This window comes from Artemia franciscana, chromosome 13, assembly GCF_032884065.1.
Source record: "Artemia franciscana chromosome 13, ASM3288406v1, whole genome shotgun sequence".
Lineage (NCBI taxonomy): Eukaryota > Metazoa > Arthropoda > Branchiopoda > Anostraca > Artemiidae > Artemia > Artemia franciscana.
In genome coordinates, this window is record NC_088875.1 from 26,076,738 (window position 1) to 26,220,916 (window position 144,179).

The window sequence follows — 144,179 nt, forward strand, 5'->3', positions numbered from 1 at the left end:
AGGGTCCAATGAGTCCAGGTAGCTTATGAGCGTGGGAACTGGCAATAGTGTAGATAAAAACTGTCAACACTATCTTACATTTGGCGATACTTGACATTTTTTCCAGTGTAATCATAGCAATAATTAGTTTAAATGGTAAAATTAGGGCAGTTCTTAAAAGAAGCTTGAAAAATGTCAAGCGTTGCCAGACTCCAGATGGCGTTGATAGTTTTTTTTTGTCGACTCTAGCGCCAGTTCTCACTTATATAGGTTACCCATACTCTTTGGTATGGTCTGTAAGATAACCAAGCTGAGATAAACGATACAGCGATATTAGGATTTATTTACGGAAAAGGAACACAGCAATATGTAATAAATAGCATGAGAAACCGATAAGATGCAAACATTATATACTAGGCTATTAATTTTATCCAAAAAGAACAACTTCAAGTCCAGGCAGACCAACGCGTCGATTCATTCCGAAAAGCGGAAGAGGACCAATACGAGTTGCTTGAGGCATGAGCACCTAAAACATAAATTTTCAAATTAGTTTTTTTTTTCAGCTGTTAGTACAAATTAACCGTAACTTCATTTCATGCCAAAATAATAAAATGAATGGATCCCTGAATGGTCACTAGACCAAAAAAGAAAACAAAACAAGAATATGGATAACTTTCAACACATAAATGGCAAAAACTCTTAAAGTATGAACCCAAGTAAATATTTAACGCAGGATATGCTCAGGGTCCAGAATAAGTTTCAAGGATCCCAAAAAAATAAAGTAGACAAAATAGGAAAAAAATATATTTAAAATGAAAACGTTAATATTATAAACCAGTTAATATTATATTAATATAATAACATCATAAACCAGTCATTAAAACAAAAAAAAAGTGTTTTTGCAATGCAAAAATATAATAAGAAAACTTTATTTTTTTTAATATTAAGTATGAAACAAAGGTGATTTGGAGTTTATTCAGACACGTACGGTTTTTTTCCATGACATATTCTTAAGGGGTAAAATTAAAACTGTTATCACGTGCAAAATTTGCGTTTCGAACATATTTTAGTATTAGATATACTTTAATATGTAGTAATATATATATATATATATATATATATATATATATATATATATATATATATATATATTGAGACTTGTATGCAGGACTTAACTGTCAACTGTTTATTTGATACACTCACTGTTTCTTCACAGAAAAATTCCAAGTCATAGCGGGATTTAAGAAAATGCTAACATTCGAAGCAAATGACTTTTTCCATGACGTAAGTAAAATTGTCTACCTAATTAGAGTATGAAAGAAAAAAACTTCTGCTTGTAAACTGTTTCGCCGTTTAAGTAAAGACTTAATATAATTCTATAGCATATTAACGATTTTGCTTTTGTCTTAACGTGTAAATGAAGGCCTTCGGAAACGAATATTCGTTTCAAAACCAGATACTACAAAACTGAGGACTTTGTTATTAATTTTTGTGCTTAAAGTCATTTTTATCTTGAGTTAAGATCAAAAAGTTTATATTCTCCAATGTAAAAAAGAAGAAAATATTTGAAAAAAAAGAAGAAGAAAAAAAATAAATCACACGAGTTTCCCTGGTAATACAACCTTCAAAATCTGGATCAAATAAACAAATTATTCAAGGAAGTATCGCCAAATAAAACAATTTCAAATTCAAACAACTCCTTTCTTTCATTAATCATGGAAGGGATTTTTTTTGGACACCTGAAAATGATCTCGTCACGCTCACTAATGGTACTTAGCTGCTTTGTGCTGGCAATGCTGACTAAATCCACTTTTTGGTTGGCCAAGCCATCTTTCACAGTCACTTACATAAAATAAGTTCGATGCCTTATTATATTAGCAAACATTACTACATTTAGGTCCATCTCTTTGGGGAAATAAGGGATGAATTAGTCTTTCGGGGGGGGGGGGGGGGGTTGGAGCAAAAAAATTGTCCTTTTAAGGTAGTGTAAGTATTTTCTATACAACATAGATGCAGAAAATTACTACCTTAGTCAACTGACAGCTAAGTTGGATGTGCCAGCTTAATAAATAATTAACTCAAGAGCAGCACTAAATAACAAAAACATGTTTAGAGAAACAATAAAAATCGAAAAACAAGCGATAAAATACGGAGGGAAAAAAGAGCTGAGACCGTATCATCATGATCATCAATAAATCCAAAAGTAATTCTAGATGTATCATTCGTAAGCCCCCAGACTGATAAGCAATCGTCATCAAAACAAATTTTTCTATTGATTAACAATTCTTGACTTTACGAATGCAGCACAGTGCCGCTGTCCTTAACATAAGCACTGCATATCAGTACACCTGAGGGTGTTTACCATTATTATGAAGATACAGTCTCTAACAAAGCATAGTTTACCTCGTTAGTAGTTTTAAATGATTTCTGAGACTTCCCTTTTAAGAAAAAAGGGCCTATTTGAAAAGACGGCAGCTTAAAGTAGTTAGCATCTATTTTAATCCCTTATGATAATCTTTAAAATAGAGCTGTTTTAACGACCCGATGTGGTAAAGGCAAGGCGCTTTGCGTTGGCTTTTGCTGAAATGCTTCAATTGACTCCCAGAAGCAGGAGCTGTTCCTCTATCCGTCCCCGCAACCCATAAAGGAGTTTCAAAAAAGAAAGAAGAAGAGGTCGCCTATTTTACTCCAAGTAATTACTGAAGAAAACGTAAGGAGCATTATAACTTTCATTCTTTTTTTTAGCGTGTATGTTTTTTTCTCTCCTTTTTGTATCTTGTTTTTTTTCGTTTCTTTCTCCCTGCACTCCCGGTCATAGGGTCCTGGGGGGTATTTGCTGTAGATTGTTTTGCTGACATGTCAGTATCGTATGATGTTTGTTGTGCGTTTCTTTTCGTTGGAATAATAAGTCTTATCTTTTTCAAATGTTTACGTTTAACTCTATTCTAATTGTTTTGGTTTATTTCAAATTATTTTACCTTACTATTAAACAATTTTGGCGTATTCTGATACACAATTTATCATTTTTTATTTATTTATTTGTCACTGACCAAGGAACTCTTTCTTATTGTACCTTACTAGTTTTATGCATTTTTACAACTTTTTTCGTATTTATTCTAATTTTTCTCATTGAACTTTATCTGTTTGCTTATGAAAGGAGTTTTGAGACCAAGGTTTTCTTACTTAATTTCACAAAAGCCACTAAAGGTATGTCTTATTTGGTTAATAATTTGGAGGGATAGCTTTTATATTCAAATATTGCCACTGAATCCTAAAACTTATGAAAAAAAAAACTCGGACAAGTATGTTCGTATACTCACCACAACATCTTACATGATATTCTGAGTTTCATTACATTGTTTCATAATGACACGAAAGCTTTGAAACACCCCCATACACAGAGAAAATTTGATTACTTCTCATAATAGTGACTTCAGGTAAGGATAGACAAAATTTAGTTTTTAGACAAAATTTAAACACATTTAGACACAATTTAGGTATTTGTTCGAATTAAAGTAAATCAAACGCAATTTCTTTTTCTGTTTTTCCTCTTAAAATCTTACTAAGTCTTATCCATCTATTATTTAAGCATGTACCTGGATTAGAGCTGTTCCTAGGGTTGATGACGCCCGGGGCAAAATTAATTATAACGGAGCAAAATTAATTATTTGCTCGTATTTGAGTCTCACGTCTCAAATATGATCAAATATAATCGTGGCTACAAGTTCTCCTTCCAGCCACGGCGCTTGGGGCAGCTTCCCCTGATGCCAACCCCCCCCCCCCCTCCTTTGAGGAACTCTGATCAGGATTTTGTTCATGGTTCATAAGAATCATTAGGAAAAATACAGCTTGTTTCAGCTATCTGACAGACAATAAGTTTCGATCACCCCCCCCCCCCGAAAAAAATTCTTGTGTAAAACGCTACCCCCCAAAAAAACTTGGATACGGCCATGATCTTGGCTGAATTAAGGATCATAAAGTGACCATTGCAACAGAACTAAGATATGTTCAGTAGCAAAACAAATATTGAGCATATTTCACTATAAAAAGTAACACTTTTACTGCGATAGGATTAATGCTTACTTTGTTAATTCCATGAACAATGCCATTCTCTGCCATCTTATCACAATTCATAAGTTTTGCGCCACCTACATATCTTGTTCCATCGATAGCGCTATTGAGACTAACGGAGCTCCCATTTAATGTTCTCTTTCTAACTGGCAAGCTAAAACCAGTCACCTCTATGCTGGAGCAACATACGGTTTCTGTAAAAAGAAAAACAAAATATAGCTACAAAGGAAAAGAGCCTGTCACATTACAATAATGACTGATAAAACGAACAAGACTTGGAGGGTACTTTGATATAATTGAAATTCACATTCCCCAAAGGACTTAGTTCATTTTGGTTCCTTAAACCCATTCGGCCCGCAGCGTGTATTTTCTCTGAATAGTTCTGAAACACATCGTTAAATCATTTATTTACCATGGTCATCAAGGTAGTGGAAACGCCAAAGAGATGATCAAGCTCCCATGGACTTTGGCACTTTGTACCGACTACGAATGTCTAGTCACTATTAAAGGCCAACAAAGATACCCCAGAATAAAGCTAATAGGTTTTATCTTGTAAAACGTAGGAATATAATAAACGCTACTAAACTTCACGAAATCTTAATCCCAATAAGTTTGCTCTTTCTTTTAATAATAATTACCCCAACAATAACAAAGATAAATCAATAATTATTCAAATAAATAAATTTAAACATAAAACGAAACATAAGAATCTGTCTATACGTTTTAACAGAAACTTCTGAAAACACCCCAGGCACCAATCTCACTTCCACTTAGGGATTGGAAATCCAGGTTAAGCACTAAAATAAATAATAAAAAAACAAAGGCAAAATATAAACAAATGAGAAAACAAGACAGATAAAATGAGGAAAAATGACAGAGGAGAGAGAGCGAGAGATATTCGAGAGCTTTGGAGGAAACTAATCGAAGAGGCCGGGACTAAGTTGGATTGCGGAACTCGTAAAAATTGTCAAGACCGAAATTAGCCGAAGTACACGTCAACAGTTTTTACCTCAAGAACTTCACCAATTGCAAAAGTTGCATTTAAGACTCGTTAATCCTTAGAATTATCTTCCTTTTTCAGGATAGAAATCACATTCAACACAAAGTGCTAACTAACCTGGAAGGATATGGTTCTTAAGAACAGGTAAGGCTTTTTCAGGTTCTTTCATCATTTCCGAAAGAGTTTCTTCAGGAAGCTGATAGAAAGCTTGATTTTGAGGCGCAAATACAGTGAAACTCTCTTCCTTATCCTTCAAAGTTTCGGTGAGGTTTGTCAACTAGGGGGAAAAATAAATTAGTTAGATTATATCGAAAAAATTTTCAACCTTAAACAATGTTTGAAGAAAAAAAGCATATAAAGAAGTTTTAGTACATAGATTACATAAAAAAACTAGTTTTTTTAACTGAAAGTAAGGAGCGACATTAAAACTTAAAACGAACAGAAATTACTTCGTATATAAAAGAGGCTGCTTCCTCATCAACGCCCCGCTCTTTACGCTAAAGTTTGACTCTTTCTCTCAATTCTTCTTTTTAAAACAGTAAAAAACTTTAGCGTAAAGAGCGGGGCGTTGATGAGGAAGCAGCCTCTTTTATATACGAAGTAATTTCTGTTCGTTTTAAGTTTTAATGTCGCTCCTTACTTTCAGTTAAAAAACTAGTTTTTTTTATGTAATTTCTGAACGTTTTTGAATTAATGCATGTTTGATTTTGACTCTCCACACATAAATTATTCAAATGAAATTTGCATATTAATTCTTTTTTTGGCTAAATGGCTTTCTCTTAGTTTTGATCACGATTTTGAGAAATAAGGGATGGGGAAGGAGGCCTAGTTGCCATGCAATTTTTCGGTTACATAAAAAGGCAACCATAAATTTTAATTTTTAACGATTTTTTTTATTAGTAAAAAATATACGTAACTTAAGAAGTAACTTACGTAACAAACTTTTATATTCTTTAATTTGTATTATGTATATGAGGGGGTTTGTACCCTCGTTAATACCTCGTTCTTTACAATAAATCGTAAGTTTTCTCCCAATTCTTTAAGAATGACCCCTGAACCAAAAAGGCCGTATAATAAATAGTTGAAATTACTAAAAATACTTTAGCATAAAGAGCAAGGTATTTATCTCCTCCTAAATACCTCGCTCTTTATGCTAAAGTATTTTTAGAACCCCTCATATGCGTAATAATCTCAGTTCGTTTTAAGTTTCAATGCTACTTCTTCCTTTCATTTGAAAAAACGTTTTCATGTTTATTTTTCATTGTATGGTTATAGAAATGCTAGAGAATCCTGCGCCCTTTTCATTGAATTTTTCTTCCCCCATGACAGATTCCTCCAAGGAAAGATCTTCCAACATAGCCCCCTTACCTCAGCCCCACCCCCAAACAAAATAAAATCCCCCTGAAAACGTCTGTACACTTCCCAATAACCATTACTATATGTAAACACTGGTCAAAGTTTGTAACTTGCAGCCCCTCCCCCAGGGATTGTGGGGAAGTAAGTCATCCCCAAAGACATAGTTATTATGGTTTTCGACGATGCTGAACAAAATAGCTATCTCAAAATTTTGATCCGTTGACTTCGGGAAAAAAATGAGCGTGGGAGGGGGCCTAGACGCCCTCCAATTTTTTTGGTCACTAAAAAGGGCACTAGAACTTTTCATTTCCGTTAGAATGAGCCCTCTTGCGACATTCTAGGACCACTTGGTCGATACGATGACCCCTGGGGAAAAAAACAAATAAACACGCACCCGTGATTTTTCTTCTGGAAAAAAATACAAAATTCCACATTTTTGTAGATAGGAGCTTGAAACTTCTACAGTAGGGTTCTCTGATACGCTGAATCTGATGGTGTCATTTTCGTTAAGATCCTGCAACTTTTAGGGGGTGTTTCCCCCTATTTTCCTAAATAAGGCAAATTTTCTCAGGCTCGTAACTTTTGATGGGTATGACTAAACTTGATGAAACTTAAATATTTAAGATCAGCATTAAAATGCGATTCTTTTGATGTAGCTATTGATATCAAAATTCAATTTTTTAGAGTTTTGGTTACTATTGAGCCGGGTCGCTCCTTACTACAGTTCGTTACCACGGACTGTTTGACTATCTCCAACTTGCGTCTTGACTTATAGGATCATAGAAGTTTTCCTCTGACAAACCGGATTCTTAAAACAGCATTGACAGTTACCAGTAGATTAACGAAGGCTATAAGACTGGATTAGCGAATTGCGACCTGTGGAAAAACAAAGTTTACAAGCCCCACTCACGACTGAGCAAATTAACATTCCAAATTTACGATATTCTTTTCGAGCATAGTTGTCAATCAAGATTGCAATTTTAAAATTCGGTTTGTCAGTGGAAAAGGCCTCATATCGTACTATTCAAACCCAAATGGCGTATATAACATCTTTCTGGAAATAAGTCACAAAGTTAAACAAGTGATGAAAAAAACTTCTTAGTGCATCAACAATAGGCTAACTTAATTTCTCTCTTATATTTATAAGTAAAGCTGTGCTCTTGATTAAGATTGCTAGAAGAAAACTGATCCCATGAAAAAAGCAAGAGCGCTATTTTCAAACTCCTTTAAAATCAAGAAAAATCAAGAAAAAAAAAAATCAAGAAGCTTTTTGGTTTATGACAATATGATATTCATCTTCAATTAATAGAACAAAGGCAACATTGTTAACATTAGGAAGTGATTGCTCTGAAAAGATAAGACGAAGAAACAAATACAAAAATTTAACTTTTATCAGTGCGAAATAATATACACAATCTTTTATTCAGATCGCGCTGCACTAAGAGCTATGGATTGCTTAAATCCAAGTTTTCTTGGTTAAAACCAATTTTGTTTTTAATATTTTCCATGACAAGTAATTTTATTCAGATTTTCAAAATCTCTTTCAAATTTCCGCTGCATTAAAACCTAACGATTGTTCAAATCGAAGCATTATTTCGTCTATTCCCCCCCTCCTGCTTTGGGCCCGTCTAGTCAATCACCGTCAAAATTCTTTGCATGACTACAATTATCAACCAGGTCCAGCATGTCAGACAAATGTGAAAACTACATTTGATGGAGTTTTGATTTTAGATATTCACATTAAAACCTAAAAAATATTAAGAATTTATCAAAATATTCCCTGAATGATCAAAACTCAGGAGTAAAAAAAATACACCACATCTGTTATACACGAAGTCAAAGGTGGGGGATGATCGAACTAGAAAGATGCTGAGGGACACGAATCCGTGACACTGATTTTTAGGTGTTCAATGAGAGATTAAAAGTTCTTGCATGAGTGGTCGCAAAAAGTTGCAATATAACCACTCTTTGGTAGGTATGCACTTAATGTACTCAGATTTCTTAAATCGATATTACATTGTTTCCCCAATGTTTGTTTGTATTCTTATTTTTCTATATTTAATATTATTTTCTGTGTTTTATTTTATTTTCTGTGTTTTATTTTATTTTTGTTACTTTGTTATAATGTTAGTGGGTCAAAAATAAATTACTAGTGCTGTTATAGCCTTGATCAGGAAACCTTCAGGAACAAATTTCATGACAGTAAAACACCATTTATGAAATATATACTTCTTTGTTTAAGATTTGAGATACTTATGCTGCAATGTTAATAATGTTTGACGATTATGGGAATCAAAAGAAAGTAACACTGTGAAATATAAACTGCATAAGAATGGAAAAAAGACAAAAAGAAATGTTTGCTTCATCGACATTGGAATATGAACGTAGTCAAGTGACGACCAATCATTGATGATTGGGTGGGATTTAAAAAGCAGAAAAAACTAGCACAGCATAATAGAAAAGAGTAGAGAACGACTGGTCATGTCTTGATTACTAGGTATGCAGAAAACCTTTAAAGATAAATATCAAATACTGTAAAACTGGTAACGATAGAAATGAAGAAATGATTAAATATAATTGAACAAGAAGAAACATTGAAGCAAAAAAGATGTAAGCAACTAGTTGAGCATTTTTTTTTCTATTTTCTCATTATTTGTCCAACAGTTGCCACTGATGGGGCGTCCTTAAGGGACACTACATTTTTGCTCCCTTTTTGTGTGAATTCTTATAACCATAAATTTAAATATATGCCGCAAAACACACCAATTAGATACATTTGGACCGCAGACTTAGCAAAGTATTAACACCGTTCTTTGCAGAAAATGAAAATAAAATGAAACTTTGAATTTAAAGATGTCAACTCCAGTAAGCCGATATTTACTAGAACCAATCAAATTCAAAGAACATCCAGAAAAATATGTCTAATTATATGTAAAAGAATTTAATTACTATTAAAATAGGATAAAAGAATGAAGCAGTAGTTAATTTTCTCTTGGAATTACACGTCGTTTTTTTTACAATTGAAATTGATATTTGCTGTAACAATTTTTTATGAAATAAATTTCATATTAAAAACTATCTTTAACTGTCAGTAAAAGAACTAATTAAGGGCAATAATAACCTTTTTTATTATGTAACAAAGCCTTTATAAATTTAGAGTACTAAAATTCCACTGACAAACAAATAAGAGCATATAAAGATAATGAGCGAAAAAAAGAAGCTATACTACCTCCAAAAGCTGTTTGAAAACCGAGTATGAGCTGTCAGTCATAATAACTTCCCAGACGGAGTCAACAGATTTTGGCAATAATGAACTGACTCGATGAATTACACCACCACAGACAGGAATGTCATACGTTTCAAGGCCCACACACTGAATAGTGGCACGTTTCGTACTGCCCAGTATATTCAAGAATGACTAAAAAAAAGAATTAATTTTGATTCCCAGCCACTTCTGAATTGTTGCGTATTTAGAGCACGCCAACTTTTGAAATCAAGTTAAGAGTTTATGTTTGATTTGTTTTGAAGCAAAATGTTTGATTTGAAGTTTAAAAGGGAACTAGGTTTTGGTTGCCCAGACAAAGTGAAGCATTGCAGCAAACCTTTGTCTGATTTGGCAACAAAAGTGTGTTGCGAGCAACACTTTTGTCAGGAATCTAAGGAATTAAAAAAAAAAAAAAATATATTATTTTGACTTTGCAGCCAATTGAACCTTAAATGTATATTTGTCACGTACCCTTTAATTAATTGGAAACCAAGTATTGACTTTGCACTCAGTTGAATCTTAAATGTATATATGTAACATACCCTTAAATGTACAGGAAACAAATTGACAAAAGTTTCTTACTCTTCGCAGGAGGAGCCACATGAAAAAATTCAAAAATATTATATTGACTTTGCAGCTGGTTTAACTTATCATTTCGTACCAACCCCTCAAAATTTTGAAACTCCTTCATTGTGATGCATTTTATTTATATTATCTGCGTCTTAGTCTCAAATGCATATCAGGAACCAACAACAGGTACACTAACTAGGAAAATTTGCAAGCCCCATATCGAAAAAGATAACCATGGTCTAGCAGCCGATCCATAGCAGACATCAAACCAATTTTTTTGTACCCTCACATGCATCTGAAGTAGCATATGGGTACATTAACTAGCAAAAAATGGAAACCCCTAATCAAAAAGATGATGAAGGCATATAAACCAATTGTCACTTACAAACCCATCCCTTGACTTAAAATTTGAACAAGAATTTTTTTTTCTAATAGGTAATACAACATGAAAGTCGTCGACTCCTTAAAAGTTTTTAGATGGTATACCGCATGCACGAATTTTCGTACGAAAAATCTGATGTTATCCTCTTGGATCAGCTCATCAGGAACTACTAATCAGCATTGAAAAAAAAATCCATCTGTTTTAGGTCAAAAGTTTATTGTCTTGCCGTGTCTTACTCCAATTGGCCATGGCTATCCAGTTTTTCATCACCTTTACCAAGTTGATCTTGATCCAGCTTCTTAATATCACAACTTCGAAAGGAGCAAATGAAAGGCTACTATTATTGTGTCAATGGAGCCAGGTAACCGTCGCACATCTTAAGCACTTTTCAATTTTATTCCAAATTCGATTTCAAACTGGTGTCTGCCTGCTTGCCTTCTAGAAGGGAACTTTCCAGTCGAAAGCAAAAACATGGATCGGTGGAACAGAAGCTTGGCTCCCCGACTTAGACCATAATAACCGACTTGAATTAACACTAGATGCTCTGACTCCTTTTTGGTTTCAGCCAAGAATTTTAAGCAGCTTTCCAAAATGTAATTCGGCCTGAGATCAAGATTTTCCATAAAAATTGCGGAGGTTAGACCCTTACCACTTCCTAGCAACAAGCTGAAATCGGCGGACTAGAAAAAAAGGATAAAGCCAAAGTGTTGCTCTTGCAACAAAATCCAAAAGGGCTATAAGCCCAGACACACTTCAGCGTCTTTATTTGTAGATATGCTCATACCCGTAGATTTTATCAATAAATTCGAAAAATTCAGGGTACAAGTTCCCTCATATTCCTTATACATTTCCTAATTCATATTTTATCATCATCATTTATTATCGCACTGCTATTAGATGGAGAGACATGCACTGCAGTTGAGCAGAGCCAAATCTTTACAGTTTTCTTTTGAACATCTATTCAAATTAAAAGTCCATAACAGAATTTAAGTAATGACTAGAATCTTCCTACAGCAGGTAGACATCTAACCTTTTTTTTTATTTTATGATAAATTAAGTTTTTGCAATTACCACAATTTCCAGACTACACTCTTTTACAGTAAAAATAATACTATTTTTATGCATAAAAAATATGATACTTTGCTAATTACGTAATTTTAGTTACACCCACAAAGAGTTTTAAGAATAATTTTAACAATTATAAAGACAATATAACCACAAATAAAACCACAATAATAAAACCATGACACAAACGACAAAAATCATGACAGTATTAAAGAAATAATTAATAATAACTGATTTTAACCCACTATTACTATTTTATCCGTATCAACAACAAAAATAATTTTAATTCTTCAAGCTAGGTTTTACCTCAAACTGACTTATCTGGGTCCTTAGCCCAGGTCCTTCAATGGTAGACAGAACATCCCCATTTCTCAATGCTGTTGCCTTCAGTTGAGGTTGTGCAATGTGATTGTAAATGACATTAAGCAGGTTTTCAGTTCTTTTGGGATCTTCAGTTTGCTCTTCAAGGAACTTCTTAATTGCAAGATTGTCTGGTACGAAAAGCGTGAAGTTTGTTAACTTTTCCAACGTGCTGCGCAAATTCAGACTTTTTCCATCTTGGTCAACAGCTTGGTCCAGAAGATTTAAGAACTCCGTCATATTTCTTTCTTCCAACACTTGGATAACACTTTTTGCTAAATAAAATAAGATGAATAGCCGTGAGGTAAATATATTTTGAATTTCATATATTTACTGACTATAAACTGAATAACTCAAAAGGTATTATATGACATATATATTTGCAGAAAGAAGAAAAAATAAGATATATTTGGACTTATTTACTGTTGTTAAGGACCTGTTGTCCGCACAAGAAAGGATTTTTTAGGCATCCGAGATGCGAGGACAATCTAAAACCATCAACTATAGTTTATATAGATGTTGTTTCACTTGAGCCTTAGAATATATGTTGATAAGAAACTTGAAAAAAAAATTGTTTCCCAATAATCTGAAATCTTATATGTCGGATACGTCCTTTAGTTAAGAACGAGGCATTCTTTTTAAAACAAATACGAGGAATCTTCTATTATATGTCATGAACAAAAGTTACAAGCCAGTCAGAATCAATTTAATTTTGACAATTCAGGTTTTATGGCGATGAAAATCAAAGTTTAACAAATGTCAACGACTAAATTATTGGTAATAAAATAAAATCAAGTAAGAGAAAGAAAGACAGAGAGAGAGAAAGAGAAAGGGAAAGAAAAAAGAGAAGGGGCCATAAAAGATCGATTGGCAATCGAAGAATTTCAATTTTTTTTTTTAACTGACCCTTTGGACGAAAATTGATGTCTAGTGGCACAGAATAGAAGGAAATGCCTATTTGCTGTGACGCCAGCTCTTTTGTTATTTAAAATGACACTACAAATGGCAATTTCAAATGTCATCTCTCAATAATCTGTGACCGCTGCTTCGATACACTCATCCCTGCAAAAAAAAAAGAAAAAAAAAGGAAAGGACACATCAGTGCTTCTCACATGAAAAAGCTATTTTCCTTGTTATTCAATACGGACAAGTTTAATCCTTCTATCTGGAATTTTTTACCGTGTTCATTCTATTGGTAGAGCTTTCATTACAAGTTTTGATCCGGCACAATTTTTGAGGGATTTCAGGCTTCCTTTCGAAATTCATATGAATGCATTCTTGCAATGAATTTTTGCAAATATGATTAGCCGAAATAGCAGATGATTCCTGAACCAGCTTCAAATGTCGACTCTCCCTCACTTTACAGTTTTTTTTCCGAAACGCATTTTTTAAACTTTCGGTTACTATGGGCCGTGAATCGCACTTAACCAGGTTGCAGCCGGAGCCTCAACCGTGAGAAAAGCAGCATTGACATTGAAAATAAATTTAAGGGCGTATCTAAAGAATTTGACAAGGTTTCAATTTGGTATATAGGACATACAGCTATTTGAGAAAGTTCATGAGCTAGAAGCACAGAAACATGTTTTGTTACAATCATAAGGTAGTGGTGTCCCAATATCTTATGAAGAAATACACCTCAGCTCAAATACCATTTATGGATTAACACCCGATAAAAAAAATCTCACAACTCATTTAAGAAACTTTTAACTTTTTTATTATTTATTTTTTTTTAGACACGATTAAATGAATCAAGCATTAGATGGCTTCAATAAATTTTCATCTTTAAAAAGTGCGTATTTTAAAATACACTCAAGAAGGCTGGTGATTCCCTTATCCCTTTCAACAGAAGCCTTATTTCTAGAAAAAGAAAATACATTCAGAAGGACATACCAGTTTCTGGCATAAGGACAGAGTCGATCTCATGTATAATTCCATTGGTTCCAATAACATCTGCACGGAGTATTGGATTCCCATCGACAGTCAGTACGTTATCTTTACGCTCTAATAAGACATGAGACATTGCATTTGTGCGGGTCCTTGCCCGTGCTTGTACAGCAGTACTGCAGATCACATTTGGAAGCAGATGTTGTTTAAGAATACCTATAAAAAGGGGAAGTGATTAGTGAATATGACAACAGTTCTCTTAGTAGCTGAGATATTAGCAGCTGAATACTAGCAGCTGATAGCCTGATAACATGACACCATATTTCCAATTTATAGAATCTTTTTTCATGGCTCCCAAGCTATGTTGCAAAAAATTCCCTTATACAAATTTTCACTGGAAGAGCAAACAAATAGATCAGAGTAATCATTGGGGTGTACACCACATATAGGCAACGCCTGTGCTGATCGATTTGAATCTTATGGGGATATTTGACGACTTCGAATTTGAGTGATAAGGGAGGCTTGTATTCTCCAAGGATATGTTTCTTGAATTATAGCGGCTTCAAAATTGCATTAGGAATTTTAATGTGTGATAATTTCTGGCTCTGATCGAGCTGAAATTTTAAAAGAAAGTAGCCTCTATCAAGGAGATCTAGGAGGAGGGGCTCAAAATAGTCTAAAATATAATTGGCTTAGTTCGTGAATAAATATAGCTATGCCATAACGTAGAAATGTATCTACAAGGGCCAACCGTAAGACACTAAGAGCACTAGTGTTACCTGAGCTAAGTAAGTGTTAACTTCAAGGACCGAAAGCCCGGAGCACCATATGCACCGATTGGAGATGTCTTGATATATCTTTACATTTCTCCTTACCTGTTGTTTATGTTCAAGTTATGATTAAAACAACGGTTTCAAATCCAAGGAAGAAATTCCCAAAATTGCGGCAAACTTAGTTCTTGGCAATTTCGCTGTGGTAATTCGAAAGATGTTCGTTACACGGAATAAACTTTACGGGATAAAAAAAGAAGATAAATGATTTTTGAGCTCGTAGATTTTTCACTAGAAACCGGTTTTTGTAAAAGAGAAGTTCCTTTTTTAAGACTTCCCTGGTACGGCAACACTACTTTAAAATCAAAAACCCTATTTTCCTGCAGATTAAATTAATCGATCCAACAAGGTCCTATTCTGGAGCAAATATTTATAATTCATAGATATTTTCAGTCCAAAATGAATCGATGCATCCATTTTAATGTGTTAAGTTTTGATGGCCGTGCTTCAATCCCGTATTCTGCATCGTTTTTCCTTCGACCCCTCCCCCTCCTCTCTCAAAAAGATATCTTGGTTGAAAACTTAAGAATTATCCGGAGAAAATCCCATTGAAGACTAATTTACCTAGAAATCCCCGAGATATATAAACTTACTGTCAACGCATCCTTTTCCTGACAGAATTTTCTCTCTCTCCGTTGCTGTGAGTTTCTCAAACGCTTCATTGGTAGGGGCGAATAGGGTTACTTGTCCAGGTTTCTCTAGAGTGTCAGTCATTCCTGCGTCTTCCATAACTAAAAAAAAAGAAGGAAGACACTATAGACATATGCGAATTGTCATTATTGGAGAACGAGACAAGAGAGTAAAAGGCAATGCACGATAAATCTGTCTTAAAATTTGCTAATGAACGAACGAAATATTTAAAAACAATAAACTGCAAAGTGATGCTAACATCTTAGCGATAAAATATGGCGATACCGCATTTATAAACGTTTATTTCCCCTGTAATAGAAAAACTATGCAGTCATTGTTTCGTTTTTCACAAGCCTGTTTCACTAAAGATCTTCTATTTGCTTATATTCACAACTGTGATGGTCTTACCTCCAACCTTGATCATGTAGTTGTGTCAGATTCAACGCCTACGAACACTACTTAGCGACCTTGCAAAACAAAATACCAAATGGGTTCTCGCCGGCGACCTGAATAGTAACTTATTATCTAATTCTGACCGATCGAAAATTTTTCTCGGTTCACTTCCAGGAGGGTTCCATCTGGCTAACAAAGTTCTTCTATTTACTTATAATTCAAGATCGTGGTGGTCTTATTTCCAACTTCGATTATATAATTGTGTCAGGTTCAACTCTACTTTCATCAATCGTTCATGTGGACGACTCTAAAATTGACGACGACCATTTGCCAATCACATGCCAACTACCTCTCTCCATGGCAAGATCTGTGCGCCAAAACTCTCCCAAGTGGTTCTCAATGATAAATTGGAAAAATACCAATGTTCCCCTTTATGAATTGACATTGTCCCAGCTGTTATCATCTATTACAGAGCCATTCCACTTACTGCAAATGTTTGTATATACAACTTCACCTTGGATAGATATCAACTCGTATTATCAGCAATTAGTGTTCTGTCTCAAGTCTGCTGCAAAAAAGCTGTCCCCTCTGAGCGCGTGCGAACGGTTTCTCTCAATCCATTATGGAAGGCTGATCTTAAAGATGGCTAAACAAAAAGCTAAGTTCTTGCACAGCATGTGGATAGCCTGTGATCGTCCTCCATCTGGCTCAGTCCATCAAATAAAGCAGAAAACCAAACGAGAGTACAAGTATTCCCTGCGTAGAGCGAGACTAAATGCCTGAAGTACTATCACAGTATCACTACTGTGATAGTAGTCACAAGAGTAGTATTAGTGCTCAACTTAATATAACTAGCCATTGCTATATTATTGATATGTCCCTTTGATAGCCATATACTTATACTGAATACATATACTTCTTAAAACTTTCATGTTTAAAATAGAATTTTTAAAGATGAAAATTCAAATCACAATTATTTGCAATAGAAGTAGTAGTTTGAGCAATATTAAAACTGGTAGTACTATTAGCCATTTTGTCCAATCTAGTCGAAACAAACTATATCTTCGAGGATTACTTACCCTCCCCCCTCCCAATTCCCCAGGGGAAGGCCCCCAAGTAATGAAAACTGACCATTGTTTGCATATAGTAATGGTTATTAGGATGCCTACAAACTTTTCAGGGGGAGAAGGATCTTTGCACGGATAAGTTTTTAAGGGGGAAGAAAATTTTCAATGTAGGACGAGGCGAATTTCCCAGTACTATCACAGTAGTAAATGCCTGGTCCACATCTTTATAAACAGCGTAAAATATTCACCTTCAATTAATTCCTTTCTTCGGCTATGGGATATCGTTTTCCATTACAAATATATTTACTTTCATTTAATGTTAATCTCTAAAACAATTATACAAAACTTGTCAATTCAATCCTTCCTATTGGTATCAACTAATCTGAAGTGCTATCCGTGGAATCTGGTGTTATACTCCGAGCTCTTAAGAAAGTGAGTAAGTCTGAGTTTCTCGATAGTGATGGTCTTTGCTTCAAGTATTTTGCTTATGATTGTCCTGAACTACTGAAGCATTTGCAGTTATTGCTTCAGATGTGCTTGGCACAGTCCATTGTGCCAGTTAGTTTTTTGTCCGGTTGTATATAACCCATTGTTAAAGAGGGGTAAGGACCCCAGTGCTTGCTCTAATTACCGTCCTATCACTGTATATTGTTTTGTGAGTAAGCTATTTGAATGTGCTACTACCGGCCTTTAGCTCCAAGTGCAGTTTTACGCCCTTCCAGCTCGGTTTTAGAAAAGGTAGGGGCTGTGGTTAAGCTCACCATATTGTGGGTTGGCCAATGAAACAAGTTATCGCTCGAAAAAGTCCCCTGTATTGTTTCACCGTTGATATATCTAGTGCTTTTGAGAATATAATTAATTTAAATGCTTTGTTTTCCCTAGCAACGTCTGGCATTAAACCTTTCTGTTGTTTCCGTGCTAAAGTATTGGTATGCTAATTCTTCAGTTAGGGTGAAGTGGAATGGTACTGTAGGGGAGCATATTCCTGTTAAAAAGGCGTTAGTCAAGATGCCGTGTTATTTCTGAGTATATTTAAGTACTGTTTTAGCTTCGTGTCTCCGACGTCTTCAACCGTCAATATTTTACAATAATAGATTAGGCATTATTCCCGCTGCTTATACTGATGATGTTATGCTTCTTAGGCGAACAAAACAGAGTCTAATTGCTAACTTTGAACTGCTTTCAGCCGCACTTTCTGCAGCAGGCCTTTCAGTTAATGCTGCCACATATGAGTTTTTGTGTTTTGGGAGTCCTCCAGCAGCCTCGCCTCTTCGCTTAAGTTCTTCAACTATACCATGTTCAGTAAGCATTAAATGAGGCTCTAGGCTTTACCCCCCCCCCCCCCGGAAAATTTTCCCCGTGGAAAATAAAGCGTTACAAATTTGGGAATTTTATTTTAGCTTTTTTTTTCATTTTCCGCAGGGAGAAGGTATTTTGGCACTTATGTATTAAACGCCACTCACTCAAGTTTACGTTGCATAAAAATCAAGAATAAACCAGTTCCTTCGTTAGTTTCTTTCTGCTTAGCGCCAGACAAGACAAAGACAAGTGACAGAATAGATGGGAAATATATAGTTTGGACTATATATTTGCACATAAGGGGGAGGGGTAAATCATTTGGACAGTTTGAAGTCAAAAACCAATTCTTACTTAATAATATGCAGAATAATTGTACCTAAGAAATTTTGCGTGCAGACCCGCTATAATTTATCCCCCCCTCCTAATGTGCAAATATTTAGCCCAAATTTGTCTCTAAAGTAACGAAGAAACTAACGAAGATACCACTTTGTTCTCGAGTTTTACACATCGTAAACTTGAGTGAGTGGCGTATAATACACAAGTACCGGAATTTCTCATGGAGAGAGCCGGATTCCCCGGTATTATTTAAAAACTATCAGAAATTAAATTAAAAAAACAAACAGGTTTTTTCAACTGAATGTAAGGAGCAACATCAAAACTTAAGACGAACAGAAATTACTACGTATTTTAACAGAGATGCCCCTTCAACAAGACCTTGCTCTTTACGCTAAAGTTTTGAGTTTTTGCCCTAATTCTTCGAGAACAATTCCTGAAACACAATGGTCGTTTAATTAGCACAATCAACTTTGTTCTAATATTCTATAAGAAAAACTTTAGCGTAAAGAGCGAGGAAAAGATTTCCATTTTGTTTTGAAAAACGATTTGAAATTAATGCCTTTTTTTTAATCAGTAAGTTTTACCGAAGATGGAAATTTAGGTTGTCATTAGTTAAATCTGGTTTCAAAAGTGGTTAGTAAAATTAGTTATTGGTTTGTTGAAATTCACGAGGCTCACCTCCTCCTCCTGTCAATGCAAAGTGGTACGTGACGCCCCAAGATAAATTTTTTCTTCGTTAATTTTGAGAAAAATAGGAAAAATAAATAATTGGAACGCAGTTCAGCTTCTTAATTGAGATTTCACTTGATTATTAGGGGGTAATTTACCATTTGGAGAAAATGACATAGGTAATAAAGGAAACCAAAATATACATTTACGGAAAAAGGTTCAGTTTTGTTTGAAAACCATAATTCCTTATTAGCTACTGCTTCTTCAAAAGTATAAGTTCAGTTTAGTTTTTTTTAAGTCTATTTTTATTTTTATGTTACCCTCTCTCTTATGCGCCTTTTAGCTCTTCGTAATACACTTATTTAGGAAATCCAAACAAATGACCATTACGAAAAAAGTTAGAAAATGACATAGGTAATAAAGGAAACCAAAATATACATTTACGGAAAAAGGTTCAGTTTTGTTTGAAAACCATAATTCCTTATTAGCTTCTGCTTCTTCAAAAGTATAAGTTCAGTTTAGTTTTTTTTAAGTCTATTTTTATTTTTATGTTACCCTCTCTCTTATGCGCCTTTTAGCTCTTCGTAATCCACTTATTTAGGAAATCCCAACAAATGACCATTACGAAAAAGTTTTAACTAGTTTAAAATTGCCCTTCATGTTTTCACCAATTGTAGAGGTAACAAACACAATATATATCTTTAATTGATAGAGTAAATTTTTGTAGTCGTCAAGATCTTTGAAACTCTTAAAGCTTCTTTTGAGAAGATCCTCAAACTCACGATAAGGATTAGATATCCTTTCCAGATTCTAGTATATAACACTATTCTACTAATAGTAGAATTTACTCTCAGAATTAATAATCCCAGCAAATCAATAATCTGAAGAATATATACAAGGGTACCTGAAGCAAGCATTTCTAAATTATGAAATCAGAGTTAGTTGGTGTTTAATCCTTACAAGAGAATAGTAGTCACAGAGAGTATGCATTTTATTTCTTTTCTGTCTGTTGTCTGACAGGCTATGCTGCTAGAAAACATTCTGGAATGTTTTCTAGAACGTCAACATTCTAGAACGTCCTAGAATTCTAGTTGATTGAAGTTACTTTACCTTTCACAAAAGTGGAAAATCTTGCATCAGATTTCAGAATATCGGCCAAGGTTTTGCTCGCTGGATCCATTTCACCTTCAATAAAGTGTACAACGCCTTCCTTAGTAAACTGGTCAGACTTCATTATTCTTCTGCAATTAGCTGTTTGAACGTACTGAGGGATTCTGTATTCGTTAATGCGAATCTTGGCATCACTATCTTCTGTCTCTATCAGCTAAAAGAAGTAGTGATTATGTGGTTGATTTAAGGAATATTTGAAGTCTTATTGTACCAATTTACGGTAGGAATATGAGGAGGAGGTGGCTATAAATCCTTCAACATAAAAGAATAACATTTAAGATGAACCCGAGTACTATAGTAAAAAAAAAAAATTGACACTTCCACGTGAGAATTACCTTTTATCATTATTTTCTGTTTTTTTTTACAATTTGAACTGGTTTCGGCTGGCAATTCCATCATGGTTGCATCGATGGTTGCGAACCAATAAAGGACAAAACACGGCATATAGCAACCAAAAATTAAAAAATGCGTAAAATTTTATTTTGAAAACAAATTTACAGGAATTTTTTAAAGGAGCCGGAGTAATACGAAAAGAAAATAATTGGAATTACCATTGTTAAGAGCCCTATAAAGGAAAACTTACAGCACCCACCTTGAACAGCAAGGAAGATCACTTTTTTGCATGGGTAGCACTGGGGTGTGCTCTTTTACTCGGTTTATTGTTTTTGTCTTCGTTGCTAGGGGGGCACTGGAACATTATAGAGAGCTAGTCAAGAGTTCATTTAAAAGCTAATTATTATATTACTATATTATATAATTACTATATACAATATAGTAATACTACTACTAATATTATATAATTACTATATTACGTTTTGTAAATTCAACTTGTTAGCGCCATCAGAAAGTGTCATATGCCCAAAAGTTGTACTTTAGGACGTTTCTTCAATGAAAATACACAAAAGGACCGTTTTCCATGAAAAGACTCAAACGAAGATATTTTTCCAAATCTAGGCAGGGGCAAGAAACCAGGAGGGCACTGTCACCCCCTTCAAATGCCACCACTAGAAATAGCACGCAGGTAACATCGTAGATACATCTTAAACTCATTTCAAAATTAATTTTTATATCTAGTCGCTTTCTACAAATTCGGCTTGATAACGACATCATAAAGTGACATACGGCACCCCTTAAGTGTACTTCCCAGTTAAAAAAAAATATGAAAATACTAAACAAGGCCTTTTCTAATGAAAAACTCCAAAAAAAGGCATTTTGAAACTATGCGGATATGGAGGCCCCTGCCCCTAAATTACTGCCACTAAAACTAGCGCGCAGGCAACATCATAGAAAGATGTTTAAAGGCTTAATTCAAATCCGTTGATAATTTAAGGGTACTTATTGTAGATTTGTAGTTTCAAGGAGCATTCAAAGGCCGCATCGAGTGTGACAAAACTTTGAGGTCTAGGTTATTTTATTACCTACACCGCCATAAAGTGCATATAACACCGTAATAAAGCGCTATATGACAACAAAAATGGCAGCCGTCGGTGCCATACCTGGAGTGACAAGAGCTTTAAACGTTCATAAAAGAAACTTGTGCCACTTGTAACGGATTTAGGAATGATAACTATTATTCCAATTAATCTTAATAGTAAGATGCTATTTAGAAAATAAATTTACAAGAATTTTGAAAAAGAGCTTAAAAACTCTTTTGTATTGTATCAGATTAACGACGCTTCTTGACTGCTAAGGTCCCTGCGTCGGTCCTGTAGTGCATTGCTGCAGCATGATTCGATCTCTGGGTCCCGTATTACCAAGCTAAGGTCAAACTCACTGCGCCACCACAGGACTTAAAAACTCTTTGAAAATTGCGTCGGATCAAAACAAAAGGCACGCCATAAGTGTCAGATTAATTGAAAAAACAGAAAGGTTTATCTGCTTAATTAACAAGGGAATTACGGCTTTCTAGCCGAACGTTAAGAAACCACTGCACATAAACCGACTACAGTAATAACCTTACTTTTGAGGATTATGGAAAACTATCACATTACTGAAAATACAAAACAATAAGTATTTTTTATATAATGGGAAATATGAAAAGGATAACAATACAACTGACAGGTCGAAAACCTTAACCCTGAGATTTACAGTCTCCCCCCCCCCTCGGTCATGAGAATGGCATGATCAGCTGATAATGAAATGAATGATGTAGCAATTACAAAGCTTTCCAATAAGCCATCAGCAGATGATAGGCCTTTTTAAGCAGTAAATTAAAAAAAAATTAGGTTTTTCCGGTAAAAATAAAAAGTGAAGATGAACTTAAAACAAACAAATTATTGTTCCACACTTTAAGAAATATATATCTACTACATTGGAACTTCTAAACTGACTCGTAATATTTCCCTAACTTTGGAGAATTCTGAAAAACTAGCACTTCACCGAAAACTAATCATACATGAAGTTTTAAGAAAATTACAATTATATACTAAAATTCACTGATTTTGTAGCCGGTGGCAGACTATTGACAGCCTTTTAAGTTAGTTTTTTTTTATCTTCTGAGGGTACTTATTTTTTGCTCTAATCGTGTTTTGTTGCGTAAGTTTCCAGTAAAGCGTTGATTTTGCATAATACTAAAAGCAGGAAAAAATCACTAGTTGGCTTATTTTCAGTAATTTATAATTATTACACAGGCTGCGAAGGAATAATTGTTGCAAGTTTCAAGTTCGAACTTCGCTCTTTACTTCCAGCTGAAAACTTTGATCTTTAAATTAACTTTAAAAAGAATTGTCAAGGTGTTTACATAAAGACCAAATACACAACACATAGTGGTAACAGACAAAACACCATTTCAGACTGTATTTCATGCTCTTATTTAGCCAAACCCAGAAGAGTCAAGGACTTGTCAGATGTACGATGTGGATCTATTTTGAATTGAGTTCTTGTTCAACAATTAAAAAGCACATTTGCATATTCGCTGCTTCACGATCTTACATTTTGCTGCGAGAGTCTTGTATTTGGCGAAGATCTACCGAAGAAGATCTAGCGAAGATCTGGCGAAGAGGCACCAGTCTGAAACTCAGGCTAGTGTCCTCCTTTTGCTTTCTAAGAGCCCAAGCCCTATTGACGTATGCCTAATAGCATTTTTTAGAGAGGTACATTTGTAGAAAAAATCAAGTTTTATGAGTGATTAAAATTTTATAATCTAAAACGATATTCATTGGGATATATAAGCATTACTTACATTTACTAAAACTTCTGAACCTGTTTGGATTTCATTGGTCATTCCAGGTTTGATATAAAATCTGTTACTGAGAGAGGACCGAAAATTTTCAAATTTAATCGCTATTTTGCGACCCCCCTTTTTATAATCTTTAATACCATTCATTTGAATGAAAACGCTTGTTTACATCTGCATGTCTTTCCAGAGTGACATCTATATAATACTTTTTTATTAAATCCTGTAAGCTCTGGGAAATCAAGTTGAAATGGGAACAAGAAATTAATTACCTCAGAAGCTAGATATTTAACCGTGAATAAAAAAATTAAATTTGTCTTAAATCAAGCAGTTGGATTTGCATGTTACTATGCATCTACATTCACTTGTGTACACCAAGTGGAGATGGGCTTATAAAGGCAAGTATGCGGCTATCATTTTAAACAACATCTTGAGATTTTCATACATCTCTTGCGATATCTTAATTTTTCAACGAATCTGAAAATTGACTTAAATTCTAATAGAGAGACAAACAGTCTAATTCCGCTGTATATGAACTGGTTCGAATTGAAAACCATTTCAACACTATAAACAATTTATTTGACTCACACTTTTAAACATTGAATTTCCAGACAAACTTATTATCAATGTTTTAGAGAAAGTAGCCAATTTTGGTGAATATAACTTCCGGATTTTCATGGATTGATAAGTAAAATGTCTCCTGGAAGTTCTATTTATCTTAATCTACTACTTCTTTTATAACTAAAGAGAAAAAAGATTTGACAGGAAAACTGTAGCTTACCCCGGGCCATTAACATTCCTAGTAATAATAATTAAAAATAGTAATCTAATAGCCATTTGCTCACAAATAACAGCTTTTTTATAAGGTATTATATGTTCTGGTTTAAGAAAATTAGAAAGAGTACTTTTAAAATTTTGAAATCTACTAATAATTTACGTCTAGAAAGCTAGTGTGCTTAACGTTTAAAGTGGAAGATTCATTACAAGGGGGGGGGGGAGAGGGGTTGATGAGGGAAGGGGGAGGTTTAATAGCTTCAATTTCGGTTGTATAGCTAATTTTTCACAATTAATAGTATCAACCCTGGGAAACTACGAATATTGATTGTATTAGATCGGATATGTGTATAAACTATCGCTCACCATTTCGTCCTTGAGGTCTCCAGACATGTAAATACCAGGAATGATATGATCAAGGATATGAGATGAGTAGATTTCCCGGCGTTTGCGTATTATTTCGTTCTCAAGTGGATCTTGGTTTGCATTCTTCAATAATTCCTGAAAAATCAAAATGATTTTGATTGGAATTCCAAATATGGGCAGCTTCTATACCAAATACAAACACAACAAGGGACCTCAGGAAAAAAACAAGAACAATTATGTTAACACTGTTTCTGCTCGAATAACAGTCTAAGCTTGAAAAAAAAGTTCAAGGGAAACACAGGAATGTTTTTAGAATGGGGATAGACTATTTTAGATAGGAAGGCTAATTTACTTAAACTACGATATTCTGCATTGACGACATCTTTTTTTTGTTATTTCTTTCTTCTCAGCTAGCTGGGCACTGGAAAATCGTAGAGAGCTGTTTGATGGCTCATTTTAAAGGAAATCGCTACAACTAGTGCCTTTTGTCATTAAAAATAAAATAGCTTTTAAAATAGTATTAATTAGAACCATCAAGTTGGTGTTGCCATAATTTCTAGTAGGATTATTATTTATTATTATCAAATCAGGTTTATTTCTAAGACATAGCAATACCAGCTCTAACCTAGCAATACCAACTGCCTGGCATTAAGCTGGTGTTACCAGTGTTAACAGCAGAACTTCTGATAAAACTTATCGCAGAAATAGTAAACAAACACAAAAATTGATAAGTTTTGTACTTTAATCCCTAGGACAAAAACGAAGAAATGGCAAATAAAGGCTAAAGTTAATGATAGTCACAGTTCAGCCCCATGTAGGCGAAAGAATATTGCTGAAGTACAGAAACATGCTTACAGCGTCTTCATCAACGACGACAATATTTTCTTCAGCAAATTCGGGGGTCTTGACTTCATCGAGTGGGACAAAGAAGGTGTAATTGCCTTTTCCCATTCGCTCAGTGGCAGTATTTGACTGAATTGCAGCTGCAAAACTTCTTGCCCCAGCAGACAAAAGAGTTTCGGACAAGGATCTTACTTCAGCTACAAAAGAAAGTATAAAATAAATTTTATGGATAAATTTTCTACCATCGATCAAAGTAACTGAGAACATTTATCTTAGTAGCGACATCTGCTGCTGCAGCAAAAGGTATTCGCTAAAAATTACTTTACGACTTTTTATCCTAAAATGGAAAGATCTAGAACAATACTTTCTGAGAAGGAATATAAGTCGTGCTTCTGGCTCAATAACGTTCGTTAACTTCTTTTCTTTTTCTATTCACTTGTTGTTTTTATAAGAATAGTTCCCACGTCAACTTGATAGGATATGCTGTCGAAGATTTCACTCTCATGCCACACTGACACTGGTTCAATGGAGTGAAGCAGCATCGTCACACTTCAACTGCGGGTTAAATGATATTTTTCAAAATTCTAATACGGACATAGTTCTGTGGATGAAGAATGACAGATTGCCAAAAATAGCCCTTGCCGGCTAATAGTCTAGGGTCAATATCGTAAGGAAATATTTAAGGGAAATGGGAACGTAGTAGTCCTGAATTTTATCAGCTTCCCCTTCAAATCAAAAAAATCAAGGCTAAGCAGAACTACCAAATTATTTGTAAATCAATTTAGACGTACATTTTCTGATCATGTTGATTTTATTATGTTTCTTAGCATGCTTAGGTAACTTATTTGGTCTATAGGCACACAGACGGTACAGCAGTCTCTATAGCCACAATACACGCAAAGATACCATTTTTTTGCGGCTCTTTGGACGATCCACGAGTGTAGGTTACACAGGATTAGCATAGGTAAAATGTTAGACTATCAATAAATTTTTGGAGTTTTTGAGAATTCATGGTGCATGAATAAGTTCGGAAATTCATGTTAAGAACAATAAGCCACCTCAGTTAGAAATACACGAGGATAAAGCGACGATACTAGGTAACGAGGTTAAGATGCTAGGTAACGGAAATATACATGTCTTTGTATACATAATATGTTTGGCTTTAAAAATACACCTATCTATCTATCTATTCATACACAAACTAAGATTAGGATGCTAGAAACGAAGCTAAAGACAGTGTTCAAGTGCGCCTCTAAAACAAGGGCGACTGCAAAAGGCTAAGAGATATATGCCAAGCATTTTCCAGAGGAATTGCCAAAGGTTGATATAGGCAGTGCCATTTACCGAGACAACAGAATTGCCATTTACCAAATAATAATATATAAGCAGCATAAAAAATGTGGTTACATCCCCCCTAAATAAACGAAAGGTGCAAATATATAGGTTCGATTTTATAAATGAAGGATAATAGGTTGCCGAAAATTGGGATTCTTGGCAAGACGTATGGGGCTGAGCAGGTAGGACGAATGGGACGGAAACAGCTATAAAAAGGATCTATAGAAAGTCAGAACTTCATGTTTGGGAGTAAAATATAAAGATTTGAATTTACTATTGTAAAAGTAGTATGCGCAACTGATACGGCCTCAGAAGCTGTAGTGAGCCGTCAATAGTAGAATCACTTATATGAAACTAGCCCACTAGTCGTTTTACCAACGTGCGGTAAATTACCACGTGATGACAACCGTAAATGAGAAGTAAGGCTTAAGCTGTCTGATGAGCAGAACGGACGTTTTTTCTCCAGATAATTAAAACTATGGCAGTTTAATGATCACAAAGAACGGTTAATGGCAGTATTAGGAAGCAGAAATCCCTGGTACTGGCTATTAACAACGGAGAGGAAATTGCATTTTCTATCCTTAAAGCAATTGTCCTTATACATTACAGGTGAAACTAAATATAGGCATAATAAATTTCATCTATTTCGAAAGACTGATATTTTCTGTTCGAGCTTTTCTTGATGGTGAAAGTGTTCCTTTGAATTTGCATCTATTGAAGCGGTCGTATTTAAATAAATAGCGCTTGTTCAATTATACAGCCTAATTAAATTCAAGCGATTAGTTTAAAGATGATGTTTGATGGAACTCTTTTTTTGTGTTCTTGTCTCAGAACTAAGACCTGTCAGTCAGGTCTTCCGTCACTAAAGAAGAAAACCCGGCTCATGGTAAAAAAAGCAACAGGTCAAGTGATATATTGAAATACATTTTAGTTTTTAGAGAATTCTTTCTCCAATCCAACTTTCTAGCTTATAATTCCAGTTTACAGACAGGAATTTTAAGTTTTTAGTTATTCTAGGTTATGTCTGAATGTCATTATACTATTTCGTATACAGGGTTAGTTTTTGAAACTTTTATTTGGAGGAAGGTGGGATTCAAACTAAAATTTCTAAGAAATAGTATAAACACAAAATTATTCATGTATTTTTGTAGTTTTATGTGTCAAAAGTCATGGACCCTTTCTGCGATTTACTTGTACAGAAAAGTTAAACAAAAAGAAAAAAAAAAATAATAGTTTATTTGGTTGTTGCTTAATTTTTTTTTATTAGTACAATTTTTTCTTGAGGATCCAGTCTTCGCTCTCCATAGCTTTGAGCCTTCTTACTGTATCCATTAGCTTTTTTCTGCAATGACCAGTGCAATCGTTGGAAGTTTTAATAAATTGTTAAATTTTACTGATTTTCTTATATTTGTCACGTAACTATTTTTTTATGTTTGTTTTAGATTTTCTGAACTGTTCCCTTCTCACAAAAAGAACTGCAAAAGAACAAATTTGGGATATGTTAATTTGTTTTTAATTATCTAGTCACTTAAACTATTTTTAGAGAACATACCTGGTGTACATCCTATGCCACTCGGATTCCGGACAGTGCCATAGCAGCATGAATATTTAGTCTTATATGTCTTCCTCTTCCCATTTGACCTAACTCTAAAAAAAAGAAGACAACATTCAAATCATGTTTCATGATTGGCAAACGGAGGCCGGGATAAAATCAAACGCCCAAGCGACAACCAGAGGAATCTTTATTACTATTATATTTTATAACGAGTGTCATGAATTGTTTGATAATATGCTGTAAGTCGTCTTAATTAAATTATTACCGGCGACAAGAGTAATTAGCCGATACAAGTGAAGTAAATTCCACAGGAGAGTGTAAATCCACGCTGGAAAGGATATCTTGTCGCCTAATGCATACTAGAAATTACATGCAAATCTATGCAGTAAAAAAGTATTTTTTTTTTAGATTGACAAACATAGAAGATATGAACTAAAGGCGGGATTAGGAAAGCTTTCTAACCAGTCTTTCTAAATAAAAAAGTTAGTCGAAGATGCTTCTATGCTCGTTTTCTTCCATTAAAGTGTAAAGTGTGCGATGACGTTCCCGAATTTTGAGAACTCCTTTGAATTTGCCATCTTTAGCCGATCTAATATGATCACCTACTTAGAAAGTAATATCAACGGTGGTTTTGCTGTTGTTAAATTATTGACACCTTTACTGAATACAATCAAGCTTAACTAGATTATAGGTCCCATCCAAAAAAGCATGGGTTTGATTTGAAGGAGGATTTTTTGGACCACCCCGTTCACCCTGAGCCAGAAATTTTAGCCCTCTTATCAAAAAACACCAGCAAAATTATTAGAGTGGGGGCTTCTAAAACTATTAATGGGGGGGGGGGAGAGAAGGGCAAAGTAAAAAAAATGTTACTTGATACAAATATTTATTGCAAAAATATCATATTTATTGCAGTTATGACACACACGTGATTTTGTATCTATATTTTGGCTCGTTTGAAGAAGAGGTGGTATCAGCCCTTTTGCCTTGTATAGTGGGCATCCATGCTCTTAGATTCCTTATCACCATCAAACTGAAACGACGTTTTCCGACTAGAATTTGAAAAAATATTAATCTTCTAAATTCTTTCAACTTCAATGCTTATACAACATAAAGTTGATAACAAAGGCTTTGGTTTCTTTCTGGTAGATATCCAAAACCTGAAGGTTAGCAAACTTTATGACTGGAAAATGTAGCGACGTGATCAAATTCAGAGTTTGACTGCTAGTAAAATAGAAGAAAATATTAGAGCAGCTAAAATTTATTTTCATGCAAAAAATAATTTTTCTGACATATTGAATTCTTTAAGTGTGCATATGTGCAAACCTAGGTCACAAGAGTGAAGGTGGACATAATTTTTGAAGCAAACAGTATAATTTTCAAATACTGAACTTTTCATAAGGTTCGCGTGATGCTGTCAAAAACGCTGAGTAGTCATGGATTGCTATTGTTTGCTAGTGAGCATGCGGCCTACTTGCGCAATACATCCTGACCAGTATTACACTTATATCCTGGCCTTTACATTCTCACACTTGGGCTGGCCCATATTACACTAATATCTAAATGAGCGTTAACATTTGATAGCATTTTTTATCATTAAAAGGCTGCGAAATGTATAAGTGAAATAACATATTCCATGTTTCCCAGCTTGTTCGTCAAATTTTGTTTTTTTATAATTTGTCTTAGAAATGAGCCTATAAACAAAAATATTCATAGCAGGTTAAGTAATAAATGAATATCAACATTGAAATAAGTTGGTTATAAGCGGCTAAATTTTGAAATAAAAAAACGGAAGTTTGTTCAATTTCCTGCGATTTAGTTTCTTTTTATTCTATTTGGCCTTCATTCTATTTTGAATTGAATAAGATTTATAATCACATTAATCTAAAAATTCTACAATTATATATATATATATATATATATATATATGTATGTATATATATATATATATATATATATATATATATATATATATATATATATATATATATATATATATATATATATATATATATATATATATATATGTGTGTGTGTATTTACCTTGTTGTGCACACATAAGATGAAATTGTCTCCTGACAGCTGGACATTCTAAGGTGTGACTGAAATTGCCGGGCTTCTCTTTCGCCTATTTCTTCCCCACTTTCATCAAGATCGATGACATCTGACCCAGTGCTGATTTCTGGTTGGAACTCACTTTCTTGCACAGTCTCAACAACATTTGTCGTTTGATTCAAGAGTTCATCCGTTTCGGTACGCTCAATACAAACATTTTCCCTGAAATTAAAAACCGTCTAGACTTTTTGAGGAAAAAATAAAATAGCTTAGCTTTAGAGTTGAAAAACTTGCTTTCAATGCATTTTCAAGACTCCAACAGACCAATAAAATCACAGGCCCATACAGGTCCGACCATAAGGGGTGATCAAAGCTTTTTATCTGGCGAAGGGGGAGGAGAGCAAAAATAGAGAAAAAGTGCATTTTTAGGCCGCTATTTTCCAATGGACCATCTCGGACCTAAGTTCAGGCATCAATATTACGTCTCAAAACTGACTTTGGATTTTCCTTTAAGTGTTTAAAGGAGCCTATTAAGAAGATTTTCACTAATCATATGTTTTTTCAATTCCACAAAAATATAGATAGAAATAGAGAATTTCCACAAATAGAAAATTTGAAGTAGCTTGCTATATAAACTTATAAAAATGGTGAAGAGCCAGATTTATAATGATCCATGTAGCTAAATGGATTCATTTCTGGCGTTTAAGAAGAAAAAAACTTGTTTGGAAATCACAATATTAAATGTTGACTTTCGCCAAGATAATTTCCCGAAAGGGAGACTAGTTTTCTTATATATTTTTATAAAAAAAGTAGAAAAAACATAAGAACAACATGTTTTGTCAAAAGTGTAACATTACATGTAGTACATGAAGTACTTTGAAGTACATGAATAATATATTACTATGATTCTACCATCTTCATTGCATATAATTTTTGTTATTCTAGCTATTCTGTTGCACCTGTTAAAAATATCAACGGTAATTATGTTGCATTTTTCTTCAGAGCATGTATGTGGAGCTTATCGAAATTGTATTCTTGCTTTAAAACATTCGAATTTTGAACGACATCTATATAGCCCCTTAAAAGAGCGTAAAGTAACTAGTTGCACGGAACATTTTTTTCCTTTTAAATCAAAATATATCCCAAATATCATTTTTTCGACTATCCAAAAATAAAACTGCTAGCAGAAACACCAATAGACATTTTTACACAGTTTTTATACAAATTTAAAGTGATTAATTTTGAGAACACATTAAAAATAACTACGATAATAAAAATTCAGTTGACAAACAGTCTGTTTACCGGTCGCACCATCAATTAAAAGAACCCTAGAAACAGAAAAAATAATGATATAAGAAAGCATCAATATTTTGTTGTAGTACAAAAAAAAATCGTTGTCACCTAAATTTACAACACATATCAGAGACACCGCAGTAGCGCTACAAAAATAACGAACCACGTGCCTTCAATGCATTATTTTTTTCCCTCTGTTAACTTCGTGCGAAATAAGTATTCGTAGAAACTTGGCCGGGGGCTCGGAAATTAAAAGTTCTAGTGCCTTTTTAAAAATAGATTGGAGGGCAATACACCCCCCTCGTGCCATTTTTAAACACCCACCACCCGTAATCCCCCGGACATCAAATAAAATTTTTAGATAGCCCACTTTTCTCAGAATAGTCAAATAATCCGATAAATATAACTCCAGGCAAGGTGCCAATTGTTTCCAGCCAATTGGCTCGAATCGTTCAGGGATCGTTCTTTGGGCAAAGGAAATCATGTCTTTTTGGGAGGAGAAGGAACAGGGGTTTGGATACAAGTATAAAACAGCCACTGGTATCTGAAACTTACAGCTGCAAGCCTTTTGGTCAGGAAAAGACTGATTGACAGAATAAAAAAAAAAATTCAGGGGACACCTCTTCCTTCCCCCATATTTGGGTGTAAAAAAAGGGAATTTTTTGCGACAACAAAGAAACTCGTATCCTTAAATTCATGAGGCAAGGGCACCCCAGCGAGGGAAAAAAAAAACAATATTTTTTTCAATCCAAAACCGGGCCCAAAGAAGGACAAGAAGCTTTTTCTCCAAGTTACTTCACAGGAAAGAGTGGTTGTAGAAGTTTAGGAGTGACTCATTTGAGTGAAAATTGTAAGTTTTAGCGCCCTTCTTAAGGGGAAAGTTTGATTCAAGGACAATAAACCTCCATCCCATGTCCTTTTTTTGCGACACACCCCTCTCTGTAAATCTGATGATATCGACTCAAAATCTTGTGATAAACCTTTTTTTAAAGATCCGTCATAAGCTGTAATAAGTTTGCCTCCGACGTCAAAATCGATCCCTAAGTCCTAAAGCAATTCTGCAAAATCAAGCAAATAATCCAGCATTCAAACACAAGTTTTAATACATAAGGCGGCCATGTTTCGTCTTGGTTGTCAGATCAACTAGGAGCTCTTAGGGATCGTTGGCTAGGCCAAAATATCTAGTTTCCCATGAATATACTCTGGAAACGACATATGTACGAGATTCAACCTCCCTTTACGGAAACCAATACTTGCTTCACATTTAGAAATCCTTTTTTTAGCCATCGAATCAACAAGAACAAAATCTACGATTTTTACTTTTATTAAAAACCTCAAACACACATACAAAAAAGAAAATATACTTTTCTTAGTCATCTAAAACGTTTGAAATGTAATCTTTGATGCGCAAAGCGCACCACGGATTACATTTCACAAATTTAAACATACATTTTTTTTAGCCAATGAATAAACAACAACAAAATTTAGTTTTAAAATTAAATTTAAAATTTAATTTAATTTAAAGGTTTTACTTTTAATAAAAACCTCACACACACAAAAAAAACTTCATAACATCGAAGCAAAAAATTGAAATGTTATCTTTAGTACACAAAAATAAAATTCAAAAACTCGGTAATTACAACTTTTAAGCTTCCAAGAAATAATTGAAGCTGATATTCATTTTTCAGTGGTCTCATATTTTGATAAGACATAGTGTCATGTCAACTCGTTTCAATACTTGGAAATTTGGTTACATAACTAGAACTGGGAATTCCACCTCGGTGCTTGCCAATTCGTGCATAATGAGAAATTTCCTGAATACTTCAGCGCCCTCATTATTTTATAGCCTTCATTTGTTCGAGTTGGAATAATTAAATTTTGGAAAAAAAAACGGCTAATTAATTTGTATTCTTGCTTAATATCCGTTGCAAAAGAATGACACAATGAGAACAAAAGAGCCCATTTTCACGCGCCAACCGATGGGTCAACTACTTGCAATAGCACCAATTCACGGAAATGTAGGAAGGTGGACAAAGATTTGCTTTCTTATGAAGATACAAAAAAAATTTCTGAAAATTGTTTTTGAAAACGTTTTAATGAAAATACCAAAAAAGACATTTTTCAAAATCTGGGGGGGGGGGTGCAATCTCGCTCAACCCCCAGATAACACCTTTGGCTACCTTTTATTTTTCCAGGGTCTTCTACTTAAACCAAATTTATAGAATAATAAATAGTCCGCCTAAGAAGCAAAACTGGTCCATAGGGTTGGAAACACTTACCCGTAATTAACATAAGTATAAAAAAGAGATAGTGCCTCATTGTAATTCAGACGCGAAAGATAATAATAAATACACACACACACACAAGAAGAAGAAGAATAAAAGGAATAATACTTAAAGAAGCCCCTGTTTTCAAATACCTCTTGATTTCCAGAACATTTCTGGTCTACGCTGTCATTATAAAAGTAATGAGTAACATTTAGCCCCAAAATGAGCAAAATTTATTCCGTATAGGAGTAAGACTGCCCCACTTACGCCTCTTGGTCGTAGAAACTTTGGAGGATGCTCTTTCGATCAGAAATTGAGAGTTCTGGTTCTTTCTTTATAGGTCAAAAGTGGCTGGAAACCAATCATTCACGGGGGGGGGGGGGACGCCTGGCCCAATTAAATTGATCCTAGATTTCCAACAGGCTTTAGTCCAAATATGCAGATAACTCTTATTCTATCCTTCTAGCCCCCCTTTATTTGAATGATAAGCTACTGCATGACTTCGAATAAAATTTCGCATAGAAAAAATTTTGCAGCAGAAAAAAAATATAAGAACAAATTAAATTTGTCATTATGAAAATTGCATATATATATATATATATATATCATGACAGAGACAGAAGGAGAAAAGGAAGACTGTTTCCCTAAATTAGTGATTAATATAGACCAGCACTTGAATGAGGCCTTAACCCTACTCATCCATACAATCACATAGGTCAAACAGCATAGCCACACACAATCAACCATAAAGAATAATCCATGGACAGGCAGTCATGTCGTCAATAAGTATAAGTCGTCATTTACCAAACAACAGAAAAAATAATATAGACAAATAATTCAGAGGCAACACCCAACATAAGGGCTCATCAGGAGAATACACTGGCCTATATAGGGTTTCGCCACTCTAAATTCTCTACCCAGCACAGTGTTGTGGCTACCACAGAATATCCATGGCATCCCCGCGTCAGGTATCACCCCCAAAATACATGCCCATGAAAAAAAAAACAGCAAATGTAAAACAACCAAGTAAAACCAAAACAAGCTTATCCTGTTAATATATCCCTCCATTTAGCAGCAATAGGTAAACTAAATATTATAAATTTTACCAAATCACAAATATTAACACATTGCAAAAAACCTGAATGAACTAAACACTTATAGAATTCATCTTTACCATGTGGCAAATTTTTTAGAAAATCCGCTCAATTAGAAACACAATTCAAAATAAATGGCACTGTGACAACATTTCTCGAACCTCCGAAATTAGTTAAAAATTTCTTTAAGTATTTCTAGATAATTCTTTTGATATTTATTTAAAAGTTCGTTATAATGAAAACTAAATTTTTTAAATTGCCAAGTTAATTTATTTGCAGAAAAACCTCTTGATATCAATTTTTGGCTTAAGATTTTACATCTATTTTTATAATCAATATAATTACTACAAATCCTTGCATAACGAAGTAACTGTGAGAAAAACACTGAATATGTGATATTTGAGTGTATATTACTTTCAGGGAATGGGAAACTAATCACTTCAAAATCAAAATCATCCGTTTTATTATACATTTTAAAACTTAATTTATTATTATCACAAATATTAATCTTTAAATCTAAGAAATGATCTTCATGACCAGCGCCATGACTAGGCTCAAGAATAAGCTCTGATGGATATATATTTTTAGAAATATCAATGAAATCCTTACAATTTAAGACCAAAATATCATCTAAATATCTTTTATTATTTGACAAAGCATGTTTTAAATTAATTGGATTATTCTTATCCATCATATATTTATATTCTAGTTGACTTAAAAACAAGTCAGCAATAAATGGGCTGGCATTCCCCCCATGGGAATTCCCAGAATTTGCTTGTACAAATCACCCCCAAATCTTATATAAGTATTGTATAAAACAAATTCCAATAACTCAAAAATCATATCCAAGCTGTAACATCTCAAGTTAACTGTAGTATTAAAGCAGTTTGATCATATAGCTTTTTTATTATAAATGTCTATTTTTAAGAACCTTTTACTAGATAAGAGGAAAGATTTCTTTATAACAGTTTTTAAATTATCAAACACTAAATTAAGTGATAAATTAGTATACATTGTCGCAAAATCGAAAGACGCAATTCTTTTAGCTGAAACCACTGATAAAGAATATATCACCTACATTGAATTATTAACACTCCAATATGGATTAAAATTCGAAAAATTTTTAATACCAGAACAATAGGTTTTAAGTTTATTTACAATTTCCTTTAAAATTAAAGAGAGGTCAGCAGCAGCAATGCGGGTTGGACATTTAGCTGCTCCAGCAATAAACCGTGGTTTAGGGTGATTCTTATGAAATTTTACAGTCCAATATAGGAAAGCGAACTTTTTATCATTGTCATTTATTTTAATATTAAAATTTTTAAAAAGTATTTCTTCAGTCTTTTCAATAAAATTCTCATCCTCTATATTTACCTTTTCGTACACATTAGTTGTGCATAACTCCCTTTTTAAGATATCACAATACAGCTTCTGACAAATTATGGCAAAATTATTATTAGCTTTATCCACTGGCACAATTACAAATTCATTCTTTAGATTAGTTCCCCCACTCCCGTCCCCAGATGGTCGTATCGGGGAAACGACTATTTCTAATTTAATCTGTCTGGTCCCTGATACGCCTGCCAAATTTCATCGTCCTAGCTTATCTGGAAGTGCCTAAACTAGCAAAACCGGACAGACAGACCGACAGAATTTACGGTGCCATAATAGAAAAATACCATATGCCATAAAAACCCTTAGCTAACAATTTTTGCAACAATATAATAGTGTTGGCGTCCAACTAAAAACTGTAAGCTATCATTGTTAGAGAATATCTTTAACAAATCAAATAATTGTTGGAGAATCTATTTCTATTAGCTAACAATTGTGTTTCAGCCGTCCAAACAAATAGCTGTTAGCTAACATTAGCAAACTGTGGGACAGCGGAAAAACCCCTTTTGTTATATAGAGGGCTGTTGATAGAGTTTGAAAAACCATAGTTAGTTCGAACTGTAGCTGTTTAAAATACTAAGTTCGTTGAATACTAGGATGCTTTTTCAGTATATAAAAAGAGATATATAAAAGAGACACAAATTAGTATCCAAAATCCAAAGATAACCGATTACTGACAGATACAATAGCCCCCCCTCTCTTCCTAGGGTCGAAACATTGATAAAATGAAAATCAAGATACAGTCATTTTATGCGTCATTGATACAACATTCATTGAAGAATAATTTAATCTTCCCTTTATAAACCCAATAAATTTTTCGTGGACCCTGACTACGAATTGTGAGCCCCTATTTTCTGTCATACCAAAGTGTGCCCCCACAAGGTCTCCTGTGGACCCCTGGGGCCCACCTAGTCCACCTTAGGAATCACCATTCTAAAAACTCTTGCAGAGTCAAAAGTAATATTAAATTAGTTTTAAATTCTAGTAATTGTTACACTGAAAGAGGGATAAGTTTGAACATTCCATTTGTCAATTTATATTTAATCTTTAGCATCCTATCTCTCATCACAAAAACCAACAAAATGAAACCCATTACTGGCCAATCAAACAGTTCGTGGTAACGAACTGTAGTAAGGAGCGACCCGGCTCAATAGTAACCAAAACTCTAAAAAATTGAATTTTGATATCAATAGCTACATCAAAAGAATCGCATTTTAATGCTGATTTTAAATATATAATTTTCATCAAGTTTAGTCTTACCCATCAAAAGTTACGAGCCTGAGAAAATTTGCCTTATTTAGGAAAATAGGGGGAAACACCCCCTAAAAGTCATAGGACCTTAACGAAAATGACATCATCAGATTCAGCGTATCAGAGAACCCTACTGTAGAAGTTTCAAGCTTTTATGTACAAAAATGTGGAATTTTCTATTTTTTGCCAGAAGACAAATCACGGGTGCGTGTTTATTTGTTTGTTTGTTTTTTGTTTTTTTTTTCTTTTCCCCAGGGGTCATCGTATAGACCAAGTGGTCCTAGAATGTTGCAAGAGGGCTCATTCTAACGGAAATGAAAAGTTCTAGTGCTCTTTTTAAGTGACCAAAAAAATTGGAGGGCATCTAGGCCCCCTCCCACGCTCATTTTTTTCCCAAAGTCAACGGATCAAAATTTTGAAATAGCCATTTTGTTCAACATAGTCGAAAACCATAAAAACTATGTCTTTGAGGATGACTTACTCCCCCACAATCCCTGGGGGAGGGGCTGCAAGTTACAAACTTTGACCAGTGTTTACATATAGTAATGGTTATTGGGAAGTGTACAGCCGTTTTCAGGGGGATTTTATTTTGCTTGGGGGTGGGGCTGAGGAGAGGGGGCTATGTTGGAGGATCTTTCCTTGAAGGAATCTGTCATGGGGGAAGAAAAATTCAATGAAAAGGGCGCAGGATTCTCAAGCATTACTATAAGAAAACAATGAAAAATAAACATGAAAACGTTTTTTCAAATGAAAGGAAGAAGTAGCATTGAAACTTAAAACGAACAGAGATTATTACGCATATGAGGGGTTCTAAAAATGCTTTAGCATAAAGAGTGAGGTATTTAGGAGGAGATAAATACCTTGCTCTTTATGCTAAAGTATTTTTAGTAATTTAAACTATTTATTCTACGGCCTTTCTGATTCAGGGGTCATTCTTAAAGAATTGGGACAAAACTTACGATTTAGTGTAAAGAGCGAGGTATTAACGAGGGTACAAACCCCCTCGTATACATATTAAAAATATAAGGTTATGAAAGTTTGTTACGTAAGTTAATTGTTAAGTTACGTATATTTTTTACTAATAAAAACGTTCGTTAAATATTAAAAGTTCTAGTTGCCTTTTTAAGTAACCAGAAAATTGGAGGTCAACTAGGCCTCCTCTTTCACCCCTTATTTCTCAAAATCGTCTGATTAAAACTAAGAGAAAGCCATTTAGCAAAAAAAAAGAATTATTATACAAATTTCATTTTAATAATTTATGTGCGGAGAGCCAAAACCAAACATGCATTAATTCAAAAACGTTCAGAAATTAAATAAAAAAAAAAATAATTTTTTTAGCTGAAAGTAAGGAGCGACATTAAAACTTAAAACGAACAGAAATTACTCCGTATATGAAATGAGTTGTCCCCTCCGCAATCCCTCGCTCTTTACGCTAAAGTTTGACTCTTTGCCACAATTCTACTTTAAAAAAAAAAATAAAAGCTTTAGCGTAAAGAGCGAGGGATTGCGGAGGGGACAACTCATTTCATATACGGAGTAATTTCTGTTCGTTTTAAGTTTTAATGTCGCTCCTTACTTTCAGCTAAAAAAATTATTTTTTTTTTTATTTAATAGTAAGTTAAAGCAAAAGTTCAAGAACTATAATGCAGCAACGTTAATTCCGAATAGTAGGTTTAAGCAAACAAAAATATATAGTCTATTTTTGAAATATTTAGTTAGATTGTAACTAATGCCCCAGTTATACTGTAGTCACACGTATAAATAAAACAAGGCAAGGATTTTTTTTCTTTAGGTTACACCGGTACTACACAAGCAGAAAGTTACATTGTTGAAAAACTTGTTTCAACACTAATTTATCCCCAATTATTGTCAATTAACACTACGTCTCTGTCAAAATCATCATATTGATGTAGAAGCTCTTGTTCCAAACTTCAACCTTTACTTATTTAAAAAAAAATAAATCATGGGGTACTTGTTGAAATTCCTGACCACATTCAACTAGTTTGATTAATATGATCTGAGAAAAACCGGTTTATCCACTGCAAACGGAGATGATTAGTTTTGTTTCAGCGAGACAGCCTTCAATTTCGTTTATATTTTAGTTAGGTATTTAATATATATATTCTGTATTTTTGTTAGGTAAGGTATTTAATGTAATACGTTTTGTGTGGCCGGCTTTGCATAATTCTCTGCTGTAATTTCCATAATTTTGTTACTAAAGTATTATGTTTCCATCATATTTTAGTTTATTTCATTATGATTAGTCTGGATGTTTCTTGAGTGGGGTCAGGATATTTCACAAGCACCAATCATGGCTTAAATCTTTACTGATCGGTCAATTTATTTCACCCCTGAAAGTTGAATATTAGGCTACTCAACTTAAAAAAATTGCTGACGAGATACATTACTGGAGCTATGGTCACGCATAGTTTTATCAGCAAGTGTGGCCCAAGCATAAGAAGTCTATAACAACTGATCAGTTATGTAACAAATGAACCATTTTCTTTTTTTTTCAGTCGATCAATCTACTACAGTACATTCTTCGCTAACATACTGAGGACCGTTACTTGAAGTTTCCGAAAAGCTGTTCGCGGTATGAATTTAACACATGACAATTCGCCCACACGCCATACAATGCGACTAAAGTTCATTGACCCAATTCAGTCATAGTTTCACTTCACCGCGCTCCTATTTTTTATTTTAGTCACTTTATGTGAGAATGTTTAGTACCTATTCTTCAGTAAATTGAAAACAAATTCTTGTCTACAGAGTTATAATTTGCGGAGTGCCATGGTTACAGCGCCTAAATCAAACACAAGGCAATTGCCAATAAGAAACACTTTTTTCATGGTCGTTAATTTATTGGTTTTATTATGCTTTTTTGATATTTAAATAAATTTTTAATTCATCGTACACATATTGAGAACGAACAGCAAAACCTCATTCCTGCGTTTATAAAATTACTTAGGGAAAGAAAAAAAAAACTCTACTAGTTCTGCCGATCCAGCCTAGGGTCAAATATATTTTGTATAAGACAAGAGAAGTAACGAGGAAAGTTGTGGGCACTTACGTGCTATAGCGACCACACTTTGTTCTTGATCTGTAATGAAACCGGTTTTATGTGTCGAGCAGGAAATAATCAGCTTATCCTGAGCGAGATAAAATACTATGCAGGTATATTTTAATTAAATATTTAATATTTAGAAGTGGTCAGGTATTTAATATAATGCGTTCTGGACGGCCTACCTTCCACAATTCTCTACTGCATTTTCCATAATTTAGTTACTAAAGTAATATATTTTCGTCATATTTTGGTATATTCTATTAGGATCAACCCAACTCCCCTTCTTTGGTGTGGGTCGCTATAACACGTAAGTAGCTATATTTTATATAAAACAAGGCTAACGAGGAAATTTATGAAGACAATGAATAACATAGCGGTACAATCTATGTGGATATTTTTCTTTTGTATTTTGCTGATGACGGCTGTTGAACATATAGCCGAAATATTCGCAAAAATTGTACCACTGTGTATTCACTGCCTTCACAAATTTCCTCGTTATCTTCTCTCGTTTTGTATTATGGAAAGTCAGAGTGATCTTCGTCATTATATACAAATATATTTCATTTACCAATATCATGCATAATGGCAGTTATTTGTGGAAGAGCTAAGAGTAAAAATGGATGAGCTATAAAATAAAGTGGGAAATAATTGCATCATAATGAGGAGAAAGTCAGTTTTTATCGGTGACGTTGTTTCAAGGTTATTAAATCTACTCCCTAGCGTTGTAATAATCGAAAAAAGCAAATTTTCGTAGACAAAAAATGAAGACAATAACATATGCCGAAAACTTGTTACACGCAAAAAGAAAGAAAAAAAGAGAAAAGAAGCCCAAAGATCCTATTCAGCATTTTAGAGATAGAACAAGAAATCAATACGAAAGAAAACACTTACCCATCCCACCAATTACGTGCTTTGGCGATGTTAAACAAATTGAAAAATGGTGAAATGACTGGTCCACCAATGTCAAACGGGTTAAAAGCTAAAAGATAACAATAGAAATTTAATCTTAAAACGCATAAACTACTTGAAAAGTAAAATGCACCACCTACTTAGAGAGAGAGAGAGAGAAAGATGGGTTTATTAATATAAATAACAAAACAAAACAAGCAAATGGCCCGAAGCAAAGCTTGTTTGGGCTTACAACCCCAATACACATACAAATAAAACAATACGAAAAAGAAGAAAAAATAAAAAGAAAAGAAAAGAAAAGGAAAAGAAAAAAGAAAGAAAGAAGAAGAAAAAATCAATTACCCTGCATTTCAATCGAAACGGATTTACACTTCAAAAGAGACAAAACAAAAAGAAACCAAAACCACTTTACCAGTATCGCCAAAATCAAAACCAACATCTTGGCTCCACTTGAGGTCCACTCAACTATCAAAACCATAAATATTAAGGCAAAATAGCTTTAATTCCCGCCGAAATTCAAAAAAACTATCCATGTTTCTCAAAGTCGTAGGTAAACAATTCCATGCATGGGGTCCTAGATGCCGAATAGAAAATGGGTGGAATGAAATAAAAATCCATACAATATGAATTAAATCTTCACGGCTGGTTCTGTTCTAACTTTCAGTTAACTGGAGCAAGATCCTGGACAAAGTGAGAGAAATGCTGGGATGCATAGAGGTAGATAAAAGAATAGAGGCCAGAGTAAGTGTAGCTTCTATGTATTTCAGGGGGAACGGAATGACATTTCGGTGGGTACATGAATCCCTAAAGCATGGCATGCTATATGGCAATAAATGGGAAAATTTAAGGATCTCTTAGATCTAGGGAGAATGTGGGCCCTAGTCTTCCCCTCATGTACGTCTCTGGTATAAATAATCACACACAAGCCTAATTAAGCTTTGAAGGATAATCATCGATTCTTTAGGAGTCATCTATGCACGTTTTATTCAAAATTCCTAATTGTTACCAGACTGACTTTTTTATTATTATTAATTTTTTTTTTGTCCACAGATCGTTTAAATATGACCAAGGGACAGTGCTAGTACTGGTACATAGACAAGCTATTACTTACATATTTTGTCAAGAATAGTCACTTGACAAGAAGTATTAATAAAAAACAAGACATATGTCAATCTGGTCGAAAAGTGTTTACACAACCTTCGTAAACTTAGCACAAGAAACAGATTAGTGTGGTGAGTATTAGTCTAGTTACTAAAATTCAAGGCACACATATTCTGGTTGTGCTATGTCAGGCAGCCAAATTCTTTTTCTTGTCTCACCTGAAAAGCTGGGAATATCCCATTTGTCCCTCTTGTTGCGACCGATGAGCAGGGTTGAAACACGAGGGTACAAACCCTGGCATATGTTATGGTGCAAGAAAGTTCAATGCCTCTTATTTTCTGTGAAAGATGCTGAAGTCTGTCTGCCCAGCAGAGCATGTTCTAACGTGCTTGCAAAAATGAGAAGTTTCCGTTTGTGATAAATCCCTGCCAATAAAAACCACAAAGATGCGATTTTTGACGAGCAAACTTCGTTGATGATATTTCAAAGAGACCAATTTTAATTCCTAGCATAGTGTTCAAGTCAAAGTTCTAAATAAATGACATACACTACACGACCCAACATGTCTCCTACAACTGACAACATAATACTATATTTAGATTATACTAATTGTTAAACTGAAAGAGGTTCTAATTAACCATTCTATTTGACAATTTTACATTTCACCGTTAGTACCCTATCTCTGATACAAAAAAAACGAACTAGATAAAAATCGTCATTGGCAAACGAATTATTCAAGCAATTCAAAATCAAACTTTCTAAATACAAATTCTTCAAACAAAAGTAAAGATCAATACTAAAACCCAAAACCAGCAGAAACATAACCATATAATTAGTCAAATAGTTCGTGGTAACCAACCGTATGCAAGGAGCAACTCGGGCCAATAGTAACCAGCACCATAAAAAGAAATAATTTTATAAACAAATAATACCGAAAAAGAATTCATTTTTAATGCTGAATCCAAATATGAAAACATCATCAAGTTAAATGTTACCCATCCGAAGTTATGAGCCTGATCCCTTTGGAAGAAGTTTCAGGCTCATTCTGTAAAAATGAAGAATTTTTTTCCAGAAGACAGATCACGAATATGTGTGTTTGTTGTTTTTTACTCCCATGGGTGATAAATCACAGGTTCTAGAAGATCGCTAGAGGGGTCAGTAAATATGAAATTAAATCCTAGCGCCCTTTTTAAGTCACCAAAAAATTGTGCCAGAATTGTGTGTTTTTCTGATATTTTATCACAATACGATTTTACCCAAAGAGCATCAAATTAAAACCGACTGGGAATTCCAAGACAGCACAAAATTATATTCTATCATCCGTGAGTGCGCATCAGCTTTTGTGAAGAAGGGGCGGTGAGTTATTTTATAGCGATGGAGTAGATGCCATAAGGAATGTATTTCAATGTCCAAATAACCCTCATTGAGCTTCAAGATAAACATAGAATGAGTTTTTTTTAGGGGGGTAGGAATCTCTTTATTACGAGAAATGCTTATAGTCTGCACCTTCATTATTGGTTCAGGAAAGAAGATGGGGTTTAAGGCGCCCCTCCAATTACAGTGATTTTTTTCTATTTATCGTAAAATATTAAATTCACATACATGCCAGCACAGAGGTAAAAAAAAGTGAGGAGGGGCATCATGCCATTTCAGCGATCTAAATGGTAGTATTTTTCTGTTCCTATTTATAGAAAATGTTTTAATATAATGCAACATATCTATACAATGAATTAAAACATCTGAAAGCCCTATTAGAGAGGTCCTGATGGCTTTAGCCGCATATAAGATCAAAAGTCAGGCAAACTTTCCATGCACATCAACAATAAAACAACTCTCAGTCCATACCAACTTCTGTACAAGAAATTGTTATAAAAAACTTATTCAACAAAACTACTTTTCATTAAAAATTTGAATAAATATTCATATCTTGTACAAAACCTTAATTATGATCCAACATTTTTTATTTTTAATCAGAACAAGAGCTAAGAGCTCATATGGCACTTGTGACGAGGCTGGAAGAGCCAAGAGCTCATATGGTATGAGCTCTAGCGAAATTCTAAGAATCAATAGATTGATTTTAAAGGAAAATCAGAGGCTTAATGCCGGTTGCGATTTATAATCAGAGCTCTGAGTCACGAGGTTAAGTCGCCTCATTTTTTCTAATTGTTCCTCTCCCTTCAGTCCCCTAGATGGTGGAATCGGGGAAAATGACTTTATCAAGTCAACTTGTGCATCTCCCTGATATGCCTACCAATTTTCATCGTCCTAGCACGTCCAGAAGCACCAAACTCGCCACAGCACTGAACCCCACCCCCTAACTTCCCCAAAGAGAACGGATCCAGTTCAATTACTTTGATCACGTATCTTCAACATTTGCTTATCTACCCACCAAGTTCCGTCCCGATTTCTCAACTCTAAGCGTTTGCCAAGATTTCTGGTTTCCTCCTCCAACTCCCCCCAATCTCAACAGGTCTGGTTATTTAAAACAAGAGCTTTCAGGCATGAGTTCCTTCTAAATATCAAATTTCATAAAGATCTGGTCACCCGTACTTCAGTTAAAAACACCTCAATTTTTCTAATTTTTCCAGCTCCCCCAAAGAGACCTTTTTTTCCCTATTAAAGTAAGGATCCTATTAAAGTTGGAAACTAGCTGAATAACAAAATTCAATATTCAGTTACTTTTTCCGAACAAAATAAAACCATTTCAATGGAAACAAAATCTGTTTACTCGTTTTTTGACAATTGATTAAATAAAAAAAAACAAGTTTTTTTTTACTGAACGTAAGGAGCGACATTAAAACTTAAAACGAACAGAAATTACTTCGTATATGAAAGAGGCTGCACCCTCCTCAACGTCCCGCTCTTTACGCTAAAGCTTGACTCTTTCTCTCAATTCTTCTTTTTAAAACGGTAAAAAACTTTAGCGTAAAGAGCGGGGCGTTGATGAGGAAGCAGCCTCTTTCATATACGAAGTAATTTCTGTTCGTTTTAAGTTTTAATGTCGATCCTTACTTTCAGTTAAAAAAAACTTGTTTTTTTTTTATTTAATTTCTGAACGTTTTTGAATCAATGCATGTTTTGATTTTGGCTCTCCACAGAGGAATAATCAAAACAAAATTTGCATATTTTTTTTTTGGCTAAATGGCTTTCTCATAATTTTGATCGAATGATTTTGAAAAAGAGAGCGGGGGAGGATGCCTAGTTGCCCTCCGATTTTTTGGTTAATTAAAAAGGCAACTAGAACTTTTAATGTTTTACAAATATTTTTATTAGTAAAAGATTTACGTGACTTATAAATTAGCTTACGTAAAGAACTTTTGTATTCTCATGTTTTTATTACATATATGAGGGGGTTCGCCCCCTCGTCAGTACCTCACTCCTTTCACTAAATCTTAAATTTTGTCCCAATTCATTAAGAATGACCCCTGAATCACAAAAGCCGTAGAATAAATAGTTGAAATTACTAAAAATACTTTAGCGTAAAGAGCGAGGTATTAGAGGGAGGTGAGCCCCTCATATGGGTAATAATTTCTGTTTCTGTTTTAAGTTTTAATGCTGTTCCTTACTTCCAGCTGAAAAAAACTTTTTCATATTTATTTTTTAATTGTTTTTTTTTTAATGCTAGTAAATCCTGCTCTCCCTTCATGAAAATTTTCTTCTCCCATGACAAATTTTCGATGGAAAGCTCCCACCAACCAAAAAAATCCTCCTTAAAACGCCTGTACACTTCCCAATAACCATTACTATATGTAAGCACTGGTCAAAGTTTGTAACTTGTTGCCCCTCCCACGGGGACTGTGGGGGAGTAAGTCGTCCCCAAAGACATAGTTATAAGGTTTTCCGACTACGCTGAATAAAATGGCTATCTCAGAATTTTGATCCGTTGACTTTGGGAAAATAATTAGCGTGGGAGGGGGCCAAGGTGCCCTCCAATTTTTTTGGTCACTTAAAAAGGGCACTAGAACTTTTCATTTCAGTTAGAATGAGCCCTCTTGCAACATTCTAGAACAACTGGGTCGATACGATCACCCCTGGGGAAAAAACAACAACAAAAAAACAAATAAACACGCATCCGTGATCTGCCTTCTGGCAAAAAATGCAAAATTCCACATTTTTGTAGATAGGAGCTTGAAACTTTTACAGTAGGGTTCTCTGATACGCTGATTATGATGGTGTGATTTTTGTTAAGATTCTATGACTTTTAGGTGGTGTTTCCCCCTATTTTCCAAAATAACACAAATTTTCTCAGGCTCGTACCATTTGATGGGTAAGATTAAACTTGATGAAACTTATATATTTAAAATCAGCATTAAAATAAGATTCTTTTAATGTAGCTATTGGTATCAAAATTCCATTTTTTAGAGTTTAGTTAGAGTTCGTTACCACGAACTGTTTGATTGACATTGAGGAAGAAACACGAAACAAATATATATTCCATCCACAATATAATGAAAAGAGTACAGTTTTAATCCTTTACACTGAGTCTCACTATAAAAGCCATAGTAGCCATTGACAATTTATTAATAAACCTCCAACCATTAGCTACTAAAATAATCCCTTCGCAGGGGGTTCTTCACACCCCGGAAGTTGTTCATGTAAATACAATAGTAAGCGATGTTTACTTAAGTAACAATATACTATTGTCATATAACGGATGAAATTAAGATTATTCTTTGCACTCCCACTACAAGCTAGAGTAAGGCTTGTCTTATGTTCAGAAATTGCAGGTTGAGAAACGCTACTTAGAAATAAATTGTCCGACAAAATTTTTACCTGGGGAGGACGGCCGATCTCTCATTGGAGTTTCCAAAGGTCTGGAGCTAAGCGGCACTGTTCTCACTGAGCCATCTTCATTGGTTCCAAACATTGAGTCCACAGCAGAAGAAATTTGGTCACCGAGTCTGTCTAAGCTGCAAATGAATTTACAAAATCAAAACAACAAGTCAGACCAACGCTAGTGAATTGGAACCGAAACAAATCATGAAACATTTACCCATGTTACCCACAGCTTGGGTTCGACAAAACATTTACTGTGTTTGCGTTCTGCACGCCACTAAAAACTTTGCTACAAGCTCATCACAGTGGAAGTTTCAAAAATTAATTTGATTCATTAGGAATTATCACACTTTTAAATGCAAAAGTCATAGCTCTACCTTTTCTATACAGAGTAAATATGTAGACATAATTACAAAAACTGATGTTATGATAGACTGAGAAGAGCTAAACCTATAGGGATTGAATACTTAACAGTATTCAACCGTACTAGCACATAATCAGTAGGGTGATGCTTGGTCAAATAAAACAAAGTTCAATTCAAATTAGTTAAATAGTTCCTTAGACCATACTACCAATGTAGTTTCTATAAATGAAACTAGAAATACGTAATGTAGAAATAAGTTGCAACATATCAGCTTTTAATTTAGACAACTGACAAAATAATAAAGCCTGAACAATTTAATTTCCCACCCGGGAATGTTTATCAACAGATTTGATTCCCAAAACCACTAATTGTTCCACCAATAACACCCCAAGTTTATACGCAAACACAGTTCAAAATCATATGGAAGTGAAGCTGAATAAATTCAAAATTCACTGATCTGAAATAAAGGAAATAGTTCAAATATGAAGTTTTAACACAATTAAATAGTTTGTTTAACTCAATAAAATTGTACTACACGTAACACAGGCTCGTAGAATTACAGTTGATTAAAGTAAAAACGGACTAAAAGCCTTTAAATAAAACTAAAAGCTGAAAGTGTAAATAAAACTAAACCTTAATAATTTACAGAAAAAAAAAATAATAACATAAAATTCAAAGTGGGTGAGGAAGACCTAATATTTTTTTTTTTTATTAATATCAAATACGGTAAGCTTTCAAGCTTGTCGCAAAAGATTGATTTTAAAGGAAAATCAGAGGCTTGATGCAGGTAGGGATTTAAAAAAGAGCTCTGAGTCACGAGGTCCTTCTAAATATCAAAATTCATTAAAATCCGATCACCCACTCGTAAGTTATAAATACCTCATTTTTTCTAATTTTTCCTCTCCCTTAAGCCCCCCAGATGGTCAAATCGGTGAAAACAACTTTATCAAGTCAATTTGTGCAGCTCCCTGACATGCCTACCAATTTTCATCGTCCTAGCACGTTTTTTTACCAATTTTCATCGTCCCCCAAAGAGAGCGGATCCAGTAAGGTTACGTCAATCAGGTATCTACGACATTTGCAAATTCTATCCAAAAAGTTTCATCCCGATTCCTCCACTCTAAGCGTTTTTCAAGATTCCCGGTTTCCTACTCCAGGTCCCCCCCCCCCATATCAACCGATATGGTCGGAATTTGGAATATTAGCTCTGAGACGTGAGTTCCTTCTAAATATAAAATTTTATTAAGATCCGGTTGCCCGTTCTTAAGTTGAAAATACCTCAATTTTTCTAATTTTTCCAAACATCCCCCAGCTCCCCCAAAGAGAAAGGATCGGTTCCAATTAGGTCAGTCCTGTATCTATAACTTGTGCTTATTCTTCCCATCAAGTTTCATCTCGATCTCTCCACTCTAATAGTTTTCCAAGATTTCCAGTTTCCAAGATTTCTGTTTCCCTCCTCCAACCCCCATGTCCCCGGATCCGATTCAAATTGAAAATGGAGCATCTGAGACATAAGATCCTTCTATATATCAAGTTTCATTAAGATCTGATTACGCATTCCTAAGATAAAGATACTTCAATTTTCACATTTTCCAAGAATTCCGGTTTTCCCCTCCAATTTTCCCCAATGTCACTGGATCTGGTTGGGATTTAAAATGTGAGCTCTAAGGCACAAGATCCTTCTACATATCAAATTTCATTAAAACCTGATCACCCGTTCGCAAGTTACAAATACCTCGTTTTTTCTAATTTTTCCGAATTACCCCCCCCCCCAGCTCCACCAAAGAGAGCGTGATCCAGTCCAGTTATGTCAGTCACGTATCTTGGACTTATTCTTATTCTTCCCACCACGTTTGATCCTGATCTCTCCGCTTTAAGCGTTTTCCAAGATTTCTGGTCCCCCCAGCTACCCCCCGCCCCAATGACGCTGGATCCAGTCATGATTTAAAATAAGAGATCTGAGTTACGAGGTCCTTCTAAATATGAAATTTCATTAAGATCTGATCATTTCTTCGTAATTTAAAAATACCTCCTTTTTTCTAATTTTCCCGATTTAACAATCCCCTACTCCCCCTGCCCCAGATGGTCAAATCGGGGAAACGACAATTTCTTATTTAATGTGGTCTGGTTCCTGATCCGTCGTCCTAGCTTACCTGGAAGTGCCTAAACTAGCAAAACGGGGATAGACAGACCGACCGACAGAATTTGCGATCGGTATATGTCACTTGGTAGATACCAAGTGCTCTAAAATGGAAGATTGAGTTTTCTTTTAGTAGATTGTATTTCATACGTATTTTCCTGAAGAGATTGTGATGCTGATAGTATTAGCGAAGTCCGCTTCTTTAAACTCCTCAGATTAACCTGTTTGACATAGGAGAAACCCGGCAATTCTTCTAATCGCCAATCAAACAGTTCGTGGTAACGAACTGTAGTAAGGAGCGACCCGGCTCAATAGTAACCAAAACTCTAAAAAATGGAATTTTGATACCAATACCTACATCAAAAGAATCGCATTTTAATGCTGATTTTAAATATATAAGTTTCATCAAGTTTAGTCTTACCCATCAAAAGTTACGAGCCTGAGAAAATTTGCGTTATTTTAGAAAATAGGGGGAAACGCCCCCTAGAAGTCATAGAATCTTAACGAAAATCACACCATCAGATTCAGCGTATCAGAGAACCCTACTGTAGAAGTTTCAAGCTCCTATCTACAAAAATGTGGAATTTTGTATTTTTTGCCAGAAGGCAGATCACGGATGCGTGTTTATTTGTTTTTTTGTTTTTTTTTCTTTTTCCCAGGGGTGATCGTATTGAACCAGTTGTCCTAGAATGTTGCAAGAGGGCTCATTCTAACGGAAATGAAAAGTTCTAGTGCCCTTTTTAAGTGACCAAAAAAATTGGAGGGCACCTAGGCCCCCTCCCACGCTAATTATTTTACCAAAGTCAACGGATCAAAATTCTGAGATAGCCATTTTATTCAGCGTAGTCGAAAAACCTTATAACTATGTCTTTAGGGACGACTTACTCCCCCACAGTCCCCATGGGAGGGGCAACAAGTTACAAACTTTGACCAATGCTTACATATAGTAATGGTTATTGGGAAGTGTACAGGCGTTTTCAGGAGGATTTTTTTGGTTGGGGGAGGGGTTGAGAAGAGGGGGATATGCTGGGGGAACTTTCCATCGATAATTTGTCATGGGGGATGAAAATCTCCATGAAGGGAGCGCAGGATTTACTAGCATTATTTAAAAACACAATGAAAAAATAAATATGAAAAAGTACTTTCAGCTGGAAGTAAGGAACAGCATTAAAACTTAAAACAAACAGAAATTATTACCCATTTGAGGGGCTCACCTCCTCCTAATACCTCGCTCTTTACGTTAAAGTCTTTTTAGTAATTTCAACTATTTATTCTACGGCTTTTGTGATTCTGGGGTCATTCTTAATGAATTGGGACAAAATTTAAGCTTTAGTGTAAAGAGCGAGGAACTGACAAGGGGGCGAACCCCCTCATATATGTAATAAGAATATGAGAATACAAAACTTCTTTACGTAAGCTAATTTATAAGTTACGTAAATCTCTTACTAATAAAAATATTCGTAAAAAATTAAAAGTTCTAGTTGCCTTTTTAATTAACCAAAAAAATCGGAGGGCAAGTAGGCTTCCTCCCCCGCTCTTTTTTTCTCAAAATCAGATCAAAATTATGAGAAAGCCATTTAGCCAAAAAAAAAAAAAAAAAAATGCAAATTTCGTTTTAATTATTCCTCTGCGGAGAGCCAAAATCAAAACATGCATTGATTCAAAAACGTTCAGAAATTAAATAAAAAAAAACAAGTTTTTTTAACTGAAAGTAAGGAGCGACATCAAAACTTAAAAAGAACAGAAATTATTTCGTATATGAAAGGGGCTGCTTCCTCATCAACGCCCCAGTCTTTACGCTAAAGTTTTTTACTGTTTTAAAAAGAAGAATTGATAGACAGAGTCAAACTTTAGCGTAAAGAGCGGGGCGTTGATGAGGAAGCAGCCTCTTTCATATACGAAGTAATTTCTGTTCGTTTTAAGTTTTAATGTCGCTCCTTACTTTCAGTTAAAAAAACTTGTTTTTTTTTATTTAATTTCTACAAAGAGTAAAGTGACTGGTCTACCAGGTAGCAAATTTATGACTTGCTTTTTTTCTGGTATTTTTTTTTTCATTTCATTAACATTTATCATTCCAAATTCGAGCAAAGGTTGTCCAAAATATTTTAACTTCCATAATGAGGCCAATCATGACCTCGGGAAAATGAGTTTTATGAAATGTTTTGGTATCGTGCGAAATGAGGAGAGTTGCGAAACTTAAGAACATTTGCGACGAAGCCATGTGGGTGGGATACTGAGTTTTGACTCCACTCTGGGCGTTATATATCTGATAAAAAAAGAAGCAAGTTTCGATACTGTAACTGGTACTGGCTAAAAGATACATTCCACAGATGGACAAAAAAAAAGTTGGTAAAAATTGGTAAAAAAAAAAAACTCATCAAGGTAAATTCCAGGTTTTCAAGCTGTTAAGTAATAAGTGGTATAATTGTATTTTAACCGAAGTATCACATATATATCTCCATATTTGTGAACTGGTAAAAAAAAAACTCATCAAGGTAAATTCCAGGTTTTCAAGCTGTTAAGTAATGAGTGGTATAATTGTATTTTAACCGAAGTATCACATATATATCTCCATATTTGTGAACTGGGAATGCATATAAAATACCACTTGGCTTCAGGATAAATTTACCTTTGTATCATATCTTTAAATTGTAAAAATATCAATTGGAAACACACCCAAGAAGTGAAGTTAGATAACAAAACATGATGATAAAATAATACTTTAGAAACAAAACCTAACCCCCCTTCCCTAATGTGCGAATATATAGCCCAAATTATACAAGTTCTATGTATTGTCTCATCCGTCACTGTTTTTATGGCACTTGGTATTAACCAAGTGACATATAGCAGTCGCCAATTCTGTCGGTCTGTCGGTCCCGGTTTTGCTACTTTAGGCACTTCCAGGTAAGCTAGGACGATGAAATTTGGCAAGCGTATCAGGGACCGGACCAGATTAAATTAGAAATAGTCGTTTTCCCGATTTGACCATCTGGGGGGGAGTGGGGGCCCGGTTAATTCGCAAGAAATAGAAAAAATGAAGTATTTTTAACTTATCAGCGGGTGATTGGATCTTAATGAAATATGATATTTGGAATGATATTGTGTCTCAGAGCTCTTATTTTAAATCCCGACCGGATCTGATGACATTGGGGGGAGTTGGAGGGGGGAAACCTAAAGTCCCGGTTTTGCTACTTTAGGCACTTCCAGGTAGGCTAGGACGATGAAATTTGGCAAGCGTATCAGGGACCGGACCAGATTAAATTAGAAATAGTCGTTTTCCCGATTTGACCATCTGGGGGGGAAGTAGGGGCCGGTTAATTCGGAAAAAAATAGAAAAAATGAAGTATTTTTAACTTATGAGCGGGTGATTGGATCTTAATGAAATTTGATATTTGGAATGATATTGTGTCTCAGAGCTCTTATTTTAAATCCCGACTGGGTCTGATGACATTGGGGGGAGTTGGAGGGGGGAAACCTAAAATCTTGGAAAACACTTAGAGTAGAGGGATCGGGATGAAACTTGATGGGAAAAATAAGCGCAAGTCCCAGATACATGATTGACATAATTGGAACTGATTTTCTCTCTTTGGGGTAGTTGGGGGGGGGGAGTAATTCTTAAAAATTTGAAAAATGAGGTATTTTCAACTTACGAACGGGTGATCGGATCTCAATGAAATTTGATGTTTAGAAGGATATCGTGTCTTAGAGCTCTTATTTTAAATCCCGACCAGATCTGGTGATGGGGGCAGGGAGTTGGGAGTGGAAACCTAAAACTTGGAAAACACTTAAGAGTGGAGGGATCGGGATGAAACATGGTGGGAAAAATAAACACAAGTCCTAGATAGATGATTGACATAAACGGAACGGATCCGCTCTCTTTTGGGTAGTTGGGGGGAGGGGGGTTTCTGAAAAAAAAATGAGGTATTTTTAACTTACGAACGGGTGATCGGATCTCAATGAAATTTGATATTTAGAAGGATATCGTGGCTCAGAGCTCTTATTTTAAACCCGACCGGATCTGGTGACATTGGGGGGGGGGAGTTGGGAGGGAGAAACCTAAAAATTGGAAAACACCTCCAACGAGTGGAGGGATCGGGATGAAACTTGGTGGAAAAAAACACGAGTCCTAGATACATGATTGACATAACCAGAATGGATCCGCTCTTTTTGGGGTATTTGGGGGGGGGGGGGTTAATTCTGAAAAATTAGAAAAAATGAGGTATTTTTAACTTACGAACGGGTGATTGGATCTCCATGAAATTTGATTTTTAGAAGGATATCGTGTCTCAAAGCTCTTATTTTAAATCCTGACCGGATCTGGTGACATTGGGGGAAGTTTGGGGTGGGGAGACCTAAAATGATGGGAAACGCTTAGATTGGAGGGATTGGGATGAAACTTGGTTGGAAAAATAAGCAGAAGTCTTGCATACGTGATTTACATAATTGGAACGGATCTGCTCAATTGCGGGGGGGGGGGGGGGTAATTCTGAAAAATAAGAAAAATGACGTATTTTTAACTTACGAAGGAGTGATCGAATCTTCATGAAATTTCATATTTAGAAGGACCTCGTAACTCCGATATCTTATTTTAAATCTCAACCAGATCAAACGTAATTGGGGGGGGGGCAGTTGGGGGAACCGGAAATCTTAGAAAATACTTAAAGCGGTAAGATCAGGATGAAACTGGATGGGAAGAATAGAAACCTGTCTAAGATACGTGACTGACATAACTGGACCGGATCTGCTCTCTTTGGTGGAATTGGGGGGGGGGGTAATTTTGAAAATTGAGGTATGTGTAACTTACGAAAGGGTGACCAGATCTTAATGAAATTTGATATTTAGAAGGATCTTGTGCTTTGAAGTTCTAATTTCAAATTCCGACCAGATCCTGTGACATTCGGGGGAGTTGGAGGGGGGAACCGGAATTCTTGGAAAACATGAAAATTGGAGTATTTATATCTTACGAATAGATGATCGGATCGTAATGAAATTTGATTTTTAGAAGGAATTCATGTCTCAGAGCTCTTATTTTAAATCCCGACCAGATCTTTTGACATTGTGGGGATTTGGAGGGGGAAATCTTGGAAAAACACTTGGAGTGTAGGAATCGGGATGAAGCTTGGTGGATAGAATAAACAAATGTCCTTGATACGTGATTGACAGAATCGTACTGGATTCGCTCTCTTTGGGGGAGTTGGGGGGAGGGGTTCAGTGATTTGGCGAGTTCGGTGCTTCTGGACGTGCTAGGGCGATGAAAATTGGTAGGCGTGTCAGAGAGCTGCACAATTTGACTTGATAAAGTCGTTTTCCCAGATTCGACCATCTGGGGGGCAAAAGGGAGAGGAAAAATTAGAAAAAATTAGGTATTTATAACTTACGAGTGGGTGATCGGATCTTAATGAATTTTGATATTTAGAAGGACCTCGTGACTCAGAGCTCCCTACCTGCATCAAGCCTCTGATTTTCCTTTAAAATCAATCTTTTGCGACAAGCTTCAAAGCTTACCGTATTTGATATTAATAAAAAAAAAAATATTAGGTCTTCCTCACCCACTTTGAATGTTATGTTATTATTTTTTATTTTATTTTTCTGTAAATTATTAAGATTTAGTTTTATTTACACTTTCAGCTTTTAGTTTTATTTAAAGGCTTTTAGTCCGTTTTTACTTTAATCAACTGTAATTCTACGAGCCTGTGTTACGTGTAATACAATTTTATTGAGTTAAACAAACTTTAAATCGTGACTCAGAGCTCTTATTTTAAATCTTGACCGGCATTAAGCCTCTTATTTTCCGTTTTAAATCAATCTATTGATTCATAGAATTTTGTTAGAGCTCATACCATATGATCTCTTGGCTCTTAGCTCTTCTCGCCTCGTCACAAGTGCCATATGAGCTCTTAGCTCTTGTTGTATTTATAAAACTGGTTTTCTGAGATATAGCAAATCGAATTATGGCTTGATGCCCGCAACTACTTGATTTTAAATAAAGCTAGTCTAAGCGTAATCATTGAATGTAAATAATTTCTTAGACCACACTGCTTTTCCATTTACAAAAAAAATTAAGCAAAGAAAAAACGTGTTTTAGTTTCGACAAAGCAATGAACAAAAATAAAATATAAAAACTACACTTTAACTAAAAGAATAAAATACTCCGAATGTTTCGGCCTCACGTCCGAGAGCCTTTCTCAAAGGAAAAAAAAAATTACAACCGACAATTTAAGACTTTTTACGACATTACAAAAAAAAACACGACAACTAAAACACAATATATATATATATATATATATATATACAATAAAATAAATAAGAACAGCTCACACTATAAAGAAAAACTCCCATCACTGATGATAATAACTTTAGAACAAAACCAAAGCAAATGTTTATAATGAAACAATGGGTTCCTTTCCTCTGCAACAATCGGTCTATAAATGAGAATCTATTAAAAATGAAAATTATATTTACATGAACAAAATTTTTCTTTGCTTAATATTTTCGTAATTATTGAATGTGTTTCAAATACCCGACAAGTACCATTTATTCTCCGTCACATCTGTAGCTGAAGGTTTTTTCTCAGTGATCCAGAACTTGGGCAATCATTTAAGTTTCTTTGTTAGGTCTTTAACTCCATGTTTTGTCACCTGCACTTGTTTTTACAAGGTGCCAGATGTGATCCTCCAAATCTCATTCACGTAACAAGTCATTCTCGCTACAGTGCACCTGGACTCCCAATTTCTGATATCAGGTGGGTAGGAATTGGGGGGACATCCAGCATCGCGAGCACAAATTATTCTGAGAGCTACTAACTACAGCTAGGCATGTATTGATTTTTTTCCGTTGAGTGGCAGCCCCAGATGTGCTAAACGCATAGGCAACTGGTTAGACCATTCGAGATACTAACACATTTGCTATCACGACTCGAGATGGCAAATGTGTTAGCTACGTGACACTGGCACGGAATCACGAGCTGGCACGGTTTATTTCGATATACATTTCATTATTTATAAGAATTACGAAATTTAATGACAATTATAAATGATAATCGGCAGTTAAATATAATCCCTGAATTAATCTCATTTACCGTCATGCGTTTAAACATGTTGACACAGTGAAGCAGGAGCAAATGTCACACATTGTCACAATGAAAAAAAGCGATGAGATAAAATGAAAGAAATAAGATAATGCCTTTTTTATTTCGGTTTTCAGGTGACCCACGAGACGTCCCCCCACATTGTTGGTTGGTCATGTGTGTACAAACGTTGAAGAATATCAATTGAAGACATGCGAATAAAATACTAAAATTGCTAAAAAAAAAAAGTTAACCCGTTTGTTTATGTTTTTATATTACAATGAATTGTTTATAAAACTCAGTTTCTCCCCCCCCCCCCCTCCAAAAAAAGAAATAAGTATAATCTAAATGACCTGAATAATTCGAAAAGCTTCTTGAAGGTGACTACCAATTTAAGTATTAACGTTTAGGAAAACAACACAACCCGAAGTTGCATAACCATCAGCTATGTAGGTTGCCATAATTTTTTCTAGTCACGCCGCCGAACCAGTTCCTATTCCTTTGTCCAAGCTTCAGCGTGAATTCAGGCGAAAGGTGAAATTTGTTTATCAACCAGAATAATCAAGATGAAAGGGAAAGACATCACTTAGGTGATTGCGCAAACCACACAATAACTTTACGGTAAAAACCACGGAATAAATGTAAAGTTTACAGTGTCTTTTTCTATGTTTTAATATGGGTGTTCTTTGTGGTTTTCAAGTCAGCTGGTAGCTTAAACCCCCATAAAAACTCTACATTAGTTTTTTTTTTTAGATATATTTCCTTTAATACAAGAATGTTCGATGGATTTTCACGTCATTTGATTGTCATTCTTTGTGAGAAGTACTCCTGATTAATCAGCGATTTTACCCCTAATTTGCCTTCATTTGAATGAAGGTTACATTCATAACGGATAAAAATTGCCCGTAAACCCAAAACGTTGAAACAAAAAAAAATATAACTTGAAAATTCATTATTTCGGCCTTTCAGAACGACCTAAACCGAAAATGTTTTGGGGAATGTGTATTAGAGCAGAAATCACATAAAAAAGTACACCGTTAGATTCTCTATTGAATGTGTTTGCCAAACATGATATTCCCTGCAGCACAATTTCGAACCAGCCATCTCCTCCCCTCTAATGAGGCCAGACGTTGTCCAACACTATATGGTAAAATCTTTTCTGAACCTAATACTAAAAGAAAGATTTCTTAAACCACTGGACTGAGAAATGTTCTATTTGTTAGGTTTTTAGTGGTAAAGTTCCAGTAGGGGGGCTTCTTGCTCTCATGGAAAGTAGCTGAACCAAGCGAATGAGACTTTCAGAAATGAATCAAGAGCCTAAGTAATTAGGCGGGAAGGGCTTTCAAGTAAGAAAAAAGTAGCATCATTCGATTCCCGAATCAAAACCCTTTCCAAATATGATGGTCACTACCACTACCGTTACAACAGTGCCCCATCTATTGTGCCATCTATAATCGTCTAATTGTACCAGATTTAGCCCTAAATAATGTTTTTGGCTTTTGGTTTTAATGATTGAATCATAGTGTGTCTCTTCCTTAACTGGCATTCTATCCTTTAACATCTCTAACATCACTACATTGTGAAATAACGAACAGTTGAATAAATATTAAACCCAGATGAAATTAAATAATTAACAAACCCAAATGAAAATAGAAGGGACCAAGAAAATCTGGTGGTAGATGATAAAAGTAAGAATTCCTATTATTATAGTATTTTCTTGTAGTTTTGCATATACCTTATGGCTATATCTGGCCCCATTAACGGGGGAGGGGGGTGTTTCTAGGACATTATATTATATTAGTGACCATTATATTAGGAAGGTGTTAATTGGAGAATCGAACAGTATAACTCTTTTGTTATTGTAGCATTTCCTTCTGAAGAACCAATAGGCCAGATTAGAATGTCACTATGCCAATTGCATCTCATCCCTCCTCCATAGTGCCTGGATTTAACCAGTGGCGTAAGTTTGTCAGAATCGAGATGGGAGATTGGAGCCAACTTCCCCAAGACAAGTTAAAATGATAGTGAAAAATGATGCATATAGTACCATAAAAGTAAATGCATACTAAAGAAAAACTGGTCTTTTTCCTTGGATACTTGAATTATGTAGGGTTATCTTAGTTTTGGTAAGTTTTTTGAAGACGGCAAATTTCAGCTAGGGGGACGGCAAGCTGGGGCCTGTGGGCAGTTGCCCCCCTGTCCTACAGAGTACTGCACCCCTGGATTTAACATGGGGTTATGCAAAAGTCTAAAAGTACCTCTCTTTTGAAGGAAACATCTTAATAATAATTATAATAAAAAAAGCACCATTAATTCTTATTTCATCTTCTTTGCAAATATTATGGTCGTATTTCTGGCAATGCAACCCAACCCACTCTGATGGTACCCTGTATAGCCCTTGGATGAAAAAAAAGACTCATTTCGAAAAACTCGACCGAGTCCGTTGATTTTGAATTAAAATCACGTACTTAATGGCATCAAGCCATGGCTAATTGTAGAAAAAGGCAAGAAAGATAGTCGGAGTTAGTGAAAGGCAAATCTGGCATACGCCCTTATTAGGACTGTATAAAAATGATGTAATTTCATTTGTTGATAGATAAGTCTATCTATCATCTGCCCATACGTAATTCTTAGGGCAGAACTAAGGTAGATAGTCAAAGAACTAAAGGATGAAAGATTGGATTGATCTTGGGTTGACGCGTGACGGACAATGTCCACTGACTTGTATACAAAATATGGGACTGAATTTGCTTGGACTTACAGGCGAACAAGTGAAACCTAAGCCGAATAAGCTTGGCCGCTTGTAATCTACAGGTGGAATACCGTGTCATAGGATTGACACATGGCCAATAAGTTCCCTGGACTCGCAGGCGACTGATGAAATCCATAGTTTTCCAAACGTTTGGTTAAATGACACGGGTAAACGGCGGGGGTAAGTATGCCTCTCTTATTGGACAAATACTTATGTATTAGCTTTTAGAAAAGCACACCCGCCTAGAGTCTCAGGCAGGTTGACCAAGAATTTAAAATTGACACAGGACCATTAGATTGCTTAGACTGAGAGGCAACATGGGCGTAGCTTCAACGCATTTATTGGGGGGGAGCAAGAGGGATTCACATCCAAATAGTCAAGGGACATGGACTATATAATAATTTTATTCTCCAAATTATCAGGAGTAACTCAATCACAGACGAAGACAACAAAGATAGGTAAATGTTTAGTTTCGTCACAAGTGCTCTGAACTTGAAACTCTGCTGCGAAGCAGCACAGTTTCAAGTTTAGAGCACATAGAAATGCTAATTCTAAAATCGCATCCCTTTCTGGTTGACCTCCTTCCTCCTCCATGGACGAAACTAAAAATGCGTAAAGTGGGCTTGCTTACAGATAACATTACCTATACAGCGAAGCGTATTTGTCCATGAGCCCTGCGGGCAGCGGGTTGAGGTCTGTATTCTATACTTATTTAATAAAACTCGTTTGAGGTTTTTTTTTTAATTTTATCACTCTTTGTTGAATAACTATAGAATACAGACCTCGCCCCCCGGGGCTCAGGGACTAATAGGCTTCATTCTATAGGTAATATTACCTGTAAGCAAGTCCAATTTACGCATTTTTAGTCACGTCGGAGGGGGATTTCGGAGAGCTAAAAATGGATGCCCTTCTTTAATAATGACAAAGAAAGAATATGCGATCATCAGGATCTTGCCTTATGCAGTAATACGCCTTAGACAGCTTGTGACGAAACTAAACATTTACCGAAAGATATATTCCAGACTGTGGAAAAACCCGTTTTTCACAGCTGTTTTCCCCGTTTTCCCCCTAGTATGCAAGTATATACCTTGAATTATACATATGCAATGACTTTTCGATTAATTTGACAAACTGTTAAATAGACTTGAAGAAAAGAGTGACTTACGGAGTATTCCGTGCATATATAGTCTAAAACTCAGGGTACGTATTTGCGCATAAAGGGTGGGGTAAAGATAATTTCAGACGAAAATGAATGTTATGCTATATTTGGATTCAGGATGGAATTCTGATTCTATAGATATATTTATTTCTTATTTATCCGATTAGTGAGTTAATTGGAAAATTTGGCCTTGATTTTTCGTTGCTAGTGCAAAAAATTCTTACAACAACTTAAAAATTCTGAAATACTAAGGTTACTTGTATATTTTCAAAAAGGCGCTTCACTTTACTTTATCCCCACTCCCAATTTGGTAAATATAGACCTATAGCCCAAATTATATAAGCCTATGCTTGCGTTTTTTCTGTTTCTTGTTTTTTCAACGTTGCTCCTCTGCCATAAACTCTAGGCTAGGCCTATTTGAAGAGAGGATATATTGAAAATTGAAAAGAGAGATTGAAAATATATTTTCCTATTCTCTATTTGGTAAAATTCTAGCTTAGCTACTTTTCACTATCTTGAAAGAGGGTTAGGTTATGAAAATAAAACTTTCAGTAGTGAAACCAGGGCCAAAAACATAACATAATAACCCTCTTCTTATTTTTAAGTCTTGTAATTTTGCCTACTTGACAGGTCTATACCTTTTGAGATTTGAAAAAAAAAAATGACCTTATCACTTTCTTTTTCTGTAGTTTTAATTCTTAAAATGCAATTCCTTTTATTTGGGCAGAATTTTGAGCCATATCAACAGTTTTTTTTTTCTAAATTTAGAAAATATATTTGCAGATCCTTGAAACTTCATAAATTAGGACTGAGCATACTTGTGAAGCTGAAAATAGTTTTCTTGTAGGCCTACTTCATTTAAGCAGAAGATCTGTTATGCAAGGTTTCACTTTCATAATAGAAAGCTTTTTAAATGTCATCAAAAGTCACTTCCCTCTATAGGGAGAATGAGTGGAGGTAGGTAGGCCTACTTCAAGATGCCTTCCCAAGACTTTCTTTAGTCTGTAGATCCAACCATGAGTTTCATTTCCGTAACCAAACCCCTTTCCAAGGTAGTAAGTAGTAGCTAAACTAAGATTTTACCCTCTATTTTGTCGATGTTGAATTTTTGCCGTTAATCTATTTGTCTGAAGAAACGGTAGAAACCTAGAGTTGGAATTGTTGAGATGGAAACATGATGAGAAAGAAATTCTTGCTTCATATGTGCAGAATAATTGCTGCTAATACATTTTGAATGCAATGTCTGGTGAATATATGGCTGTTCATGTTATTGACTTACCAATAGTGAATATACTGCTCGATCCCTTTTCTTAAATTCAAATTTAAGCACTTTTTGACCTAGCCTAACCTAAACTAACCTTATTATAAATAATTTTGGCACTGAGGAAATGTAGTATTATTTTGTCAAATTTGTCGTTTTTTAGAGCTTAGTGCTTAAATTTGAATTTACGATAGAGGCGATTATTATATTCGTAGAGCATAAAAAGGGCATCAAGTGGTATGCTCACTTTATTGATAAGTCATTAATGTGAACAGTCAAATACTTACCCGATGTTTACCCCCAACACCTTAATGTGCAAATATACAGCCCAAATTATATAGGCTAATTTCTTATGTTTACCTTTTTCTTAATTTCGCCAGGATTGATTTCAATTTATGGGTAGAAACAAGGTGACAAATGGTAAAATTCAAAGAAAATATATAATTTGAGCAATAAATTGCACAATAGGGGGGGGGGGGGGGTAAAGAGCTGCTTGTCTAAATTTGCTCATTGTGTATCGCCTGTTAATTTATCATCAAAAGTTGGTTCAGAATAAAAAGAAAATACCTTGTAGAAAATTGATCCCAAAACCTAGGGTGCAAGTTTCGCACACCCCTAGGATAACTATCATCACAGAATACGGCACTGAAGCCTATCAACAATAGCAATGAAAGAAGCTTCATCTTTCTTACTCAACTTCACTTTCAATACTGAATATGACACGGAAGCATGAGAGCGAGCATGCCCTTCTGGCGCTTAGAAACCGCTAATGACGCTGGCTAGGGAAATCCTCTTCAGGTTGTTGAAAAAAAGCTTTAATGATGATCAAAGATAATAATTTATGAAACTGTACTTTTTATTTTTTTCAGCTCCGTTCTGTAAAAAAAATCAAATCCTGGCTATCAATTGATACAAAATTATATTAATTTTATTATCAGCTACTGGGATCTCGGAGCGCGACCCACCCATTTTAAAACATAATTTGAGTTTTACTAAAATTAATAAAAAAAACCTGAGGGAAGTATGGAGCGAAGTTGAAACTTAAAATATTACTTCGCAGTCTATCTACCATATATCAATAAAACTAGTACAAATAAACCAACTAGTTACATTTCCCTATGTTTTTAGGATTATAGAAAACTAGCGCTTTACTGAAAACTCAAAAGTCAAGAATATCAATTTAGGAGTAAAAAAGTTTACGCAGCTTGACAACAACAAACTAATTTATAAAGCTTTTCCCAGTCTTACACCAGCTTTGATATCAGTAACTTTTAGTGTGCAATTAAAATTATATTAAAACATAAGCAAAAAAATGATAATCTCAAAGTCATTGAACAGCATACAGAAATATTGGATTGATTCATCAGGTAATATTTTTTGATCCCACCAGCTATAATACCAATAGTGAGCAGTGGCGTCGGTGAGGGGAGAGGGGCAGAAACCCCCTAAAAATAAGTGAAAAAAATACAATTTATTAAGTAGCTTCAAAACTGTTTAAAAGTTTCTTTTTAATAGTCAAATTTGCTTTTTACTTTGATTATATATTTTGTAATTAATAATAATCCATGCTCGTTTTTAACACAAGGAAAACGAGAAAAACAGGGGTCCATTACACCTCATAATATGTCAGATTTCAATATTTTTCCAAATATACTGCCTTTGAAACCTTATCATCAAGTAAAAATATAAACCAAGTTATTGGTAAAATTGAAAAAAGATTTTAAACTTCCTGTTTTGCCGCATTTGATCAGGTCCATTTTTTCCCCTAATATCTAAGGTGTTTTTACTTCGTAAAATTTATCCGTTCAATATTAGATCCTCATATTTTACAACTTCGAAAAGTGGAAATGAAACTAGTGATGGCTCAATCTATTCTGGAAGGCACATAGGGGTTAAACCTGAAAGTACTAGTCCCTCACGAAGTAATTACATGCACCCGCGCAATACTATAGCGCACCTGTAACGGTAGAGTACACCTATATCATAGAGAATGTTTTCTTCCATATGCATGTGTCTCTTACGTAATAGGGAATGTTTGCCTTGGTTGTTATGTAATAGGGTACATTATAGTTTTTTTAGTATTACAAACATTCAGGGGCCCCACAAAATCAGGACTTTCGAGATTTCTGCGTAATAGGGCTCGGATGTTACACAATAGGGTTTGTTAGAGTCGGCTAGTCAAGCGGGAAAGCCATGGTTTTTAAAAATGATCATCATCCAATATTTTCAGGTGAGGGTGACGTAATCGTCACCTCAAAGAAGGGGCACTTCGTGACTCTCGTGCGGAGGTTGGAGAGGTTGCTGAGGTTAGACAACATTTTGTCGAAACCTTGTTGAATTCGCCTTCTGTTCATAATCAAAATAAAAAAAAAGTCGGTGAAAATGAACACTTAGTCTTACGTTCACTACATAAAGATCATTCCAGGATTATTCCTGAGGCTGATAAAGGCAATACTGTTGTTGTATTGGATTCAGATGATTACGACAAGAAAAGTCATAGAAATTTTAAACGATTCTAACACAAATGACCAATAAGCTACTATAAAATTTGTCAAGGAAGTCCAAAAAGAACTTTCTTATCTAACGAAAAAGATGAAACCACAGATCAAATGTAAAAAAAGGTTTTAACTACGTGGGTTCACGTCTCTTCGCTTTTATGGTCTTTCTAAAATTCATAAGCCATCCACTTCGACCCATTGTTTCCTCATTTAATTCTCCTACAGGAAAAATAGGAAAATCCTTATCAGTTGTATTTTGCCCGCTAATTTAGGCTCAAAAATCCTATGTTAAAAATTCGGTCGATTTCGTTTCCAAGTTAAAGCAAGTTTCTGTTAAACGAAACACAACAATGGCCAGTTCTAACCCGTCTATGCCAGAAAAATGTACACTTTCGAATCAGATACTTCTTTCACTTACAGTCCTTTCTAAGAGAACTTCTTTTTACTTCCGCTATTGAGGCATTTCTTATAGATTGAAATATGGGCTTTCAATGGGCTATCCCTTTCACCAATTGAGGCTAATATCTTCATAGAACCTTAAAGAAAAGGGTATTTTGCTAAGTTTTTGTAACCCGGAATTCGGGGTGGGTTTTAAAGACGGTATTTTTATTTTTCGGAGCGTGGTGACAAATCTTTGGAGTCTTTAAACTTAATCAGGAGTTAGAGGTAGAAAGGCGTCTTCCTTTCTTAAATGTCCTGGTTCATGTAAATGATACTCGCTTCGAGATTTGAGTCTATAGAAAACCCACAAATAGTGACTGTAACTTAAGTTATTCCTCTAGTTATTCTCCTGCTGTGAAAAGAGGAGTGGTAACTTTTCTAGTTGACATAGCATTGCAAGTTTGTTCTCCATGTTTCCTGAATTCTGAGCTTGGCCACCTTTGGGAATGGTTATCCCATTAGTTTAATAAATTCTATAACTGAAAACGCATTAAAAAACGATCTGATAGTGACACAGTAAACGCAAATCAAACGAAAAATTCAGTTTATCTTGGTCTCCCGTACGATGAAGGGGTTTCAGACCACATTTCCTAAATGTAAGGAAAAATAATATTTTCGTCTACTATAGACCCAGAAAAAGTATCGGTTCCCAAATCTATCAAGGTAAAGAACCTATTCCGATAGGTGAAAACTCCGGTGACTAAATTATCCCTTGCTCTTCTGGTCTATGGTACTTCGGAAGAACTGATCAACGACTTACGGATAGATTAGCTCAGCAATCTACCTCCTTTAATAATACTCTTAAAAAGCGAAAAAAAACAGAAAATTTTGACTCTGCCCTCTCAGAACACATATTTAATAATCCAGACCCTTGTGCTTTATTTAACCAAGCTAGCCTAATTTCGCATGACAAAGGTAATTTTCAATTGTCCAGTACTACAGAGAAGCTGTTGAAATTTATAAATACCGACATTTAGGTCTCGCTTTGAACAGAGATTCACGTGATTTAAGAATAAATGAGTCGTATTTCTGCTTTCTCAAAAGAGAAGCCGATACTTTAGGTATCCCTGAAGTAGACTTTAAACCACTTCCCCAATCACATTATCCAAAACATCATCAGTCCCTTAGGTCTCAAAGGGTATCCGCAAGAAAAGCAATGGCTAAATTGAGAAATCAGGTTACCCAGTTCTCCAATTTATTCAATTGTTGCTTCGTCTGTTAGAATGAATGATTTTTTTTCTTTCATTTCTCAGTTATTAGTTAGTATCCGTCGTTAGCAGTTCAATTTTTTTTGGATTTTGTGCAAATCGGGTGGATATTGGCGGTTAACTCACTTTATTGTTTGTTAGGTATTCGACTTTAAATCTTTTAATTTTTAGTCTTTTATTGAATCTTATTTATTTTTTGGATATTTTTTTCATTGGTTTTGTTGTACTTTCCGTGTTTGTTTTTTAATTTTTGTTTTTTCCTTGATCATATTATTTTGTTCGCGCTGAAGAAGAGAGGCTGTTTTCTGTCGAAATATTCGCTTTCTGTGTTTTCTTCAGTATTTTCATTTGGCCTTTAAAAACTCCATTTTGGATCTTTTTCTTTCTTTATGTCAAGATTCAAGTCGGAAGAACAGTTATGCTTTGCAGCAAGAGTGAATATAATACATTAACAGAGATTACAAGAAGGATTAAGTTCATTAGTGAAATATGTATAAGACAACGATCTAAATCAATCTATAAAAAGGATTAAGTTTGTTACTAGCAAGAAAGAATCATTTTTAGTCTATAATCAGTAGTGAGTGTGTCAGGATTAAAAATGACTGGATTTGAGAACCAAAAAATAATGAGTCAAGTTAAGATGAGTAAAAAAAATGTTAAGTGCTATGTCTCCATGATCCCACATATAAATAACATCATTGACAAACCGGCCCCAAAACTGGAGTTTCAGAGGAAAAGTGTTCAAAGCGGAGGTTTGGATAAATCCTATGAAAAATTACCAAGAAGGTGAAAGGCTCGTACCCATTGGATGACTCATGATTTGGGTGAAAAATTGATTATCGTACGGAAAATATAAGGAGGATCTATTGCAAAGGCGAACAAGACGCACAATGGTTTCGATATCTCGTGTTTTTCAGTCCATCTGGGCAATATTATCTTCTAGTTTCTATTGAAGAGCAAATTCGCACTTTCTGATGTCACATGAAGTATAAATAGAAATGGTATCAAATTTGGTAAAAATTGTGTATTATTTAGATCAAAGTTTTTTAATTTTTCAACAAGGTGAACTGAGCTTTTAACGTAAGAATTTTGCGGTAACATGAAAGGATGAAAAATAGTGGATAGCCATTTTCCCAGTCTGGAAGCTGAAGAACTTAAGGAGGCCACAATTGAGTGCAGAGGAACTCCATCTTTCCGGATTTTCGGGAGACTTTGGAAATTAGGTTATGGAATAGGTACCCTTTAAGATAAAATATTTTGTACATTTTTGGAGTAATGAGTCTTTCAGTTGGTAAAATTTCCAACTTTTTTCGTTCTTCACAGGTGAGTTTTTCGGTTGGTGAATCTATAGGTTTATATGTGTGAGTGTCGGATAAACCATCCTTAACATTTTTGTTATATGAAATTTTATCAAGGATAACAACTTCATTTCTTTTGTCAGCTCTGGTGATAATGATGTCTGGGTCTTTTGTTAAATTTTGAGAATTTGTGCTTACTAATTTTTTGAGTTAGAGGAATACGGAGTAAAGTAAAATAGATTCTTAACAATCTCTCTTCGAAGTAATTCTGGGTTCTCCACAATATCTCTTGAACCAAATATACCCGCCTCCACGCTTGAGACTATCTCTGCGAAATTTAATCGTGTTTTAGGCCAGCAAAATTTTGGTCCCTTACACAAGACATGGGTTTCATGAAAAAACGTCTTGAAGAAAAACCAATGACGCGTGCGTCTAAATTTTCATATGCATACAATAATATCCCCGAAACTATAACACGTAACACCCACATGTGCGCAATACGTTATGATCAGATACATACGCGGGGTCTTTAATGGATTAGCAGCCCTGAGGGGAAACATTGAAAACAAATCTCGAAGAAAAAACATCCCCTGAAGGATTACGTAACAACCAGGTGTACATAATTGATCAATAGTCAATAATATCTGCGTTTTTAGGGACCAGCAACTTCAGATATACCCCTATGGGCCCACTTGTACAGATGAGGCTTCGATTACTACTGTATACTATGGTTATACATAACATATCTTAGTTAGTTGTAAACATTGGGCGGTTAGTATAGCTTCCAGTCCTTACCCCAGGAGCTGTGTGGGTTTATACCGGACTATTTCGACAAAGATGGCTATTTCATTAATTTTGATTGGACAGGTTTGGATGAGGATAGCTAGATAGGGAATGGATAGGGGCTGGTATCTCTTACACTATTTTTAACATCTCCCTAAATACACCTCTAAAAGTTTCAACTTAATACCCTCAGATGTTCCTAAGACATTACGGTTCCACCTTTTTGATAAACGGGATGCACATAGTGTGTTTTGATCTAGATCAAAATACCCCTCAACATTCCCGAAAGTTTCACTTTAATACACACAGCCTTTTCGAACCCGTCTTAAATCAAACATTTCCTTTTTACCCAGTGCTAAATCCTGCAAATTTATTAGTCCACTATAAATGGGGCTTAAATAGGTTTTCCCAGTGTCTGTGTTGAGAGGTGCCTTTCGGTGAACGTGCTTTTTATCTCAACTGCCTCCCTGAATACTTGCATGATACCTTTAACGGGAGCAATAATTAAGGGGTCAAATAAAATGAAATGCTGTGAAATGTCATAGACTTGTTTAGCCAAGGCGAAATCACCAGTCTCCATTTTTTTTGGGGGGGGACCATAGAATTTAGAAGCGGAACAGCTTTTAGGGTAAAATATTTTGTACATTTGAGGAGTAATAAATAATTCAGTTTGTATATTTTTCAGCTCTTTTCGCACTTTACGAAAACGGCTTGAATTCAACACGAAAAACTAGAATAGAATCACGAAAAGAGCATACTTCACGAATTTTTTGTAAATTCAAACCCTACTGACAAATTCACTCGTGAAGTACGAAAAGAGCTGTGAAATTAAAATACTGAAAGACTCATGACTCTCCAAAATATACAAAATAATTTATCCTAAAGGGTGCTCCGCTCCTAGGTTCTATGGTCTCCCAAAAATCCACAAAGATGGAGATCCTATGCGCCCTCCCCGTGTTCTCCATTACTTCTCCAGCTTCCAGACTGGAAAATGGTTATCCACAATTTTTTGTCCTCGTATGTCAACGCAAACTTCTTACATTAAAAATTCAATTCACCTAGTCGCAATAGAACTTGGATACAAAAAAGGACCCAATTTTGGCCAGTTTCGATGCCATTTCTAGGTATGCGTCATGTGACGTTAGAAAGTGTGAATTTGCTCTTCAAAAGACTAAAAGATAATATTGACCATACTGAATAAAAAAATTAGATATCGAAACCATTATCCGTCTTGTTCGCCTTTGCAATAGATCTTCCTTATATTTTCGGTACAATAATCACATTTTCACCCAAATAATGGGTCTTCCAATGGGTAAGAGCCTTTCACCTTTTTTGACCACTTTTTATATAGAATTTATTGAAACCTCCACTTTGAACACTTTTCCTCTGAAACACCGTTTCTGGGGCCGGTTTGTCGATGATTTTATTTCAGTGTGGGATCATAGAGAGAAAAACACTTTTTTTACTCTTTTTAACAATTTGAATTCTAACCTTCAGTTCACCTTTGAACTAGATTATATAAAAAAACAAGTTTTTTAACTGAAAGTAAGGAGCAACATTAAAATTTAAAACGAACAAAAATTACTTCGTATATGAAAGGGGCTGCTTCATCACCAACGCCCCGCTCTTTACGCTAAAGTTTGACTCTTTCTCTCAACTCTTCTTTTTTAAACAGTAAAAAACTTTAGCGGAAAGAGCAGGGCGTTGATGAGGAGACAGCCCCTTTCATATACGAAGTAATTTCTGTTCGTTTTAAGTTTTAATGTCGCTCCTTACTTTCAGTTAAAAAACTTGTTTTTTTTATTTAATTTCCGAACGTTTTTGAATCAATGAATGTTTTGACTTTGGCTCTCCGCAGAGGAATAATTAAAACGAAATTGCATATTTCATTTTTTTGGCTAAATGGCTTTCTCATAGTTTTGATCGAATGATTTTGAGAAAAAAAGGAGCGGGGAGGAAGCCTAGCTGCCCTCCGATTTTTTGGTTACTTAAAAAGGCAACTAGAACTTTTAATTTTTTACGAATGTTTTTATTAGCAAAAGATATACGTTACTTATAAATTAGCTTACGTAATCGAACTTTTGTATTCTCATGTTTTTAGTACATATATGAGGGGTTCACCCCTCATATATGCCATATAAAGAGCCAGTACCTCGCTCTTTATATTAAAGCTTAAATTTTGTCCCAATTCATAAAGAATGACCCCTGAATCGCAAAAGCCATAAAATAAATAGTTGAAATTACTAAAAATACTTTAGCGTAAAGAGCGAGGTATTAGGAGGAGGTGAGCCCCTCATATGCGTAATAATTTCTGTTCGTTTTCAGTTTTAATGCTGCTCCTTACTTCCAGTTGAAAAAACTTAGTCATAATTATTTTTTCATTGTTTTTTTTTTTAATAATGCTCGAAAATCCTGCGCTCCCTTCATTGGAATTTTCACATGTGCTGCAGAATCGAGTATAATGTCTCAACTTTTTCATCAATATTTGTTATAACACAGATTGGATCGAAGTCAAATTTAGCGATCCACCTGCCAAATGCTTGGATGGAGCTTTCACTGAGGGGTCGGTAAACTATTTTAACCTTTTTTGGTTTCGTCATATGATTTTTGCTCTTCGGTTTCCACCAGAGAACGTTGTAGTCTGACTTAGCGAGTGGTCCTAGGGAAACTGGTGGTTCACAAAATACCTCAAGATTCGTTAAGATTCGTTAATATGAGGTCTAGTATGCTTCCACTTTCATTAGTGAGAACATCGAACACTTGTTTTAGATCCAACACACGTGAAATCCACTTTTTTTCGGTTAAGTTAAAGTCTGCGGCTACGATGAAATCTGGATTACTGAATTCTTTCCGAAAGCTGTCAATTTGATGCTGCAGAAGCGTCACTAGTTCGCGTCTGTTGCAAGCACCTTCGGGATAGTATACTGCTGCTAGAATGATAAACGAATAAGTTCTCTGTAACCCTCTCGGTCTGCACCACAGCCAGATTGCTTCATGACAGGAATCTGAAGGGTTATTAAGTTATCTTCATGGCAAGTCTTCACGGCAATAGATGTCTAATCCACCTCCGCGTCGTATCTGTCACGTCTGGTACTGAAAAATTTCAAATAGCCTTTTATAGCACCCTTTTAAGTAGTAATGTCACAACATTCGGTAATTATTGCTAGTGGTGTCGAGTTGATGCGTAAGACAAGTTCTAGCTCGTCTACTTTATTCGTCAGTGATCTGGCATGAGAAATTCGTTTTGGCACTTAGAGTGACAGGTTTTAGCAAAGGCGGGGGGTTATCCGAGCTGTTCGAGGCTTCGTCACAGTAGTAGGGCTTCAATGTTGGTTTAGGTTCTGAGCAACGTATAGTAACTAAGCATGTCTCGTGTTGCTTGTTCTTCGACTTTTTCGTTCCGCTTTCATTGCGAACTATACTGATTCCTGGAATACTGTGATCACCGTTATAGAGTATACGGCGCTCTCGGACCCTTTTACCTCCGCTCTTCCAGCCCCATTTCTTTTTCCTTTTTGGCTTAAGCTAATAGTAGTGACATCTTCACAAGGTTTGTATAGTTTCAATAATAGATGACGCTAGCGGTCTGGAATGTCAACGCTTACTTTTCAGAAAGCTTTTTAGGCTAACATCAGCTTCTTCTGCTGCCATTTTTAGATATATTTGTAGCAATGCAGTCACTGCATAAGTGGTTGAAATTATTGTCGCTCGAATATAATTATATCTCAAACATAAACAAGGTATACTAAAGTAACATGGTATGCATGCCTCAATGGTGCAACATAATCTCATTTAGCTGGATGTAGTTTTTCAAGAATGAGTTTGCAAAATGATATATCTTCAGTTACATTATTCTCTTTAACACATCGAAGATATCCAATTAAAATGCAGTTTTAGCTACATCAGTTCCTTCTTCTATTTGTAAAACGAATTTTGTGGTGCTCAACTGAGAAGTAATTGACCGCAAAGATTATTTCTAACGATTGTATAATTGATCGTCCATGAATGGAGTAACCAGCAGCATAATAAAATCTCGCCAATTTTGCATTGAGATGAGGAACATAGCTATTATTCTGCCTGGGCCTCCAAACCCCGTCATGAAAGGGTTAAGATATTTTTCGTGAGTGCGTAGTTCTAATTTCATTTGATTTATTGTCAGTCCTGGCTAATATTCGTGCCTTCCCTTAGAATAGTTCGTACCTCCCTCGGGAGGCGCGCCTCCCAGTTTGGAAAAAGCTACTCTACGCAGCTCCTGGCAAATTGCTGATGTGCCCTCATGCCTCCATGAGGTGTTTGATTTTAATTCAACATCCACCTCAACATTCCCTGAAAGTTCTGCGGTCGCAATAGCAGTAATAGTAGTAGTAAAAGCACCAGTAACAGTAGTATGCACATATTTGTCTTTTGGTTCGTTCAAGTTCCTCTCAACATGCCCCGAAAGTTTTAGCTTATTACCCTAAAGCCATCCCTGAGACACCGCTGATACGTCCTTTTGATAACCATCATGTTTTGATTTAGTTGAAAACCTCCCATAATTTTCCCTGAGAGATCCGACTTAATACCCTTAGCCTATTTTCGGAGACCCAGGATCAAATATACCCCCTTTCCCAATACAAAATCATATGTGTAAATAATGAGTGAATTGCATTGCTTACAGTCCTTGTCCCAGGGACCTTCCCAGCAGGCCCTGCTATTTGTCCTTTAGACTATTTTGAACAAAATGTATATATCAAAATTTCAATCCAATGTTTTTTGGAGGAGGTCAGCTAAAACAGGCATGGGAGCGGACTAGTTGCCCCACAAGCTCAATTGTGACTGAAGAGTATCCGAATTTTAATTTCCAATTGAATTCCTGCAAATTTTCTACAACCACCTCTTCCATAAGAACTGGCTTCCGAAAAAAAATGATACATTAAAGCCTTATGACTCTTTACTATAGGCAACGCTAAAGCGTAGCCCTCTAACAGCAGGTAGTTGCTATTTTTACTTTAAAAATATTGTATCTTTTTTCTCATGACTAGACAGCACAATTGAAAAATGAAAAATCTTCTGAGAAGAATTGAAAATTCTTCTTAAATGCTTCTATGGCCAGAAGAAAATTAAGCTATGGCTCTCAGTGTATAGTTTTCCTTCATGGCCTCAACTGACAGACAAGAAAATATTTGTCAATTATTCATCTTGTTTTATTACAGGTGCAACACCCAAAAACTACATTTCATATTACAATGTACATTACAAATTAAAAAAAAAAGGTATTCCAAATAAAATTCTTTCTTAACAACAAGGAATGGCAGGGGCTTAACAAAAGCGCTCAGAAATTCACACATACTAAAATAAGATAATTTCGATAATTATCCCAGAGAAGGGAGGTTGGGGGGGGGGGAGGTTAGTTCACATGCTCGTTTTTATATCTAGCGAAGGTATCAGACAATTTTTCCACGGGTTCTAATTTTTTTAAAATCTATATACAGGTTCTTGTATAAGAAATCTTGTGCTTTTTCACGGATAAATTGAAGAATTTAACAAATAGAGGGATCCCTTACATTTAAGGGAGAGCAGAGAGTATGGATAGCTCTTTCATTTCCTTAGATAATGCTTAACATGAAAATAGTTTAATTTTCCTTGACAATAATTCTACACAAGTGGAAAAAAAAGTTATCAACTGTTTTTTTCGATTAGGTTATTAATTTCAGAAAGAAATTAACTGTCTATGTTGGCTTTTTAATAAGTTTTTGCATCACATTCAAAAATGAAAAAAGAAGAAGAAAACACACTTGTGGCTACTAAACAAAAAATATGCACTAACTTATTAATCACACCAGAAGTAGGACGAGGCTTAAGCATTGTTTGTCACAAATTCCTTCTTCTTCACGCTCTTGAAGCACCATTAAAGGCACAAATTAGCTATTTCCTGCAGGACGTTCTTCACCACGTATTGCTCTATATCTTGCCATTTCTTGCGGGAAAACTTGACTTAATTCTACAAGAAGATGAGCTCTGAACTTGCGATATGAATCTATCTTCCCTTTAACTTCCTCATTTTTAGTCAAAGCCCTTTCCATACAATCTTTTGTGAATATCTGTGGATTTTTTCCTGCGTCTATGTAGCTAAAAAAAAGAAGCAAGATGTCAAGTTTGTTTCAACATAATCAATTAAATTCGTGTCTATTAAGGAAGTCTATTTCGTGTCTATTAAAAACCAGATGATAAAAACAAGCAAGCAAAAAAAAAAAAAAAAAAAAAAAAAAAAAAAAAAAAAAAAAAAAAAAAAAAAAAAAAAAAAAAAAAAAAAAAACGCTGAAGATACATAAAATATAAGTAGTACTGTGACAGTAATATTTAAGATAGTTGTTAATTTTTGCATTTGTGATAGATTATATCTTCCCTCTGTGAACAGAAAAAAATTGAACATTGAACAGCTGACATACTTCAAGTAATTAGAAAGAACAGTAACTTATAATGGCGACCCCAAGAAAAAAAAACTACAGGCAAGGATAGCACTAGCCGACACAGCATTTAAGCAGCACATACCAGTGTGAAAATTCCCAGAATAATTGTTAAAGCTGAAACCTGGACTGTTCCAGAGCAGCATACTGTCTGTTATATGTAACTCCACGTAATTCCCAAATTTTGCTGTAGAACAGAAGAAACTGCCTTTGATAATAATTGCTTTTCCTGGATTCTAATGATCAGCTGAAGAGATCATGTCAGTAATGACAAAACCCGTGCCTGCAGAATCCAACCAGACATGGCCTCTGTTGCAAGACAACGAACATGACGATCACTTGAACACACCCTCTGTATACAAGACCATAGGCAAGCCCCCCCCCGAAAAGTTTCATTCCTGAATGGGAGGACATATATGCAGCAGCTCAACGCAGACAAGATTTGACGCCCTAGATGCCTCTTGCGGCAGTAAGTTCTACAGTTTACCCTGTCTTGTCAAGTGGGATTACAAGAAGGTTTTGAAACTGATTAAGTACTCTTGATAGGGTTTAGAAAGCTAATGTATATCCAGTACTTAAATTAAGGGATTCCTTTAACTAATAGAATCAAAACAAAAGCTATGGATAGAAAGCATCATTTTAAAATAGCAAAACTAAATTGAAAGTCAAAAACGTAATATTGTACTATGTTTGCTCTTAGAAGTTAATTGTTTTCTTTTTTCTTTTTCTCAGAATTCATTTGGGCATATAATTTATACAACTTAGGTAACTTTAATTCTTGCGTCCTCTTTTTCTTTCTTCAAGTAAGTGGCTCGAATGTCTCCCCCTCCCCTTTACTAAGAAGAATGGCCTAAGAAGCCATTGGGGGGATCAATATATTGCATTACTGTAAGTTTCTTTCATTATAAATAAATCTTATCTTACAAAGGACAAATAAACAATCATTAGTATTCAGATTTTGTTATTGTTGATGTTGACAAAAAAAAAAGAAAAAAAAAAAAAAAAAAAAAAAGTACTTTTTGAAATAAATGTTGCTTTTAGTAGGGGATAGTAGGAAACTAGCTTTTAGTAATATGCCAGCGCCACTCTTAATTGTGGTAATTTCTTTGTTTAAAGTTTGAAATGATTATTCATTTAATTTATGTTTTATATAGGTTTCATTTATTCATTCATAGTAATTTCTGATGTTTTTTAGTCTGGCTTATAATTTGACTAATACTCGTTTAAGTTCTAATATTTCTCTTTGTTTTCTTATAAAAAAAATTCCGAAAAACATTTCTTTTGCATTGATCAAGATTGAGGGGAAAATTTGCAATGAGGTGGGCCTTTTCCTTAATAGTTTATTGATAAAGAAAATAAGGCACGCGTTAAATTCACACGTTAAACATGTTAAATTCATTTTCTGGGCCACAACAAGACAAGGGGGACTCGCTCTGTTCGCAGGTGATAATAATCCGTCTCTTTCTCTTTCGTTTAAAGCCATTTCTTTCTCTTTTTCCTCTTTTTTCATTTTTTTTATTTTATAGCAAACAAAAACAACTTACTTAAATACTTCTAAGGGAACATGTAAATCCTGAAAATGGTGCTTCAGCTTATCAATCTCTTGTAAGCCATGGACAACTTGATTGCTATAAAGAAAATATATATAAATAGAGATTGTGTATGTAGTCCATACACATAAGTGTGTAATACAAAATACATCCTACGTATTATTTTTCCTCCAGCCAATTCAAATCAAAGGGGTAGTCATAGAAAATAGGGAGGAGCTCACTTAATTTGAAATTCAAAGTTGTAGTGCATTCTTTTAAGACCAAAAGTGATTGGAGGGCAGCCAGTCCCTTCCCATGTTCTTTTTGGACCAAAAAGGTTCAATAATTCAGCCTTTTGCACGATGTCCCCATGATGGACAAGGGCTTTAAATTATGAAAATTGTCCGAGTTAACAGATAGGTTCTAAAGAAAATAAAGATGAGCATGTTTATTGTCAGATGTCCAATTGGCTTGGTTTGAAACTAACACCCAGGAGTACCATGGCCATGGAGACTCAGATGAAAAAAAAATTAGGTTGCAGGCACAGGCCCTCAGCAAAAGACAAAAAATTATTTTATAGCCCCCTTGAAACTTGTATCCGCAACTCCTTGGGTCAACCTAACCCCAGAGCACACAAAGTTGAAAAGACAGAGTCAACAGCCCCAGAGAAGGACAAAAAACTATCCAATGATATCTAAAAACCTATCCATAATCCAAACAATTTATTACATCCACAAACCATAAGTTGTATCATAGGTAGTACAATAGCACTACCTAAGTAAAGAGCAAAATGGGTACAATGCATTCTTTTTTTTTATTATTCTTTCTTTTTACCAAGGCACTTGCATGGAATAGTAGCTTCGGATGATATAGAAACATATGCAGAAATTTCGGAAGGGACTTTTTCAGTTGAGAATTGAAAGTTCTAGTGCCCTTTTAAAGAGTCAGAAGTGATTGGAGGGGAACCAGCTTCCTCCCACGCACTTTCCCCTCAACGACATTCAATCAAATTTTGAGATAGCTATCTTGTTTAGCATAGTAGAAAGATCCAAAAACTACACCCCTTGGGATGACAGCCCCCCCCCGCACAGCACTTGGGCCAAGTGATAGAATTCGCAAAATTTTAAATATGGTATTTTTTTATCGTGTAAGGCAAGCATATTAGACCTTTGGTGTCCAAAAAGGCAAAGGGCATTCAGGTGAAGCTTTCAGAAAATGTTGAACTACATCAAATCACACTTTGTACATGCAGGTTGTCAAAAAATGTGTCTCGGGAATTATTAATTGACCAAAAGGTGAATATTCATGCTACTACTACTACTACTATACTATTACAACATCAACCATTACTACTATCACTACTGCTACTATCACCACTACCACTGCTACTGATGCTACCACAACTACTACTTCTATTACAACTACTCCTGAGGCTGAGGATACCAAGGTCAACATCACAGGAAATGTCGATGTAGAAGTTGAACTAAATCAAAATACACTGTGTGCCAGCAGGTTGTCAAACGGGCGTATTAGCAATATCTTCAGAATGGCTTTGAGTATGAAGTTGAAATTTACAGGGCTTGTTGTGGTGGATGCCAAACTAGCCAAAAGAAAAAAATATTCACATGCTGCTACTGCCACTTCTACTACTACAATTGCTGCTACAACTTCTTATAATGCTGCTACTACTACTCCTGCTGCTGCTGCTACTACTACTACTACTATGGCTGAGAGTATTAAGGTGAAAATTTCAGGCAATGTTGAGAGGATGTTGAACTAAATGAAAGCACATTATGTGCATGCAGGTTCTCAAAAGGACATATCAACAATGTCCGAGGAACTGTTTAAGGGTTTTAAGTTGAAACTTTCAGCATGTGTTGTGGGAGATGATACTGATGAAAACAATAGCTGCTATGTACATACTGCTACTGCTATTACAACTAGTCATGCTGAAGCTAAGAGTTTAAGGTGAGGTTTTCAGCAAATGTTTAGGGGGATGTTGAACTAAATCAAAACAGCCTATGACCCTGTAAGACTGGGATTTTGTTCTTATTTTTCAGTAATTCAAGCATATCTTGGAAAACTAGTAATAGTATTTGACCAATTGAATGAAATTCAAATATTAGTGTGCTTGATACAGTTGATTCATATTTCACTCAGAAGAATGTGATATAAATGCACAAGTTATAAAGAACATTTACATTACTTGGTCCCTCTGAATCCCCAGGAGTTGTTAGAATACCAAAAGGAGGCTTAAAATCAATTTTCCCGGTTGTGTGTCATGCTTTTTTTTATTTTTATTAATTATATAATTTAAAAACAGAATTGTCCTGCAACAACTAAAATAGTCAGATAATTCCTTTACGTAAGCATGAAGATAAATACCAAATTACTAACTATGGGTCCATTCCACTTTTACTGATATTTTCGAACTTTTTGAAAAGATTATACATGCAAGAATGACAAAATTTATATATGAAAACGGAATTTAGTCATCTAGCTAGTATGGTTTTCGAAAAGGCTGTTCTACCACACCGGTGCTATATCATTTTATTATAAGGATTAAGGAATTTTTGAATTTTTGAATTTTGATTCATGACGTCGACGATTTTTGTTCTAGTCATATATGGTAGATGGTTTGTTTGCTATTATGGAGACCAACTTTAGGTCAATTGTCTAATTATTTGTGACTGAATCATCTATCAATAATCTTTTGAAAACAAAATATATGATTTTTTCAAATATCCGACATTTTGAAACAAATATGATAATTTCATTTGAAAATGTAGTGATTAAAAGGGTAACTAATTTCAAGCACCTGAGGATGATTATTGATGAAATGATTACTTGGAAAACCATGCGAGTGCACTCCCCATTAAAATTTCCGAAAGAATGGGTATTCTAAATAGACTGAAGCATTTTATTCATCACAAAGCAATCAAAACTTTTTATTATACTCTCATTTCTTCATACCTATAGTATGGATGCGTACTTTGGTCAAACTTTTTTCATTATAGTTCATGTAAAATTTAAGTGATACAAGATTGGACAGTAAAAACTCTATTTTCAGAATGAGTACTCTACAAGTGATTTATTCCATCTAGAAAATGTTTTGGAATGTTTCCAAAACATCTATGTTCCAAGAGCGAGTTATGTTTACCCGTGTATTTATTCATTAGCACCACTTGGACTAAGACAGCTTAACATGTTTCATATAGCTACAGAGTACTATTCATACCCAACAACCTCATTGGAAAATAATTTACTAATTTTAGAAATGAGCCATGTCCACGGAGGGGCAATGTCATAGCAACAGGTTGGTGTAGGGATGTGGAATATACTACCCAATCTGGGTTGCAGCAGTAGCTAGCCACCTAGTAAGAGACGGTCACATCCCATAGTAAAAAATAAAATAGCACATAATTCCTAAAACTAGAGTCAGATCAAAAAATGAAATACATTATTAGAACCACCTTGTCCAATACCACTATATAGGAAACTAATTGTCCCTTGGCTTGAACGACAAAGAAAATATGTTGGCTTTAAAAACAAGAAAAGTTGCTTGAACTATAATATTCCACATCAACAACAGGTTTGTTTTTTTCTTTCCATTTTTTTTTTTTCAGTGCATCTGACAGGACATTGGAAAATCATAGAGAGCTGTTTGTTTAATGGCTCATTTGAAAGGAAATTAATGTATTTAAAAACCTTTCATAAGTAACAAAGATAATTTTAAAAAATATCATTTTTTACAAGAAATTCATTTTCTATAACTCTGTTGGAGCAAATGTTATTAACATCTTCCTGCATACGAAAATCAAAATGGAATTTTTACCATTATAGAAAGCATGTAGAAATAGTTATGTAAAATCCAGGAATTTTTGGGGGGTTTTTAACAAAAAATCTAATTTGTCATCTGAAACTAGAATAATTCCTGAAAATTTTAAACAAATTAATTTAATTTAACTGCAAAAATATTCATTATGTCAGAGCAATAATTTTAATTTTTAAATTCAAACCAGAAAAATACCTGAAAACTTTAAAATTAGTTTTGTTTTTTGTTAGGTAGTAACTACTTGACATATGATTAAATAAAGGATCTATCTAGTTCGTTATAAATGGGAATATGCATCCAGGCTGCAGTGGTAGCTAGCAAACTAGTAAGATCACGTCCCATAGTAAAAAATAAAATAGCCCATAACTCCTTAAAATAGAGTCTGATCAAAAAATCAAGTAGACTATTAGAACCGCCTTGTCCGAAACTCTTTTATGGGAAAGTTACAATCTCTTTGCTTGAACAACAAAGAAAATATGTCAGCTTGAAAAACAAGAAAAGTGGCTCATCTAGCTCTGCAGTGGAAAATCATAGAGAATTCGTTTAATGGCTCATTTGAAAGGAAATTGATTTATTTAAAAAGCTTTCATAATTAATATAAAGAAATGCAAAAACAAAATCATTTTTTACGAAAATCTGCATTTTTCTATAGCTTTGTAGTAGCAAATGTTATTAACATCTGCTTGCCTCCTTGAACCAAAATTTTTTGGGGGGCTCTACTATAAAGCTGTGTTTTATTTCTGTAGTAAAAAAAAAACATTTAAAAAAATTAGTTTTCTGTTCAGAATTGCTAAAGTTATTATGTAAACTGCAAAAATATTTAGGGTGCTGAGCAATAATAAAATTTTTTAAGTCAAACTAGGATTATATAAAAAATCCATTTTGCTAAGCTAGTTCCAAAAATATATTTAAAACATCTTATTGAGTAGATACAAAGCATATTTGTCGTTAAATTTCTTTCTTTCTTTGTTTATTGTTGTTCATTTAGTTTTTTTTTGTTTAATGTTCATGAATACTATATAAAAAAACAAGTTTTTTCAAATAAAAGTAAGAAGTAACATTAAAACTTAAGCGAACAGAAATCATTACTTACATGATGGGGTTTACCCCCTTGCCAATACCTCGCTCTTTACGCTAAGTTAGAATTGCGTTCCAATTCTTTATGAATGGCCCCTGAATCACAAAGGCCATTTAATTAAAATAAATAGCTCTTTTGAAAGTACTTTAGTGTAAATCGTGAGATATTGACGAGGGGAGGAACCCCCTCATATACATAATAATTTCTGTTTTTTTAACTTTTGATGTTGCTCATTACCTTCAGTTAGAAAAACTCGTTTTTTTATTTTAATTCCTGATTATTTTTTAAATAATCCTGGGAAATCAAGAGAAAATTCTCTTACCCCATGAAAAATTCCTCTATGAAAAGATCCTCCCACGTACCCCCCCCCCCAAATCAGAAAAAAAATATCTCCCTAAAAACGTCTGTAAACTTCCTAATTACCAATACTATATGTAAACAATGGGCAAAGTTATAAACTTTCAGCCCTTTCCCTGGGGACTGATGGGGATTAAGTCATCCTCAGAGACACAGTTATCAGATTTTTCAACTATGCTGAACAAAATGGCAATCTCAAAATTTTGACCCAATGACTTTGGAAAAAATGAGCATGGGAGGGGGCCTAGTTGCCCTCCAATTTTTTGGGTTACTCAAGAAGGGCACTAGAACTTTTAATTTCCATTCCAATGAGTCCTCTTGTGACAATCTAGGGCCAATACAATCACCTCTGGATAAAAAACACACACACATCCATGGTCTTTCTTCTGGAAAAAAAAAATTCCACATTTTTGCAGATTGGAGCTAGAAACCTAGCCAGTAGGGTTTTCTGGTATGCTGTATCTGATGGTGTGATTTTCATTATGATTCTATGACTTTTAGGGGGCGTTTCCCCCTTTTTTTGAAAATAAGGCAAATTTTCTCAGGCTCATAACTTTTGATGGGTAATACAAAACTTGATTAAACTTATTTACATAAAATCAGCATAAAAATCCGATTCTTTAGGTGTATCTATTGGTATCAAAATTCTTTTTTTTTTTAGTTTTGGTTACTATTGAGCCACAGATTGCCCCTTTCTTAGAGTCTGTTACTATGAACTGTTTGAAAGTATGTGTATTGTTTGGCATGGTAATTTTGTTAAAGGATCTATTTCTTGAATTCCCATACTGGTCATATATAGCCACTGGCATTTTGACAGTATGAGAATATGAATATATATATTGTTTTATTTTGTTAATAAATCAATTCAAAAGCCAAAGGCACTATGTGCATACAACTGCTACCACTACAACTGGTAAAACTACTAACTACTACCACTAAAACTACTTCTACTACTACTGTCACTAATACTACTAAAAAAAATACTACTAGTACTGCTGAACCTAAGGAAACTACAGTGAGAGACTTTCAGTGAATGTTGAGAAGGATCTTGAACTAAATCAATACTTACCATGTTTGGTGCAAGTTAGTAAAAGAGCATAACAGCTATATCTCAGAAACAACAAAGAGTATTAAGTTGAAACTTTCAGTGCATGTTGAGGGGGTTGCTGAACCAACCAAAATGTACTATATGCATGCTATCACTACCAGTTCTACTGCTACTACTAATGCTAATACTACAGCTAAGGATTTAAAGGGAAAATTTTGAAGAAGCATTAAGGGGAGTGATGAATTAAATCGAAACACGCTATATGTATGCAGGCAGTTAAAAAGGCATATCAACAATATCTTAAAGACTTGAGCATTAGGTCTGAATTTTCAGATTATGTTGAACTAATAGAAATCCACTATGTTTATACTACTAATACTAGTACTAGCAGTAGTACTGCCACCACTACTGCTATTACTAATAGGGTTAATGGCATTGATGTAAAACTTTTAGGGACTGTTGAGGAGGATTTTGGATTAGATCAAAACAAACAATTTCCATTCAGGTTATCAAAAATAGCATATAAGCAATGCCTCAGAAACAGTTTCAAGTATTAGGTTGAAACTATCAGGGCATGAGAAGGAAATGTTTAGCTAGACTAAAAAGGCACAATGTTAATAGTATTGCAGCTACTACTACCATTTGTCTATAACTATTGCTCATACTACCCCCAATGTTCCTACTATGACTACTACTATTGCTAATACTAAGGGTATTAGTAAAACTTTCAGGGTAGTAAGGGTAGTGTTGAACTGAATTGAAACGTGCTATGTAAGTATTGCTTATACTACCCCCAATGTTCCTATTATTTCTCAAACTTTCAGGGAATGTTAAATACAGAGTTGAACTGAATCAAAACATGCTATATCCATGTGGGTTTTCAAAGAGGTGTATTAGCAATATCTTGACAACACCTTAGGGTATAAAGCTGAAAATTCCTGGGTATAAACCTTAAACTAACTGATCGAAGGGACTCAATCAATTAGATTGAGCCCCCTCCCACACCCCATTTTCTCCAAAGACATCCAATCAAAATTTTGAGATAGCCATCTTGTTCAGTGTTGTTGAAAGGTCCAATAACTACACCACTGTAACCACAGCCCAGGGACAAGGGGTGTGAGTTATGTAGTTTGTTCAATGTTTAGTTTGGTCTTTCAGGGAATGGTGAGGGTGGTGTTAAACTAAATAAAAAAAACATTATTTACATACTGGTTGTCAAAAGGACATGTCAGCAATATATAAGGAAGAGCTTAGAACGTTAAAGTGAAGCTTTCAGGGCGTTTTGAACAAAATTTAAACACACTATGTGTGTGTGGGTTATCAAAAAGTTGTATCAGCAAAATCTGAGCAATAATTAAAGGTATCAAGCAAGATCTTTCAGGGTGACTAACATTACTGCCACTTTTTTATTATTCCTACTAATACTGCTATTATTGAACTAAGTCAAAATAGTTTCAGTGTATCCAGGTTGTCAAAATATCATAGGCAGGATATAACAAAAAGAGAAATCATCAATGCAACAGCACAAACACATTTAAAAAAAAAAATAGAAGGAGAAAGGGAAAACTGTTTTCCTAAATTAGTGATTAATATAGACCAGCACTTGAATGAGGCCTTAACCCTACTCATCCATACAACTACATAGGTCAAACAGCATAGCCATACACAATCAACCCTAAAAAATAATCCATGGATAGGCAGTCATGTCATCAATAAGTATAAGTTGTCATTTACCAAACAATAAAAACAGTAAGTGTGCATGTTGGTTGTCAACCGGATGTATCAACAATTCCTCAAATAACAGCTGAGGGTATTAAATTGAAATTTTCAGGGCAACTACTTATACTACTACTATTAAACTAAATCAGAAGGATTTAAGCACATCCAGGTTGTCAAAATATCATTGATATTTAGGAAACACAACATATTTAGGAACATATCACAATGTCTTAGGAACATAATATAAGATTTATTTACAAAGAAAGTTGAGGGGGTGGAAAACTGAATAAAAAGTTTGTATGTGTATCTGGATTATCAAAAGGGCATATTTGCAATATCCCAGTGATACCTATGGGTATTATGTTGGTATTAAGCTAAAACTTTTAAGCTTAACAGAATTCTTACCACTTTTGTTACTATTTCTACTGGTATTGCTGGTAATATATAACTAAATCCAAAAAATTCAAGTACATAGTTTAATTTTTAAACACCAATTTTACCAAGGCTAGGATACTATCTTCACCTATTCCAACCAGCGTGGACATAAAAATATCATATTTCTACCTAGGATCCTGTTTATTTCTTCCTGTGGTTGTAAGTAAAATTTATTTGAGTCACTTTATTTAAGTCTGCAGGGGCATATACTACTATAACTGATACACTACATGTTTTATTTCTGAAAGATAGAAGACAGAGCATAACAGTGCATGGAGAAAGGTATTTTCCTCAGATAGTGCTGAAGTGGAAAGTGGAGTCCCACAGGGAACCATCCTTGGTCCAACATTATTTAACATGTATATCAACAATGCCCACAACCTATCATAAACAAAATGAATCTGCATGCCTATGATTTGAAAATCATGAGCCCTGCAAAAAAAAACCCAAATATTATGCCTTATTACAAGCTGACCTAGACAGAATCTGATTGGCAAAACTTTGGCGTTTAGAATTAAACATTAAGAAATGCAGGACAATTCATTTTAGCAGAAAGAATGTGAGGGGTTAGTGTCACATGTGTAGAATAGATGGTGTTGGGCAAATAATTGGTTCCTCCCACACTAAAAGAGACCTGGGTATACTTGTGGAAAATGGATTGAAAGTTTGACCAAGATGCTCAGTCATTTGCCTCCAAAGTGCTCTAGACCCTAGGAATTGTAAAAAGAATGTTCCACAGTAGGTCACCAAAGCTGATTTCAATGCTATACAAAGGACTTGTAAGACCACAGCTGGAATTTGGTATGTGTATGGCAACCCCATTAAACAAAGGCAACAAGAAAAAACTAGAGAGTGTCCAAAGGCAAGCAATTAAGTCAATAGAGGGTTGTAAAAGTCTGGACTACCCATCCTGTCTGGAGACATTACAGATTCCTACCCTCTCCTATTGACAGAAGTGAGGAGATACCATCATGGTGCACAAAATATGCTTGAACTCAACCAGTCAACAAGAACTAGAGGACACACCAAGAAGCTGTACCACAAACAAGCTAACATCAAACTACAGAACAAATTATTATCAAATAGCATTGTGGGGCTTTGGAACTTCCTAAGCAAAAGGGCAGTCTCAGACCTTAGTGCAGAGGCCTTCAAGGGAGCTGTGGACAATGACTGGTTGTCCAAAACCATGGTTTCAAGAATGGGATGTAGCCAACACATTGGCTCATTATCTTGACTAACCAGCACCTACATGATAATTTATTATTTACTGGACAATACAAATTAAGGTAAAATTACCAACTAGCATTATATTATGGTTTAAGCCTGGGAATCCAGCTATACATAAGGAAATATGTTAATAAAACAATTCTTTCTTCACAATATGCAGAATAATCCTAGCTAACATATTTTGCAGGGGGAGAACCAATATCTTCACTTGTTTCCTTCTATTTCTAGTTTATCTATCAAATTTCTGAATATTTGTGTCTATTTTCTAAGTCTTGAAAAGTGTTCATAAACAAACACCCAAATGCCAATAATGTAATTTATATAATTTGTCTACTGATATGTATTTATGAGAAATAACTAGATGTCACTGATGGTGTTTAATTAGACATATAGTGTACATGAAAATGGAAAAATGCACTTGAATACATGGTTATTTTCAGAAATTTGTTAAAAAAATTGTACAACAGAGAAAGAAGTGAAGATAAAGGCTCTCCCCCTCCAAAATGTGCTGGCTAGGACTATTTTGCATATTCTGAAGTAGGAATTATTTTGCTAACATTTCTTTTTAAATACAGTGGGTGTCCTAGGCTTATACCTTGTATTATTAATACCTTCCAAATCTAAACAAGAATTAACAACTTCATTATCCATCATGGGTTCTAGTCCTTGCCTATGCACCCTAGACTTCTCACTTGAGTAAATAAATTGTACATTGCCTAATTTCATGTTTCAAACCCCTGCAATGTAGGCTTCTGGGGTAAATATAGAGCAGTTCAAATTTCTGACCTACAAATAAAGCAAATGTACCAATAAACACCTTTTTATGCTTTCTCCAAATATTGTAATTGCTTTTATTGCAAATTCAGTTTTGATCTAAATTAACCTTTCTAAACTTACCCAAATATACAGGTTGCATCATAGCCTATATGTCCTATGTCTTTATTGATTCTTGATTTTGTCACCATCAACTCATTTATAGATACACCTGTTCTAACAAGAAGCTATATCTAAAATAAGAGAAATCATCTTTAAGGGTCTGTAAAGGGCTTAAAACTGAATCTGCAACAAAAGCAATTATTATATTCATATGACAAAAAACATCAAGTGGTATATTCACTTTATTTGTGGGTCAGAAATGTGGACTGCTCTATATTTACTGTTTAAAAAACTGCTAATAAGTCTAGTTAGAAGCATCTGAACCTGTTAGTCAAAATGGCAATATAATAGTTATTTCTCTAATGTTGCAACATTCTAAGTTGTAACTTTCATAATCTTTAATCATTGAAATTATCATAACCTTAGGAAAAGCAGTGGTCTCAGAATTAATGCAGAACAAGAATCAAAATATCTTCTCAAGTATATACAAAACACTTAAACTAGCATAGCTTCAAACCAGAAGCTCATTCTTGATACAAATGCATTTTATATTTTGACACAGGAGAAATGCTCACTATAACAGTAGTATGATCCTCTGGCTCCACATAAGGAAATATGTTAAGGAAACAATTCTTACTTCATAGGCTAATATGCAGAACAATCCTAGTTAACATATTTTGCAGGAGAGAGGAATTTTTATCTTCACTTTTTTCATTAAATTTCTAGTTTTTCTATCATATTTCTAAATATTTGCATCTATTTTCAAAGTCTTGAAAACCATGGTAAGATTCTAGTTAATTGACTTCTTGCTATCTCAGAAAGGGTTTAGGTTAGGAAAATGAAACTTTCAGGGATGAATCTACAGACTAAAGTATGTCCCAGGAAGGTATTTTGAAGCAACTACCTTCACTCCTTCTCCCTGTAGAGGGCCCTGACCTTTGATGACCTTTAAAAATATGTGTGTTATAAAAGTGAAACCTTGCAAAATAGATCTTCTGCTTAATTGAAGTACAACAAAATTGTTTTCAGCTTCATAACTTTGCTCAATTCTATTCTATAAGGTTTTAAAGATTTGCAAATACATTTCCTAAATTAAAAAAAAACAACATTGATATGGCTCAAAATTCTACTCAAATAACAGGAATTGTGGTAAAATTGTAGTTAATTGACTTCTTGCTATCTCGGAAAGGGTTTAGGTTAGGAAAATGAAACTTTCAGGGATAAATCTACAGGCTAAAGTATGTCCCGGGAAGGTATTTTAAGGTACCCACCTCCACTCCTTCTCCCTCTAGAGGGCCCTGAAATTTGCCTAAATGACAGGTCTATACCTATTGAAATTTTGACAAAACAACATTTTACCTTAATTTTCAGTTACCAGTTGCTTTTTCTCTGCCTTTAGTTCTGAAAATGCAATTCCTGTTATCTGAGTAGAATTTTGAGCCATATCAATGTTTTTTTTTCAAAATTTAGGAAATGTATTTGCATATCTTTAAAACCTTATAAAATGTAATTGAGCAAAGTTATGATGCTGAAAACAATTTTGTTGTGCTTCAATTAAGCAGAAGATCTATTTTGCAACCATTTCACTTTTATAACACACATAGCCTATTTTTAAAGGTCATCAAAGGTCAAGGCCCTCTAGAGGGAGAGGGAGTGGAGGTAGTTGCTTCAAAATACCCTCCCGGGACATACTTTGGTAAAATTCTAGTTAATTGACTTCTTGCTATCTCAGTAAGGGTTTAGGTTAGGAAAATGAAACTTTCAGGAATGAATCTACAGACTAATTTATGTCCTGGGAAGGTATTTTGAAGCACCTACCTCCACTCCTTCTCCATCTAGAGGGCCCTGACCTTTGATGACTTTTAAAATATGTGTGTTATAAAAGTGAAACCTTGCAAAATAGATCTTCTGCTTAATTGAAGTACAACAAAATTGTTTTCAGTTTCATAACTTTGCTCAATTCCATTTTATAAGGCTTTAAAGATATGCAAATACATTTCCTAAATTAAAAAAAAAACATTGACATGGCTGGAGTCGACAGGGACTGGGAGAGGGCTGAGTGGAGGCTGGACTGGGAAGCTAAGCCAACATAATTACATCACTCACCACCAGCGAGAACTACAGGAGGATCTACCACCTTATCTCGCTGGCAAATGCAATTTAAGGTAATTTAAGGCAATGGCTGAAAATTCTAATCAAATAACAGAAATTGCATTTTCAGAGCTAAAGGCAAAGAAAAAGCAACTAGTAACTGAAAATTAAGGTAAAATGTTGTTTTGTCAAAATTTCAATAGGTAATAGACCTGTCATGTAGGCAAATTTCAGGGCCCTCTAGAGGGAGAATGAGGGGAGGTGGGTGCTTTAAAATACCTTCCCCAGACATACTTTATCCTGTAGACCCATCCCTGAAAGTTTCATTTTCCTCACCTTAACCCTTTCCAAGATAGCAAGAAGTCAATTATCTAGAATTTTACCCATAGGCCTACTTTAGTCTGTAGATTTATCCCTGAAAGTTTCATTTTCCTAACCTAAACGCTTTCTGAGATAGCAAGAAGTCAATTAACTAGAATTTTACCTTATTCTGCATATTATGAAGTAGCCTAAGAATTATTTTCTTAACATGTTTCTTTACAGAGGCCTAGGCTACTGCTGGAACCCTAAGCTTATACCTCTGTTTATAAGTTAGCTTATTATTGATTTAATCCAAAATTTACCACAAAAAGCCCTTCACCTAGAACTTTACCAACTAGGCTATGATACTAGGACAGAGAAAAATAAATACATTTTCTGGTTCAGTCCGAGTTGACCTTGTGGTTGAAATTCTCCAACAATTATGCCAATTTGACGAACATTCTCTACAAACATTTCGAGCTGGTTTTCCAAATTCTCAAGTTGACTCATTCTGAAAGCAAAACTTGTAGTTGATATAACTGAATGGATTTTCCAGAATTTCTTCTCTATGCTCCAGATGTGCAAAATATCAAACTTACAATCGTTATTTCTTTCTTAAATGTTTTCTTGAGGTTGCCCACATATGTAAATAAAAGGCTAAGCAAACAAATATTTTGTTCCCACGTACACGTGAAAAACTACTGGCTTTTTCGTAGAAAAGTATGGCTATTCTTTCCAAGTTGGAGAGTCAGCGAAAACAATTGCTTGTCTAAGCAAAAAATGATTTATTAAGTGAAGTAATAACTATCACAACAAAACTTGTATTAAAATTTTTCCAGCAAACTGACGACACCTCTCAAACCGAAAAATCAGCCTAAAAGCGCTCAAAATTTAAACACGTACAGCCTGCAGCAAAGACCGAGTAAATTTACGGTGTAATCCATCAATCTCTGTATAGTTAGTCACCCTTTTATCATGGAAAATATTTTCAAAATCTTAATTGACCCTAAACCAGATTTTGGCATTTTGTTTGTTACCGCCATTAGTAAAAAAGATCAACAAAAACATGTGTCTGTAAAAAGATGTCGCAACAAATGTATAAAAGACATTAATCACCATCACAGGCCAGTTGCTGCAGGCGAATAACCCCCCTCCCTTAGCAAGTCAAGTGATACTGTTCTGGTTCAGGGAATACTGACTGAAGTGACACCCAAGCAAGCTAGTGACTATAGAAGGCACAGAATAGCTGAGTGATGCGAACGCATATGACCTATTGGTCGAACGCGTCAAATCCCAAATAACAGCAACATTACCCATCACATATCGAAAGGCTCCCTTGTGTAAAATTCCTCTTTCAACTAGATACCTTTGCTGAAACAAGAGGTCTTTCGATAGAACTTTTTAAGAGAAAAACACCAAGTTGAAAACTTCTTCTCTAACCGTTCCTGAAATTTTTGGGAATCCCTGCTGAAAAAACGTGACTTTTACTAGTGTTGATGCTTATAATAAGCCAGTTGGTAACGACTGATATCCGAAACCATTGCAAAACGCGTGAGAAGCTTCTGATGTTCCTGTTTACTTCAGAATCGAGCTGGCGTCCACAAGTTTATCCGAATTGACCGATTTGGAAAGTTGAGGTAATTTAAGCTAATGAGCCTTAACTAAGAAACAAATCCTAATTTTAAAAACAAGCAAGAAAGGGGGTCTTTTTGAATTAATGTGGCTATTTTTAATCTGTCCCAACTTTTAGTCTTGTTTTGATTTTTTCTTTGTTGACATTGATATTGATTAATGACATAAATTAATTCCTGTTAATTGTTTTATTTACCCCCATAACTGGCTTTCATATTTTTCATACAATCAAAAAAACTATTGGTAGTTCAATTTTATCTGTTAATTATTTTAAACATAATAACATCAAATCAATGAATTCCCTGTTGTTCTTCTTGTTTTCGATGTTTGTGAGGAAAATTTACAGTAAATTAAGCTTCTCTGTGATTAAGGACTCGCAATTTAAATTAGCTTGATACTTCATTTGAAGCTAGAAGGACGCTTAGAGCCCTTTTTTATTTGTTTAGATCATTAAAAAATAAAAATGTTTACAGAATGAAGGAAAAGATTTAGAACTAGAATAAAGCTTGCGTGCAATTTATGTTTCAAAAGAAAGATGAAAGGTGTAACAAATCTGATTCTGATAATAAAGTTACTCACATTCAAAACCATCATAGTGTAGAACTGAAAAATAATACCGAAGTGGCCAAATATTGTGCAAAAGACGACTCTATTTGATATTCTAAAATGACTATGGCAAGGAAACTCAAAGAAAACTGCGGACGGTCCTGGCATGAACAAACTTTATCTTGAAGATAGCTTAGTGCAATGTAAGTCAACAGAAAGCTTAGAGCCTGTTTTCAGTGGTGCCTCTTGTTTCAGTGCTTTACAGTCACAGCCACTTCATGTATTGTATTCTCAGACTGCTAAGGATGTTTCTCAAAAAAGTTCAGGGGATGTTCTAGTTGTAAATATACGATTTGATAAGATGAATTCACAAAACCTGTGCAGGATCCTATTTTTAAGGGGAAATTTGATCAACGAGTGTCAGTTTGTTTAAGGGCAGTAAACTGAAAAATTGATTGAAAGAATCAATAATTTATAATTGCTAAACAAGGAAATCATACTAAGATTAAAGATAATAAGAAAATCTGTCCTTAATTTTTAAATATATATGATAAAAAGATGAGTTATCCTGAAGGGTGAACATGTTCTTTTAATATGCTAAGTTTTTGTATTTTTACCTAATTTAATTTTGTTTTTGTGAGTTATAAGAAAGTCCTGGTAAGTGGTCTTTGCTATGGGATTGGAGCATTGGAGCAGTGTGAATTTTAGAGACATTGAATTATACGTTAATATATATACAAAATAGCGGGACTACTATGCAGCGGATCTCTACGCGTTTGAGCTTGCTCTTTTCTTTTGGGGCTCTTAGTCTCTTTTCCTCCGAAGTATGCTTTAAAATGGAACTGAACCATACTAAACTAAAGCTTACCAGATTGCAGCAAGAAGCAAAGAAGAAAATGGATTTGAAATTACCTTTCAAGTTTAATAGGTTCTGGCCAGGTTTCCTAATAAAAGCTTTGAATTTGTTTCGAGCTTTTCAATGTTTTTGAATGCGTAAAATAAGTACAGACAAACAACTATAGTAAAATCGATGTAATATTACAGACATCTCTAGAGGAAGTCTTTGACAAATCTTTGATCATCTTTGACAAATATTGAAGTCTGAATAGAAGAATATGTGGCTGGAAAAATCAAAGTTACTTATCTTCACAGATCTGACACTGTTGAATCTGGTGAAAGGAAAAAGAAATATTGAAAGAAGTTCGCTGCTCAGAAATTGATCATGAAGAAACGCTAGGAATAAGCAATATCTTTGATCCATGTTTTTGCATTATTAACTGTACTGATGCATCAAAAAAAAAGCTGACCTTAGAAGTTTAGTTGGATTTTGTCGATAACAAATTAGACACTGCAACACAAGTATTAGACATAGGACGGTTAATCATTGAATATAGAACCGGGCTTATTTGTCAGTCAGAGAAGTTCTTTTCTCAGAAAATGTGAAGAATAGAAAGAATCGGACACCGAGAGTCTACAGCAAGATAGAATCGCAAGGGTAGAGAGCAATTCCGAGCTTAAGAAAGGAAAACATTCTGACACAGAAAAGGTGAGGCTTATCCAACTGGACCATTTCAGCCAAACAATCAACTTTCCAATAAACGAGAAAATTCAGTCCCAGAGCTCCAAACACCAATTGTGGCTTGTCAGAAACTGGTAAAATCACTACCCAGACTTCATTGCTTCCAATAGGACCTGGCCGCGAATGCAGAAACAAATATTTTTCATTTATAACAAGAACTAGAAACTGAAAAAAATTCAAAGCAAGTGCTCCAAGGTTGGAAAACTTGCAATTTACTTTCAATCAAATGGTCAATAAACTATGTAGTTGATCTTATTTGTTTTAGAGAAAGAGATAAATCACTGCCAAGCTTAATTAACAAGAAACAACTAATGAAAGGTTTAGAGTCAAAAAAAGAAAGGGAAAGAGGGAATAGCATTATGTACATGTTTCCAAATGGTACCATCACTTTAGATAACCAAGGTCTGGCATTTCGTGGGAAAGAACAATCACAGGAAAAATCACGTTTAGCAAGTCAGTCTTCTTTCGAGACACAATATCGAAATTTGCCATTGGATGAAAAAAACATAACAAGTCGAATCTCACCAGATATCTGTTGGGTGATAACAAAAATAAATAAATTGCAATTGTTGGAACAGAGCCAGTCAAAAATATTGCAGCAGAAGTTAATGAAGGTGACTCCTTTGTCATATTTGCAGACGAAATAACCGCTCTCAGCCATGAAGAGTTTTTAACTGAAGGTATAGGGTAAATTGATAGAAAAGCAGCCGCTAAAGAGCATTTACTCATCATTTTAGAATCCGAGTCAAAGAAAGGAGCCGATATTGCAGAAGACATTTTATGAGTTTTGCGAAAGGCTCGTAGTTGTTCTCTCTAGCAAAAAAGAACGGACGATGGTCTACTTTAGTTTACAGAGCATTCACTTTTACAAAAATTAAGCCAGTGACATTAGCCGAATGTGAATGAATATTTACCAAGATGAAAATCGTCAAGAACAGATTGAGATTAATTATTGGAAATGGAAATTTTGAAATAGCTATTTTGCTCAAAATAGTCCAAAGGTCATATAACCATATCTCCGGAGTTAGCGATCCCACCAGCAACTCCCAGGACAAGTGCTGTAATTTAAGTCAGTTGCTAATTGCTAAAGCATAAGGTTTTAATGGAATGGGCCTTTGTATCATCTTTGTAGGGGGTTCATTCGATTAGAGGTCAGAAGTTCAAGTACCTTTTATAAGAGTAAAGTGTGATTAGAAAGCTTCCACCCCATGCTCTTTTTTCCCCAAATACTTTAAATCAAAATTTGGAGATAGCTGTTTGGAGATAGCTGTTTTTATTTCAAACAGTTCAAAGTCTACATAACTATGCCCCTAAGGGTTTATAACCCTCGGCCTTTGTTTCAAGGACTGTAAGTTATTCAATTTGCCTATTGTTAACATATAATCTTTTTTTATCAAGAAAAGAGGGTGTGTGCGATGCTGGATATCCAAAAAAGCCTGACAAACGCAATAAGAAAATACTTTATCCTTTATTGGTAATGAAAAGAAAATACCAGCAATGTCTAAAGAACTCCTGATGGTGTCAGCCAGCACATTGTTCGAGAAATGTCTTAGGGGCATCTTCAACTAAATAAAAAGATAGGATATCCATCCAGTTTTACAAGAAGAAGTACCTGTAATATGTCGAGAACAGCTGAAGCTATTCAATTTAAACTTTCAGGGCATGTTGAAAAAATGTTTTAAAAGGCTGGAGTGCAACCAGACCCCATCCAATGTCTTTTTAGCTGTAATCTCCTCAAAGACGTCTTATAAATATTCGTTAGATTCGCAAAGCTCAAAGATATTGAAGATATTGAATGCATATGTTTACTAATCAACTTTCAATTGAGGTCTGATTCATTTGAAGAAAACAGAAATAAGTTTAATGGTTTGTGACATTTGATTATCGTTTGTTTTGTCAATAAAACAGAGCTTTCTTATGTATGATCTTGCCAGGCATTTATACTTCATGATATTACCTCAAATTTGTAGAATACTAAAAAACTAAGTCCAAGGGTTCAATTGCACGAGGTTTCGGTTACCTGAGGGTTTAGTTGCACGCAGTTTCAGTTGTTCGGTGGTTCGTTTGATCAGTTGCCCGAAGCTCAGTTACACAGCGGTTCAGCTACACGGGGGTTCAGTTATATAAGGGTTTATCGAAACGGAGATTCAGCCGCAAGGGGGTTCAGTTAAATGGGTTCAGACTTCAGTTACACGCACACCTGAAAATATACCTTGTATCTTTACTGACGAATATTAATTTCAAGTGGAAGTACTTTTGTTCGGCAGTTTAATAAGCTTGATTTAAACCGGCAGTCTTGCCTACAATTCGGAAAATTTGAAAAATTGTGACATGGGGAACTTGTTAAGGTTGTTGGCTCCAGAAGATGGGTGTTTCTCGCCTCCTAAAAATGACCTCTTCTTAGATTTTGAGAGTGAGATTTTCTTTAAATAATTTTAATCAAGTTGGCCTTGAAAGAATCCTAGGACAACAATTCTGTAGGTCAGAGAAGCCCCACCCTAATTTTGATTAGATAGGCTAAACCTAGCCTATTTGAAATTTAAATTGCTTACGGCTCACTTAATCCTTGTGAAAAATTATATGGAAGGTTCGTCAATGTCTCTATAAAAGATGATTCTCAATAAGTGCAAGAGGCCATGTGTTTCTCACCCCCTGAAAATGACCTTTTAGTTTTGAAAGTGAGTAGGCCTAGCCTATTCTATTCTCTTATAATTGCCCAATCTTGCCCTAAAATAGTTCCAGTACATCAGTTTTGCAAAATACTTGTACCAAAACCTACTTAGTCTGGGGTAGTGATTCTAACTATGGGGTGTTGGCCCAGGATGGATCCAGGATTTTCTGAAGGGAGGGGGGCAGACATAATTGGCCACTTCAATAAACTTGCAGACAAAGAAATACCCACAATTAAAAGGGAACCTCAACAATTAGCCTAGGCTATGTGTAATAAGTTGGTAGCCAAAATGGTCATAAATTTAATCTAAAATCTGGTGAGGGTTCAAGTTCCAATAACCTAAATTTGTAATTAAAATGGTATAAAGATATTGATACAAAAATAGAAAGTTAAAAAAACACCCTGCCATAAAAAATAAAAAGCTGTTCACCATCTATAAGACAATATGATATTTAATGTATTCTGCATAATTTTTTGCCTTTGCATTTCTGACCACTATAGCAAGTGAGTTAAAGTTTTTATTGTAAAAAAAAGGTCTTGAACAATCTTTTGGGGTCATGCACTCTTTGTGACAATTCATATAGGTCAAACCATTTAGCATGCCACCTAACTTTGTGGCATTGTGTAGTAACATATGATAATGATGAATACTAGGAAATGAATACAAAGACAACTTGTATATTTGTAAACAATATATCAAACATTAAATACCAGTTCTTTTAGGGGGGTAACAAAAACAGAATGAAGAGATAGAAATTCATAGAAGACATTTAAAACAAGGGTTTTAAGTATAGACAATAAAGGGTAAAATTGGTGCAAACAGTATTACTGGCTTTCATATAAAGTGAATATACCACTTGATGCCCTTTTTTAATGCTGTTTTCAAATATAATAATTGCTTCTACCACAAATTCATATTTAAATACTTTTTGACTTCTTAAAAATGATCTATATATGGGTTCGCTACAAATCTGTAATAGTTTAGAAACAAATTTGGGCTATATATTTACACATCAGGGGTGGGGGGGGTGAGGTTAAAGCATAGCATATATTAAATATGTAAACTAACCATTGCTGTATTTTTTTGTTTTTTTTTATGTGTTTGTGCTGTTGCACCAAATTTGTTTCTAAACTATTACAGATTTGTAATGACCCCATATATAAGTCATTTTTAAGAGGTCAAAAAGTGCTTAAATCTGAATTTGCAGCAGAAGAAATTATTATATTTGTAAACAGCATTAAAAAAAGGATTGAGTGGTATATTCACTTTATATGAAAGCCAGTAATACTGTTTGCACCAATTTTACCCAATAAAGTTTTAACTAATCACTGTTTCTTTTTAAAAATAGTATTTTAATAAAAAGTGTCAACTTTGACAAAATCTTAAAAAATTTTCTAATCAAAATTTTACTTTTAATAACAACATTGTTGTAGAAATTTAATTGTTTATTAGGTTAATTTATAGCAAACAGTATTACTGGCTTTTGTATAAAGTGAATATACCACTTGATGCCTTTTTTTATGCTCTTTACAAATATAATAATTGCTTCTATCAGAAATTCAGATTTAAGCACTTTTTGACCTCTTAAAAATGACCTAAATACAGGGTATAAAAAAGGCTAAGAAAATTGGTCTCAAACCTTAAACACCTTATAACATTGATCTCAAACTCACTGTGTATTATAGATCCATTTTTTTCAATGTTATATAATCCACAAGTGCTGATTTTCCAATATTAATTTTTCCAATTTTATGACATTTCCTTCTTCCTTGACATCAAATTTGAATAAATGCATGCCTTTTTGGTCAAAAATATGAAAGCTGGCTATTACAAATGCCAGTTATACTGTTTGCTATAAATTTAACTATATTAAATACAGCAATGGTTAGTTTACCTATTTAATATATGCTATGCTTTACCCCCACCTCCCTGATGTGCAAATATATAGCCCAAATTTGTTTCTAAACTATTACAGATTTGCAATTTCAAATATCCTATTATTTTGTAAAAAAAAGAAAACGCATGCTTTAATTGGAATTTCGGCAACAAGGAAGAAGAAAACGCCATAACATTGGTAAAATTTATTTATCCAATTTAATTGTGGAAAATCAGTGCTTGTGGATAATATAAAATTAAAAAGATGGATTTATAATGAAACAGTAAGTTTGAGTCCAATGTTATAAAGTTTGAGACCAATGTTTTAAGCCTTTTTTATACCCCATATTTAGGTCATTTTTGAGAGGTCAAAAAGTGCTTAAATCTGAATTTCCGGTAGAAGCAATTATTATATTTGTAAAGAGCATAAAAAAAGGCATTGAGTGGTATATTCACTTTATATGAAAGCCAGTAATACTGTTTGCTATAAATTTACCATTTATTATAACCCAAGCACCTATAAAAGACAAAGAAATATGTACAAGCAAGCAACCAATCACTCATGCAAAGAAGAACCAATAAAGGTACACATAAATAAGACACTAATACAAGCAAAGCAAGGTGAGTATTCTACATCTCCTCTTCTATGTAAGATACTACTTCAAAGATCCAAGGGAATGACAGGTTTGACTAACCAACCAGAATGAGTGGTGTATCTGGTATCTCTTGACATCTGGGTAGAGACATCCTCTCTGCTCTGTGGAGGTATGGTAATAGGCCCTGGAGTTCTAAGGGCAAGAGGAGACATGAATGCTTACTCTGGAGATGACAGATCCAAGAGTGCCCATGGTGAAGTTGGGTTTCCAAATGGCAAGATGTTTCCAGCTCCAAATGATGGACCATCAAAGGTGGGTCTTGCTGAAAATTGAAGAGTATTATCTGTTTTGGTCCCTAGAGGATCATCATTTGGGGCCTGATGTGTTGTTGGTTCCTCTGGTAAGTTGAGCCATTTTGAGTCTTCACCAGATATGAGCAGGGAGCATCTCTAAAAACTTTGATTAGCAATGCTCTTTCCCACCTCTTTTTGTCACTAAGTTTTACCCAAACTGGTTGCCCTTCCTTCAATGCAGTCAATGATTTTGCTGTTCAGTCAGATTTCTGAAATCCTTATTTCTTTTGTTGGTTGAATTCAAACAACAAGTAAGGCACTATTTTTGGTTCAAGGGTTGTGATGAAGTCACTGTTAGTATGTAACAAAGCTGGTGACTCATCAGCAATTCTGCAGGTGAGTGGTGATCATCATCAGTTGGTGTGTTTTGATATTCAAGGATTGCTAAGTATGGATCCAATTTGTCCTCTAGTGCCTTTGACACAAGCTTTTTGGCAGTTTAGACTGTCTTTTCAACAAGTACATTTGCTTGTGGGTATTTTGGACTGCTCATTTTGTGGCTAAAGTCCTATAATTTGGCAAATTGATCAAATTCTGATGACAGAAAATTCAGAGCATTATCAGATGTGAGTAGTTTTGGTATTCCATGGCGACTAAATTGGCTCTTTAGTTTCACATTGAAAGCTGATGATGTCAATGAGTTGAGCTTAAAGAATTGGCTATAGTAGTCAACAGTGATAAGATATTGGTAATTTTGCCTGTCAATGGCAATGTGTTCTCATGGCAGCTGTGGGATCTCTGAGTATATAAGCAGCTCTTGTTGCTGCCTGTCATGAAAGGCATTGCAAGCATCACCCTGTGATATATAGGAAGCAATATCTTTTGTGATACCAGGCAAGAATATGACAGTCCTAGTGCACTGCTTGGTTTCGGTGATGCCAAGATGTGATACATGTAGTTGTTGTAGGATATCATGCTGCATGGATGGGGCACTACATCTCTTTTCCTCCTCAAGATTATGCTTTGGTTGACTACAAGTTCGTCTCTGTGGTTCCAGAAAGCAGCGTTCAGACTCGCCTATAAATTCCTATATTCTAATGCACTCCTATAAAATGCCTATATTTTGGCTAAAATCCTATTATTCCTATATTTTCGGCTGAAGAGCACTAACAACATTGCTCATGATTTGCAATTTTCACTTCTCTTTAAGTAAGCCAAGATGTGCTTTTCTTTTTGCTTTTGACTTTGTTGTAGACTCTGCTGTCTTTTGGTGTAGATTGATAATTAATTACAACTGTTTGAACTTAACTAATATTAATTACTGAGCTGTTTGAACTTAACTAATGTCTTAATTACTAAGCTGTTTGAACTTAACTAATGTTTTGTATTGGGCTTAGTAAGCTGCTTCTGCCTGGGCTATGCTGTTGTGTTGACTTAATAGCCTATGTTCTGCTTTTTGTCATGTTGGGCCTGTCCAAAATGAGCAGAGATCAGTATACAGGCTAGCAGTATCTGCTTAATGAGATTGGAGTTCTTGCAGCTTATGCGTTTCCTGCCTGAATGCTATTCAAAGGAGGATGCAAATACAGCCCAGTTCTGGACATATGTATATTTTTTCTTTTTATGGTCTTTTAATCTTGGGATGCCATTTTGCAGGTGATGCTTGGTTAAGTATGGGGCCCACCAAGTTTAAAAGTTCATGGCTTGCTAAGAGGGATTGCAGTGGTAGAAAGATTGGCGAATGGTTGTTGGTGTTTGGGGTTTGACACGTTTGACTAATAGGTCATATGCGTTCATATCACTCAGTTTTTCTGTGCCTTCTGTAATCACTAGCTTGCCTGGGTGTCACTTCAGTCAGTATTTACTGAACCAGAACAGTATCACTTAACTTGCTAATGGAGGGAGGTCATTTGCCTGCAGCAACTGCCTGCGTTGAAAAACAGGAATCAAAATACTGCAACTATGCATTGTCAAACAGCAATTAAAATACATGTACAACACAATAATAGAAATGCCGATAAAATATATCTAAAATGATAAATAGGTCAATTCTAAAAATCCTATTAAATAGGTGATACAAAAAAAAAAAAAAAAAAAAAAAAAAAAAAAAAAAAAAAAAAAAAAAAAAAAAAAAAAAAAAAGGGAATGAACCAAACCAGTAGTCTTAATAAATCTACCTAATAGGTTTGTGCTTAGTTTTTTAGCCCAAGGAGGAGATGTGTGATGTCCCAGAATAGAACACATTGTGAATGCATTAAATGCCTTCTCACAGCAATTTCTTAGTACTTCTCTCTCTTTTTCATATTTTCTACAGTTAAAGATGATGTGACGTATATCTTCATACACTCCACATGTGTCACAGTTGGGGGATGGAGCCATTTTCCACTGGAATAGTGTTGATTTTGTCTTTGCATGGCCACATCTAAGACGAAATAGGCAGGTAGAAAGGATGCAAGAAGTGAGGTACATTTCTTTTGAAGGATGCTTATAATCATTGGCGAATGGTGTAAGACTGGGAACAACCAGTGCTCGTTCTTTTGCAAACTCTGCTTGAAAAATTTTGCTTGCACAGCTGGGATTGCTCAGGGGTAAACCAACATATGTGATCTGCAGAACACAAAGCCGCAGTTACTGCTTAACTGCATCCACTATAGCTTCACCTGATGGACAATCTCGAGTTGATGAAACAACCAAGGATAAACCGTTAGTTGGTACAAACATGTTTTGTGAGCGTGATGCCGCTTATAAAGCTGAGTTAATATGGGCACTTCAGATGGTACAGAGTTCCATGTCTGCTAACTCTTCAGACCATATTGTTGCAACCTTCCATGTGATGTTCCCCGTTAAGATCTCTGACGAAATGCCCCTATGTGCAAAGAGACTCATGTATCTGATCACTAATGCGCTGCATCCTTACTGTAAGCAAATGCTTGTGAAGGACATTCAGTCATATCCTGTACTAGAATATCACGAGACAACCAACAACGCTGGTATGAATACGTGTTCGATATTGGTCCTCATATGGAAACGAAATCCAGAGCAGACTTTTATGCACAAGTTTTATGGGCCATGCGACAAGTGATGATCTCTGTAGGAAGATTATGTCAGCCATTGAGCAGAATCAGCTGCCACTTGAAAAACTGGTAACGCTTGGAAGTGATGGACCAAACGTCAACAAAAGCGTTTGGAACAATTTCAATGCCAAAAAAAAGAAAGTGACGGGAAAGGGAATGTTGAATATTGCTACTTGAAACATCCATATAATCCATAACGCTTCCTTGAAAGGTCTTCAGGTGTTTGGAGAAGAAAGTTCCGACTTTGTTATTCTTGTGCATTCATTTTTTGACGGCTGGCCTTCATGTTGTGAAGACTATTAAAAGTGCCAAATGAAAGTAAGAGTGCCAGAGAATGCTTTCTCATAGCATATCCTAAGCCGCTGGCTGACGATCGGACGTGCCCTTGCTAGAATCATGCAGCAGTTGCCGGCAATCTTAGAGTACTTCCTGAACTTCATGCCGAGAGAGAATAAACCGAAGAAACTTCCGTCCACTCCCAAATTTCTGAAGATTGTGGCTTATATCAGAAGTGCTACCATGAAGGCCCAACTCGAGTTTGTTCTAGCCTTAGCAGAACTGTTCATAAGTTTCACCCAACTGTTCCAGAAAGAAGAGCCTCTCATTCATGTTCTGAACTCAGAGATCAAAAGACTAGTTGTGACGCTTTGCGGATGGGTCTGTACTCCAGATTTCGTGACCGAGATTGAAAATTTCTCACCAGAAATGTTGAACCTTGCTGAAAAAATTTCAGAAAAGCCCATAGTTTCAGAAAATGTGGAACGAGCTTTCCGTGAGAAAGCAACACTGAAAGACAAGGCCATTTTCTATGTCAATGTACAAAAACATTTTATTGCGGGCATTCGCCTTGTTTTGAACAAATGTCCTCTGGAAAAGGATGGTTTTCTAGAGGGTTTACGCTTTTTGAGTCCAATGAACATGAAGGATTCAAGAAGCATTGCAGACATAGCGGCTGTGGCACGCGAGATTGCGATTGGAGCAAGCTCAGACGTTGCCCAGGCTGAGTGGCTGCTTTTGCGAACGGAAACTGGACCCCGTGAGGACATTACTCGGATCGATCATTTTTGGAGCCATTACTTTGGACTGGTGAATGATCATGGGGACAGCACGTACCCCGAACTTACCAAGCTTATCAAAGCGATGCTGACGTTATCGCCTGGCAGCGCAGATGTTGAGCGTGGGCTCTCGCGTTCTGGTAGGATTCTTGGTGAAGACCAGGCATTAATGTCTGAACGCGTTCTGGATGCAAGACTCATGGTACATGACATGTTGAGACTTTATGGAGGAAAACCAGAACAGTTTGTTATTACAAAAGAACTGTTAAATCTTGCACGTTCTGCACGGTCTCGGTATCAACAGTATCTGCATGAAAAGAAAAAAGAAGAGCTATCCAAGAAAGGAGCTTTTGAAGAGGACAACAAGTGGAAGCTGCAGGAGGTCCACGACAAATAGAAAGGAATAGAAGACCTGGAAAGCGAAAAGAAAAACTTAGAGCAAAGAGAACAGTAGCTGATGCTCTACTTCAAAAAGTGAACGATAGAATGAAGAAGGCTGCTGAGTCCAAGAGTTCTATAGACATTGCCCTAGCTGTTTCTTTGCTCAAAGGAGCTGTGAAGTCCAGAACAAGTGAAAGAGAGCAGATGATGGAATCTGTGAGAATAGAGCAGTCTCTTGCAAAGAGAAATTCTCACCTCATATCGAAACTGATGCCCAAGAAGCAGCAAGAGTGATTCCAGGCATTTTACCTGGACCAGTCAATCGTTGGCACAGTATGTGTATCTGATTAAAAAAAAAATATGCAGAAACTCGGGAAATGACGAATTTACGTGACCAGGTATCCCACGCCATCTACCACCGATCTGATCCCGAAGACTTCCGAATCCTATATTTGGGCCCGGGAAATCCTATATAAATAGGACAGATTCTATAATTTGAAACGAACCGACCTGTCCGAACCCTGAGAAAGTCAAACAGCTGGATTCACACTGTCAGCAAGATAGGGGCCATCCATCAAGTATAGTCTGGCTTAATTCAGTACAGGTTGCCTTCCTGATTTTTTCCATTTTCCTGTCATATATTGGTAAGTTATTCAAGAGTGTATGGACAAAGAACTCTGCTTGTTTCTTGTTTTCATTGTCAAGGTCAGGTGTGTGCAACCTTGACAGATTGTCAGCCACAGGAATTTCAGAACCTGGTCTGTATACAAATTTCAAACTATATGGCTGTATTGATAGTATCATCTGCTGTAGCTGCGGCAGTGCTTTGGATATTGGTTTTACAAGGATGCTTTCTAAAGGTTTGTGGTCTGTTGTTACTGTTATGGTTCTGCCATATATATATATACTGGTGGAAATGCTTGCATCCAAACACAACTGCAAGCAGTTCCTTCTCTATCTGTGAATACTGCTGCTCGGTTTCACTCATTGAATGTGAGCCAAAAGCAACAACATTATTGTCAACTGCTACTACTGCACCTAGACCATGCTTTGATGCATCTACTTTTATCTCTATGTTTTTGCACTTTGGGTCAAAGTATGCTAAGTTGCTGCAAAGTGCTGATTTTATCTTTACAAGTCCCTTTTCATGAACTGGTTTCCATTTAAATACAAAATGCATGCTAGCTCTCTTAGGCTTTTGTTTAATGAGGACAAGTTTGGTATGTACCTTGACAAGTAGTTCAGCATGCCTAGAAGTTTTGAAGCTGCTTGCTGTTTTCAGGCAGTGGCATTTCTGTAATAGCCTGAGTTTTTTCAGTATCAGGCTTTATTTCATGCAAGGTCAGAAGATGCCCAAAGTATGGGATACTCTTTGCACCAAACACACATTCCTCTTGGTTAAACTTCACATTTTTCTCATGCACACGTTCCAGCACTGCTTTGAGTCTTTCATAGTGTTCACTGTCGTCAGCACCAAAAATGACTATGTCATCAACTATTAGGCCCAGATTGGGGTTTTCAAAAGCCTCTTCCATTTTTCTCTGAAAATCGTCTTGTGCTGAGTTGAGGCCAAAGGGGTACCTTTTGAATTTGTAACAACCATAGATGGTGTTAAAAGTTGTCAAGTCAGATGATTTGTCATCAACCATCATTGACCAGAATCCACTAGTAGCATCAAGTTTGGAGAAAATCTTAGCTCCAGCACACCTCTGGGTGATGCTCTTGAACATTGGGATTGGATAATGTGGTTCTTGTTCAGGTCCACAGGGTCGAGACATATCCTTAGGTTCCCATTTGCTTTCTCCACTATTACAACATAATTAACCCAGTCAGTAGGCTTTGTAACTTTCTCAATGATTTTCATCTGTTCCAGGTGATTGAGCTCAGCCTTTATTCTCTTCTCCAATGCAAATGGTACACATTTTGGGGGTTGAACTGTAGGAATCGCTCCTTCCTTCAGCGTCAGCTTACACATGCCAGGAATGTGGCCAATACCCTCAAAGACATCAGCATATTAGTTTATCATGATCTTGATTTGATCAGGGGTAGGTTGCATTGTTAGCACATCAAATATGAATTTGACAGGACCAAGATCAACACTGGTTTGCCTACTAATTATTGGCACTTTCTGAGTGTTGTTCACAAAGAATTTGTGTTTCTGTCCAGGCCTATCTTTGTATTGTATTTCAGCTTCACACACTCCATATACGTTCAATTTCCCATTGGTGTAGCTTGCCAGGATACTGTTGGTTTTGTTTAGTGTGGGACAGGGACATAATCTCTCATATTCTTTAATGGAAGTATATTGGCATCCGGCATCTGCTCCTGTATCAAGCTTGAAGCTGATGTACTTCTTTTGTGTACTGAAGTACATATCAATGTGATGGTCTTTGGTTTGTTTCATTGAATGAATTGAATCAATGTACAACTCACTTCCAGAGCTAGGGGAGAAGTCTAATGCATGTGTAGCCTGAGAACCAGAGCTTGTTCCTGCAATTTCTGGCTGGTGAACTGTTTTACTCTTGCAAACTCTAGCATAGTGGTTGATCTTACCGCAATTGGAGCATGTTTTTCCCTTTGCGGGGCACTTGTGTCCATGGAAATATTGTCCACCACACATATAACATTCAAGATATTTGTTTACTGCATTGACTTCTTGTCTGATAGCTGTCTGTACTCAGCTTCATTCATAGTTAGTAGTTGTGCTTGGGTTTCTTCCATTGCTTGGTTTGTGTTAATGGCAGTAGTGAGAGTGAGTGTTGATTAATTAATTTTGCATGCTGCTTAAATCTATTCCATACATGTTTCAAGTTTTGGGAACTCCTGTTGATTGTTGGTGTTGAGCAACGAACTGAATCCAACTTTACTTGGTTACTTCTGACACCATTTAGAAGTTTAATTGTTTATCATAACCCCAGCACCTATAAAAGAAAAAGCAATATGTACAAGCAAGCAAGAAATCACTCACGCAAGGAAGAATCAATAAAGGCACACTGTAAATAAGACACTAATGCAAGCAAAGCAAGGCGAGTATTCTACAATTGTGCATCTTTTTACTTTTTAAAGTTGAATATATTTTGCTTAAATTACAGAATCAGTAATTGTATAAGAAAATATCTATTCCTCTATTTCTACTCCCATCATATCTGTTTACTACATGATTGATGTCTACCTTGATATTTTGGTGAACGTCTATAAAGACCAGTCCTGTCAGCTTAGAGCTCTTCATTGGTAGTTCCTCTTTTATTCATCCTAAAATATTTGAATAAAGACCAAAATCATCAGAAAAATAGGAATTCTATTAAAGATGTATGTAGGTATGTGCATCAAACTAAGTATATGAGTCAAAATACAAATAATTATGTGTTTATTATCTTTGTATTTGATAGGTATAGGTGGGTGATCTAAATTCTCAGGGTTTCAAGATGTGGAGATTTCTAGTTAATTTTGTTTTTAATTTTGATATTTTCAGATTTTCAATTCAAATGTTTAAATCTTGATAGGTCTGTTGAGCACAAAAATACAAATCTGAAATTTGACTCAGATTTAGGAAATTAACTCAGATTAGGTAAGAGAATTGTTCTGTAAAAATTCTGACTTATAAACAACTCATCATGGAAACATGATTGATGGCATGTATCAAAATAAGTATAAAAATCCTCAGCAGTTTGGAAAATTTTATGGACAAACATATTCAACCCCTATACAAAAACATAACTATAGTTTGTGACTCGTTGGTATTGAGAAGGTGAGAAATTCTGAAGTACTAGAAACAATTGCAGTTGCATTCTGTTTCTGTGGTTAATTCAAGTTGTGTAACTTTCCCTTTTTTATCATTTTTTTTTTATTTTTAAATGTTTGAAAATAAATCAATTCCATCCCATGATCAAAACTGAGAATTCAGAGACCAATCTATTCCTGCTGGAAAGAAATAAATAAACACATAATTATTTGCCTTCTTTTATAAACAATTTTTCAAAAATCTATTCTTCTTAAATTATTACTGCAACATTTGAAGGAGTATTTTGCCTCAGATACTTATTTTTAAGCATATACTTACACAAACCTTTATTGAAGTCTGAGGATTATGGCCTTTATTTTAATGGTTTTGGATGAATAGGAGTGGTTTGTCATACAATATAGAGTTTTAATTAGATTTAAATAGGTTATAAAGTGGCCATCATTTGCTAGATTTACTTTCTATTATACAAATCCCCTTAAAAACAATAACATTGTAAAACCACCCTGCTTCACAAAAAGGCAAACTTAAAAAACCAAAACAGACAGCCAAAAAAGTTATGATGTCAATTTCTTTGCCTCAGTGCTATAGCAAGACTAAAAAAAAATTTTGACTGTAAAAAGAATTAAATATTTTGCTTTTTAGCCCTGTTGTGACAGCACAATCTTGAAATATCATTTTGACAGCCTAAAGAAATTACTATTTTAAATTTCCCCTCATTGTTACTAGGAAATGAAGATTTTTGCCTCCAGTTGGCTGTGGTGGTAAAACAAACACATTAAACCCATTAAATCCACATGCTGTAAATACTTGTGTGGCTGACTCACAAAGTAAATAAAACCTAGTTTCAAGCTTGTTTGCAAAAAGAAACAGTCTTAATAATTAAAAACTTTATTTTGGTGGATCAAGGGCAGGATGTGTAACCCTTTGACCGACTAGGTATTTGTTTTGTTTTGTCACAAGCTGTCTAAAATGCATGTTACTGCATATAGCAAGATTCTGGTGATTGCATATTGTTTCTTTGTCATTATTAGAGAAGTGCATTCATTTTTTAGCTTTCTAAAATCCCCCCCCCCCCCCAACAAGACTTAAAATGCATAAAGTGGACAGGGTTTTGAAGCCAAGGGAAATGTTGGGGTTTGATAATACTGGGTTGGGGTTGGGATTTTGTGTTTTTGCAACAAGCATTGATGCTTACTGCTATTCGTAATAATAAATAAATAAATAACAACAATATGCAATCATCAGAATCTAGCTATATGCAGTAATTCAAAAAAATAAAAAAAAAAGCTTAAAAAACTAAAATATCCTGCCTTTGAACTTTTAACACCACAGATTCTTCCCTTGACTATCTGCAATTTCTGTTGAAAATGGGGTTGCAATGATAAAACGTCATGAAGAATAACATCAACTAACAATTCAACCAATCAGAATACAGACCTTGAACTGCTGCCTGTAGGGCTCATGGACTAATTTGTTTCACTCTATACGTAATTTTACTATAAGCAAAATAGGACGTTTGTTTTGTTCAAACAGATGACTAGTTTAAACTCAAAAGTGAAAGTGAACAATTTTGGATATTCACATTAATGGATGTGTAAGTTTTTTAATTATTTTTCGACTTCCTACTATACAGAAACTACCAGTGATAACTGGAATTAGTATTTAAAATATAACTTCATTCATATTGTGCAACCCCAACTTTTCCCTTGGCTTCAAAAAACCTGCCCACTTTATGCATTTTTAGTTTGCTGTATGGAGGAGAAGGGTCAACCAGAAATGGGTCTACTTTGCAGCATATTTTCTAGTTTAGACAGCTTGTGACAAAACTAAACAATTACTGCCAACTATACTTCAACCACTTGATTTTGAAAAAGAACGTTTTCCACATGAATGATATAACACTCAAATGCATTTAAAGAGCAAAAAAGACACATAATAGTATTGCAATGATGTTTTATATAATATTAAAGAAAGAGTTGTGTTAAGACAATATTTTTTATTAGTAGGCTATGAAATATACCTAGAAAGTCCTTTTGATGTTCAAAATAAAGCTCGTAAAAGTATAGAATAGCTTCTGGTAAATGGTTTAAGCCTTTCTCTATTTACTCCCTTTAGTTTCCAGATTTGACCTGATACTTTAAATAGGTCTAATAATTTTCCCACTATTGATCTCCTGATTGGTCCACATGTCTTTCTGCAATGATTCATATTACAAAGGTCCCTGAACTACAAACATATTGTATAGCAACTCTCATTTATATTTAATATGGCTCTTTACCTTTTGTTGACAAACTTTTTTTTCAGAAAATTTTATATTTCCTGTTAAAGACTACTTTCTTTTAAATTTGTTCCTTAATTTGAACTACCTTTCCTGAAAATTGCCAACTTTGATCAGAAGTAATTATGATGGTGTTTTCAAACAGGATGAAGCAATATCGGTTGATAAAAAGTGGCTAGACGAAATTAGTATAAAGTTTATAGGCTTTTAACATAATCTCTTGGCTCTAATAATGGAAGATTTATCTTTGAATAGCCTCTTTCCTATTTGTTTTTGGGTCTTTTCAATATAGAAACAACCATGAAGACAGAAGATTCTGTGAACACCCATCTCCTAGAATGATGTTGGTGTTATCTTTATTGTAGTTGAAGAAATTCTCTGTTTTTGTTTTTTTTTATTTCTGAAGGTGATACTGGCTTTAATTGATTTACTGGAACAGTTTAAGGTACATTTTAGGAAAATAAAAATGAGCTTTATTCATGCACGTTGTTTCTGCTTATAAGGTATGGGACATTTTTGTTTTCATGAACGAAATTATCCACTTTCATCAACTGGTCTTCTTTGTTTTTAATAGGTGCTGAGCCAACAATAGAGGAAGAAGCAGTGTACAATATTGTTAAAGCAGTTCTAGTCAGGTCAACTGTTGTGCTGGAAGAATTACAGTCATACAAAGGAGCTAGTAAGGAAATAAGAGATGTATGATTTCTTTTTATCTAATTGTAAATATGTTTTATTATGTGTCATTGTTTTACCATTTGTTGTTTGTATTGTGGAAAGGCAATGTGGTCTTTCTTGTTAGATCATCTAGTTTATGCTGATCATTTTACCACGTATCTTCTATACTATTAACTTAGGCTTAAAAATATGATAGTATATTTTATGTTTATTTATGTTTTGGCGATGATGGGTCTTAGATATAGAGTCAAAGCGTTTATTTAGAAAAATTTTCATTGTCATTGAATAATTCCTCTATGAATTATTGTTTTATGTTTAAAACACATATTTCATATTATATGAAATATGTTTGAACTGATATATATATATATATATATATATATATATATATATATATATATATATATATATATGGTTAAAACAAATACAAGTCTTTAATTTAATTTAGAAAATGATTTATCTCTTATTTGATTAAAAACAAGTTTGAAGATGATCTACCTATATTTCGACATGAATGGGCTTCTGAACAAACATTGTACAATCAAGGGGCTATAAAAACGCGTTGTTTACAACTATTCTATTAATGTGACTTATGCTTAAAAATCATCACAAAATTTAAAGTAAAAGTTGGTAAGTGAAATTAGGCAGTTTTACAGCAGAACAGCAGAAACGCATTTGGTGTTTTGCAATTGTAATTTATAACCTTGTTGTTTCAATTACTTTTGTCATTTTTTTTTTAATTTGCATAGCATCATACACAAAAGACTATCCTACTTGAGAAAACTACAATAAGAATGTCTATACTACAATACTACTACAGTCTTTGTAGACATAATACTGCAGTCAGAATAACTACATAATAGCTACAGTCAGAAGACATAATACTACTACTATACTACAATACAATACAACTACTATACTACTATTGAATGTCTATACTACAATAAGAATACAATAATACAATGTTTTCTGTTCCCCAGTATGACAAATAGGCTGAAGCTGTTAAGTAGATTGTTTGAACATTTAATGCATTGTTCTGAGGCCATGGTTGTTTTTGTCTGTATGAATTTTTCCCCAAACTCTGTAACCATTTTCCCCAAACTCTTGGTTTTTCATTAATTAGAAAGAAATTTCATCAACAAGAACTGAATTCACATTTTCAAAAGCAATATTAAAAAACAACCATGTAAAGCAGTAAAATATTTTATTTTGAATTTATACTTAATTTCTTAGCTCCTCTTGGCGTCAGAGCAAAGATAATGTATCCTGTTTGTATGTTAGTGGGCTGGGCTATTTTCAAACTTCTAATATAATCTTTATGATTGATAAACAAGAGTAAAGATTTAAGGAATAATATTTCAAAATTAAAAAAGATGGAAGAAAAGAGGAACAGTTTTTCCATTGTTTTTGTCAGTCTGGTCAAAGATGCAAAGATATAGCATAAGTAGAGAATGCATGGGAACAAACTAGTGCTTATATTTTGAACCAATTTCTGGCTATTTGAATTTTCTGCCTCTTTAATGCAAGCATGTCGTCAAACCTTAGGAAAAATTTCATAAATTGAAGAAAAATAATCTTTCATAATTTTTACTTTTTCTTTGTCAACAGGTTTTCTATTGTCTTAGGCACTAGAATCTCCTAAGACAAGCTAAATGTTTAGTCAGACTGGGTTTAATATCATGTCATCTGTTATTGTTTACTACAATGGGTCTCGACTTTGAGAAGAAAGGATCTGGGTCCAAAGTACTCTGTGTTATACTCCTTTGTTTCATACTAAACTATTTTTGTTTAAATGCTGACAAAAAGGAAATGGTTGCACAACTTAGGTTTTACAGGAGAGTGAGAAAACATAAGTTGTGGGTTTTAACTGGTCATCAAATAGGTTTCTGAATATGGAATTGAAAATGAAATAGTTACATGGTTTTACTAGTAGCTGCAACCTAGTAAAGAGCAACAACATCCTTCAGTGGCCAAAATACAAAGAATGGGTTCACAATTAGATTCAGCTGAATAGTAATATCAGTTAGATTTAACTGAATAGTAATTTTCAATTAGATCCAGCTGTACTGTAATTTCTAATTACAAGAAGACATTTCGAGCATCTCTAAAAGGAGTCTGAAATCCCCCAAAAGGTAAAACAACTAAAAATACTTTGTTGAAATGACGATTGTTGAATTCTTTTAACCAGAGGCTTACCAACCCCCACCTTGTACAACATGGAAAATCACATTTTTCCACTAGTAGCTCTGATTTGTCTCTTTGTTTTTTGTTTTCTCCAGAAGGGATTGTAATGGATCAGTTGCTGAAGAAGTGAGGAGAGGGCTCATTTTAAAAATAAATAAATATCGGAATGCACTTTTAAGTAACAAAATAGATAGTGCTGTTGTAAAGAACTGTTGATGCTATTTTGGGCGGCATAACGTTAGTTTTGACCCGAACAGGACTAAAATGCTACAGAATGATAATTTTGAGATAGCCCATCATTATACCATGGTCTAAAACCCTTCTACTAGATTTTTATAGTTTCTTATCTTGACAACCAATGAAAATAGTATTTTAGCATGGGTAGCACAAGTATGGTGTCTCCAGGGGATTTAAACGAGCTGAATTTGTATTGGGGATATCATCCAGAATTATCTGGTGTTAAGGGGATTTACAACAGTTTTTACCGAATCAAACGCTCTGGAAAAAGAACCAATGCAAAGAAAGTAAAGATTGACAACACAATAGGAGCTGTCAAAGACAATTTAAAGGAACTAGTTAGATTAAATCTGGTTTCTAAAACCCAAGAAATTCAGAAAACCTGCAGTACTCACCATGAAGGTTATGTTTCTGTTAGCAAAGAATGTGCTAATCCTGTCGCAGCCACGTTCCAAAATGACTCCAATGAAGAAATATTTTGGAAAGCTGATTCTGGACCAGTTCCTCGGGAGATATCTTCCAGAATTATCAAAGGGGGCCTTCTACAGTTGATACTAAATCAAAGAGCCAGGAAAAAAACAACCCAATTAGTAAAGAAAGTAAGAAATGATGACATTGGAGAAGCTGGCAAAGAAGTTTTCAAGACGGCTTTGGGCCAAAGGAAGATTAATTCAGGCACTGTCCTAAAATAGAGAAAATCCCAAAATAGGTATAAACTATAGAAACTGGATATTTTATTTATAGACAGAAATATCTACTCGCTAACTTTTTTCTTATAATATCACTTCAAGATCCTTCAAATAATTATTCTTATTTCTGACTATTTGTCGAGTTAGTAAAATCGCTGGTATTACTGGTCGTGGTTTGTTATTTACTAGGCTTTTGTTTCAAGAATGCCAATGGTTTCTGCAGCTGCACCTAGCAAAGAATATTCCGCGATATGTAGTAGCCGAAATAAAAAACAAAGAAAAAGGTGTTTTTAGGAAATTGTGGAGTGGCAAATATCTTTCATGTAAAACTGTTTTGAGAATAGAAATTTTCATTCAGGTTGTTAGCTTCGATAACAGTTCTCTGGAAATCTCGAAAATGAGTCAGAGATCCCTAAAAAACACATTTGAACAGCAACGAAAACATTGCTCTTTTGAATTAACGAATTAAGTTGTACTGCAGCAAAATGCTGTTTTTTCCCAGTTTTTTGTTGAAAAATATCAATACTCAACCAATATCTGTAGAAGACTACCAGTAAAGCCAGCTGTTCTTCATTTAAAAATCCAACTTAGCATGCTTTTTGTCATCTCATTCAACCCAATTTACTAAGTGTGGTATGCAGCTTGTAAAATTGCACATGCTTTTAGGAATAATTGTCAATTTCCAAGTCAGAAATGTTCATGCTATTTTTGTTAAATTAGGTTATTAGGCGTAGGATTATTTTGAGTTTTTGAATGCTAGATTAGTGTGTTTTTATTAATTTTTTATGTGATTGAGATTATTCTTTTACTTTCTTTTATGTAGGCAATAACTAACCCAATGCCTGATACTAGTCAAAAAGTCAAAGGAGCTCTTTTTCCTCTGGTTCAGAAGTTAAGGAGGTTTTATGATTTTTCGCTTGAAATAGGTGAGCTTATTTAAATTTTTATTTTTTCCCAAAAATCCGTATACTTTTATGAAATTAAAGGCCTTAAGTTCTTTTTATAATAGGCCTAGAAAAGATGATGAAAAACGTGGTTTTCGAAGGGCCCACGGCATCCTCTTATCTTGGATGTCATGGGTATTTCTAAAATCTTAAGTTGTAAAAATGTTGTATGCTTGGATTTTGCATGGAAAATTTCCAAGCAAAATCTCAATTTTTCTGCATAAGTTTTGTATTTCCTCAAACATTCAGGTATATTTAGCCAATTAATGTTGTTAAGAATTTTTTCATAATCTATATTTTCCCTATTTACACTCTTGACATATTAATTTAAGTGAACCGTGAGAATCTTTAAAGGCATGTTAGTTCTGTCTGTAGTTATGTCTGTAGTCAGTCTGCAATAATGGCTACAGACTGCTGCATTTTTGAACATATAAGAATATAATTATAACCAATACAGTTTTTATCATAAAATGGTCCATAAGTTAACATGACATTCATTGTATTCATAGGATGTTAACACAGCTAACTTTATTGATCATTTTGATGTACACAGAAGGCTGACAGGATCATTATAAGATACTAGGGTATATAGGAGTGCAGTTATTGATGTTAAAAGTAAAGATCACCATCTAGTAGTATCTAGGGTTAATTTAAAGCTGAAATTTCGGAATAATAGCTGCCTTCCGGGAAGTTATGATGTTGGTAGACTCCGGGATCAGAATTTGAGAGGAACTTCCCAGGAATAGCTGAATACTAAACTGGAGAGTTTAAAATGTGACAGGGTAGAAGATCGATGCAATAATTTGACGAAAATAATTTGTGAAGTTGCTGATGGTGTCTTAGGAAAGAAAGTTAGGAACACAGCTAGAAATATTAGTGAAAAGGCTTTATGTTTAAAAGAGAAGAGAAGGAGCTTGTACAAGATTTATCTGAGTGATAGATCACATGAAAATAAGAGGAATGTAATTTTAGTGGAGAAAGTATTAAAATATGAACTAAGGAGGTGTGAAGCTGTGGCCATGGATAAAATTGCCGGGTATCTAGAAGATGCAGATAATCGGCATGATAGTAAAATACTGTACTGCTATTTTCATAAATTTAGAGGGAGTAGTCAATCTGAACTTGTCCCAGTTAAAGATAGGAACGGGGCCACAATTAGTGGATAGGGTTACAGGAAAAGATTTAGAGGACAAAGCAAAAGTGGGATAGAGTTACAGGAAAAAATATAGAGGACAATGAAAAAGTTTGTGACACATTGCATGGGAAGGAAGATTTATTTTGTGAGTAATAATTAGCAACAGTACTAATAGGATAAAAGAAAATAATAAGGCCCCAGGTGCTGATAGTGTGGTAAGTTAATTTCTTAAATAGGGGATCTATGAGGTCAGAAATAAGTTACTGAAGATTATGAATATGATTTTTGAAAAAGCGGAAGTTCCTAGTGATTTTAGGGAAAACCTTTTTAAACCCCCTGTATAAAAATGGTGATGAGAGTGAGTGTTGTAATTATAGGGGCATTAGCCTGGTCTCAGAGGAAGAAAATTACTTAGCATGAAGATACTTTTCAGACTGGGAGATGCTGTAGACAAAGTTTTAGGAGAACAGTGCGATTTTAGGTAGGGTAGAGGATGTGTCAGCCAAATTTTCACCCTAAGGTTAATAATTGAGAAGTACCTAATTCACCAAACATCTCTTGCCCTCAGTTTTATAGATTATGAGCAAGCGTTCGATTCAGCTGATCGAAGAGCTTTAGCGAAGGTCTTATTCTTGTATGGCATAGCACACAAACACATCAAAGTGATAAGTGCTATGGACGAGAATAACACTGCTTTGGTTAAGGTAGGAAATGAGGCTAGTTGCTGGTTTTGTAACAAGTCAGAAGCTAAGAAGGTTGTGTTCTATTCCCGTTTATCATTTTGATGGACTTCGTCTTAAGGAGTAAAAGAAGGCAATGGGAGATATCCTGGAATCAAATGTGGAATAAAATCTTTCCTGGACTTCGATTATGCTGATGATTTAAGCATCCTTGACGAGAGTTTGAGTTAAATGAAGGAACTTTTAGAGGTTATGTAAGTTCAGGCTGCTAGAATAGGTTTGAAAGCTAATGCTAAAAAGACTAAGCTGCTTGGTTAGGCTAGGTAAGGCTAGCAATAAGTGAAGATGAAAAGGTGACGGTGGGTAACGACAAGATCAATCAAATAGCCAAGGCTCAGGGTGTTTTTCACAGTTGAAAAAAGTTTGGAAGAATGGGAAGAAAAGTCTGCGAATCAAGATTATAATATTGGAAGCTGCAGTGATGACATTGTTCAAATATTGTTCTGAATTGTAAGCGCTCCAAAAAACGGAAGAAGATTTGCCAGATGTTTTCCAGAGAAATTCGCCTGCAGATTGCTTTGGGTACCTGGCTGACTAAGTGTATTTCAAACAGTAGGATGTATGAAAAGTGTGGTTCAATCCCGCTTTCTAGGGCTATAGTGACAGAAAGGTTGAGTTTGCTAGGGCATGTTTTGCAGATGAAGGATGACAAATTGCCAAAGATTGTCCTTTTCGGCCAACCATTTAGGTCTAAACTGAAAGCAGGTCGTTTGCGATTGGAGTGGGAGGATGTTGTAAGTAAAAATTTATAAATAGGAACTTCCTGGAAGGGTGTAAAGAGGGAGGCTTTGAATAGATTAGAATGGAGGAGGAGTATGCGTAGCTGTATTGGCCTGAGGTGGTCGGAGCTGCGGTGAGTGACAGTAGTAGTAGTGGAATTGCCATTAAGCTCTAAGAAGCCATTGCTGCTAAAATGAAAAGCAAATTCATCATAAAATGAAATAAACAAAAGAAAAATAGGAATCAAGTGAGAGAACATATTCAAGTTACTCAATTGTCTTAAGCACACATTCACAGTAACCATCGCACGTGCACAAGATGTAATAAAACAAAGATCTTTTAAAAAAATAAAGAAAAAACACGGAGAACAACTAATAATATATAATATACGTATCCTTTTTTCTTTTTTCTTTTAAAGTATTCAAAACAACAATATTTTGAATATCACTTGGGAGTTTGGAGTATTGTTTAGGACTCTGAACAGTGCAACGAAAATTTCGAATGTCGTTAAGACGTATTTGTATGAACAGCCTGTCTAGAATATGTACAACCTATCTAGTGTTATAACCATAAATTTTATGCTACAAAGGAACATTTTATATAAGCAAATTCTCATGCTATTGTGGAAAAATAAGGTGCATAGGCTTAACTCTCTTTATCGAAAAAAAACTTGCTGATAATATTTTAATTGGCTCGTGTACCGTAACTGGAGTACTACCTCGCTCACAATGGCATACACAAACACGGAACAACACGGACGTACAAACAAATATAGCTGTACGAAAACCATACCAAAGAAAAAAAAACTGGAGAGCAAGTAGTAACCATTCATAGCTGGGCATGTCTTTTTTAGTTTTTTTTTTTAGTATTTAGGTCTGCAATACTTTGAACATCATTTGGGAGGTCAGCATTTAGGGCCCTGTGCACGAAGTAAACTTTTGAAAGTAATAGCGATTAGTTATAAACCATAGATTTTACCTCACAAACTAATGTATTTGCAAAACAAGTTCCTATCTTATTGCCTAAAATAAGATGCATAAGTTTTGTATCACCCACAAAATAAACCGTATGCTGTAGTGTTTTAATTCTTCTTTAAATTGACGTAACTGAGGCACTGCCATACTCACCAGCCAAGGTCGTATGTGTTGCATTTCAAAACTCAAAGAGACTCAAGAAGAACGCTGATGATACTTGACTAATTAAACAACAACAAAATAAATAAGAGTGCATTATTGACAATTGTATATTATCTAGAATAGAAATGAAATTTTTTTTTCAGCTTACACACAATACCAATATTATGAGCGACTTTTGTCGGTGCTGCCAGTAATTGTCTCACAGTTAAAAAAAAAAAAAACCGTCTATACGTGCCCCCAAATGCGTAACAACCTTTTTTCTGGATAAAATAAGGCCAGCACGATCGATTTTCGTTATCCAGTGGATAATAATTTATTTATCACCTGAAAATAGCTAGAGATGAATTTTAAAAGTTAACTAGCAAATGATTTGTTGTAAAACTTTTTTAAATTGCCTTTGGTCGACTCTTAAGTGCTTCCATCAGATTGTATTTTTGTTCCACTCCAAAAATAACTGCTGAGTACCCCTTGTAAAATATCACGAAATTGCGGCCTTCCATTGAGAAAAGAATGAATAAAGTATAATGCTTCTGCCGCTTATTCAAGCATTAAGAAGTTTAATCACTACAATATCATGGCTAATGCTGCCAATCACTTTAAGATAAGACCAAGAATATTGAGATAATTTAAGCCTACTATCCAGACAATCAATAGCATAAGTGGTAGGATATGAAACCCAAACTGATTCTCATGAAAATTGTCTAGGATGTAAACTGACATTTGACCAGAAAAATCGATGTAATCTCACCTAATTAGTAATTTCAATACAGTTCGAAATTTCATGAATATTTCATTTTGAAATTTTCAGAAGGTCTGCATTTTATATATTTAATAATTTCTGAAACTCTTGATAAAGTTTATTACTCACAGAATAGTTTTGTTAATGGAACTACTACCCTATTGAGCGCGTTTTAGAAGAATTTTAAGATGTTTTGACTCTGTATTTCAAGTATTTCTGCCTCTTGGCGCAAGCAGTTCAGTCTTCAATCTTCAGTATTTCCAGTCTCCTGTCCCTCACTTCTGGAACTAGGATTTCTTTTTCAACAGAAATTAAGAACTAATAAAGAAAACCTGTTGGTCTTACTGTGCTGGTAATCCTATTTTGTTATGGCCTACAAAGAAAAGTCAGGAAAAAGGAATAACAAATACATTTTGTTGCTCCTTATTTTTATTTTTGTTCAATCCCCTTGCTCCTTCTTTATTTAGGGTAACTTGCTCCTCTGTTACTTTTTTTTAATACAGTTGTTTTCTTTTTAGTAATGGAGATCTTGTGTCCTCTGTAGTGGCGAGGACTACGGACTTGTATATCTGTCACAGTTTCAGTATAGGTTTTTTAAATACTGATGTCTACGCAATTTTTCTGGGAGGTCGGATTTACAGTAGATAAAACAAAAGTTATATTGAAAGTAAAAAAAAATATGGGGATTTTGCAGGCCTCCTTGATTACATGATAACTGGCTATATCGCAATATAATTACTGAATATAGAATTTATAGGTTCTATTTCTTTTGTTTTTTTCTTTAAGATCGGATAGTTCCATTGATCCTCGAGGAATTAATATCAGGGAGCAAATCACCGAAATCACACCTAGAAACTCAACAAGCGCTTGTAAAACAGTTTGCAGAAATTTTGGAGTTTGTAATGAAGTTTGACGAAATTAAGGTAAGGGAAAATGCTGCTAATTGTTTTCTAAAAACATTTTATGGTCTTATCACTTATGATACTTTTCTCTTTAATTTTCTTTTTATTTGAATTTTACCCTGCAATTACATTTAGTGTCTTCCAAGTTAAAGTTACAACATTCTATTAATACAGTTAAAACACATTTTGTTAAGTTTAGAAGTTAACTTAATTAAGTGGTCAAGTTTTCAGAAGTTTCTCAGAAAAAGAATACTACATTCTATTTCTAATAAAAATTTGACAGGGCTCATAAGAACAAGATAATAAGAAGGAAAGAACCTGACTAAAAAAGGAAAATGTATCGAGTGATGATGATGACAGACATTGGCGCTTGTTTAAAGGAAAGGTGAAAAGCCCTGGTGATTATTTACATCACCAGAAGGGCTCAGACGAACAGTAAAGAATTGATTTCGGGTAAAAAAAAAACAATGGTCAGACGAGACTCAAAATGTACCTTCTGCACACTTAAATACTCTTGACCTCTTGACCTCTTGACTATCTGTCAAGGATGTTTGAAACCATAAATGTTATTTTGCGAGTCTAAGTGTTCGCCAACAGTCTCAAAAACAAAGGGCTCATTGGTAGATTTTCCCTGCACTAAATAGAGCTTCCGAAGCAATTTCAGTACAAATTGTTAGGGGTTCTTAAATGCGTCAAAGTTCGAAAAGCTAATGAGAGCATAGTTTAAAAAATAGAAAACCTATAATCTCTTAGTAATTGTCGCCAAAACGCTCTCTATTCAATGTACATACAGCACAAATTATATACATTCTGTGTCAGCAAAAATTTCAACCAATGTGGTTAGCACAACAGGAAAATTCTAAAGCTGTCAGATTATTCAATGATATTTTTTTTTACACAAAATTCACGCTTTCTAATGATGTAAGTTTCATTAAATCTAAATATGTCTATCAGGTACAAAAAGGGAGAAGTTAAATGTTTTCTCTAAGATTTTCGGGATAGTAGATGTCGGCTTTTAGTTTTACTTGGATCTTATGAAAGCTCTACAAGTGCTGGTAAGACCGCTAAATCTATTCTGGCCACACAAATTGAAGACAGTTTCTAATGTCTTCGAACTTTATGTTATTGAACGGTCTTAAAATTGCCAAAAAGGGAAAATACTTAATGCAAGAGGGACAAAAAATACATCATGCCAAAGAAACACTCACTGGATGCGAGCAGATATGGTGATTATGGGCAGTCTTTCAGTACGTTCGCTTGGTGTATGTCTTGCGACCCTTTTCATCAGAATCCACAATTCATGTGTTGGCTTAGATTAATCCTTAATTGGTAGGTAAAAATATGTTAAAGGTCTAGGTGACAAAATCACTTAATATCAATTGGAAATTAAAGTACTCGATCCTAGCAAGGATAAGACTCTTAATAGCAATCAAGTTATGCTTAAAGGTATGTACATATTGCTTGACCTGCATATATGGCCAGTGTGTGATGAGATATATGTATCTCGACAGATAAGCAAATGCGTAAATGTATGTTATATCATGTGTAGCTGAAACAAATCGTATACGAGAACCCATATCTGTTGCTTCGAACTCTTTTTCTGGTGCTACTCATTCTGCCAATCAGGAGGTTTTGGCTGTTAATATTTTTATCGTCTGTGTTTATATTTTCTTCAAGAGGCATTCATATGTATGTCTTGGTAGGCCTCCCTGCCTAGAAATGAATATGTGCCCAGATACACGCCGATGCCTGGAAGTCAAACTTGATATGCACGTGAAAGCCACTTAAGAAAAAGACGTAATTTACTTTGTTTGTGTTTTGAGATTTTTCTTTATAGATGATGCTGCCTGCAATACAGAATGACTTCAGTTATTATAGAAGGATGTTATCACGAGATAGTACAAGTAGATTGGAAATGGACGGAGTGCTTGAAGACAAGGATCCTGATCTACCTCGTGAAGTGGCCGGAAAAATGTCTTTGTTTTATGCCAATCCCACACCAATGCTCAAAACCCTGAGTGATGCCACAACGAAGTTTGTGAATGAGGTAAATCTTGATTAAAAGAATAATTGAAAAAGGAAAATATCCGTTATTTTTACTAAAATAATGTAATTAATTGCTATCAACTTAGCCCCTATAGACAACCACTTTCGTTCCCAATGTGTGCCGTATTTCCTGCACCCGCCAAGTGGCTCCAGAGTGGCTCCAGATCGGACTCGATGGTGAAAAGTCAGGTTTCCTTTTGACCGCCGGCTTTTGAACGGCAACTGGAGACATTTTTGGCATTGTTTTGATAGCCCGTCGTCAGGGTGTCGTAGTAAATGGCCTAACCATTGGAGACCTCTATGTTTGATGACATTTGATATGGGTGGGTGTTTTCCAGTTTTACTGTGGATAGTATTGTTGTTGACTCTCGCAGATCACCTAACCTTCGGGATATACCGAAGGTATCTATGGAATAAGACATCCAGATTCTGTTTTTTTTAACTCTTAAGTCCAGGTCTCCTAACCATACTGTAGTACCTACACCACCATTGCATCTAATATCCATAGTTTTATCGTCAATATAACTTAGTGCTTGTTTCTTATGGGTTTCCTCAGACGGAGAAAAACAGCCTGGACTAAAGAATTACAAGCTTAGATTTCCAGGGCCCCTACATTGTCACTATTTCAACTAAATGTCGCAATTTAAAACTTAAAACTGGTCACTATGTGTCTCTGTTTTCGAGAAATAGTCACTAAAGTCACTTTTTTTTATGAAAACGGTTAAGTCTTTCCCAAAAAATTAATTTTTCCAGGCCAATGCAAACTCCGTTTGGAGTGGAATGATTTGAAAAAAAAAACATTTTTTTTTGTTTGCACTGCGTGGCTTTCAAACAGTTCGTGGTAACAACTGTAGTAAGGAGCGACCCGGCTCAATAGTAACCAAAACCAAAAAAATGGAATTTTGATACCAATAGCTACGTCAAAAGAATCGCATTTTAATTCTGATTTTAAATATATAAGTTTCATCAAGTTTAGTCTTACCCATCAAAAGTTACGAGCCTGCGAAAATTTGCCTTATTTTAGAAAATAGGGGGAACACCCCCTAAAAGTCATAGAATCTTAACGAACATGACACCATCAGATTCAGCGTATCAGAGAACCCTATCGTAGAAATTTCAAGCTCCTATCTACAAAAATGTAGAATTTTGTATTTTTTGCCAGAAGGCAGATCACGGATGCGTGTTTATTTGTTTGTTTGTTTTTTGTTTTTTTTGTTTTTTTCCCAGGGGTGATCGTATCGACCCAGTGGTCCTAGAATCTTGCGAGAGGGCTCATTCTAACGGAAATGAAAAGTTCTAGTGCCCTTTTTAAGTGACCAAAAAAATTGGAGGGCACCTAGGCCCCCTCCCACGCTAATTATTTTCCCAAGGTCAACGGATCAAAATTCTGAGATAGCCATTTTATTCAGCGTAGTCGAAAAACCTTATAACTATGTCTTTGGGTACGACTTACTCCCCTACAGTCCCCGTGGGAGGGGCTACAAGTTACAAACTTTGACCTGTGTTTACATATAGTAATGGTTACTGGGAAGCGTACGGACGTTTTCATTTTTTTTTTGGTTTGGGAGGGAGAGTTGAGGTGGGGGGGGGGTTACGTGGGAGGATCTTTCCATGGAAAAACTTCTCATGGGGGAAGAGACTTTCAATGAAGGGGGCGCAGGATTTTTTAGCGTTATTTAAAAAAAACAATGAAAAAATAAATATGAAAAGTTGTTTTCTACTGAAAGTGAGGAACAGCATTAAAACTTAAAACGAGCAGAAATTATTGCGCATATGAGGGGTTTACCTTCTCTTAATACCTCGCTCTTCACGCTAAAGTATTTTTAGTAATTACAACTATTTATTCTACGGCCTTTGTTATTCAAGGGTCATTCTTAAGGAATTGGGACAGAATTTAAGCTTTAGTGTAAAGAGCGAGGTATCGACGAGGGGTGAACTCCCTCATATACGCAATAAAACATACGAATATAGAAGTTTGTAACGTAAGTTAATTCGTAAATTACGTATATTTTTTACTAATGAAAATGTTCGTAAAAAAATTAAAAGTTCTAGTTGCCTTTTTAAGTAATCAAAAAATTGGAGGGTAACTAGGCTTCCTCCCTCTCTCCTTTTTCTCAAAATCTTCCGATTAAAACTATGAGAAAGCCATTTAGCCAAAAAAAAAATTAATATGCAAATTCCGTTTTAATTATTTATGTGTGGAGAGCCAAGATCAAAACATGCATTAATTAAAAAGCGTCCAGAAATTAAATAAAAAAACAAACAAGTTTTTTAAAATGAAAGTAAGAAGCGACATTAAAACTTAAAACGAACAAAAATTACTCTGTATATGAAAGGAGCTTTTCCTCCTCAACGCCCCGCTCTTTACGCTAAAGTTATTTACTGTTTTAAGAAGTAGAGTTAAGAGAAAGAGTCAAACTTTAGCGTAAAGAGCGGGGCGTCGAGGAGGTAAAGCCCCTTTCATATACGGAATAATTTCAGTTCGTTTTAAGTTTTAATGTCGCTTCTTACTTTCATTTAAAAAAACTTATTTTTTTTTGTTTAACCACTTTTAGAGGCTGTCCCCAAGTATATAGTCTGTCTCAACTCAGGCGCTTTTTTTTGTCAGCAGGCGTAACATTGGTAGCTAACAAGGTAAGTTCTAATATTTGATTTTCAGCCAAAATGGTTAGGCTACAATTCTCCTCATTGTCTCTAGTTTGTAGAAATTCAACAACAGAAGACTTTGTTGTTACCACAGCATAAATTGGTGAGGGCTGTTTTCTTGAATCCCTTAGAAGTGCTATTCTGGTTTTGATTTTATGCAAAGCTGTTGTACATAAATGAGAGCAGCTAAAGGGATTGACGACCCCTGCTGCTGGAGTCTGAAATTAGGGTATTGGATGATCTCCTTTCAGAAGGAGGCAGATTGAGATTAATTTGCGTAGTATATTTTAAGTAATTCTAAGGTTGACCCCATTTGCCTTCCCCTTGGTAGTTTTTCAGGCATGTAAAGATTGCAATTTTCATGTAAATTAGTTCTTTCTGGATTAAACTTGCGATAAGGTAAAGATAGCTTTTGTTTTTTATGTTGACTTGAAATTGAGCTTATATTTTATTTTCCTTTTCTTTTTTCAGTAACTTCATACTGAAGTAAGACCTGCACAATGGGGAAGAGCAAATTTTTAAAGGAATTGCTGTCAAAAGATAATCCCACTGGTTTACTCTGTAAAGATTGGCCTACTGAAGTGCTCAGTGATGCTACTGGATTTTCCTGCAGCTTGTGTATCTATATATTGAGCTGCTCAAAAGGCATACAAGCTCTGGAGTAGCACGCTAGAACAGAGGGTCATCAGCAAAACTTGCGCAATCCTTTGCAGCTACAGATGGCAATAGCTTCACACGCTAACGCTAGTGGAGAATCTTTGTCTTCCGAATCCCACTTACCCTTTTTTTTGCTTGAAGGACCACACTTTAAAAGCTGAACATGTCTAGGCACTGAAAATGTCCCGTCGAATCTTCCCGCTGTCTCGTGGCAGTATAGTAACTACCTTCAAAGCTATGTTTGGGGATCGGATGCTCAAGAACTTTCCTGTTGGAGCTGATTAGGTTGCATACGTCACAACCGACACTTTGTCGCCGCCTCACTCTAATAGGATGATATTGGATGATCTAAATGATGCCTACTACTTTATTGAGTTTTATGAGACAACAAGGGTTCACTTTCTCAGCAAACTTCATCCTGTTGTGTCTTGTGGCAGTATCGCACCTACATTAAAAGCTATGTTTAGGGATCGGATGCTCAAGGACTTTGCTGTTGGAGCTGATAAGGTTGCATACATCACAACCGACACTTTGTCGCCTCGTTTTAGTAGGATGATATTGGATGATCTAAATGGTGCCTATTACTTAATTGAGTTTTATGAGACGGCAAATGAAGCTAGTAAGAAAGAGTTTCAGGTTCGAGCCGGATTCTGGTCTGAGAAAGTGAACAGGGCTATTGATCGTCACATAGCTATTTATTTCATTGGTTACGCAAAAGCAGAAGATTTAAAACGTGAGCTTATGTAGGTAATTGATGAAACCAATTTAAGTCTCAAAAAGATCCCTATGATAAGGAGTGACGGACCTTTTGTTAATAAAAAGCTTTGGCGCTTGATGAACAGTTAAAAAGTTCAAAAAACTGGAGATCAAAGCAAAGAATCGTTAGATATCGGGAAGTGCAGGATCCATGTTGTCCATAATACTTTCCAAAAAAGACTAGAAGCTATTGCTGATGATGTTCCATAGTTGGTGATAGGAGTGTACTATTTCTGTCAGGGCTGGTCGGCTAGATTAGAGGACTTTCGGAAGATACTGCAAGAACTGAATATAACAACCGTAGGGTTTATTAAACACATGGCCACCAGATGGCTTACACTTGGCCCAGCTTCGTGAAAGTTTTTCTTGGAATGGGAACCATTGATTTAGTACCTACTGAAGTTATCTCTAAGAAAAACAAAATACTTATGAATTTGAACTCATATCTGTTGTTTGCAAAGCTTCTGAAGTGTACAACCATGAGAGTTGCAATTTGTTGAAGATTCAAAGAGAGTTGAGGAGTCAATGCAGAGTTGTTGCGGACAGTGCTGACTACTTTGCAGAGTTCAGTGAAGTATTTCATCATGATGAACCACTGATCCATCTCGTGTTTGCAGAGCAAAGTGAGCTCATACTAGTGATGTCTGGACGTATCTTGAACAAAGAGTGCTGAAGCAATGGCTAAAAGGCCGGAGGCCAAACTTTTTGACGATTCGTCAAATATGAAGAGCCTAGCGGACATCGTGTTATCTTATAACTACCTGAAAGATGTTAAAGAACGTCATAAGAAATCTTCCTTGTTGAGGGTGTGTTAACACTTCAGGGCTTCAGCTTCTTATTTGCTAAAAGACATCTGTTGAACAGCAACTCTACCGGACTCCTGAAAGAGTTTCAGATGCTTTCATCCCACTGAGAGAAAAACAACAAGTCTGAAAGATATTGGTTCAAAACACATATAGTTTTCAGAAAAGCGCCAATGACGCAGTAGGTCTTAGACTTTTACAGTGAGAGGAGGCAAAACACAAACTCATGTTTGTAGTGACTTTTGTTCGTTTCAAGCTTGATTTGCATATCCAGTTTAAGTTTCAATCGTTTTAAGATTTATTTTATTCATTTATATTATAATATATTGTATGTTTAATTGCTATGATTGCTTATTTAATCTCTCTTTGTTTTGAGCTTCATTTGTACTACAGTAGCAAAATATTTTTGTTCGTTTTAAGCTTGATTTGCATATTCAATTTAAACTTTACTCATTTTAAGATTTATTTATTCATTTATATCAGTGTCTGTTTTTTTTTTTTTGCTATAATTGTTTGTTTAATTTTTGTTCGTTTTGGGTTTCATTTATTCTTTAATAGTAATTTCTGGTCGTTTTGAGTTTGAGTTATTTTAGGTCTCTATTTCTTCTGATCTCAAGTTTCATTTAGCCTTTACTTTTCATTAAAAAACTTCTTTTTCGTAAAGTTTTTTTTTAATTAATTCCTGTTCCTTTTTTTATCGCCAAAGTTTCAAGTTTTTCAAAATTCCCTATGTCAAAATAATTTTTTATTCCAAAATAAATTAACAGTCTTGGCAAGAACTGATAAAATTAAACTGAATATTCGATATATAATTGTATTAATTGCTGAAAGCTCACTAGCTCAAGATTTTGTTTCACTCAGGGCCGTATTTAAAGCTTTGACACTTCTAAACACAAGCGTTTTTGCCGCTTCGTTTTGCAAGATTTCCGGGGAAATCCCCAAACTTCGGGAATAGTGAAAGCTGCAGGACTTAGTAGGCCTTTTGGTGAATCCTGGTCTGGTTGCGCTGCCAATTTTGTTTTATTTCAATGTTGTAATAAGTGCAAAAGAAAATATTTATAGTATAATCCATTTTAGCAAAGCAACAAATATGTAGTAGGCTTTTTGTTTTTTCGTTAGAGAAACGAACAGTAGCCAAACTTTTCTTTGTAATGAAAAATATAGGGGTCATGAACAGTTTTGGAAAGAGCTAATAAACCGAATTCCCGTAATTTTTGAGAATATATTATAGTTAATAAGTTTTTTTTGGGTAGGAGGAGGGGGACGGGCCATGGAGGGAGGGCTAGGGGTCCGCTCCCATGATTTTTTCAATTAAATATCGTTAGGTGGGATGCCGGGCCATGAAGAGAGGGCCAGCTCCCCTGATTTATTAATCATTGATAGTTCTTTGGGGGAGGAGAGGTATCGATCCATGGAGGACCAGAAGTGACCTCCCATAAGATTTGGAATAAAATATTTAAAAAAAATTTTTTTTGGGGGGGGGGGAAGGAGGCTATGGGTGTCCATGGTTGAGTTGCCATAATTTTTGGAAGAAAATATCACTAAGAAGTTTTTTTTTGTTTGTTTTTTTTTGTGTGAGGGGTGGTGGTTGTTGTTGGGGCATGCAATGAAGGCAAGGGGTCAGGTTCCTTAAGTTCTGGATTAAAATAGTGTTCATAAGTATTCTTTTCTTAGACCACACTGCCGTTCCATTACCAACAAATAAATTTTCAAATGAGGATAAATTCATTTATTTAGACAGTATAAAAATACAGGTACAAAGTCCAGATCGCTGTATATATGATCAAATATCTAAAACAAATTTTTTTGTTTTTTTTCTTACTTACTTTTTACTTTTTTTTATTTTTTTTTATGTGATCGAAGTATCTGGACTTTGTACCTATTTTTTTACTGTCTAAATAAATGGATTTATTCCCTTTTGAAAATTTATTAGTTAGCATTCATAAGTTTTTTGAGTGGGGGCTTGACATATCTGATCTTTGAACTATTTTCAAAACCCTCGCATAAGATCCTTATAGTCCCTTTTTACCCCAAATGCATTGTATCAAATTTTTTAGATAGCCATTTTGTTATAAAAAGTCAAAAGATCAGATAATAAAAACTCCAGGACATAACATACATCACTTGCAGCTGGGCTGTGGGAGGTTGTGATGACCCTGGAGTTTTTATTATCTGATATTTTGACTTTTTATAACAAAATGGCTATCTAAAAAATTTGATACAATGCATTTGGGGTAAAAAGGGCTGAAGGGCTAGTTTCCTTCCTGTCCTTCTTTACACTTAAAAAGGGAACTAGAGATCATTAATTCTACAAAAAACCTTAAATGCTTCTGGGCATAATTTACAACACTTTCCCCCGGGTTCTGGGTGTGTGTGTGTGTGAGTGTGTGTAAACCTCTTAGTTTTTGGTATGTGATCTTTGCTCTATTTTGGACAAAACAAAAATATCAATAATTCGATCTGATGCATTTTGGGGAAAAGACGGTTGATGGTGGGAGTAGTAGGATAGAGTTTCCAGCTCCCATGAATACACCCTTATTTGGGAACTAAAGCTTACATATACTAAACTAGAGCGTTGATCTACATACATAACCAGCTGCCCAGACAGGTATCCGACGCTTTTGGGTGAAGAACCTACATATTCCTGTCAGGACATGGTTAGCAAATATTCGATCTTTATTGAATAAAAGCAATGTCTTGTTATTATAATTCTTAATATTCAAGTCACGACAATATCTTTTGAAAATATTGTTTAGTATTGCGGTATGCATGAAGTTGAAATTAATAAATTTGTGTATATTTTAAGCAAAGTTACGACAGCCCTTCTTCATCCATGTCTCAACCTCCAAGGACCCCAATGCCTCTCCCCCAACTTTTGCCCCCTTTTTTGTACTTTTTTTAAGTTTAGTTTTTTTTAAGTATAATTTTTTTATATTTGTGGACTTAGAAATTTTAAAAAATGTTTTCAGGTCTTAAAGTAACAACAAATATACTTAAGACACAATTCACTTGTGATATTTTCGAAATACGACATCAAGATGATATAGATATGTTATTCGTGATTTTTCCTATTAGAAAAATAATGTTTATTTTGTTGGGTTTATTTACTTAGAATTTTTATGGGACTCAAAATTTATTTGGACTGGGGCAAGCAAAATTTCTTTACTTCTCCCAGTGTCTGTGTTTGTCTATTTGTATATCTGAATCTAGGTGTTTGTATGTGTTTTTGTCTCCCTCACTCTTTGTAAATGTTTGTCTGGGTGGGCGTTTGCTTGTCCCAGTGTCTGTCTTTGTTTGTATGTCTGAATCTGTATGTTTGAATGTGTTTTGTCTCTCCTGTGTTTTGTGTTTGCATGTCTGAATCTGTATGTTTTTATGTGTTTTGTCTCTTTCCAGTGTTTTGTCACTCTCTGTGCCTGTATGTCTGAGCGACTGTTTGCTCGTCTTTGTGTTTGTCTTTGTGTGTTTATGTGTTGATATTGCTAATACTTTTTAAGGTTTCAATAATACAATAGAGGATTCTCGTTATATCAGACGAGAGTTTGATAATGTAGTGCAAGGTGTTTGATATCAGACAAGATTTTGGTAATTTCACACAAGATTTGGAAATACTTGGCTAAAATTTTTGTCAGTATCACAAGCTATTATCATATGGAACTTTTCAAAAAAAAAAATCACTTGACATAACCAGCTGCTAATAGCCTATAAATTCTGAATCTAAAAAATTCGAACTAAAAAAAAAAAAAAAAAAAAAAAAAATCCTAAAAAATTCTAAGTAAAAAAATCTCACTACAATCGTTATTTTTCTAATTGGAAATATTACGACTAATATATCTATATCATCTTCATCTAGTATTTTGAAAATATCACAAGTGATTTTTTTTTGTTTTAAGTATATTTTGTTATTTTAAGACATAAAAAGAAATAAAAATTTTTTTCTACGTCCCAGAAAATTCTAAGTAGAAAAAAAATAAATAAAAGAGTTGCTACAAACAATATTTTTCTAATAGGAAAAATCATGACCAACATATGTATATCATCTTCATTTCATGTTTCGAAAATATCACAAGTGATTTTTTTTTAAAAGTATATTTTGTGTCATTCTAAGACATGAACAAAATTGAAAAAATTTCTAAGTTAAAAAAAAGAAAGTTAAAAAAAAGTTAATCTTAAGGAAGTACAGAAAAAAAGGGGGGGGGATAAGAGTTGGAAGGAGGGGCATTGAGGGCCTTGGAGGTTGGAACATAGATGGTCAAGGGCTGTCGTATCATTGCGTGAAATATCTTGAACTTTATTAATTTCAACTTTATGCATACGCCAATATTAAAAAGTATTTTCAAAAGACAAAACATTTATTCATATAATTGTCATGACTTAAATATTAAATATTATAATAGCTGGACATTGTTTTTATTCAATGAAGATCGAATATTTGCTAATCGTTTCCTGACAGTAATATGTTGTTTATTCACCCAAAAGGGCCGGATACCTGTCTGGGCAGCTGGTTATGTATGTAGACCAATGCTCCAGTTTAGTATATGCAAGCTTTAGCGCCCAAATAAGGGTGTATTCATGGCAGCTGGAGACTCTAAACTACTTGGGAGAGCTAGTTGCCATCAGATTACTTTCGACTCTCAAAAAGGGAACTAGAACTTCCGATTTCTAGTGAGTTGAGTCCCCTCCAAAGTTCACCTTTTCCATAAAAACGTTATTCCCGGGCATAGTTACCACCCTTCTCGCGGGGCATGGGGGGTATGTTAACCCCAAAAGTTTTTTCTGATATTTGGAGTATGATCGTTGGGCTACGAAATGGATCAGATTTTATCTGGTCCAACGATCTGATTTTATCTGACCGGTTTTATCTGACGCGTTTGGTGAAAAAAGGATGTGTGTAGAAGGGGTGTGGAAAGGACGGAGGAATTAGATGCACTCCGTTTACTTTTGTCTCTTAAAGCGGCAACTAAAACTTATGGTAACTAGAACTCAATTTCTAATCAAATGATCAATCTCTCAAGTTTATACCACTCCTTACATAAAAACCTTATATACCCCCGTTGCATAACGTACAACACTTGTCCTCCGACTCTGAGGGTTTGTGTCAACCCTGGAGTTTTTTATTATTATTTTATGTTCAAACCCTTTTGATCAAAATGACTATTTCAAAGTTTTGATCGGATTAATTTGGGGAAAAAGGGCCTTACGGGAGGGGGTACAGTTTCCCTCCGATTTCTTTTGACTTAAAACGGCACTAGAAATTCCGATTTACAATCGAATTAGCCCCCTCCGAAGCTTATACTACCATTCCTTCCATATTAAGTGCATATGGGGAAAAATACATTGGAGTTTGATGGCCTTTGGGTTACTGGGGAAGGCTAGTTGCCATCGAATCAAATTTGACTCTTAAAAAAAAGTTAACTAGAACTTTCAATTTCTAGTTATTTGAGTCTTCTTCGAAGTCTTTACGACCACCTCCTCAATAAAAAGTATATGCCCCCGAGCATAAGTTCAGCCCTTCACCTGGGTTTTGGGGGTAGGGGTATCTTGACCTCGATATTTTTATCATATGATCGTTGGACTATTTCAAACAAAATGGCTCCAAAACAAAATTTCAAAACCTTTATCGGATGCATTTGGGGATAATTAAATAAAAAAAAAAGATTTTTTTAACTGAAAGTAAGGAGCAAAATTAAAGCTTAAAACGAACAGAAATTACTTCGTATATGAAAGGGGCTGCTTCCTCACCAACATCCCGCTCTTGACGCTAAAGTTTGACTCTTTCTCTCAACTCTTCTTTTTAAAACAGTAAAAAACTTTAGCGTTTTTTTCTACGTCCCAGAAAATTCTAAGTAGAAAAAAAATAAATAAAAGAGTTGCTACAAACAATATTTTTCTAATAGGAAAAATCATGACCAACATATGTATATCATCTTCATTTCATGTTTCGATATTCAGCCGTTCCTGGGATATTGCTGATACGGGCTTTTGACAACCGGTGTGTACTTAGTCTGTTTTTATTCTATTCAAAATCCTCCTGAATATTTCTTGAAAGTGTCACCTATATACACTAAGCCTCTTTGGAGACTCAGGATCAATCACACCTCCCTTTCCCGATTACAAACTCTGTATTTAAACAACGAGCAACTTGTGTAACCCACAGCTCTTCTTTCCGGAGCTCTGGGGGTCTTGTCATCCCCGAAGGCATGTTTATCTGACTCTTGGACTGCTTTGTACAAAATTGCTATCTCAATATTCTCAAAATTTCATCAGATGTCTTTGCAGCTAAAAAGGGCATGGAAGGGGGACTGGTTGTCTTCTGATTACTTTCGACTTAAAAGGACACTAGAACTCTCAATTTTCAATCGAATGGTTCCCCCCTGAAGTATCTAATGAACGAATGAACTTTATTACCCGTAAAAGTATAAAAAACACAAAGTACGGAGTATTATAAATAAACATCAATCTTCTAAGATCAATCTTCCACACGAAGTGGCTCTGAAAAAAAAATAATAATGAGCAATCGATTGATAATCCAATGAAGGCTTATTGCTCTTTACAAGAGCATTTTTATCCTTATATTATCCTGTGTGGATAAAATATGCTTTAATACTGTTTATTTACATGTATTCATGCCTATTCCTGTCTAAACATATTTACTGTTTATGCTGCATTCATTTCGTTCATGTAGGGTTTGTCGTCATTGCCAACGGCGTAATAGCCACATTCTTAATGTCACTCGCAGCCTTCTGTTTCGCAGGCATACCAGATATTGAACTGGAAAGGTTGATGCTCTTTTTTAACCTTTGATCCCGAATCTGAGCCAATGAGATTCCGCAGGGCACGGGCCTTTTTGAAATCAGCACATTTGCCTCCCTCTTTGTTTGTGACCCTGACTTTAAAATTTAGATACGTTCCTCTTAAAACGAAATTAACCCTTCAATGATATCATGCATTAAATCACTTTACTAAAAAACAAGACATGCAAATCTCATCAAGTAACCGCGTCACTTACCATAGAAAACAAAAACTATCCTCCCCGTGTTTTTTACCTTTCAAATATCAATTTAGCGTGCAAGCTCATCGCGTAGACTGATTACCAACTAGGTATCTCGGGATTGAGCAAAAAAGGTAAATGTATTCCTCGTCTGGCGTACCCCTATTCAGTGTTGAAGAGAAAATTGCATGTCGAGAAGATGTAAATGAGGCTTCCTTTGTTTCATAGCATTGTCGAGATAAATTAAGGGCGGGAAAAAAAGAAACAAAATATGTTATGTTTTCTGTTATTTTTTTTCCCAGACCCGTCTATCTCTATTTATATCTCAAATTCACGCTTTTTTAAGGTTTTTCTTTTAGTTGTTTCAAAATTAAGAAGTTCTTAAGGCAGTATCATATTTTCGTCGGTGTTACCACTTTCAACCATGAACATAGGATAAGTAGAACTAATGAATTAAATTTGACAACGAGTTTTATCCATAAAAATGTAAACATTTACAATCTGTTGATTCCCAAGACAGCTATACCTTCAAAGGAAAGTCACACTTCTTATGCTGTTTGGTAGCACATTTATTTAGCTGTTAATTTTGGCTTTTTTTTTTAAACCTCGTTTCTGTTTTCAAATTAGGCGCTGGCCAATTTCAGAAACTGCATATGGAGGTATCTTTTTGGTGTTAAAAGTTGAATTCTCAATTTTTGCAGTTAACCAATTTAAGCAGTCAGATTTCAGTTTCACTGTCCTTTGTACTTCAAGTGAAAAAATTTATGATAAAACAGATGAGTAGTAAATATTGTTTTCAGTAAATTATATATATATATATATATATATATATATATATATATATATATATATATATATATATATATAATTATTCTTGAATAATTGTTTGTTTCTTCCCGTATTATAATATCAATCTGATCAAGTTCCTCATCATATTTTGAACATATTTACAAACAGAGGATTTGAGAAAACTTGACTTAGCAATCATCTAAGGTACCAAACAAATACAACGTAGAGACAATAGGGAAAATTTCAAGACAGTGGAAATTATTTCTGTAGATATTTCGGCCCTATGTCCAAGGGCCGTCTTCAGCACAATACAAGAATAAGAGAGAAATATATATATATATATATATATATATATATATATATATATATATATATATATATATATATATATATATATATATATATATATACTTACATCAAATTGTGAGGATTAAAACTGAATAATTAAAAACACTTTTTAAAACTTTTTTTTTTTTAAATAGCCCTAGCATCCTTACTTCAACGAAGTTCAACCAGGACTGGCGAAAAGAATGAAATGAGAATATAAGCTCATTCAAACTGAAGATAATAAAATGATTAGATGCAATTTCTTAAAGCTAATCTTGCTTGTTTAGCAGCCTGTCTCAAAGGCCTTTTCGTAGTCGGTTCAGTACTATTATAAATCGGTTTAGTAAAATATTTTGTTAGATCATTTTTAATTAAATTTGAGTATAAAGAATTTAGTGAGTATTCCCCCAAGTCCCTGTTCAAAGAAACATTATTATTTATTTTGAGATTAATTTCGTTTGATTCTCGAACCACCTGTTTTATTCCCAAATCATTACTAATGAATGAAGAGTTTTCAAAAAGTATCATGTGGGACGGATTATTAAATATATTGTATTAGTATTGTATTAGTATTGTGCTGAAGACGGCCCTTGGACATAGGGCCGAAATATCTACAGAAATAATTTCCACTGTCTTGAAATTTTCCCTATTGTCTCTACCTTGTATTTGTTTGTTATGGAAAGGCAGTGCGGTCTTCGTCGCTATTTTCATCTAAGGTACCACTGATATAATGATGTAATGTTGATCTAATCTGATTAGATAATTGAATGATTTATTTTTACCTAAAAATGCATGAAAATAGCGAGATTCAAATGATTAGGCAATAAATCATACAGATTTGAGATCTGACATTCCTTCCCCAGCGCAAAATTTCGTCTCCCTCCCGTAAACATAGGCTGTTTGGACCTATGGACAACAGATATTTCTTAATCGTGCTGCAATTCAGCTGCATAATTTCTTTTATCCCGAACTTTAATATAAGACATTCTTTTTGGCAGGAATACTCATTCTTTTATGATGAGAAGGGGTATTTCACCTGAGATGAGAGCTCCCTCCTTCTCCTCTCCTACGGTTGGATTTAGGCTGTCTTGCAAATTCATCAACTGCCACCTTAACCATTGTATCAGTTATTAGAAAATTGATGGTTAACGCTCATATTTGAACGGGACTTCAGTTACTTGCTACGTTCTCGAGATTTCTATAGTACGTTTTTCACTGGTTCATGCAAATACATTAATTTTGGATGTATCTGGGGATTGTAATGAGAAATCTTTCCAACAACCTGTCTTTCTGTAAATGTATGTTATATATAGGGATGTACACCGAGAGTTTTTTGGACCTTAAAAAAACCTCGTCTTATTTCTTTATTTTTTAGCGTATGTGTGAGTTTCTGATCTTGTTATATTTTTAGTAGATATTAAAATGGAAAATTCTTGTTTTTTTAGACGAACCTTGTGGAAAATACCTCTGAAACTCTTGGAACAATGGCCATAGTGTGTCAAAGGATGATCGATAATCCGTAAGTATCTCCCTCGTATTTTACTTGTAATGATCAGCCCTCATAATACCGTGTGTTAACTTTTGGGATTTGATCAAAGTACATCAAACAAAGATTAAAGTACCTAATAGTTCAATTGAAAATACTTAAATTTGATGAGAGAAAAAACAGCCCACGCTGGGGAAGGAAAAAGAGGACATGATCCCTGAAAATCCGTGTATCATGACTCAAACCGTGGGTTTGTCGTGTATTTTAGTGTGTCTTTCCCCTCTGAAATTTATATAGGATAGGAGTCGTTCTAATTAATCTTCATCCCCCTCCCTTATCCTCCCTCCCATATTCTAGTGTAGTCTGGGCCGTATTTTGCTTTAAAAAAATATATATCTGATGTAGAATAAATTTCATATGTAGATACCATAGTGTTTGTATCTTGTAATCGAATTATTTATAAATGTTTCATAAATCGTTTATAAATTTATAAATTATGCAGCTAAATTGTGGTTGTAATTAAATTAAAAATGATATTTGCATTATACAAATGTTGTGTATTATTCACTGTAAAGCATGAACTTCTGGTTTGGCCTTCTTATTCGTGAGGATATTTTCGTATTCTGATTCGTTTTTTTCTTTTATTAACAATTTTGGATTTGTCCATTTTTCAACTTCTTTTTAAATCTATTATTCATATTCCCTCATTGAGTCGTATGCATCTCAGTTATGTAAAGGAAAAGGAAAAAGGGGAAAAAGAAGGCAAATAAACTAATATTAGGTATAAAAAAACGTATCCGAAGAATCTTATTTTCATGAGCCGGCTTTGTAAACTGTATTAGATTTATTTGCTTTCTTGCTTTGGCAATGTGTCATGTGTTCAACTGAATATTTAAATTACCCTTTTTATTTTAGAATTTATAGAGCTTAAATCACCTCCGATTCAGTGGGAAGTCTCTCAATATGCAATATTAAGTAAGGGACAACTTGAAAGATTCGCTTTTAAAAAGTCTTTGTCAATTTGAATTTGTCTATCACCCCATTGTTGCTAGGAAAGTGTGTTGAATTGTTCACAAAACAAAGGGTATAGATTTTATTGACTCAGAGTTTTGCATTATTCAGGATTTGAAAGTGATAGTAGGTTCTAAGGATATAAAGAATCGTAACAATTTTACCGGTTCAAAGGTTCAACAAATTTATAATTTCAAAGGGGCTTTAAATTGAAAAAATATTTGCTCAGTCTTCGCGTTTTATATATGCTCCAAACCAAGTGGGTTCTAATGAAGGATTAATATAGCAATTATTGCATGGTGAATTTAGATTCATTTGAGCTAATGTTTACCTAAAAATCATGGGCATCTTGTTGCAACTAGGATTTTTATTGTTCGTTATTCTTTTGTTTCTCTTATTATTTTCTTCCTTTTTTTGGTAAATTTTAGGTCTTGTTCAAATTTAGCCATTACCTAAAATTATGCTTTTATGAGATATGCCTTTAGGCTTAGGTGATCATTTAATGATCTTCTTTCAGAGTATGTTAATCGCAGTATTTTCGTTCACAGACAACGCTAGAGCGTTGCCTATATTAAAGATATGTAAGGCTTGAATATATTTTTATTAATTTTATTTTTTTCCTAAAGGCACATCTTATGGAAGGGGGGTTGCATAAAACTCGAAGGGGATTCATTCGATTGGAATTGAAATTTTTATTGCCCCTTTTAAGAGTCAAAAGGGATCGGAGGGCAACCAGCACCACTCCTTTTTTAACTGCCCCTTTAACTGCCCTCCTGCAGTCGCCTCTTTTAACTGTCCTTCCTCCAAAGGCTTACGATTGATATTTTGAAGTAACCACTTTATTCAAAGTAGTCTAAAGGTCAAATGATTATGCCTCCGGAGATGAAATGGTACCTCAATAATCTAGGGACAAGGGCTGTAAATTACGAAAGTTGCCCGTTGTTTATATGTAGGGTTCGTTATGGAGACAAGCATGCTTGATCCTGGGTCTCCAAAAAGGCTAAAACTATTCTGTTGAGGCTTCCAAAAATTGCTGAAGAGGATGGTTGAAAAGAAAAATCAAAAGCACACTTTGAGTATGCTGGTTGTCAAAAGGGCTTATCAGTAATATCTCAGGAATGGATAAGGGAATTAAGTTTCAACTTTCAGGGCATATTGAGGGGGCTGAATGATGGTGGAAGGGCCAGTCCCCTCCCACGGTTTTAGCTGCTCTCCCCCTAAAAACATATGATCAAAATTTTGAAATGGCCATTTTACGAGGTAGCCCTTACAGTCCCTGGGGCAAGGACTGTAAGTTATACAAATATATCGAAAAAATGAGAACATATAATTAGCATGATGGCTGTCAAAAGGAATATCGAAGGACATGGACATGGCACAAAGTTCAATGTATTCAGTTGAAACTTTCAGGGCGTGTTTAGGGGCTGTGGATGAGTAATTGGAAGGTAGCAAGCGCCCCCCTTACGGGGTATACAGTTTGTTTATTTTACGTGCAGGATTGTCATTGATGAAGGAGGGAAGCGTTAATCCTAGGTGTGTCCAACAAGCCTAAGGGTATTGAGGGGACAGTTATTAGTTACATATTAGGTTTGTTATTGGGGAATGGGGTATGATTGCTCGTGAGTCTTAAAAAAGGCTTCGGGTACTAAGGTAATACTCTCAAGAACTGTTGAGGGGTATGTCGAACAAAATGAAAATTTACAGTGAGTATAAGGACTGTCAAAAGGAATACCTGGGGACATGGCTGACGGTGTTAAGTTGAAACTTCATGGGCATGTTGAGGGGATATGGAAGAGTGATCGGAGGTCAGCAAGCCCCCCATCCCTTGTTTGTCTAGATGCCCCTCCCCTCAACGCTAATAGAAATTTTGAAACGTAATTTTTTTCTCAATGGTCAAAAGGTCGAATAATTATGCCTCCAGCAATTCTTTGCCCACTGGAGCCCCCAGGGCAAGGGTGCAGGATTTGTCGGTAAAAGAGGGTTTAATCCTAGGTGTGTCCAAAAAGCCTAAGAGTATTTAGGGGACAGTTGAGAGGTATTTTGTAATAAATTAAAAGACAGTATGTGCATCCTGTTTTTTTTTTTTTTTAAGTATTCTGCGACATCTCAAGAACAGTTAAGGTTATTAATTTGAAACTTTCAGACCCACTCCTACTGCTAACACTACTATGCCTGCAACTGCGACCACGTGTGACTGCGATTGTGACTGCTTCCGACGGTGACTATTTGCAACTGTGATTTCTCGTGGCTTCTACTTCTTGCGACTGTGACTAAGATTACTTGCGACGCCCACTACTACTTGTAACTCTGACTACTTGCGACTTCGAATTCTTGCGATAACGACTAATCTCGACCGCGACTGCACCCACTTGTGACAGTGACCATTTCTACTTGTGACTATTTTCAGGAAATTTTGAGGGAATATTGAACAAAATCAAAACACGCCATGTCCATGCTGGCCGTCAAAGTGACTTACCGTCAATATTTCAGGGACGGCTGATAATATTAAGTTCAAACTTCGAGGGGAAATTCAGGAGGATGTTTTAAAGTGATCGAGGGCAACCAGCCCTTTCCTCCACATGCCCTATTTAGATGTCCCCTCTTTAACTGTGATCAAAATTTTCAAAAAATGGTTTTGTTCAAAATAATCAAAAGTCTAATAACTTTCACTCCTTTAATGCCAAACCCCACAGCCTCTGGAGAAAGGGTCATAAATTATTAAATTTGCCCATTGTTTGAATACATGATTTATCATTGGTAAAGGAAGAATATTTGATCATGAGTGCATCCGATAAAGCTAAGGATGTTAAGGGGAAACTTCAGTGAACGTTGAATAGAATGCTAAGTTAGATCAAAAGACACTATGTCCAACCAGGCTCTCAAAAGGGCGTATATGCGTTTTCGCTGGTACGGCTAAGGATATTCACTTGTTTCAGGGACGATCTTCCTAGCACCACTACTATGACTGCCAGTAGTTGCAATTGCCATTGTGACCATTTGTGACTGCGACAACTTGCAACCTTTACTGAAACTGCTTGTGATTGCAACTACTTCTACTTACGGCAACTTTTGGGAAATATTGAGGGGATGTTGAACTAAATTAAAACACACTATGTGCATGCTGAAAATCAAAAGAGCGCATCAGCAATATTTCTAGAACGGCTGAGGGTATTAAATTTAAACTTTCTGGGGGGGAGAGAGAGGGCAGTATGAAACTCCTGTTTTTAGTAACTCTTTGTCGTTTTAAGTTTGACGTGGACATTCAACTTAGTTTTTGCTCCTTGTAAGGTTTATTTATTCATCTATATCAAATATGTTGTCTTTATGTCTCATTTGATTATTTATTTTAATTTAGTCGTTTTGGGTTTCATTTCGAAAGTAAAATAGTTCAAAATGGGGATGATACCTTTTTATTGACATTGAATAGATATAAAATTATTTAACTGGATATTTCGAACACATATGCAGTGTTCATCATCAGCAGTAGTTTTACTGCTGTTTTACTGCTGATGATGAACACTGTATATGTGTTCGAAATATCCAGTTAAATAATTTTATATCTATTCACTGTCAATAAAAAGGTATCATCCCTATTTTGAACTGTTTTACTTTCGTCATGGAAAGGCAGTGTGGTCTTCGAAGTTATCTATGGGTTTCATTTGTTCTTTCATAGTAGTTCTTGGTCGTTTTGAATTTAAATTATTATTGGAATTCATTTCTGCTCGTCTTAAGTTTAATATCGCTCTTCACTTTTCTTGAAAAACTTCTTTTTTGGAAAGTTTTTTTTTTTTTTTTTACCGTAACTAATCCGTTTCCGAAACCCTGTTTTTTAGACTTTTGATTACCATTTGTTTGACTGCTTTATACTTCGTTGCCACGAACTGTTTGGAGTTGAATTTTTTTTTTGTCTGTTTTAATGTCGCATAGAGTCTGAATTTGATGGCAGCTGCCGCCTTCCTCATTTATGCAATCTTAACGCTAAAGTTTGATGTTTTAATTACCTTTTTTTTGGGGGGGGGGAGGGGTCTGAAGTGACATAAAGTAGTTTTATAATTGGCAATGTCTCAATTTCTATGGGGTTATTCCTTTGAAATATTATAGTATTAATCCCGAGGGCTGTCTCCTGTCCTTACGTTTTGTACCAATTAGCATAATACGTTTTATTTCACACTAAGAATGTTTCTACAATATAAAGAGAGCCCTTACTATCTTGCCATTAGCATCGCATGTTTAGTCCAAATGTATTTATTTGAATAAAGTGATTTAAGGAGGGAGGGGTGGGGGGCAAAATATTCTCAATTTTGTCTAAAATACTGTAAATGTTGGCATAGTAAATGTAGTTTTAGAGACTTTGGATCATTACCTCTCCCAGAGAAAAGGTCCTCTGACCAGTGTCTCCGTAACTGATGTGCAACTATATAATTCTCTATAGCCATTATTATGTCTAAAGTCCATTTGTATATTAGTATATTTTCTCTTTTTTTTATTAAAGGGACCTGATCTCTCGATTCCAAAGGGAAGAGACTTATTTGTTTGTGCTGCGAGTGATTGTTGGACTAGTGGTTTTGTATGACCACGTGCATCCACAAGGAGCCTTCGTTAAAACATCACATATAGACGTAAGTTTTCTTCTTCATGGGTAGATATACACTACAGGACAGCAGCTTGTTTGGGAATGGCTTGTTTAAGTCTCTGAACCGTCAAAAATAAGAAAAATTACTAAGAAGAATCGAATAAAAATAATAAGAATTGATAATTACAGCTAAGGTAGAAGCGCAACTAAGGCAGAAATTGATTCATGAACTTGATTCATTTTGATATGTCCCAATTTAAATATTGTTTGGTAACAACTTATGTGGAAGTTGGCGGATTATATTGAAGATATGAAAGGGTAATGGGAAAATCGTAAAAATGTTTAAATAAGGAAAGGAATAAGGGGCAGAAGGCTCCACCTTGTGCATGTGCCCAGCTTTCATTTTCTCTTATTCTCATTTTCTTATGTTACTTTTTCACATGCTGACCAATGGTCTGCTGCAGCGCAGGTAGTGATCTCCTGATTTTTTGCCTTTGTCCGGGAGTGCAACGTGGGGTTGGGGGCAAATCATCTGACACTTCCCGTGTTTTTCCCCCAGACTTTCCCAGGTACCCTTTTAAACCTTGGCCGACTCTCGCTGAGCTTACAAACCAAATAACCAGCCACATCACGACTCGAACACCTGTCCTCAGGATTTCAAGCCTTGCGCGCAAACCACTCGGCTAAAATTTTCTTTTGTAAGACGAGATAAATGAAAACTTTTCAACACAACGTCCTGTGCTTTCCGTAAAACATGCAATTAGAAAAAAAAACGAAAAAAATGAAATGAAAAAAAAATGAAATGAAAAAAAAAATGAAATGAAAAAAAAACTTCTAAGAAGCACTTGAACTCTTGTAAAGAAATTGCTTATTATTATGAAAATGATTAAAGGAGTTACTAAAGAAGTCGGTAGCAGGGAAGGAGCATGTTTTTTTTTAGGTAGCGATGGTGTTTTGAAATAAATAAATCTTCATACATTTCGTAGCTGGGTTCTTTTCTTTAATCAAAAAAAAAAAAAAAAAAAAAAAAAAAAATTCAAAAAGAAGTTTGTTCAAAGAATTAAACAAACAATCAAAGCAAACAAACATACTAAAGTAACTAATATAAATGAATAAATAAATTAAAAAAGATTAAAACTTAAATTTAGTATTCAAATCTGACTTAAACCGAAAAAACCCCACTAAACACTGAAGTTTGGAAACTGCTCCTTCCCCCTCCCTTACTGTACAAGTCTAAAGCCTAATGCGTCATTTGCTTTTTATTGAAAAGTATATGTCTTCAACAGTCCTTGGAAAGGACTACTAAAATTAAACTAAATCTTTTATTTATAATGACATTAATTGTTGAAAGCTCTGCAATTCAGGATTTTATTTCACTGTAATTCTTATTTTCATTTTCGATGTTGTGAATACAACAGGAAATTTTTTTAATATAATTCGGTTTCAGGACAGTGCAAACGACGAACAGGCTTTAGACTTATACTGTTATGGAAAAGGCAGTTGCCGAACTCCTGTTGTTAGTGATTTTTGTTCGGTTTAAATTTGATTTGAATATTCAATTTAATTTTACTCGTTTGAAAATTTGTTTATTTGTTTACATTAGAACCTGTTTTGTGTTTGTTTGCTATTATTGTTTTAATTTACGTTTGTTCTGGGTTTAATTTATTCTTTATTAGTTTTTTTTTGTTCGTTTTGAGTTTGAATTATTTTAGGAATTTATTTCTTCTGGTCTTAAGTTTAATATGGCTCTTTACTTTCCTTTGAAAAACTGCTTTTTCGGAAAGTTTTTTTTTAAATAAATTTCTGTTCGTTTTGATTGCCAAATTTTCAAGTTTCTCAACATTTCCCATTTCAACATAAAAGGTTTTTTTTTAACATCACAATTTCATCAAATTATCAAAACATCAAAGTGGTGTTTTTTTTCACGACCATAGTTTGAAAGTTCAACATCCCCCTCAATATTTCCTTAAAGCAGTCACAAGTAGAAGTAGTAGCAGCTTCAAGCAATCGTAGGTACAGGTGCAAGTTGGAACGATTCACTCTTGTAGTCGCAACCAGTTTCATTTGCAGCCGCAATAGTATCCGTATTAGTAACGGCCTTGAAAGTTTCAAGTTAATACCCTTACCCGTTTCTGAAATATTGCAGATTCTTCTTTTTGATAACTTGGATACAAATAGTTTCTTTTGATTTAGCTGAACGTACCCGTCAACATTTCCCGAAATTTTGCCTAACAATACTTAGCCTTTTTGGACACACCCAGGATCAAAGATTTTTCCGTTTCCCTATGGTACATCCTACATGTAAAAAATGGATAAAATTGCATAATCTATATTCCTTGCCCCAATGGTTGTGGGGGCATGGAACTCCCACAGGCATAGTTATTAGACTGAGTAACTATTTCAAATAAAATTGTTTTTTTTTAATCTGTATCAGTGTTAAGAGGAGTATCTAAAAGGGTGAGAGGGAAGGGGATGTCCCCTTCGTTCCATTTTCAACATTCTTTTAAACATGTTGTGTTCTTTTGTGAACCCTCCTGCATATTATGTGGCTTGATTTTGTTTGATATTCCCCTCAACATTTTTCAAAAGTTTTGCCTTAATATTCTTAGCCCTTTTGGAGACTCAGGATCAAACATGCCTCCTTTTCCGAATAGCCAACCCTGTATCTAAACAATGGAAAACTTACATAACTTACAACACTTTCCCCAGGGGCTGTGGGGGCTATGTTATCCCTGGAGGTATATTTATTTGACATGTTGGCTATACAAACTTCGAAAAACCACCCG

General features: G+C 34.9%; 3 protein-coding genes across 3 annotated transcripts in view; 1 reads left to right on the forward strand and 2 right to left on the reverse strand.

The window, feature by feature from the left end:
* Positions 1–302: 302 nt before the first annotated feature.
* On the reverse strand, positions 303–63,073 carry LOC136034724 (transforming growth factor-beta-induced protein ig-h3-like). The gene is made up of 15 exons (XM_065716090.1): positions 62,883–63,073; positions 47,571–47,707; positions 41,679–41,766; positions 30,415–30,648; positions 28,372–28,466; positions 25,497–25,681; positions 24,642–24,776; positions 20,267–20,480; positions 15,356–15,493; positions 13,939–14,148; positions 11,995–12,323; positions 9,636–9,824; positions 5,168–5,327; positions 4,063–4,244; positions 303–505 (listed from the first exon to the last, which is right to left on the reverse strand). The coding sequence occupies exons 1-15, from the start codon at positions 62,996–62,998 to the stop codon at positions 407–409; spliced, it is 2,511 nt and encodes an 836-aa protein (XP_065572162.1). The 5' UTR covers positions 62,999–63,073; the 3' UTR covers positions 303–406.
* A 10,631-nt stretch (positions 63,074–73,704) lies between these two features.
* LOC136034725 (mediator of RNA polymerase II transcription subunit 10-like) lies at positions 73,705–90,123 on the reverse strand. Its single transcript, XM_065716091.1, has 3 exons — positions 89,876–90,123; positions 76,534–76,617; positions 73,705–74,651 (listed from the first exon to the last, which is right to left on the reverse strand). The coding sequence occupies exons 1-3, from the start codon at positions 89,992–89,994 to the stop codon at positions 74,444–74,446; spliced, it is 411 nt and encodes a 136-aa protein (XP_065572163.1). The 5' UTR covers positions 89,995–90,123; the 3' UTR covers positions 73,705–74,443.
* Positions 90,124–95,548: 5,425 nt separating this feature from the next.
* The window catches only part of LOC136034727 (CYFIP-related Rac1 interactor B-like), a 56,404-nt gene continuing 7,773 nt past the window's right edge, over positions 95,549–144,179 (forward strand). The window contains exons 1-7 of the mRNA XM_065716093.1: positions 95,549–95,654; positions 109,782–109,903; positions 113,816–113,918; positions 119,193–119,329; positions 121,146–121,355; positions 135,769–135,842; positions 141,313–141,439. Coding sequence (XP_065572165.1) covers positions 95,573–95,654; positions 109,782–109,903; positions 113,816–113,918; positions 119,193–119,329; positions 121,146–121,355; positions 135,769–135,842; positions 141,313–141,439 — 855 coding nt within the window. The 5' untranslated portion in view covers positions 95,549–95,572. The remainder of the gene's footprint in view (positions 95,655–109,781; positions 109,904–113,815; positions 113,919–119,192; positions 119,330–121,145; positions 121,356–135,768; positions 135,843–141,312; positions 141,440–144,179) is intronic.

Excerpts from the sequence above, each read along its gene's own strand:
- LOC136034724 (XM_065716090.1), bottom strand. The coding sequence starts at position 62,998 with ATGAAGCTTCTTTCATTGCTATTGTTGATAGGCTTCAGTGCCGTATTC. Across the intron at positions 28,467-30,414 it reads TCTTATGTGTGCACAACAAG|AGTTAGGTCAAATGGGAAGA; the intron begins GTAAATACACAC and ends TCTTTTTTTTAG. Across the intron at positions 4,245-5,167 it reads TAAGAACCATATCCTTCCAG|AAACCGTATGTTGCTCCAGC; the intron begins GTTAGTTAGCAC and ends TTCTTTTTACAG.
- LOC136034725 (XM_065716091.1), bottom strand. The coding sequence starts at position 89,994 with ATGAGTCAACTTGAGAATTTGGAAAACCAGCTCGAAATGTTTGTAGAG. Across the intron at positions 76,618-89,875 it reads CTCGGACTGAACCAGAAAAT|CAATCAAGTTGTCCATGGCT; the intron begins GTATTTATTTTT and ends TTTTCTTTATAG. Across the intron at positions 74,652-76,533 it reads GTTCCCTTAGAAGTATTTAA|CTACATAGACGCAGGAAAAA; the intron begins GTAAGTTGTTTT and ends TCTTTTTTTTAG.